The sequence below is a fragment of the Marmota flaviventris genome, chromosome 3 (assembly GCF_047511675.1).
Source record: "Marmota flaviventris isolate mMarFla1 chromosome 3, mMarFla1.hap1, whole genome shotgun sequence".
Taxonomy (NCBI): domain Eukaryota; kingdom Metazoa; phylum Chordata; class Mammalia; order Rodentia; family Sciuridae; genus Marmota; species Marmota flaviventris.
In genome coordinates, this window is record NC_092500.1 from 135,546,705 (window position 1) to 135,690,883 (window position 144,179).

A 144,179-nucleotide genomic window follows, 5' to 3' on the forward strand; every position below is an offset into this window, starting at 1 on the left:
CAAAAAAAAAAAAAGAATTTGGATCCTACCATCATTGATCTGCTAAATTAACCCTGAAACTGAGTTACTACTTATGTATAACAGCAAATATTCATATTTCTACAGTCACCTTTAGGTGGGATTTACTGTTGTTTTCAACTAAAAGCATCATCACTGATATTTGACAGCATTCCTGAATCGTCTCCCATACAAATCTTCTGTGATTCCCTTTCGCTAATCCAATTTTTCCACTATGTCCTTTATAACTCTTCTCCATAGCAAACTTACTTATGATCTCAATGATCATCAATCTTACCCTCTGCCTCTTTGCCTTAGTTGCAAACTTACTCCTGGCTCTCTTCAGAGGAATCATTCCTATAAGGCCAACTTTATAAACACTCACTTCTGTCACTGTTCTTTAGACCTCAAGTCCTTCCATTCTCCTGATTGGCTTAATATCCATACAAAGACCATACAAATATTATAATACTCTCTCATCAATTTACACTCATCTTTTATGTACTCTACAACCAATTGTCTGAGGTCCACTGCCACAGAGACACTCAGGTGGAATTCCTGTAGCCCTGAAAATCTTAATTTAAGCCTCCAACTCTCTGAAAATAGTTCCCTATTCCTCTGTGTCTTACTCAGCTACTCCCCAAAAAAACCTTTTTTATATTTTCCCCAGCCAGTTTGGAGTCTAAAATTTATCATTTCAATATCTCAGTATCTTTGTGCCCTCAGTTTTCTGTTACCTCTGCCTAGACATCTTTACTCAGTTCAACTGTTCCTGACGAAAGCTGAAAAAATATGTTATTTATTCATGGTTTTGAATATATAGATTTTCTTTAAGAAAATTTGATTACTTACAGATAAGAAAAGGAACTATTTCATTAATTTATGAAAGAGGCTTATCAATTTCTTCAAGGTTTTAAGTGGTGAATCTAATTAGATGAAAAAACTGATGGTTTCAGATAGATACTCAAGGAACTAAAGAACCACATACAGATGAGAATGAGGAGAATATACAATATATTAAAATACCTTCATTATTTAGAGACTCTGTGTCTAATAGAAGAAAAAGTAGAACCTAATCTTCATCATGTGGGATTAGGACCGAAATTCCTTAATAAAACTCCTGTAGCACAAGAATTAGAACCAAGAATCAATAAATGGGATGGAATCAAACTAAAAAGTTTCTTCTCAGCAAAAGAAACAATCTGTGAGGTGAACAGAGAGACTACATCCTGGGAGCATAACTTTACCCCTCACACATCAGATAGAGCACTAATCTGTAGGGTATATATAAAACTCAAAAAGCTAAACACCAAAAAAATAAATAACCCATTCAACAAATGGGCCTAGGACCTGAACAGACACTTCTCAGAAGAAGATATACAATCAATCAACAAATATATGAAAAAATGCTCAGTATCTCTAGCAATTAGAGAAATGCAAATCAAAACTATTCTATCATCTCACTCCAGTCACAATGGCAGCTATTATGAAGACAAACAACAATAAGTGTTGGAGAGGATGTGGGGAAAAGGTACACTCATACATTGCTGGTGGGACTGCAAATTGGTGCAGCCAATATAGAAAGCAGAATGGAGATTCCTTGGAAATCTGGGAATGGAAACACCATTTGACCCAGCTATCCCTCTCCTCAGACTATACCCAAAGGACTTAAAAACAGCATACTACAGGGACACAGCCACATCAATGTTTATAGCAGCACAATTCACAATAGCTAAACTGTGGAGCCAACCTAGATGCCCTTCAGTGGATGAATGGATAAAAAAAAATGTGGCATATATACACAATGGAATTTTACTCAGCATTAAAAGAGAATAAAATCATAGCATCTGCAGGTAAATGGATGTAGTTGGAGAAGATAATGCTAAGTAAAGTTAGCCAATCCCCAAAAAACAAATGACAAATGTTGTCTCTGATATAAGGAGGCTGACTCATAGTGGGGTACGGAGGGGGAGCATGGGAAGAATAGATGAATTCTAGATAGGGAAGTGGGATGGAAGGGAAAGGGAGGGGCAGGGGATTTGCAAGGATAGTGGAATGTGATGGACATCATTATCCAAAGTACATGTATGAAGACATGAACTGGGTGTCAGCCTACTTTATATTCAAACAGAGATATAAAAAATTGTGTTATATATGTATAATAAGAATTGTAATGCCAAAAAGTACATATATAAAAACATGAATTGTCATGAACATACTTTATACACAAAGATATGAAAAATTGTGCTCGATATGTGTAATAAGAATTGTAATGCATTCCTCTGTTATGTATTTTAAAAAATAAAATCAATGAAAAAAAGAAAAAAATCTTAAACTTCCCTCTTTGGGAAAACTGATACAGTGATGACATATCTCTTGGAAGGAAAACCCATGACAACTTGGGTTAGATGTTTTCTTCTCCATGTTTGTGCTCAACATAATAAAAATTAGAATTCTCATTAATGAAAACTGGTCAAATTAACAATTTAACTAAATGCAAATAGAATTTAATACCTGTTTTTAAACCACTGAAGGGTAATATAAAGAGGGAGGTTGGAAAATAGGTCTAATTAGACAAGTATAATTGTATACAAAATGAATTTTACATAATTTGTTTTAATTAGAAATAAACTCATACAAAGTTTAAGGAATATTAACATTTACTAGTTCTTAAGGTTTTAACCATGTAATTACAAGGGTAACTCAATCCCCATAATGTATTTGTTAAGAGCCTTCTAGGAATTTTGATTTTTTTTAAAAAATATTATATCACACAGACATAAAATATATATGAAGTTTCGTTTTTCTTTGAGAAATTTTATGAAAAGATACTTTACACACATTTATTGTAGAAAATTCAGGATTTCTATATAACATAAATAATTTGAAAAGAGTCCAAAAATATTTATATTTATAGAAAAAATGATAATTTTCGTATAGATACTTTAATATCAATATCTAATTTTCCCTTTGGAAAAAAATCAAAAGAAAAAAAGAACTATTCTAAGCTGTGCAGTTTTGAATAGTTAACAACATAAAATTGTTGTTTTAAAATTCAAATAGTTTAAGATTTGCCTGTTACAACTATTTTGTTTTAAAATGTGCCCCCACATAATTCCAATGGGTAAAAGATATTCTGCATATTCACTTTAGCCTCTCATGACTTTTATTTCAATATAACAAAATGATGATCAGCCACCCAGATCATCTATTTTTACATAACCAAAGTTAAGTATCAAGAGCGTTCCTAAAAAATAGCCATTATAACATGAATGATCTATAATATAAAATTACTTCCTCTTTTACCAAAATTACAAAATATCAACACTATAATGAAAAAGCACATTTGATTTTTTTTTATTTTTGCATAAAATGACATACAAAAATAATGGTATGGATAGCACACATTTTGACATAGATATTTATAATTTAAATAATTTAAAATAGTGCTTTACTTTATAGGAAAATCTAAAATCCCAATGCTGCTTCTTTTATTTAATGCTTTCAATGTTACTCACTGAGATTTATCTGACTATTTAAATTTTAACTCATCCAACTTTAATGTGTTGGAGTATAAATCACTTATATGATATCTAGTATATTAGCTAATCAAAATTAAGTTTGAAATCCAAAGCCTCTGAACAGTTTCTAATTGCTTCATAGGCTTTGTCAGAATATTTTGTCATGCTAGACAAGCACATCATCCTGTGAAATCACAGGTGGGCTCCCTGAATAGTGGGGAGCTCACATTATAATTTATCTTCCTAAGGAAAGGGTTTCCATTTTAGAGGTCATATTTAGGAAATCTCAGACACAAATTTCGAACACTTGGACTTTAACTTCCCCTTTCCAATATAATCGCTGAAGGAGTAATTTTAGGAATGTAATCTGACAACTGGTCTTTAGAGATCCTACTAAGAGCAAATAAAAAGAACAAATCCAATAAGAAAGACAGGTGTTCTCTCAATTAGAAAGAGAAGAGAAGTTTCAGATAATGAGACTATGATGAAAACTAGTGGAGGATACAACATATAAAACACAATGCTGAGGTTGATTTTCTTCCCACACACTCATCTGCATGCTTCTTTAATTAAATGAACATGTTAGTTTGCATCTTTTAACATTTAATCTTGAAACAACTCCCTCTTTTCATCTTTAAGTAATGACAATGTAGATTGCTGAATATGTAGAACAGTGTAAGAAATTAGCAGTGTGAGTTCATAAGTCTCTTTGTTAACAGAGGTGGATTGTAGCATCTTATGGCATTAAAGTAAACACATCAGAGTTATAGTCTAAGCTTATCCTTGTTCTTCAAGATATTAAAATTTAGTATGTGTATCATACTTTTGACTTTGCAAAAGTAATTCTAGGTACACTGCCTATATTTCTTTTCCTACAATGCATTTGGTATTCCCCAAGAAAAAACTTATTTAAAATTTTAGGAAAATTCTATTATCTGAATTTAACCCAAATAATCAAAATCATGCTGATTATTTTTACAGTTGCAGTTATTTTTATAAACATTACTTTACATGCTTCAGTGGAAGTGATATCATGATTCTCTCCTGAGCACATCACATGCACACCACATCTACCCATCTAGCAATGGCTACAGGTGTGTGTGGCCACTGTGTGGCCACATTTTGGTCAGGGCCAATGGATGTGAGACTGTCATGTAGATTGCCATCAGTCTTTTATAGGAAAACACAAGAAGAAAATGTAAGCTTTCCTGGTTCAAATTATAAAACTACATGATCAACTTTTGGTAAGCTCTGGAATAGTAATATACCACTATCACCACAACCACTCCCAAAAGAAAAATGACTATTTGCATTTTCATTGACAATAAAATAATGAAACATATTTTTTCAAAGAAAAAAAAATCTCTGGGTTCTACATGCAAACCCAGATAGTGATGAGATAGTAAAAACTTTAATCCAAAGATAGAAATATCAATTTTTCAGATGCAATTTTTTCCTCTTTTTGTTTCCACATTGGAAGTGAATGCTTGATGGGGGCCTGAGCCTTCCCTCATCAAAAGAGCACCTTTAATATTCCCTTATAGTTTACTGAAAAAAAAGCTGATGCAGCAGAACAGTGTTCAGAACATCTCATGTATGGCTCCATCTATTCTGAAATCCTTCACTATATAAATCTGCCCAGAGTCACTAATTTCATTCATTGGGTATAAAGTTGAAAGCAAAGGCTTTTTCTGTTTCAAGAAATTGTTTTATGCTAGTTTTTCCCAAAAAAATTTCTCTAAAACAAGCTAGACAAAACAAATGTCCTCTACTAATTCTTTATAAATACACAGAATTTCCAGAAAATTATTAAAAGGATCACATGCATATCATTATTGTAATCAACTCACTCTCCTAGGAAACATCTTGTCACTTTACATTCATGGAATTATATCTTCTAAAGTCAGATAGTTGAAAGAATCACAAGCATAAAATATGGTCCTAAAAGTTGCAATGACAGTAGAAACAAAGTTGCTAACAGAATGCTAGAATTGGAAGACAGTAAAATCCATCTCTTCTTTAAGTATTTCCTTTTGGATCCAAATATAATAAAGTTGAAGAAAGAGTTTTAGCAATCCTTCCACCTGTGCATTAGGTCAAAGGGTAAAGAAGATCAAAGGGTAAAGAATTCAGTCATAGAGTTGAATACCATCTTTTGGGTGGATAGGTATGTTCTATTCTTGAGGCATTTTGTACTGATTTTGTATTTTAAATATTTTTAAAATTTGCAGAATCAACAAAGTGAATAGTATGACAACTAACACTAACCCCACAAAATAGAGGCATGAAGTGAACTAATCAGAATTTCTTTTTTGGAAATTTCCATGGTAACTTCACTTTGAGTTCCACAACCAGGAGGCTGAACTTAGTGGTGAGAAATTATACCAACTCAAGCAGGACTGTAACCAAAATTCTCTTGCCCTAGCCCCATGCTGCAAAATGGGGAAAGGGACATTCCCAACAATGCCTTTTTGTTTTCCTGATTTGCACGTACTGTTTTCCACAGAGAATTTTGAAATATCAGTATAAACGAACTAGTTTATCTCATACAATTCAAGCAATAAAATTCTCCTCTATCAAGTCTTTGAGCAAAGCAAAGTAAGTGGCAGCAATTAGGTTTAAGCAAAGGTTCTGTGTGTGGAAGAGATCTACGTATAAGAACAAATAAACAGCAGAGTTTAGTAATATCAAATGCTCTCCAAAGAGCATTTGATATTACTAAATCTTTAACTTTATTAAATATGTCTGCAACACATTCCATGTAAAACATAACCCATTTGTTATGTAATATAAATGGATTTTAATAAAATTTCGCTTTTCCACTCTATCAGATTTTTCTTTCCTTGTGGGTTGAGAGGGAACTTATTTTTAGAGTATAACTTTTCTGAAGTTTCTTATGAAAGACTTTACATTTTAAAATATCTAAAGGAATCAACATTTCTGAAAGCATGTGTGCAAAATGATAGTTTTTAATAGAAGTCTGTGTAAGTTAAACAGACTATGTGCCCTATTAGAAATAAATAAAACACAGAATCTGAGACTAGTTGAGCAAAAAAGTAGTTAAACTTGGTGAGATGTGAAATTAGGTTTTAATGCATGCAAAACACATTCCAATGCATATTTTTAGGTGTAGGCTGATTGACTTTTCTCGGTGTTTAAAATTAAAAGCTGCCTTTAGGCAGTGAAGAACCTTTGGAGAGCATTTGATATTACTAAACTCAAGCACTTCCATTTAGCTCTACCACAGTGCCATGCAAAAACCAGCACTGAGGTCTCAATGATGCCGCCACCAACTAATACTGACCGCATCCAGCTGATTCACCAGCTTCTCAGGGTGAACCTGCCACCTCACCCAGGTGGATAGACTTGGTTTTTATTTTTCTAAAACCTAGTCATATTTTTCTCATTCTTACCAGCCTCTGTGAATATCCCATTAGCAATATTTATGAAATAACAATGGATCCAGGTGTGGATGTCTCTATATCAAACATTGGAGACTGTATTCATATAACTGTCTCATTGTATTCTCAAAGTCTATGTGCAGGAGGTACAATTATTAATCCCATTTACCATTTGAGGAAATTGACATTTGGTAATATTAAATATCTTGCCCAAGGTAACAGCTCACAAGTGGAGCTGGAAATGAATACATGTCTACATAGCTCCAAAACTAAGCAAAGAAAGAGTGTGTTGTAATTGGCTTTTCAAAATTTGCTAGATTGCATTAGTTTTCTCCTTCAATGTGCAGGTTGCAACTCATTTTACTCCAAGTTCTCCATGATTAGGAAAGTAAAGATCTTTTGTACTCAAATTAAACTCTATTCAATAACTATGTATTAAGCACTTTAAGGCAAGATACCTGGCGTGGTGGGTGGTTATCATATGTGACTATTATTTGTTAGTCATTATTTAAATTCCCTTTTTTTCAGAATTTAATATTTTATGAATTTAACTCTTCAGGAATTATACATGTGGGTTACTGCCAAAATACTATTTTCCTTAACTTTCTCTTGTGTTTCTTCAGAAGAGTTGTTTTGATATGTTTTAGACATGGAAGTGTGTGACTCAAACACAAACTAACAATCTTAATTTTTCTAAGCTAGTTACAATCTTGATTTTTCTAAGCTTAGTTAAAATATACTGCTGATTCAATATAATCTATAAACTCTGATGCAGCAGGTACAAAATTGCACCTTCAGTTTCTACTTGCATATGTTATTATTTATTCCTGTTATTTCTTGTTATCTACTGATCAAGAATGAGAAATACCAAATTCAATAAAGTAATCATCTGGGAGAAACATGTTTTTCTTTTTATGACTTGAGACTCTGATGGGAATTCCATCTCAGGATACAGTGACTCTATTCACAACACATTGATTTTATTATGCAATAGTATAAGTGATATCAGAATCCTAAGTAGATGAGATATTTACCTAAATGTTGAATATTACTCATCTCATCTAAATGAATACTGAATGAAACAGGAAGTTTAACTAAGGATAGATCTGTTCTGGTTATATAGACCAGCTCATATTCACATATGTCTCATAATTAATTTGAAGTGTGTTGGGAATAGTAGTAAGATTAGTATAGGAACACAACATTTATTCAAGGACAATTAATTTGAGTGACAATGTAAATTGAGTGCCTACTATGTGGAAAGCCCCTTTTTAGGTGCCAGGGATTTTTTTAAAATTAGGTGTAAAAATAATTTGATGATAGTTGTAAAAATATAAAAAAATAGAAGCAAAAGATACGTATTCATTAAGCATACTTCCAACAAGTAACATACTTAAAAATATTTTTGAAATGCATAGATTCTTCAATATCATTATAACTAACAAATAAGGATTTTAAAGTAATTTCAAGAGCAAATAGAAAACACCAGTTCTTACAAACATACTGAACAATTGAAATAACATACTGAACAATTGAAATAACAGGCAAAATCACATTCTTCCATATAATCTAAACAATATACTAAAATCAGAAATTTTTGAATACTTAATGTGTGTGGAAGTCATATTTTAAAAAGTCAATTTTGTAACTGTGGATAAATCGATGTTTAGATACATAGAGTCCTAATCCAAACTTCTTGTTGTCTAGTAATATTCCAATAAGTGTAAGAATTATATATATATATATATATCAGGTGTTTTTTCCTCACATCAATTACCTAGCATAGTGGCTAACTGAAGGTACTAAGAGAGAATATAGAGCCATCAAAAGCTCCGGTCCATGGATGGAAACAGAGCCTTGCTGTGCCCCAACTCTAATTACCTGGGCAATTCTCTTTACAATTAGAGAAGTTGAGACCTGAGCATCTAGTGCCTATATCATATGGACTCAACTAGAGTACAAGCACTTAGAAAACTGCATAAGCAACGGTACCTTACAATCATTGTATTTGGTACGTGTGTGCACGTACATGCATGTGCCAAGTTGCTTGTCTGGTCTGATGCTCTTTATGGCCTCCAAAATTTTTATTTATCAAGCTTAGACACAAGCTGTGTGTGTGTGTGTGTGTGTGTATAACTAAATTGGAAAAATAAACCGTATTTTGGGTCAGAGAAGCAGTGACACCAACAATTGAAAACAATGAAAGAGAGATACTATGAATTTATAAAATTGATAACTGCTACTGTTCCCTTTTAGTCGCAACTAACCAAAACTTCATAAGAGCATAGTTTGAGAACCATTCTCTTAATCTACGGGAATGATTTAAATGATGGAAATTTGAGACAACTGGGAAATTTTTTCCCCGAGGGGGTAGGGGGTTTACAGAATCTTAAATCATACTGCATGGGTTGCTTTTTATTTCACAAAAGTTAGTGCATACCTTATAATGCCTAAAAATCTGCTAGCCTGTGGATAATCTAAAATTGAGTTGACTAGGATTACTGTCACTAATTCCTGGAACCAAACATCAAACATATGGAATCTGGAAAGAAATTTCTCCCAAGGCTAAGCATTACAGAAAAGAGAAAACTCAAAATCAACTACATAAAGGAAAGCTTGTCATAAGAACATCCCAGCTATATAAATAAAGTTTCTAAAATATTTTGGTGTATATCACTTCAAAAGAAATCCAAAGGGGAATTCTCCCACCTGATCCAAAGATGAGTTCTTATGTCATCATCACATGGTGATAAACTTCTTATAAAAAGCCTGGAAATACAGAGTTAATCATTAGTCACAGGAACTAGCTATCATTTGCTCATTATTTGACTGGTGTTTTTATTTTGTGTTGGACAAAGTGATGGGGGAAAAAAAGCTGACTAGAACAGATAGCATTCTTTCCCCAATATAAAATCCTGGTCTACCACCAAATATTGCTAAAACATCAACAAGGACGTGATAAATATCTAAGCTGTATTAGTGGTTTAGCAGATAACATTAGATGCATAAAACAAACAAAGCAAAATCCATAGTCCTCAGTGTTTATCATATAGTTATATTTTCCACACTTCAAACAGCAGAGAGTCAATGCAGAATATAAATAAGATGAAGTAGGACCTAATGAAGGTATAGTATAAACACCAAGGCTACAGTTGCTGGACCAAAGCTTCTTTATAAAGAAAATATGGTAGTCCTCAGAAAAACCCTAACTCTAATGCAGTCTAATTTTCTTCTTTCACAAAGATTCAAGAAAAGCATAAAATACCAAGCTGTGCAAATTGTTTTAAAATTCACACTTATCATAGTAAATCTGACGACCACTAAAGGCAAAAATGAGAAATTCACAGTTGCTAAAGAAAAAATATTTATGGACATTTGAGTTAAAATCTGATTTCTTGTTGACAATATTAGAATAAAAAACACAGTGAAATAACTTTTATGTTCTAAGGGAAAAAATGCTTTATATCTGGAAACATATACCCAGAAAAATAATTCCAAAATAAAATAAAGATTTTTTTTTCAGACTACCAAGAAAAGTAAGTTTGTCACTACCATAGATACTTTAGACAGTGGAAAAGCAATTACTGGGATGAGCAGAAATCATTAATGAAAATGGCAGAAATAAATCCAAATGTATTATAAATTACATTAAATATAAATAAGTTAATTGCAGTAAATAAAAGGCAAAACATTATCCAAATGTATTTCTAAAATCTATCTACTGCTGTTCATAAGAAAAACATCTAAATACCCCCCTTCCCAACACACACACTGAAGATTGAACCCAGGGGTACTTTACACTGAGTTACATATCCAGTACTTTAATTTTTTTTTTAATTTTAAAACAAGTTCTCATTAAGTTGTGAAGAGCCACAGTAAGTTGCTGAGGCTGGCCTTGAACTTATAATCCTCCTGCCTCAGCCTCCTGAGTCACTAGGATGACAAGCATGCACAGTTCCATCTGGCTACATCTAAAATTTAAGTGGACAAAAAAGTTGAAAATAAAAAGATGAAAAAACATATATATCAAAAGTACTAATCAAAATAAAGTTGGGTAATGTTATAGTGGTATTTGAGAAAACTGATGTAGCTGTATTAAACTCAGACAAAATAAACTTAAAGGCATAAATCATTATTAGAGATAAATAGGGTCAATATGTAATAATAAAATTTTAATTAAGGTAACAATGCCAAATTTACATATATCTGACACAACTGTCTCAAGAACATAGGCAGAAATTGAGAAGTAAGAAAAAATATGTAAATACCTGCCAAGAAATTGTAACATACATCTTTCATAATTTGCAGTTAAACAAAGTAGAAAAACAGAATGAAGACTCAACAATATAATTGACATATGAAGCTCTGGAACTTCATGGACAGAAAAGAAATTGAATGTATAGTCTCCTCAGCCCAGTCTAGAGGCCAAGGATAGAGAGAAAAGGTAAACTGAGAACCAAAATTAAGTAATAAGAAGCACCAGGCACATAAAAGAAGCCAGTAATCAATTTTGCAGGAGTATCTAATAAACCAACTGACCACAACACTTCAAAGTGCTTTCTGCTATTCTGGAAATAAACAGGAAGCATACATGTACCCCAGTAATTCAAATCTGGTTTCACAGCCAGTGCTTGAAACAGCATGAAGAATAAGCTTAATAAAATTTACATATGTAAGACTTAGTCTCTAACAAGTGAAAAAATACACATTCTTTTCAAGGAAACTCAGAACATACACAAATACAGACTTTATACTGGCCCTAAACAATGTTCAGCAGAGTTCAGAGGACTGAACATATAGACCATTTTCTCTCCTGCAATGCCAATTAGTTAAAAGTGTACGCTGGAGCTAAACCAACACAGCATGTAGGAACACAAAGGAGGAAACAACCATCTCTTCCTGGGACTAGCTACAGATCAGCGAGTAGGAATTCTCCTGGCAAAGAAGTGGAGATTCCCTTGGTCAAGAACATGTGCATGACAAGAAAGGAGAGGAACTGGCATGAGCAAGAAGAAGTGAGTTACTCGGTGAAGTTTATGGTAGAATGTGTGTGTCCCTGTGCATGGGCCTGATGGGAGGAAGGTAGGAGAGAGATCAGAGAAAGCCTGGAAATGAGCACCTCTATATTGTTTTTAATTATGATTTGGATTGGATTATGAAATAAGCAACCAGAATTAACAAGGAAATTTAATCAGATAAAGGACAATTATTGTTTTTTTCTTAAAGGAACATCTGGAAATGTGAAATTGTGGATTGCTTGGATGTCAGATGCTTGGAGATTGGCTAGACAGAGAGAGGATAGCTAAGAAGTGTTAAGAAATCATGGACAGGTGCCACTTCTTGCAAATCACACATTCCTAGGAGCATTCATTGCTGTCACCATACATCTTCAGTTAGACCTTACAACTCCATTCCTACTTTGATCTATGCATGTCTACATTACATTACTCATATTAATCTCATATTGTATTCCTTTAAAAACAACTAAAACACTATATTTTCTACTAGAGTATTTAAGATAACAAGGGTGAAATAATTACAAAGCCATCTAACCAAGACATTGACAGGTGTTCGTAAGTCCAAGTATAACATTACCTGGCCTACCTGCATTGAGATTCCCACACGCCCACCTCTTGCTTGCTTAGCTGGCTTACTGTGTAAGCTGAGTGTCTTCAGACCACCTCAAAGAGAGAGAGCTCTCACATTCCCAGAGGCAGATAATATTTTTACTATAAGAAATTTTATCAAACTGTCAAAAAATACAGAAAATCAGCTGAGAAAATTATTAAGTGTAATTTATAGCTTTGGGAGAGTGTAATGCAAAGATCCCATCAATGCATAAAATCAAAATTGGTCATTATTATTTCTAAATAATCTGTGTGTGCTTTTCTTCAACCTGAACATTTTTGTCATAGTTAATCAGTGGCTACTGTCAAGTATAGCTTCCAAAGGCCATTTTTTTTCTTCCTTTTTGAGACTACCCTTAGGCAATTCTAGAAACTTCTAAATCCCTCTCCATCTAGCAAAGGGACCAGCCTTGGTGTCCCAGTTTCTAGTGTTTTCCAACTTACTTTGAGATGATTTACTGGAAATTTATAAAAAGAATATATAAATCTCTTTGCAGTGATTCTGACCCCACCCTTAACCCTACAGCCATATTACATTCACTACAACATAACCAGCATCACTGCAGAAATTCATATTCTTAAGATGGGAACATGATTTAGGATTTTAACAAAAGTGTGGAAGAGAAGACACAGACCCTAAGGAATAGAAGGGGACGAGCAGGAACGTCTCCTTGTAGCTTCAGCTTATACTGAGTGAATGGTGAAATACTAAACAAGAGAGACGACATTACAGAAGGCTCAGATTTGCCAGGAAGCAAAGGGTGCCCTCAGAGTTCTTAGACTGAAGTGGCTGTGAAACACAGAGGTTTCAGGCATATTACTGAACACAGGGGAAGAGTCCAGGTGGCTCAAGTGAGAAGAGGGAGGTGGGCGCATCAACTTTTAAGGGAAAGTAGAAGCTGTATGAATAGATAAGATCACCTATGGAGCATGGGAAACAGGAATACAACATACATCATGAACAAAATTCCAGGCAACATAAACTTTGGAAAGGGTACACAAAAGCGATTAAAATATTCTAAAAAGTAAAAGATCAAATAAGTAAAAATTCCTATAATGTATATGCTTGGAAATAATTCAAAATTAAATTCCTACTAACAATTCAGTAGTGTTTACATCAAAGAGTGACAAGGTTTATACCTAATAATACCACAGTGAATTGCAGGGCTTTTAATGTAAAATTTGGATACTGGATTATTTAAACCTAAGAGAAAGACAGACTATGGAAGTCAAATCTTCTTTTAGGGTGGAAGCATGGTGTTTATTATGTTTGTATTTATGTTTCCTTAGAATCATTCCTTCTCTTAGAATCATTCAATTAAACTATAAATTACTGTTGCCATCCCCATATTTTCATTGATGTTTCATATTATCTTTATTCATTTGTACTCTGATGCTATTCATCAATAACACAATGTGGAGAAAAAATTATAGTTCAGTCTTTTGGATTTTTAATTACATTATGTGTGCTGGAAAACACCAAAATACAATTCCACAACTGTGAACGAGCAAAAAAGATTTATGGTGTGTCTCTGTAAACATCAGAAAACTAAGACAGAGAAGACAAAAAAATCACACACGAATCTTGTTCACAGGTGATTTTTACAATTACAGGAGTCTATGAACATCAAGTTAAAGTATAGCATTTCTACTTACTTATTTGAGATAGTATAGTATTTATAAAACTAAAATTTTGGGCTGAGGATATAGCTCAGTTGGTAGAGTGCTTGCCTCACATGCACAAGGCCTTGGGTTCAATCCCCAGCACAACAAAATAAAATAAAAACTAAAATTTCACTATGCTTTAAAACATATTTTAAAACAGTTTATGAAATTCCCTTCATGTATTTCTAAATATGAAATCGATTTTTTTAAAAAAAAATAGTTCCTGCTTATAAAAATTTAACATTCTAAAGTCAGATATGTTTTTTATTTAATATATAAGCTATTATTTTAGGAAATTAATGATATATATAAATGTTACATATTGTATGTTATAGAGCATATGTTATGTTGTAATTATAATTACATATTATATACAATATACTGTATTTTATAAATACCAATCTGCTGATACATATTATAGCAGATGAGTATTTATAAAATGAGGGTAGTTTGTATTGTAATTGGACTTAAGCAGATGAAGATCTTCTATTGTACTTGCCACATGTCAAGAATATATTTAACTTAATCCAGCTGTGTATTTCATATTCCATAATTACTGAATGCTCATAATTACTCCCAGGAATGAGGTAATAATGAGGAGTTTTATTGACACAATACCATGTAGGAACTGCTTACTCTTTGAACTATGACTCAGACATGAACTTTAAGAAACTTGATGAGACAAAATAAAATCTAAAAGTCCAAGTGCCTCTGCTGCCTAGAGCAATCAACTGCTCAAAATATTGATTTTTACAAAGCAGATTTAAAAACATTAAACAAAATTCTGATTAAGATTACCCCATTTATTTTAACATTTTCTAAACTAATGTCTCTACACAGACAAGAGTCATAGGCATTAGAAATTCAGAAATTTATCAGCACAGGTGATCGATCATTCTTCACTCATGCCAAATTTGAGAATAATTTTTAAAAAGTAATAATGACTTATGCAGGATGTCTTATAACAAGTTCCAATAATATAAGTGTTAAGTATAATTATTTTACTCTAAGAGTATAATGGTAAATTGGGTTCAAAAGTTACACAGTTATGACATGCAGTGGAAGTCATGTATACAGCATAACTGGGGACGTACAGTATTATAATTTAAACTTTCTATATTCTGTAGCCCTTGACAATGTAAAGAAAACAGACAAACAGTTAAATATTCCCATAAGAGATGTAAAACAATATGTCTTGTCCACTAAAACATTATGAAAATAACTGAGTCTCTGCAAAAAGTTCTAATAATTTTAAGCATGTCTATTTGTGACTAATAATTCTTTATAAAAGTACTTAAGAATAGAAAAAAAGTATTATGAGTATTATGAAGCCTGATGTGGGCCACAAATATGCCTCTGCAGTAAAGATAAAGAGGGAACTAAAGTAAAGAAGAAATGCTGTCAGTTTTATGATTAAAAAAAAATTCACATTAAAAAAAAACCAACCAGTTACTTAGAATCAGAACTAATTCCTTTACTAAGACTAGATAGAATTTCTCTCTTGTGCATCTCATATTAATGAAGAGGTGGAAAGCTAAAATAAAATTCAATATATCTTGAGGTAAGCAATTTATTTACTTATTAGTTTTTCTTATGTTTTGGATTTTAAAAACCCTCAAATATCTAAGTAGGTAAATACTTTGGTATCACAATGATAACAGTATTTTCCTGTTCATGACATTGATTTATTATATCATGTTTCACAAAAATGTTCTCAGTCATGGCAGCTGAATTGGCTGTTTCTACACAAAAAAGAATCAAAAGCTCTTTTATCTTAGCTAGATAATCTTTCCATAGCCCTTCTATAGAAAGATGGGAATTTTAAAACAAATGTAGAAATAAGTTAGATGATGATAACGTGGGTTAGGAATAGAAGCATTACATTTCTCTAGTAAAGGCAAATATAGTAGATGCCTGGTGCTCAAATATTTAAGTTTTGCATTTTTAACTATTCAGAAACAACACAGAATGTTCATGGCTAATAGCCATTAATAGTTCTGATGAGACCACGACCAAGCAGGTACTTGTGCAAGACTCTGACTTTGTAAGGGAGTGTATTCCACCACCCAGGATCCAGGGCTCAAAAGAGCTGTGTTATTTTCTCTTCTTATGTCACTTAAGCAGTCACTCTAGAGCAAGGAGAGGGGAATGGTCCCCACAAGAATGCCCAAATCTAGGACTGATGATAAAGGGAAAAGATTAAAGGAAATAATGATTGTTCACTAGAAAATGTGCTACTAGCTAGGTCACATCTAGTTAGACCTATGAATACCAAGACTTACAAAGGTTTTGATAAGCATCCTCAAAAAGGTGTTATTAAATATTAAAAGAAATGTTCTTCCAAAATATTATTTTATTATATGTATATGTATGTCATTTATAATTCCTGACATTTTTGTCTTAACGAAATTTTAGGGGAGAAAGACATAAAAAACTATATCAAAACATAAAACAAAATTTATTTTATAGTCAAATATTTAATTTTGTTAAATTTCAAAGAGTTCCATTAAGAACTTTAGTTTCATTATGTACTAAATTATCTAGTATTGATGTCTAGGTTTATAACAGACCATAAGTCTAAGAACTTGATAATTGCAGTATCAGATTTTTTTTTAAATTTCAAGAACTGAAAAGTAAATGTACACCAAGCAGAAACGTCAAATCCATTCGAGAAGTTAAATTCAACGTATAGCCCTAACAAAACCAGTGATCTGAAGAGCAAACTAATGAGGAAGACTAGTGGAATTACATAAATTACATAAAATTTAATTTTAAAATATATTGGTTTAAGATTATGAAACTATTATCCAGAGGCCTCATTTGTAATTTATCTATCATTTTATGTTTTGTTTTATGAACAAATATCAATTGACAGTAATTTGGCCCAAAGAATAGGAAGGAGTATAATTGCTTTTAAAAATGCAATGTGAACAATTATACTATTATAAGGGTAGATACTATGAACACAACTCAAATTCTGTCATTCTTCTTTAAAACAAGAATATTCAAGAAATTCAGTGTGAAATCTCTACCATGAGAAGTTCTTTCAGAACTTCCTGAATTTTAGCATATATACATATATATGTGTATATATGTACATGTATATGTACATATATGTACATACTAGGATAAGATTTGGAAATTGAAGACATAGATTTGAGTCCTATTCCATTATATATTAACCTTGTAATTCTGGACACTTCACTTTATTTTTCTAAGTCTCCATTGTGACATCCATAAAATGAAAATATAATATTGATCAGATAAACCTGTTCTGCTGTGCAGACAAAGAAATAGTTGGGGAATAAAAAGACTCATGTTAACTTTATCAATTTGAAAAGGATTTTCTTTGAGAAGTACACAAAAATGTCATTTTCAAAAAAAAGACTGGGAGCCATAGTCACACAAACCTGCAACTTCATTTGAGATTCACTGGTCCTGAGGTTTTCATCTTGTGTTCCTTGGTCTTATAGTTCTAGGCCCTTCTGCAGGGCCTAAAGAAGAAGTAGACTCGACAGTGTCTCCAAACTCCCTTTCCTTTCATTGGTTAAATTATGAGCTTGTTTAGAGGATAATGTCTAAGCAAACTTTTCAGTTATAGCTAAAATGATTACAACAAAGCCCTTTAATAAAATCCTATTCCTGGCTCCTCCACCCTGCAACACAGAGACACCCAAAACAAAGAAGGTTTGAAGAACCTGCCTGAGATGCCACACTGGTAAAGGGCAGAGCCATGGTGTGAACAGTATCTTTCAGGTACTACTCTCACCAGATCAACACTCTTTCCACCACACAAATGAATCTCCTTAAAGGTCACAAGCTGCCAGATTAGGAAAGAGAGCTTTAGTACTTCTGTGTACCTCTGGAGTCTAACTGCTTCTGAGTTCCATTCTGGTGTGGGATGACTGTATTAATATCTAAGATTGAAGACAGCCCTTGCTTCACAGATAGGCATTGCCATGGCAATTACAGTCTTTGTGGATGAATGCTGGAGTCTATTATTTTTAAAAGTCTTCAGTGTCAATTTGGCACAGAAACCCTTTATATAATCTATTCAATACCAACAAAACAGTGTAAATATTCTAAAATTTGACCAGGGTTGATAATATTTTTTCAGAGTCAACCTACAAAAAAAATATTGTTTAGAAGCATAAAAGAAAAAAACTTCTCAAGGCACTTAGTACATTTTTCAATACTTAGAATATAAGGCTCTATAATTTTCTTGAAAAGAGAATAATCCCTAAGATTGCTCATTTCCATGGTTGGCCTAAAAGACTAGTCCATTTCATTGGGAAATAAGATCACCCAATCTTTCTAAACATTTTCCAGGGAAAGAAAGTGAGTAAAACGAAAAATGTAGATATTAGTATACTAAAATGTACACTGATATACAATAAGGTAGCTTACTTTAGTAACAGAGTGTTAGATGCTAAGAATTTTATCACAATTCTCAACAATTAAGCTTTAAAGTTTTGTTTTGACATGTAAACATTCACTCATTTAAACAGTTACCAATTTAAATGCATATACTCAAAAACTCATTGAACTTTGAATACAAGGAACTGGCCATTTTCCTTAGTATCCTAAAGTTGTAAGCTGTACCACATTTTATTTTAGCTGAAATTCCAATATAGTGTGAGAAACAACTCACTAAATACTATATAAAAGGAATATCCCAAAAGACACATGCTGATTTATTGACTTACAGCATTAAGCCATCTTGTGAAGCTATGAATTTAGGTCCATAAATCTTAAAATATTCTTTTTACTGCAACTTCAAAAGTTGATGTATTTTCAATTGGTAAAATCTGAAGATCAGCAAAAGCTGTGATAGCCAGTAGGGAGGTTAGGATATATGCCTAGTAATGAGAGCAGACCACAGAAGACTTTACAACTAGTCATTTGTATGTCTTTCCTCAAATGTATTATCCCTAATTCTCTCATATCCCTAATTCTCACATATCAAGTATTTTCTTTCATTCTTCCTAACTGTATAGACAATGTTTCACTAGTATCACTTGAAATTTATTTCACTTCAATTAACACCATTTCTGAATTTTAAAATATCTATGTTATGATGTGCCATATATTTCAAAATAACTAAAAGGATAAGTTTCAAGTGTCTTGCCACCAAAAAGTAAGGTAATGAATGTATTAATTGGTTTAATCTAATCATTCCACATTGTATACATAACATATTAAAATGTCATGTTGTACCCCATAAATCTATACAATTAAAATTTTTCCACTTAAAATAATATCAACTTTAAAAATTGAGGTTAATTATTACTGGACCTTTATGGCTAATTTTTGTTACCAGGAGATCTGGCACTGAATCTGGATGGACAAAGTTATAATTCCATAAGCTATTAAAGAAGTCAAATACTTCAGTATTCACAAATAGGTTTCTTTATTCTAAACCAACAAATGAATATATAAGACAGGTTGCTAAAAATATAGCATGTGTTGTAGAGTACTATTTTTCACTATGGAATGACTAGCATTAAAATATACCACCTACTTACACTCATCACAAAGCCTCCCACACTGCAGCAAGCTCGACTTTCCTGGGCTGAGTGTCTTATTGATGAAAAAAAAAAAAAAAAAAAGAAAGAAAAGGAAAGAAAAAAAAATTTAGAATTCTTCTAGGTGCCAATTCTCCTGTTTGAATTGTAGATAAATGTACTATGAGGCTGGTTTAAGACCTCAGCAGTTTAAAATACGTACGCATGTTTTTGCTGGATTATCATTTCCTGCCTGTACAATACTTTCCTAATGACCTGATTGTATTATTCTGGGAAGGTTTTGCCTCACCTATCTAGGGCAAGTTTCAAGTTCTTAGCAGATGAAATTTTGTTCAAATTGAAAGGATAACATTAAGCAACACTGACTGGACTTCACTAAATGAACTCAAACAATTAAAATCATCCTTAATGAAAAAAGTTTCTTTATGCATCTCAAGACTAACTATGTGGTTTATAGGTTTTGCACCTTACAAAATAATAATTTAAAAATGCCAGATGCACATTGTTCATTTTCTTCATACAAATCGAACAAATAGAAATTTTCCCATTTTAACTTCTAAGCAGTGATCTCATTAAAGGAACAATCTTGACAAATAAATAAATAAAAGCTGAAATCAAATATGACTGCAAAACGGTACTGTATTCTTAATGTGTTTTACATTTTTGATTCCCAAGCAAATTACAATTATATATGTTAAATATATCCTTAGTATAGAAAACCATAATTTTCTAATTGCCAAATTTGTACAGGTGAATTAGAACCCATATTCTAAAAGTTGAGTCAAGGAATCAACAAAGTCCTCCACTTAATCACAACCATTTATCCAGCCTCAATGTATTAAAAAATAAACCTTACAAAGAGCAAATGTAAAATCATCAACTCTAAAAATTAGTAGCAGTCTCAGTTCCAGTATATAAGATCAGTTTTTTTAAAAGAAACAAACTACAAAGCTAAAGTTAATATTTAAATATCTACTACTAAAATGCACAGAGTCATATATAACTCAGAGATATTCCAGGATAGAGGATGCTTTTTCTAATATCAATATTCATTAACACCCACATTTCCAAAGTAGCAACCCAAATCTTGGGTTGTTTGATGTTGTTTCTTCTTTAAAACAAACACTAAGGCAAAAATCCAGAGTAAAGTTTATACATTCATTGGAGAAAGAAACAGAGATCAAAGGAAAAGAACAGACCAAAATTCTCTGGTTGAGAACTCTCTCCCTTTTCACCACTGATCTGTTTCATCAGGGGCTTGTGTGCAGAATAGAAGATGAAACATGCTTGCCTTCATTAGCAAGTTTTATACACATAGCTATATTTTAGTTTTCCACCAGCAAATCCCTTAATATGCATATTACATTTATGATAATGATGGCAGTGATTTAACACTTACTGAAGCTTATCTTTAGTTTAAAAAGTTACAAAAGGCAATATTATTTACTGTACAGCACATCAAAATATAATGCTCACACACCTGGCACAGTAAAAAATATAAATTTGTGCTCAGATATCATAAAGAAATGTTTATTCCAAACAAAAAATAAAGAATTAGTAAAATGTGCCTTTCTTAGAACCTGAGATAAGCAACTTCCTGTAATATTGATTATCTAAAACTCTGCTAAACTGAATGTTTAGAATAATATACATATTTATTTAACAAGTCCCTGTAAGTATTGTTTTATTTTCATGTATTTAAAGCATCACAAAAACTAAAGTTTTATGTGGATGTGCATTTATGGAAGCATCATGGGATCACTAGAAGAAAAGTCAAAACAGCCAAATAATGCCAAAATAAGTATCCCCAGCTTTCTTCTTCTCTCTCTCCATCAATCACCCTGGGCAGTTCTCTAGTAAGGAGCCACCAGAGAATAAATGGAAATCAAATTGTCTAGGAAACCCAAGCCAATGCATTCTGCTCTAAGAAGAAATCCAGGTAAATTTGTCCACATGCAGTATATATATCACAAATCATATATATTTCAGAATGTAAGTATTCCAAAACTTAATATTCCAGGTGTGTATTCAAAACTGATGACATGAATTTATTTCCTAAACTGGAGGACCTCAAACATTTTTTTATTAAGGCTTGCCAACATTTCTCCCCTGACAGTTTTGACTCTCAAAAGTAGTTTGCTCTGACATAATTTCTGGGCAACTTCAATTCACCTTTTTGTCTAGTATTCCTTCATTTCTTCAGAGTCATTGCCAACGCACTCCCTCATGCCCTAAAACTTTTAGTTCTCTACCCTTTGCTGCCCATCCACAGTTTATGTCCATCCACAGTTTAGCACACTCTGGCTATGAGAATCTTGAATCAATGTGTAGTAGTATCAGGATTAAGCTGAGATCTTCTACTAACAGAAGTTTCCACAGTGGGTTTCTCTTTTTGTACATTTAAAACGTTTGGTAGGTTCCGTGGGTTCAGAGGGAGATACACTTGTAGGGAACTAGGGGAATATCAGCAAAAAGGATCACCTAAATTCACTTTTCCCTTCAGTTTCTTAAAAGAAAATGTTTTCCTCTGTGCCACCCTGTAGTTCCCAAACAACAACAACAAAATCTAGATACTCCACCTCTGCATAAATATACATCACATGGTTCATGCTCTCTTTTGCATAGCAAATAAAACATAACCCTTCTCCCAAGAGAGTGGGATGCTGGTGAAAGAGAACCAAGGGATCTTTTCAAACACAAAGGTAATCTATCATGTCTTAGCATAGTACAAGGATAATAGAAGATTTCTAGTTCAGGCCAAGGTCTACTGACTGTGACCTTGACCAAATCACAGAAACTTGTTTGCCAACTTTTGAACATCAAATCTGCCTCCTCCCAGGAGTCTCCAATGGAAGTGATCTCTAATACCTTCCTAACATTCTCCCTCTGTCTTAACTCAACCTGTCTGTCTCTCCTGCCTCTCTTTAAAGCAGTTTGAAAAGCCGGGCTCAATGGGCTCTTGGACCAGATATGCTTGGTGGCCATGGCAGAAGACTGGCTGCAGAGAGAGGTTTTTGTGCTCTTTGGGGGATTTTCCCCAGCCCTGAGCTCAGTTTTCTGGATAAACCCATTTTTTTTTGACATTTCAGGGCAAACTTCAACTAATCAAGTTTCTCCAGTTAGAGAGGATATCTACAGAGTCCTCACCTGAACAGAGCTCATCTGAAGCTCTAGTAAAAATACCCTTTGAAGCAAAATAGTAGAGTGTACAAAATGCTTAAAGAATGATGAAGAAATGGGGGGGGGGGGATGTTTCTAGTGTAGCTCCTTTTGTGCTTTTTCGTTTACAGTGAGCGGGACATTTAAATTATTTTGTGATTTGTTGATTTTTAAGTTTATTTTTCTTTCTTTTATATTCTAAAGGCCCTGTAGGCAGCGATGCCCACCAGCAGAGGGGCGGATTGGCAGCAGACCGGGTGCTCTTGCCGGGCAACCCCGCACAGTCAAGGGGAGGACCCAGGAGAGAGAGGGCGCGGCGAAGACGCAGGGCGGAGCGGCAGGCACAGGGTGAGGGTCCCAACGCCCGGAGGCCCAGGCGGCGGGGGAGGGGCACTCAGAGGATCGCGATGCCGCCCCGCCCCCGGACCCTCTCCCGCCTCCGGTTCCCCTGCCCCTGTTCCTCAGATTCACTCGCGCGCGGGGGTACCGGGGTAAGGCACATCGCCCGCCAAACGGGAACCGAGCTCCCCAGTCCTTTTACTTGCAGTGTCCCCAGGCCGATCACCAGTTCCCGCCCCGGGCAGTAACGACCCTGGGGGAAACCGGGTCGGGTCGTGGGAGGAAAGGGTCTCGCGGAGTGCTGGAATACAACGCAGCACCCGCCGCAAACGCCTCTACAACGCCAAGCTCTGAGCGGAAATAGATTGTCCCTGTGTCGGGCGGGGCAGAAGCGGGTTCGGAGGAGGGGACAGGAGGCAAAGTGGCCGCGCATCTCGGACAACTTTGCTGGGAAACCCGGGTGACAGCGGACAGAGGTGGTGCTGCCGCGGCCGTTTTCCGGAGCGAGCTTAACCGGCACTGGGCGCCGGGTCTGGTACCCCAGATGCTGCTGTGAACTGAGGAGGAAGAGGAGGAGGAGGAGGAGGAGGAGGACAGGGTGGCTGTTGACAGGAGGAGCAGAAAGGGAGGGAGCCCAGCCCCAGAGTGCTAGGGAAAAGCCGCCCTCCATGTCCTCGGCCCTAGGAGGGGCGCCCGCGCCCGGGGACGCTTCACCCCGAATGCCCACTCGCTGTCCCATGAGACCACCAACTATTCCAGCGGCGCTAGCAAGAGGCAGCGAAGAGAAAAGAAGACCCGAGAGCAAGAGAGCGAGTGAAGGAAAGGAGAGACGACGAGGATCACGTACCTTGAGCTCCTCAATGTCCAGGTTTGTTGATCTGTCCATGGAGCGAAACTAAAGGAAGTGGAGAGGAACCGGGCAAGTTGTACCAAATAACAATCTAGTCTTTTAGTTTCCAGCTTAAACTCAGCTTTATCCTCCTCCAAGCCCTGGCAGCTTCTCTCAGTCTCATTCTCCGTGGTCACGCCGCCTCCACCGGTTAAAAATAATAAAAATAAATAAATAATAATGATAATTCACTTTGTTTTTACTTCCTCAAAGATTTAATGACAGGTGATCGTTGATGGTTACCGCGGTGGAACACAGCTCAGTCGAATCAACCACGGGGGGGAGAAATCCACTCTATTTAAGATTATTTCTTCTTCTGCAATAAGCTTAGAAACCAGCGAATTGCTGCATCCCAAGAAAAAAAGCTGCTTCCCTGGACAGCATCATGCGGCAAATTTCAAGCAAATGTGTTCAAACTGAAGAGAAGAGTATATGATAAAAGCCTTCCTCCGTCAGGCTTACTCTGGTAGCTAATTTAGCACACTGTGAGTCCCAGACATTACCAATGATCAATTTCCCTGGCAAGATAACCGAATCCCCGAAGTCCTGCATAGACTTAAAAAATGTCTTGCAGCTAAGAGGTATTCTCTCAGTGGGGAAAAGAAGATAATAAAGTCTGAAGGGAACGTTCTCTTTTGAAGGTTATGCTAAAAGAGTTGAGAGAATAGGAGGTGGATCCTACAGAGAGAAGAGGGAGAGAGAGAGAGAGGGAGAGAGCAATTTTCCTCCTGCTTTGCTGTTTTACTGGCCTTCACCACCAGGTGACTGACTTCACTTCTCTCTTCCCACAGCCAGCACTAAGGGGATTTCTCTCATCTGTCAAAAAGCAACATTTCCTCTCCAGACAAATACTGTCGCTGGGTCTTAAAGACTGCCCTCTGTCCGGAATGCGCTAGGTGACAAGCATTTTAATTCATTAGGAATGTTGCCTCATCTAGCTCCTATGGATCTGGGAGGAACATGCTTGCTTCGTTCTCCTGCATTCAATTGGATCTTTGCTGGTTTTGTTTTCAGGGTTAAAAAAAAAAGAAAAGAAAAGAAAAGGAACTTAAAAAAGACTTTTAAAGATAGTGACAAATAGGAATATTAAAAGAAATTTCTTTCAGTGATGTGATGCTTCTTACGATAATGAAACCTTTTATTGGAAAATTGTTTCTTAAATACTTGACAGGTCAGTGGGTTTAACTCATGGGTAGTAAATTTGGGGAAAGAACTCATTTTTTTCATTGAAATGTCTCCGTGTAAAATCTTGACTTTTGAATTTTTTTTCAGAAAAAAAAAACAGCTGTGTAAATGCTTTTGTTTTTCAAAAATATTCTCCCCCCCTTCTTTTTTTTTTTTTCCGTAGAATTTAGATGTGTGCAAAGTCTAATCTCTTAGAACTTCCCTTTCTAACTTCATTTTGGACTTCTCTTGCTGGGCTCTAGCACCTTATCTGTGGGACCACCTGCCATTTCTTCTGCCAGGGGCTCTTTAACACAACTGGGGCAGTTTTCTCATCCTCTTACTCTTTGTATATTTGACACTATCATGCTTTAGAATAAAATCACCTCTTCAGACAAGATTTTCATCAGGTGAGTCCCTCAGATGTACTCCTTGCCACAGTATTTTCTTCAGTGTATCATTATTTAATATATGCACTTATTATCTGTTTGTTTGTTTATGTGACTCCCTCAGTAGAGTATATAGCTCTTTAGGGCATATTCCACACCTTCTTAATCATCAGTATTTCCTGAGAGCCTAGCAAATAACAAGCACATCAATGTGTTTGGTACAGGTAAACATGTGGAAAGAAGACTTATAGCTAATATTCTAATATCTAAACCCCAGTAAGCCCTCCATCCCTTCCCCCACCAGCATGTATATCCTAATTTTCCTGTCTTTTCTGCAGCTAAGGTTCTAGGGCTCAGCTTTATCACAGGCACACTGAGTTCTACCCTATTTGCTTATCAAGCCTGTCTTTCTTTCAAACTTTGATTTCTGCCTATAGTATTCAAGGTTTACCTCAAGTATCCAATAATTCATCATGAGTGAGCATTTAATTCTCAAAATAAATTTACATGTTCATTTTACATAATTATTTTATATAGAATATGATAAAAAGAGTAACATTGCAGGTTGAAAGTAGGTGAACTTGTATTAAAAATCTCTAAAAAAGAGCTACTTTTCTAGAAAGTATCAGTGATTCTATCAGAATAAATATGATTACATAATATTTTCTAAAAAGACAAGCCTTTCCACATGTAATACCTTTACATTTCCTATGAACTTCTCATTGCTAAAATTTAGAAAAATGATAAAACAAGACATTTTATTTTAAACATATTAGCAAAATGATACTATTTCTCAGATAGCTTTCAGATTTGCAATTGTGAAAAGCATCTATAAAACAAATGTATCTGTAAAAGTAAACATTAAAGTATTATTCAGAAATTGAAGACTCCATAAGTTTCTTAGAATGGCATAAAATTACAATCAGAAGAAAATATGATGTTGTACTTAACTATAAAATTGATTAAACTTACCATATTTTAAAAGATATATTCATTCATATGTATGTGTGTATTTATGTGTGTATAAAATAATTTTAATTCCTCTTTACTGAATTTGAAATTAGAAATTATATCCAACAGAAACAATTGGTGATTTCGAAATTGAATGCATATTTGGGTCTAATTAATGTCTAAAAAATAAAAGACTTTTAAATAGTTTTACTATTTCATGAATTCCTGTGCAAATTCATCAGCCTAAATAGTCCTAAATTCAAAAAAATTAAGAGTTGATCACAAAAATGTAATTTGCTAAAACATATTTATTTATATTACCTTTCAAGGCAATCAGGTTCATTTCATCTGACATAAAGCTAGATGAAACAGCTGTCAGAAAACTGAATAACTTTAAACACACTGGAAATAGGGCAATGAAAGGATGTGGAAGTAAACTGAGGAAAAGGGTACTTTCTAGATGTCCTAAATCACAACTTCAAAACCAAGAAATTACTGTGGAGAAGAAATCATGGTGGACATGGCAGAGCATGTGAAAGAGGCAAGATTCAGTTTAACAAAGAGGTACAATTCACAGGCAAAATGCACAGAGCAATTACAACCTCCAGCCAAGGGGAAGGCGTATGGAAACACCTGCAGGTCATGAGATGTTACATTTCAGGATCATTCATCCAGAGACACATTCATCAATGTCACCTCTACTATACAGTATTAAAGCACATGTACACCTGTCATTATGAGCTTCTTCATTTTAACTAATTTATAGAAGTAGAAAAAGTGAATCAATATTATTTTTTTCCAGTACACAATTTAATTCTTTTTCATCTATAGTTTAAAAGCACTTAGAGTTTTAAATATTATAGACCTTTATCCTCCTCTTTTTAAATCTCTTGCCAGATTTGCAATTTTATGCTTTTATTTGGAATTTTATAGTGTATTACATAGCAAGATTATATTTTATTTCAGTATTCTGAAATTACTAAAAAAAAGTAATGTACCATGATTCATTAAGACACAGCATTAAATAACTTATTTATATAGTTGTCCCCAGTTTATGTGTGCTGATTAGCATTTGTTTTGATCAAAACACTCAGCATAGAAAGAAATTATTTCCCCAAAATGTTATTTTTCATCCCATGAAATCACATACTAGAAAATACTAAAATATAAGATATTAGGTTGTTTAAATTTCTACATAGACATGTAATTGTTAATATGTGAATAGATGAAGGAAAATGAATTAGCTATTAGCATTGTGATGTTGTTGGAAAAATACCTTTTGATATTCCCCAAAATTATCACCTCTATTCCAGCATAGATGCATATTGAGTAGAAAACAATGTAAAAATTAAGTTAATTTTCGTTAACCTTCACTATATATCATACTCCTACTCCATATTTTTCTCTAAAGGGATAAAAGAAAAATAGTGTCAGTGCCTCATAAAACAAGAGGAAACAAATTAAAAGGAAAGAAATAAAAACAGATGAATAAAAGAATAAAGAGCACAGAGATATGCTTGCTTGTAAATAAAAAGAAGCCAAAATATATAATGAAGTTGCCAAAAATTTGAAACTAGGAAGTTTTCTTTTAGATTTAATGGAGGAAAAAAAAAAAAAACTATTGGCAAGTGTATCTTTTTAGTTAAAAGTTATAATTCAACATTTAGCCACATACTATTTTAAAATACCTCAGTCATAAGAGTACCTGTGCTTTGTATATATAAATTATGGTAGTTTATAAAAGGTAAGAAATGTTTGGCAGAGAGTGGTGATTAATAAAGTCTTAGAAGCATCTCAAAAAAAAAAACACTATTTACTGGAGCTCAGAATCATGAACATTGGTAATTATCACTTGAAGTTTTAAAAACAATACACCTCAAAATGACAAACTTCCCATGAAGTATAAGAAATAGAATTATACAAATTCTATACACATACATACACACCAATGGCTTGATCAAGTGCAAATTAAAGTAACGAATGCATTGCAGTTAAGCTTGTAACCGTAATAATTAAGAGTTAGCACACATTAAAGGCCAAGATTTCACAACAACAAAAGCACAAAGAAATGGGGAAAAAAAGTGTTGTTAAACATCTTTAATTTAATCCAAAGCCACAGGAGCTTCACTTTCCTATCAAAAATGATTACCAATTGATCTGAAAGTTTTAATTATTCAGAAATAATGATCCTTAAAAACTATAATTACACACCAAATAAAATGTAACTGCATCTTTTTTAGATGAACACTCTTCATATTAGTAATCTTACAAATAATAATAGAAAAAATTGCTTCATCCACTATATGTTGATTCATTTCTACTTATTATAAGCTCTATTATTTAACAAAACTAATTTCTGTAAGCAGGCTTAATATCAATTCTTTAAGCTAAGCATTTGGAAGGAAAGTGACTTTTCTGGAAATATTTTTCTTTTCCACAGAAGAACCTAAGACTGTTAAGTTATTCCTCTACACATACAGAATGATAAAACCAACATAATGCCAACAACAGTCAAACCTTTATAAAGGTTCAGTCCTTTAATGGGTTATACTGACCTCACTTACAAGAAATAGATCAATATGATAGACAGGTCCTCAGATTTAAAAAAAGGTTGAGAGGGGTGTGAGGGGAGAGGAACAAAACTAATTGATTCTTAAAAAAAAAGGGGGGGGGGTTGAAAAGCTAGGAAGAACTGAAAATGGTGTTGTCCTTGGCAAATGTACATTTATAGCAGAAAAAAAAAATCTGAGGAATCTGGAAGAAATACTTAATTTGATTAAATTCTAAAAGGGGAGTCTTTCAATTGGCTGCTAGTTTGGAAATTTTCCTACTCTGAGAATGACAATGAATGATACCACAAAATAGAACATTATTGTTTCTCTATTCTGTTCACTGGCATAAAATTGTTGTTTGAGATTCATTTTTAGGAAATTAGTTAAAGTGAAATTTCTTTTCTTTTTACTCCCATGTCTATACTAAAGAAAGATTAAATAAATGAAATAGTATTTAATAAACTAATCACTTACAAAGAATTTTAAGTAATAGCTTAAATATAAAATTGAGTTCTAATGAATAAGTGGTAACTAATAATGAAATTTTGATTGAGATATTTTTAATTCAGCCTTTTTGGGGATAGGGTAGGGTCTGAAAAATTTCCAAACTAACTAGTGCCATAGGTCAGAATGACAAGCAGGTCCCAAGAGGCCAGAAATATGTCTTTATTGTCATTAAAATTAAATTTTATGTGCTTTGGCCAAAATTTAAAAATTCTAGGCAAAAAGAGGTCACTTCCCAGTGTGGGGTCCTATAGTTTAGTTTCTTATTATCAGCTCCACTTTCCTATGTTTTGAGATTTGGCTTGTTTTCTTGGTGTTCCTCAAAACGTATCTGTAAAAGAAAGACTACAAACCCTGCCCCTGTCCACAGGTGGTGTTGTTGGAAATGGATGTTTGAAGAGGTGGAATCTCTTACCGACATAATTAAATATGTAAATATCTCTGATCTAGAGAATGGTGACTTAATTTATCTGTGCTTAAGTATATTTGTTTTTGCTGGCAAAGCACATATGGATAAAGTACATGATTTTTAGAGGTCTGAATATCAGAGACCAAATGAAACATCTGTATAGATTTTTCCTTGATAATCCATTTTGGAAGCAGTCTTGGTATATAGTAAATTACAGATCATGTCATAAACTCCTACATAATTCTTTGTTATTATATTGCTCTTTTTCATATGGTAATATTATAAACAATTTTCCACCTGTATTTTTTCTGATATGGAAATAATATATGAATTTTCTCTGTTTTCATTAAAAACTAATTTCATAAAACTACATTTTTCAAATGTATTATATAAATGTTTATGCATGAATTACCTATAAGACCAGAGAACTATTTTTTTTGTTTCTGTCTTCAGTTTCAATGTTATTTCTGAATTACAAAGTGAATGTCTATTATTCTGTACCAATCAACCTTAACTGTTGTGTCATCAGACCATCCCTCAAAGACAAAATTTCCATAGTTCTATAGTTATCAAAAGTTTTTAAAGTTACTTAATTTTTATTACAGAAAGAAGAAATGACTTTTCAACTTTAGTCAACTTACTTACACCTCCTTTATAAATGAAAAAGTAAAATTTTGGACTCTGTGATATTAAGAATATTAGGACCACTAATTGAAGAGAGTCTTGGTGCTGGAAATTGAACGCAGGGCCTTGTGCATGCAAGGCAAGCACTCTACCAACTAAGTTATATCCCCAGACCTGGAAATAGTCTTTAAAACAACTATGTAATTTCTTAATCATTAATTTTATTGCAAGTCAGAATGCTTGAAATCACAGTTTTAGGAAACAGTGAGGCCCAGAGCATTTAAAATACAATCAATAGCAGACAACAGAAGGGATAATTCAAAGACCTGTTGTAGACCATCATGAAGGATGCCCCCAATGCCAGAATCCAGTTCTAATTTTATAGTCAGGGCTTGACAAAAATTTGTATTTCTGTCTTGGCTTTCAGGTACAGAAAATGGTGTTTTTAGTATTTTTACGCACTCAAAACATTTACTGTGGGTGTGGTGGAAAGAGAAGTAAACTGGAAATCAAAATAAATGGATTCTAGGGTTGGCTCCTCTGCTCATTTATTTGTAACTTTCTGAGTATTCTTTAATTTCTCCAGGCTTCAAGTCTCTTAAAATAATGAAGCTCTATGAGAAGAGCTAGCACTCTTTATATCACCTTCTACAAAAGAAGATAAGAAAACTGAAAAGAGCATTACCATAAAGCTCCTTATACTATGACTGTATTTTCCATTAAAGCCCTTCTAGTTCTAAAAATCTGTGATCAATTTCCTGTTCCTCATGGTATTCAACAATTAGAATTACACACATTATTGAGAGTTGCTGTCTTTACTGATGAGACTGAGTGGTTTATATTTTCCAAATTTCCTACAATCTAGCAGACACCATAAAGAAGACACAATTGAAATTGGCAGAAAATATTTCATAGCTGACAAAGACTATATCTATATGTGTATATATGTGTGTGTATGTGTGTGTGTATTTGTGTATGTATCTATACATTCATAAAGAGAGCAAGAGAGAGATCACAAAGCACACAAAAACGAATGAGTAAAAGACTTGAACAACATTTCATAGAAAAAGTTGAGAAGAATAAATACATGTCCATTCTTATTATTATGTGTGAAAATTCAAATTAATAAAAAATTAGGTAGTATTTTATACCCTGTATTGGCAAAAATATTTAAATTTACCAATAGAAAGTTTTGGGAGAACATGGAACTGCTGGATTGCTTTCATAGTGTTCTCTTAGTTCAAGAAATAAGTTGGTTCAACTATACTAGGAAAATTAGCATTTTCTAGCACATTCTAATATATCCATACTCTATGACCCAGAAATATAAGTATATTTCTGTGTCGCTCAACATAAATAATACTAGCTATGACAACACTCAAGTCTTGATGTCTTACCACAAGTTTCATTTCTTGTTCCTGACATGTTTTGATGTGAATCACTGTGGCAAGAGTTGTGCTCCACGTAATTACTAAATCTACCTCTTCTGAATTCTCTCTCTCTCTCTCTCTCTCTCTCTCTCTCTCTATATATATATATATATATATATATATATATATATATATATATAGTATATGTTGGAAAATTGAACATGGGAATTGAACCCAGGGGCTCTTAACCACTGAGCCATATTCCCATCTGTTTTTATTTTTTATTCTGAAATAAAGTTTCTCTAAGTTGCTTGGGCCTCCACCAAATTGCTGAAGCTGGCCTCAAATTTGCAATCCTCCTTTCTCAGCCTCCTCAGACACTGGGATTACAGGCATGCACCACTGTACCCAGCTTTTCTGCATTCTATAGTTTAAAATCTTCTAAGTTATTTCCAACAAGTCTGGAGAATAAATTAAGCAGCAGTATGTTTCTATCTACCTAAATTCAGTCAAGAGGATTGACATCACAGTAGAGCATGCTGGAGTTTTACAGAGAAAAAGGAAGAGAGAACATGGATACTGATGAGACCTAACAATCTCAATTACATTTACTCCTTTTGCTCACCAAATACCTCTTTGCTCCCCTATGACCACACAAAAAATATATCAGCCTCTTCTCAAGTACAAACAACCCATCAAAACACTTTATCCAGGTCAATACTAAGATAACAGGTTTAAACACAGTCTTTTCTAGACGTGGCTTCTCATCATCCAGCCACCAGTGAATACAAAAAGCAATCAATTTTCTCCCAAATTCCCATATATAAATGTACAACTGTGACAAGATGACCCATAAGAAACTATGCCCATTAAAAGGATAACTATAGACAACCAATATTCACTAACCCACAGCAATGATAAAGAACAGGTATTAAGCAGATACCTTATGCTAGGATTGGAGAGTGTTCCCTGATTTGACCCTGGTGTTACCTAGAAGAGCTCCCTGGTGCAATGCTGTCTTGCTTTCCCTTACAAAAGTTTATCCTGTGTTCATCATTCTCTTTGGTCACATCTGAAATGAGTGTGAGAGAGTTCTATCTTCTTGGGTGCTAGAATACTGCCTGTTAAAGTTAGTTTGAGAGTTGTTTTAGTTTGCTAGGGTGGTCATAATAACATTATAATAACATTATAAACTGGATGAGTTATACAATAGGAGTTTATTTGCTCACACTTATGGAGGTGAAAAGTTCAACATCAAGGTGTCAGCACATTTGTTTTGCAGATGGCTGCATTTGCATCTTCTCTGGATTTTTTCCTCTCTTGTACACATCCCTGGTGTTTCTTGTTCTGTCATGGTTTGGACATAAGATGTTGTCCAAAAGTTCCTGTGTTAATGCAGAGATATTCAGAGGTGCAATGATTAGATCAGGAAGGTTATGATCTCGTCAGTCCATCCTAGTTTGAATGGACCCACTTGGTGGTAACTGGAGTCAGGTAGGGTGTGGCTTGAGGAAGTGGATCACTGAAGTTGTGCCCTGGAAGGGTTCATCTTCCTGTGGCCCCTCCCCTTCTCCCTCTGTTTCCGGGTTACCATGAGGTAAGCAGCTATCCCCTGTGCCACCCTTCCACCTTGGTATTCCGACTAACATTGGGCCAATAGCAATAAAGTCAGATGACCACTGACTGAACCTCTGAAACTGGGAGTTAAAATAATCTTTTCCTCCTCTAAGTTTTTCTTGTCAGGTATTTTGGTCAGAACAACAAAAGATGACCAACAGGGTGTCCAAATTTCTACTTCTCTTAACAGCTCTAGTCAGATTGGATTAGAGTCCACCAAATGGCCTCATTTTAATCTAATCACAACTTTAAATGCTCTATCTCCAAATATAGTCACATTACAAGGTAGTAGAGTTTAGATTTTTCACATAAATTTTTGGAGGTCACAATTCAGCACATAAGAGGAGTCCAAAAGTTATTTTGCAGTGAGAACATTCAAATTAAGGTAGTTTCTTTGGCCAAGAAAATCTTGTAAAGTATTAGTAGACTTATGATCTATTTATTTTGTTTAATTTCACGTGTTGGTGACCACACCCAAATTTATTTCCTAGAATTCTCAGATATACTTTTTTTTCTTTGCTTATTCCTCTATATTCCCTTTGTAAAACTGAATACCCACAGGATGACACAGCAATAACAGCGTTGGAAAGAAGATCACTCTTAATCTGACTTTTGCTACAAATCTGGTATTATAAAGAAGATTTTTTTAAACTGATCCTTTGCCTGAAAAGTTTCTTTAAAAATTAAGTTTCTTCATTAAGAATACAAGTAGAAATTAGTGCTGGAGAGGATGTCGGGGATAAGGAACACTATACACAGGTAGTGAGTTAGTAAATTAGTACAACCATTATGGAAATCTGCTTAGTGGTTCCTTAAAAGACTACCTATAGTTATTGGATCTAGCTATACCACCTTGGTATTTATCCTAAAGAATAAAGTTAGCATATTACAGTGATAAATGAATACCCATATTTATAGCAGCTCAATTCACAATAGACAAATTATGGAACCAGTCTAGGGTTTATCAAAAAACAAATAGATTAAAAAATGTGGTATATATACACAATGAGGTTTAGTTTAGGCATAAAGGAGAATTAAATAAGTCATTTTCAGGAAAATGGGTGGAATTTGAGATATCATATTAAGCAAAGTAAGCCAAACTCAGAAAGCCAGATTGTGTATTTTGTTATATGTGGAAACTAGATAGAAAAAGAGAAAAGAAAAAAAAAGGAAAAAAAACGAGGATTGGAATTTTATGAGATTAGAAGAGAGCCCAGCAGAATAGAAAAAGGGGAGAGAAAAGAGGGTGGGAAAGGGGAGGTTTTGGGGAACCAAACTGATGAAATTATATTGTTTTATGTATGCATGTATAAATCCATAAAAATAAATCCCACTATTACATATAATTACAATGCACCAGTAAAGATTGTTGAAAAAAACTTTTATTTTATGGCATCTAAAAGTTGACATTTTTCACCCATTTGATGCCCCAAATTTCTAGACGGGCTATGGTTGATTCTCTTGTTCTTTTCCTCGCATCTCTTTCCTAAAATACCTTGCCAAAGACAGGTAGCACACACACATACACACACTATGAGTATACCCTTTGCTGATCTTGTTCCTCTTGAGCTGAAAGTTCAGCAGGTGGATGATCTGCCTTCTTAAATTTCCAGTGGCAAGACTCTTAACAGATTTTTGCCATGCTATAAAGGACTTTCCAACATTTAAGTCTATGGTTTAATTTCCTATCATGATTGACTGTTTTGCCAAAGCCACATGTTAGGTATTTCTGGTTGAGAGATAAGGAAAAGGGAGGAGTGTGAAAAGATTCCTGAGAGTAATCTGGGAAATGGCATACATCACTTCTTCTCACAGTGTACTAACAAGAAGGTGCTCACTCACAGCTCCATCTGATTGCCCAGAAGCCTGGAAAATATGATATCGGTGTATTGCTAGAAATCCCGGACATTCCCATGGGTGAGCATGGGAATTCTATAAGTCTAGAACCAATAGAATCTTTTGCCTATTTGTTGGTTGCAGCAAAAATAAAGCAACTCAAATGTAAGTTAATGTTAGAATGAATACATACACATTAGAGAGTCCAGTGACATAATCTTATGTATAAGAACATGTAAAACTAAATAAAGTATTAATTATGGGTAATGTTATTTAATTATACAATCGTGTTGTAAAATTATCATGAAATTTAAGTATTTGGAAGATTGATGCAGCTGGCACATGAATTCCACCCCTATGCTCATGATGCCTTTCTCCTTGCACCCTCCTTCAGTGCACTCATCGTAAACACATCCAGCCCATCTCATGCTCTGAGCACTTTGCCTTAGATAAAAAGCCCTGTGACCTTTTGCAAAGTAAAAGCCTCTGAAAGGAACATTTCCTAATAGTTAAACAACCCACTAGTCTAGAAATAGAATGGTCAAGATAATCAAAACAAATTGTTCCAGACATTCATTTTCAGACCACTGTGTATTCCAGAAAATATGGTGGAGTGTTCACACGAAAGCACACAAGGAACTGTTAAGCCTTTGGCTTTTTTTTGCCATCTGATAGAATCATAGCACATTTCTAAAATGGGAAAAGAACATAGAAACAACAGAGGTAAGTCTTCATTTTATAGGGGGGCAGGGGACAGATGTACACATGAATAGAATTGTCTAAAGTACACAGTGCCAGAGGAAGCTATCTCAAAAAAGTACCAATGCTTTTATGTGATAATAACAAAAACAAGAAAAATAAATTATAGAATTAACAATAGTTTATTATATACAATTACATAATCATTCATAGATTTTCCACATATAGAAAATACATTCTCTATAAATAAAAATAATAGTATTTTCTTCTTCCCCCTCTAATGTTTAGCTCTACAACTTTTGATAAAACATCCCTTATTTATTTCCTATTTAAATAACTGTCTTGCATCTAATACAAAAAATATTATTAAATTTTACTATCAGTAATAGATTTTTTTTTTGGTGTGTGTGTGTGTAGTATTGGGGGATGAATTCAGGCCCTTGGGGATGTTAGGCAAGCACTCTACCACTGAGCTATACCCCTAGCCCTTGACAGATTTTCTCTTCAATTTCTAAGACAGTAATAGCAATATTTTATTCTTTATAAAATATTGCAAAAACACCCTCTTTTCAGTTATACTGGAATTAACATGTCGTTAGTCTAAGCTCCTATGCAACATTTTATGTATAGTCATCTCTCTACCAAGATTTTAAAGTTTTTAGCAGGTGCCCATTTATTTGTCTAGCAAAACACCTTGTACAGAAAAAAAATATCAGAATTACTTCTGGACAAAATGAATTTTACAGATTTCCAATCGATTGTACACATTCACACATATACACACAGTAATAATGATTGTTGACAAAGTGTTTAGGGTTTATTATCTTTTCCTTTGGCCTTGGGAATGTAATGTAATCAGACTTATCTTGTTTTGATAACAAATATGAAGAAATAGAGGTATTTATTATATTATTCAAAATTTTTGTCATTGCTACCACAATGTGATACTTGGTGTGGAATTCATTTCACAAATTTGTGGCATTCACAATGAAGCAAATTTATTGCCACGCATGACTCCATTTGTAGTATGGCTCCATCTTGTACTTATGGATATTTTCCTAAAGATAGATGTTGTAAGTAAATAGGGTATAGGGAAATTCAAAACAACATGTGCTGCACATAGCCAATTAGTATCTCGTCTCTGCAAACAGAACTCTTCCAGGAAAATTATGACACTATCCAAGAAGGAAAGTTAGACATTAACTGGAGAAAACATCTTGTGTTATTATTAGTATTATTGCCTTTATTTATTTATTTATTTATTTATTGGTATCAGGGATTGAACTTAAGGGTTTATAACTGAAGTTTCTACTTACTGGCAGCATATAGGGCTGCTTGCTGATCCCAGTTAAAAAAATGAGGAGTCCAGCGGCTCGTTAGCTCAGCTCATTCATGGTTTACACTACTCCATAATTTAGTTTTCCTTAATTTCATTGAACCAGCACTAATTTCTAATAATAATTTAAAAGCAAACATTACAGCTTAGTCCAATCACACTGAATTATAGGGGGTTGGCATGGGAAGGGAAGAATAATTTCAGATGTGCCTGTTTCACATACTCTCCCCAAACATAGGAAAGAGGAATGAGGAAATATACTCCAGGAATATCCAACTCCTGATAGCATTGTGGGTTTATCATGAGAACAGCCCAGAAAAGACAAGGCAAAAATCCAGAAAGAAAATACTATGTACTGAGTGGAAATGTATATCTAGATCTCAGATTCCCAATTATTAATTCTTTGGGCAAGTTATTGAAGGCTTTTTGTGGAAAACATTCTTATATATTGAAGGCTTCATGAACATTAAATTAGTTAATAAATTTCAAGTGTTTAGAATAATAATAGGCATATGGTAAGTACTAGATAAATGTCAGCCACTGCTTTTATTACCGTCTTATTATAATTGTTGGTCCAGGCCCAGAAGTCAGAGGTGAGCTGGATATCTGAGTACCAGGGGGAGCCACAGCCTGTGATCAGCAGAAGGTAGGATGCCTGTTAGGAAGGGATGGTCTTTAGGTAAGATATTATTAGTAAGGAAGGTTCTAACTTCCTTGCGGCCTTTTATTTTGATTTGACACCTTCTCCTTGGGCTGGGGGCCATGCCATAAGTGTGAAACAATTTGAGGATACATTTCAAATAGACTTGTCTTTTCTTGCTGTCCCCTTCATAAGGGTTTCTAATACACAAACATTCTTCTTTTTTTTTTAATGGAATTCTCTGTTGGTCACACTAATCTCTGCACTATCTGGATAATTTTCCTTTATGGAATGTCTGAGGAAGATGGACTTTGCTTATTAGAGATTAAATGCTTTTGAAAAGAATTTTTATTATTTTTTTCTTCTTATAATTTATAATAATAGTGCGATTATGTGCATTTTCTTTAGGAGAACATTTAAAATGGCCCTGTTTCTAATATACATACAACTCATTAAATGGAAAATCCAGAGGAGGACATTTCCCATGACGTGGTTATGACATTAGGTAATTCTTAATCATTAAACTTAAAAATTTGTTATCAATAGTAATATCCCAAAAGACTAATTTTTAAATTAAAGTAAAATTGAGAGTTATTTGATTTTATTCATTAACTACATTATTATCAATTATTCTTGCAAGAGTAACCAGCTTTGTTACTTAATGCTAATAATAAATGACCTATATCAAAACATTGTTTAGGGAAAAGTTATGAAAAGATATTCTGGATTAAAATTTTATCATATTGACTCAGAAAATTAGAATGAGAAGCATAGTTAAGAGCTGGTAAATCTTAAATTTGTTTCATATAAACAATAAAATTATAATTGTATTATGAATAAATAAAACCTACAAATATGATAGTTATGGTTATTATTTCCCTCCAGCAAATTTTAACCATCTTTTAAAAATAGCTTAAGTGTTATATATTCAATTAAAATAACCAAATTTCCAACATCCTATAGCATTATAACATTTGCTACAATCAGTCTAATTTGTATAGCTTCATGTATAGTCAGTTTCTAAAACAATTTGCTCCTACTTAAACAGGCTAATCAAATTTGCTTATTCAAAAATCAAAATACAAAGAAGAAAATTCCTCTAACAGAATATGTGCCCACATGGGACTTTCCTTGTTGCTGTCCGTGGAAGTTTGCTGTACAAAAATGCATAAGAATCATGAGATTTACCATCACATCCCCCATTCAAGGTGACAGTCATTTTAGCAGGAAAAGCAGAGTTAACATGGACAACATACCAGCTATGTAAACATAGCTATTGATAGTCTTCTAAGTTTCAATTTTACAAGATTCTCAAACTGGAAAATAAAGGTATTACCTCTCTTATGGGCTTATATTTTGGAAATTGAAAGGAGATGATTCAGATAAAACTCTTGATAAAGTAAGGTAAGTAGGGTAAACATAAGATTAATTACTACTATCATTATTGTTTTTATAATTTTAGCAGTAGCAGTAATAGCAATCTGGATAAGAAGGAAAGTAAATGGAATTTAAGTATTAAGTTATAATAACATTAATATTTTTATTGTATAAATATTATGCTTATTTACATGATTTATATGTCTTATGTAATATTTTGCATTGTTTATATTATTTTATTCTATTATAGATTATATGCATCATATAATATAGATTAATTATATTTATTATATAATATGTTAAATATAATAATATTAAGTTAATGTTAGTGATAATGTAAGCTAATATAATAATAACTGGTTAGGAACTAAGGAGTAGGAGAGGAAAAAAAGGAGGATTTAAGGCCTATACAAAACAAGCCCTTGTTTTCTGGGCCATCCAACTTGGAAACTAATACCAGTCATGACACAGTATTTCTCTGCCTCTGCTTTATTAATACCCCCAAATTCTTCACCTCAGTTTCTCCTCTAATGCTTCTGGGAATGTCCTGGACCTGTCTCACTGCTCCACACTAATGAGTTCCCAGATAATAACATGCTGTTTGTCATATCCCCTCTGTGCATCCCTGGAGTGTCTTTTTTTTTGCCAGTATCAGGAGCCAGGCCTCCAGTGTCCTCCAAAAGATCACAACTGGGCCTCCCCCAAGATGCCCGCGCTGTGCGTGATCCCTGCCAATGTCAAGGCTGCTCCTGCCAATGCCTGCTAATGTCTGCACTGAGTTGCAGTGCCCACAGTCAAGAGTGCTGATGCATCCAGGACCCAGCCAAAGTCACAGAGGAGCAGAACTGTGCCAGAAACTGGTGCTTAGTTTGGCCTGGCTTCCAACAAATATTTGGATTCCCCACTTATTGAGGGACCCATGTGTGAGGCATTTTTCTGGACATTATAAAAAATTTTGCCATAGTATGATGCATGCTTTTTTTTGGTAGTTCATAATTACCAATAGACTGGGGACTATAACATGATGTTTGATAGTTTTAAAATTGCATGAAATGTGACCATCTTTTCTTTTCTCAAAGGCAATGATAATACAATGATGGGTTATACTAAGGTAATTATAGAAAGTAACAACTTTAGGAATGATGATATTAAGAATAAATAAAGAGAATTCTTGAAGGAGAAGTTAGAAAAAATGTATACAAAAGCAGTTTTCATTTTTACTGATTGATTTATCTCCAAAAAAATAGAATATTCAAAAGTAATCCTCTTGCCTAACGATATCATTTTTATAATTAAAATGCGAGTGAAAGTCAATATTAAAGAAAGACTCACATCATTAGCTTATAAATCTTTTAGTCCAACTCATATATTATGGGCCTCAGTGGTACTTTTCAGTCCAACCATTGCTTCAGTAATGAAACTTACTTAATGAGTTTTACTAATGCATTGTTGGCTAACAGCAACCCTTGTGTTTCAACACTCAGCTTCTTAATTCCATCTACTAGTTCATTTACTTCCACAACTACTGGCAGTTAGGTGTCCCTCCTGCTGCCTAAGGTTAATGACTTATCCTCTACCTCTCTCTATCTGGCTTATTCGCCTTTTTTAAATGGAATTTTCTTACACTCTTCTTCCATATTTTTTTTTTCTTTTTTGGTACTGGAGATTGAACTCAGAAGCACTCGACCACTGAGCCACATCCCGAACAGTATTTTGTGTTTTATTTAGAGACAGGATCCCACTGAGTTGCTTGGTACCTCACTGTTGCTGAGGCTGGCTTTGAACTTGTGATCCTCCTGTCTTAGCCTCCCCAGCAGCTGCATTACAGGTGTGCATCACTGCACCTAGCTTCCTCTTATTTATTTTAAAGCTCTTTCTCTTTACTAGTTATGTAAAGATGTCAAATCTTCATTCCTGTGAACACAGAAAAAAATTTAAATCCTACTCTTTTTCCATGTCCAACTTCCCTTCCCAGCGAGCACTTGCAGGTAACTGGTGAACTCACTTCCTCCATTTGCTCGTTAACCTTTCTCTGTTCAATCCCTTTCAATCTAGATTCTACTTCCCAAAGAGAGAAGCCAACAATACTTAAATGACTCATGGATGCTGGGGCTTTGGGAGGTTTACTTAACATCTCCTTTACTCTTAATTAAATCCTTCATCTTGAATTGGCTCTCATAACATTTCATTTCCCTTCCCAGTCTAGACAATCCTTCCTATACCTTTGTGGGTTCACCTATTTTTGTGCTTTCCCTGAATTCCTAGGTCACCCCCACAACTCTCTCTAAAATGCAAATCTGATGCAATTCTTTGTTTTAAATAAAAGTTACCTGACCTTTCCTAGAAGGGTTAATCTTTTAACTTTATGTTCAACTCTATAAAAGCAATTCACTGTTCTCTGCTGGAACTATATACAGTTTCCAAAAATGCCAGAAATTTTGATGCCTCAGAGTTTGTGCACATGTGGTTTCTCCTGCCTGAGACTGTCTTCAGAAAAGACTAGTTACTTTCACTCAGTAGTAGCAACACATAATTAATATATTATTATTTCCTTTGAGACCAGAGAGGACTCAGATTTCATGCAATTTCAAAACTATCTCTTATATCATGGTTGTATTTGCCAGTCTACAATTTATATGATCATCTGCTGGGCTCTAGGAATGCAGCAAGGATGGTCATGGGCACTACCTTTAATACACGCCATCTCACAGCTGTAGCAAGGGAGTTTTTGTATGTGTTATCTCTCTGACTTTACTAGGCATTCCATCAAAACCCCTTGATGGTTTTTCATTATGTCCCACTTCTAAAACCTTTCTCTGGGCTGTCATGAACCATATAACTTCTCCTGCCCTTCCTGCTTTTGCAGGTTTTCATCCCACAACTGTCTCCAATCCATGTCCAAAAAAATCCAGAAGTAAACTTTCTTCGTTATATAAGTTCATCAGTTGAAAGTTACTGAAAACATATTCTTCCTGCAGCCTTCCCAAATTAAATAATAATAACAAGATAATGTTACAGTAAAGCAGAGCACACTCAACTTTTATGACTGAATATTCTGAATGGCAATGATTTATGTATTTATTACTCAAAATTTCTGCTCCCCAAATTAGCAGCATCCATATTTTTCAGTTATTTTTAAATTAGGATACATAAGGTCTAAATTATTATTTTTAGATAATCTCTTATCTCATTTTATTTCCCCATTATGTGTGCATGTCTCCACAATCTCTATTGCTATTGGCTACTTCTGTCTTGAATTGTTTTTTTCTTTGACATCTGATTTTCGTCTTACAGTTCCAGACTCACCTTCTCACCCTCCTTTGTAGGTCTTTCTTCACCAGCCTATTAAATTGCTGTTCTCAAGGTACTTTCTTTGCTTATTTGGGTCCTCTTTACTTTAACTCTCTCTGAAAATTTCATCCAAAACTTAAGACTTCAATATGTTCTAATAGTGAAGAACCCCACGTTTATATCTGCAGCTCACATATTTTCATCATGTTGTGGATTTATAAACTCATTCCCATTCACCTCTGCACACACCACCAGTGCTCTACATTCCATATACATAAAAATGAATTTACAGATTCATAATTTAATTTTTTTTTCTGCATCCCTAACCTCTATTGAGAAATATTTGGGCCATCATTGTATGTTTCTCTTTTTTGTTCCAAAATCCAGTTAATTGGCAAAACTTGTTATTCTTTTCTGGAAATATTTCTCCAGATGCCATTCTTGAATCATTTTCACTGCTGTAGCTCTACATCAGATAGGTATACACACACTGCAATTCACTCTTCTTTTAATTTGTAATATTTGATATCTCAGTGGTCCATGTATAAATAGTGCAAAATTTATAGCTTAGATCATCACTTTTCCTCACATATGACCTGGGATATAGTACTGGCACAGCGTATATATAGTCTTGGTCATTCATTCATTCAACAATAATCTAACAAAGCACTTACTGTATTTTAGGCACTAATGTAGATGCTCTGGATGAATCAGAAAGCAAAACATGGAAAGATACCACCTCCCTGGATTTATATTCTAGCAGAAAACACAGACAATAAATAATAAAGAAAATAAATAAAGACACTAGCATGTCAGAAAATAAGTGACACAGTGAAAAGAAAATGAAGATCAGATTAATGTGGATGAATAAAACCAAAGGAGATCAAGGTGTAAATGAAATAAATTGTCAAGATAAAATTTAGCAAAAACATAAAGGAGGTGACAAAGTCACATGTGCATTTATTAGAATAAATATGTTCAGACAGAAGACACAGTCTGTGCAAAGGTCATACAATAATAGTATGCATAATATGTTTTAAAACAGTAAGTTGGAAAGAAGTTCCAAAGGGGTAGATTTAGGAGTGAGATCAGAGTGAAGAGGCATTTCAGGTCATTGTGGGGATTTAGGCTTTTGCTTTGGGTAAAATTATTAAGTAAAATGTGATCAAGCTCTTCTTATGAAGGAAGTGAACCAGAGATATTAAAATTATTCACTTATATAAGAGAGATAAAGGATGGCTTCATAAACCATTGGTTAGCTCAGTGAGTCTAGTAAAACATTCTCATTTGAAAGTACAATTGGACATTTAATGTTGGATTTCTTTCATATGTCTTCTAAATTTGGATTAAGCGGATCAAATCAACCAGCTTTTTGACTGTAGTGTTTTGACAGCCAACCACAGGTATGTTTCTGACATTGTACATACCACAGTTGTTCAAGCCTCCTTGAGCAACAAGGATATTAAAATGTTCCTAATATAGCCTCTTCAACAAATGGTGCTGGGAAAACTGGAAATCCATATGCAACAAAATTAAATTAAACCCCTATCTCTCACCATGCACAAAACTCAACTCAAAATGGATCAAGGACTTAGGAATAAAACCAGAGAAGCTGTGTCTTACAGAATAAAAAGTAGGTCCTAATCTCCATCATGTGGGATTAGGCCCCAATTTCCTTAATAAGATTCCTGTGGCACAAGAATTAAAATCAAGAATCAATAAATGGGATGGACTCAAACTAAAAAGTTTCTTCTAAGCAAAAGAAACAACCTGTGAGGTAAATAGAGAACCTACATATTGGGAGTAAATCTTTACCCTTCACACTTCAGATAGAGCACTGATCACTAGGCTATATAAAGATCTCAAAAATCTAAATACCAAAAAATACAAATAACCCAATCAATAAATGGGTCAAGGACCGGAAGAGATAGTTCTCAGAAGATGACATACAATCAACCAACAAATATATGAAAAAATGTTCATCATCATTAGCAATTAGAGAAATGCAAATCAAAATAACTCTAAGATTTCATCTCACTCAGTCAGAATGGCAGCTATTATGCATACAAATAATAATAAGTGTTGGGGAGGATGCGGGTAAAAAGGTACACTCATGTACTGCTGATGGGACTGCAAATTGGTGCAGCCAATATGGAAAGCAGTATGGAGATTTCTTGGAAAATTGGAAATGGAACCACCATTTGACCCAGCTGTCCATCTCCTAGGTCAATACCCAAAAGACTTAAAAATAGCATACTACAGGGACACAGCCACATCAATGTTTATAGCAGCACAATTCACAATAGCTAAATTGTGGAACCAACTTAGATGCCCTTCAATAGATGAATGGATAAAAAAATGGCATATATACAATGGAATATTACTCATCAATAAAAGAGAATAAAATCATGTCATTTGCAGGTAAATAAAAGGAGTTAGAGAACATAATGTTAAGTGAATTTAGCCAATCCCAAAAAACCAAATGCCAAATGTTTTCTTGGATATAAGGAGGCTGATTCATAGTGGGATAGGCATGGGAGGAATAGATATGGGAGGGAGCATAAGAGGAATAGACAAACTCTAGATAGAGCAGAGAGGTTGGAGCAAAGGGTGAGGGCATGAGATAATTAATAATGGTGGAATGTGATGATCATTATTATCCAAAGTACAAGTATGAAGACACAAATTGGTGTGAATATACTATGTATACAACCAGAGATATGAAAAATTTTGCTCTATATATGTAAAAACAATTGTAATGCATTCTGCTGCCATATATAAATAAAAATAAATAGATAAATAATTTTTACAAGTATAAAAATATGTTTCTAGTAGTCTAGAAAGGGAGACTAGCACCAAACACCAGGTAAATTCTGTAAGAATAACTCTGTTCATCAGAAAACACAATTTTAAAACTGCTTTTGCAAGTATTAAAAGACAAGTTATTCATAAAAATGAAGCAACTATCCCTAATTAATTAGCAAGAAAGTATTTTGGAAATGACCTTTGAACGAGGTCCTGATGTTCTAGTTTTATTCCTATTTTTAGAGAACTTTGATATTGATGGAAAGCATCCACTGTGAGAGTCAAGGGGATTTTGAGCCCTTTAAGAATCCTGTTAGTGACCCAATACATTGGAAAAACACCTAATTGGTGGGAAAAATGGCTTTATCTACCCTCTTGCAAAGCTTCATGTGACCTCTATGCCTTAGCTGGGCATCCAAAGCTGTAACTTCCAAGTAAGAAAATACATCCATGATTCAGGAGGGCTACTATATAGTTCAACTTTCTATTATGTGTCTTTACTAAACTTTAATTTGATTTCTCTCCCTGTATATCTCTAGATATACTTTTGCCAATGTTAAAACACATTAGGAAAATATATCTTTTCACAACATTATATATATATAATATATATATATATTATATATATATATATATATATATATATATATATATATATATAGAGAGAGAGAGAGAGAGAGAGAGAGAGAGGGAGAGAGCAAATAGCCACTCCTAAATCTGAAGAGATAGATGAATCCACAGAATCATGTCCAGTATCTGCTTATTTGAACAGAAGCCACTGGAGTTATAAAATGGTGGAAGCACTTAAATGGTAATTTAATAAAATTGCTAGAAGCTGAATGTAAACTAGATGGATTAAGAAATTCTCTGGGCTATAGTCTGAGGAGGGACTTCATATTTTTTGTTGGTTTTATGTCTATGCATCCCCCCCTACCCCCAGTGTCTTACTCTGAAGAGTCAAGAAAGAATCTCTGGACTCTAGCAAGGAAAGAAAAGAAACCTTTATGAAATATGCCCAATGATATCCATAATAAAATCTTACTCTCAAGTGGAAAAGCCTTTGCTAGAACCTTATTTCATCTGGAGGAAAGAGCATTATCTTTCTTGTGTCACATGAAAAGGAAAAGCAATATTATTGGACCAAAAATTAACTGTGAAAGTTATAGTAAAAAAAAAAGGTCTACTAAAAGACAAATATTTTACCAAAACATATGCAATTCTTCCACTAGCCCACACCTTACTATCATGATTGGTATACAGCTCCAATATTCTAACTGGATTATAGCTGAAAGAGCTATAAGATTCAAACTTTCTTTGAGAAAAGTACTTAGGGAAGCCCAAAGCCCAAACCCAAAATAAGAGATAGGAACAAAGACAACAGAGAATTTTAGGCCTCTGACAACTTGCAGTTAAAGCAAAATTATACGCAGCCTAACTCCTAGACAGATTAATATCAATCCTCATAATAGATGCCTAGTTGTCTTAATTCTCTGTATTCAAAGGAAAACATCTAGTCAAACAAAATTATAGTGCATACCAAATGAAAAAATAATGCTAAAGAGACAAAACAATCATCAGACTGAGAATAGTTGTGACACAAATAGTGGAAGTATAAGAGAGACTTTTGATAACTATCATTAAATGCTAAGGGCTATACTGAAAACGTTAGACATAAAGTAAGATACAAGCATGGAGAAAGACATTATAAAAAGAAAATCAAAAGGAAGTGCTAGAAATCAAAAACACAGTAACCAAAATAATGAATGCCTTTGATAAACTCATCGGTTACTGGAAAGATTAGAGAAAGGAATCATAAGCTTGAAGATAAATCTATAGAAACTTCCAAACAGAAGTGTCAGACAGAAAAAAAGAATGGAAAAAAATATAGATCACTCAGAAAATATTGGATAATTTCAAAAGTTTAAATGCAAGGGAAGGAAGGAAGGAAGGAAGGAAGGAAGGAAGGAAGGAAGGAAGGAAGGAAGGGAGAAAGGGAGGGAGGGAAGAAGGAAAGGGAAGGGGGAAGAGAAGGAGGAAGGGAGGGAAATATGTGAAGTCATGATGACAAAAATCTTTTTCAAAGATTTTGAAAAAGATTAATGACAGAAAGAAAAAAGTTGTAAATCATGGGATTCATAGAGCAGCAATCAGGAATAAACACCCCCAAAGTAATCTTAGATATATTATATTCAAACTGCAGAAACCCAAAGTACTGAAGAAAATCTTCAAAGAAGTCTGGGAGAGAAAACACTATGGCTATAAAAAAAAGAAGAAGAAGAATTACATTGGACTTTTTCTTGGAAGCCATGTAAGTAACAACAGAGTAGACTGAAATATTTAGTGCTGAAAGAAAGAAGAAAGAAAAATCACTAACCTAGAATTCTGTATGCAGCAAATTAGCTTAAAAAGTGCAGGAGAAATAAATGCATTCTCTGGCAAACAAAGACAGAAGAAAATTCATTGCTTCAAGACCTCCTTGCAAGAAATGTTAAAAAGAAGTTCTTTAGGCAGGAAAAAAATACAGTTCTGAAACTCAGATCTACACAAAGAAAGGAAGAACTATTAGAGAGCAATAAATTAAGATAAGTAAATTTTTTCATTTTTTATTCTTTTTTTAAAATTTTTTGTTTTACTTAGTTACACATGACAGTACAATGACCTTGACATATCATACATTTGAATCAGATGGGATATAATTTCTCATTTTTCTGAATGCACAGGTTGCAGAATCATATTGGTCATGCAGTCACATATATACACACAGTAATAATAATGTTTATTTCATTCTACTATCCTTCCTATCCCCCCATTCCCCTCTCATCACTTCTCTCTACCTAGTGTAAGGTAACGCTATTCTTTTTTTTTTCTCACATCTTCATATATGTATTTTGTATAATGATGAGGGTTTCCTTCCACTATCCATGCAATTCCCCTTCTCCCTCCCTTACCCTCTCACCTCTCTTCCCTATCTAGAGGTAATCTTCTTCCCATGTTCTTCCTCCCTACCCCATTTTGAGTCATCCCCCTTATACCAGAGAAGACATTCAACATTTGTTTTTTAGGGATTGGCTAACTTTGCTTAGCATAATCTGCTCTAATGCCACCCATTTCCCTGCAAATGCCATGATCTTGTTATTTTTTAGTGCTGATTAATATTCCATTGTGTGTAAATGCCACATTTTTTTTATCCGTTCATCCATTGAAGGGCATCTAGGTTGGCTCCACAGTCTAGCTATTGTGAATTGTGCTGCTATAAACATTGATGTGGCTGTGTCCCTGTAATATGCCACCTATAGCACAATAATTAAAACCAAGAATCAACAAAGGGATGAATTCTAACTAAAAAGTTTTTTCTCAGCAATTGAAATAATATGTGAGGTGAATAGGGAGCCTACATCCTGGGAACAAATTTTTACCCTCACACATCAGATAGAGCTCTAATCTTTCGGATATACAAAGAACTCAAAAAGCTAAACACCAAAAAAACCAAATAACCCAATCAACAAATGGGCCAAGCACCTGAACAGACACTTCTCAGAAGAGGATATAAAATCAATCAACAAATATAAGAAAAAATGCTCATCATGTCTAGCAATCAGAGAAATTCAAATCAAAACTACTCTAAGATATCATCTCACTCTAGTCAGAATGGCAATATTATGCATACAAACAACAATAAGTGTTGGCGAGGATGTGGGGGAAAAGGTGCACTCATACATTGCTGGTGGGACTGCAAATTGGTGCAGCCAATTTGGAAAGCAGTATGGAGATTCCTTGGAAAGCTGGGAATGGAACCACCATTTGACCTAGCTATTCCTCTTCTCGGTCATTTTTTTATTCTTAATTGATCTAAAAAATAATTATTTAAAGTATTAATAGGAACAGTGTATCTTGAGATTATAGCATAGGAATATATGATAGGAATATTATAAGGGATATAAATATAATTGGGGAATATTATTTCATGAGGTAGTTACACTCATGAATTACCATTGTTATGGTTTGTACAATTTGAGAGTTCTTCCAAGGGTTCATGGGTTGAAAGCCTGATCCCAGTGCTGAGAAATGTTAGTACTTTAGGAGGTGGGTGTTAGTGAAAAGTGATTAGGTCACTAAGGGTGCTGTTCTCAGAAAGAATTAATGTAGATCTCATGAGATCCTAGGTAATTCTTACAAGATTGGGTTGTTATAAAAAAGAACAAGACTGACTTTTCAATCTGTCTTGCTATGTGATCTCTTCCACAAGTGCTCCTGCAATTGGGATCCATCCACTATGAGGTTCTCACTAGAGGTTAAAAAGTTGTGGCTGTGCAGCCTTGACTTTCAGCCTCCAAAACTATGAGTTACATAAACCTCTTTTCTTTATAAAGAATTGTGCCTCAGGTACTTCTTATGACAACAGAAAACAGTTAAGTACAAAAATAGTATTAATTGAAGTTGGACATCAATTGCTTTAAGAAGTATGATAGAAACACTAGAACAACCAGTTTAAAAAAAGTGTTCAAAAGGAAATATATATTGACACTGAGAGGTGATAAAACCAAGAATGTATGAAAAAAGATTTTCCCAGAAATAGTAATTACAAATGAAAAAGTAATAATGATTCTCAGTTGAAAACCAGAGAGGGGAAGACTGTGGCTGGTCAAGTAAAAATAGTTTATTGGGTAAATATTAAGTGAGTAGGCTGATGAACTAGGATTATGACTAAACTTATAAAAATAATACCCTACAGCACACAACAGAAGGGGCTGATGAGAAATCCTCTGCCACTGGCACACCCACTTACAAGTAATAGATAGAGCCTGATTTTACTGCAGCTTCTCCTGGCAGTAAAAAAAAAAAAAAAAAAAAAAAAAAAAACAGATTAAACATACTGCCATCAACCAAGCCAGATGCTCCTGCCTTCTTCATCCTCAGAAAATGGGTTCAGCACCGTGAATCCTTCTGCAAGCTGCTAATTTCCAAGTCAGATTATCCTATAAGATAACTGATTGATGGAGACTTGGGCACATATCTGGAGCTCAGTCACAGAGGGAGTTGTGAATCAAGTTTTCTGACTTCTACCATGAGAAGGTGAAACTCATCAGGGAGGAAAATTGCCAAACATATAGGATTATATGCAAAAGTTCTAGGCAGCCAGAAAAACTGAAGCCAAGAGATCTTTAGAACATTTCAAATTTATACATTGCCTGAAATTCTAAAACAGGATGATCCCATTTCTTAAAGGAAATGAATATAATATTCATTGTCCTTACTCAAGGTTACAGAAAGATTGAAGAGAGCATCTGTAGTTATATTGAAAAGTCATGGAGACTTCTGTGTTAACAAAAGACCTCATGTAGTTTCTACCTAGCATAATAACTTAAAAAAAAGTTATAATAAAGTGGATACACTGAAGCTTTACAACCAATTTTCTGTAGTGTTAAAAACCATCAATAATACTTTGTCAAACTTTCTAATATCAATCTTTTACTTTGTATAAATATATATGTGGTAACACTAATACTCACATGAAATATTTTAAAAGTAAATAAACAACACAGTAAAAGTTAGTGAATCCCACAGAAAAAAAAAATATAAAAATAAAAATGATGATTAGAGTTTTGTCATACAATCCACACTGCTATTTCTGTTATTTAAATAGAAACATCTTGGTGTCAGAAATTTCATGCATACATGAATTTTCTGGTTTTCTATAAAGAGTGTTAAAGCCACCACTCTGTACTAATGAAAACCAAGAAACTGATCAGACTGGAAACTTAGCAATTCTTCTTGGATCCATGAATGGGGAGACATAGAGTAAACCACTACACTCAATAATGGGGAGACTGAGAGGCCAGTGCAGGAAATCATTGCTTGTTACAGTAGAGACTTGTCCACATAAACTGCTGTGGGAACCAGAGCTAGGGTAGAAAATCCTTAATTCAACTTTATGAATTGCTGGAGTCTAAGTATGAACAAGTCTGATAATATAAAAACTTCATGGGAACCAGGTCTAGGGATGCCTCAACATTTTGGTACCCTCCCCCCCACCCAGCTCACCCAGGTTCTCAAAGTAAATACTAGAGAGAACAATCCTTTCCTTTTTCTATGAGGAGGAGGAGAAGAAAAGAAACCACTGAACTCCAGCTGGCTTCACCCTCCCATGTGGGAGAAGAAAAATACAGAACTTCATCTCTCTCACCTAAGAGAAGGCTACAGGGAAACTGAAAAGCACCTGTGAAGTTCAATTCCAAAGATATAAACTCAATTAAAGACTTAGACATAATCACAGAACTATAGAATACTTGCCCTCCCTCCACATCTTGCCAAAGCATTATTAAAGGGCTATTAGTACCAGTACCTTCTATTTGGTGGAACATGTCTGCTACTAAAAAATACAAAAATACTTGATCAACTAGACAGGAGAAAAAAATTGAAGCTACAGAGCAAACATCAGAATTAGATGCACATACAGCAGGAATATTGGAATTATCAGACCAAGAATTAAGAATTAAAAAATAAACTGTGAATAGAATGACATCAACAAGTTGTCAAAACTGGACTTTCCAGTGCTATTTCTCAACAGAAACATCAAGTTGGACAATTTTCTACACTCAAACGTGCCTTCACAAGAGCTAAGGAACCCAGATGACAGATTACAACACTTGATGCATTTGAGAAATATGAAGAGACACATTGAAGAATGTAGGAAGGGCGGTTTCACATGGCATGCATCCCTTCTCCAAGCTCAGAACAACACAAGAGAGCTGCATTTCACAAGGGGGACAGAAAGCAAAATGACCATCTCACTGCACCAACAGGCCTACCCTATTGGAACCTGGCACCCTAGCACCAAGCCCACTATAGCACTTAGCCAGCTCCTATAGCACAAACCAGCCTTAGGCCATATCCAGCAGTCCCTGTGCCCCCAAGTTCCAGACCCCCAGTCCAGTCCACCTTTGGACCAGTGCTAGTTTGACTTAGTGGTTCAATAATTCATTCCTGTCTCTATAGCCCAAGGCACCAGACCTGTTTTAATCTTGTGCCATTCTCCACAACCCAATAAGTTCTCACTTATCAAAAATTACTTGAAATATAAATTTTCCAATTAGAAGTCATAGAGTGGGTATTTTTAATAATACAACCAAAATATGCTGTCTGCAAAAGATAGATTTTACCTTCAATATAGACACATATAAACTGGAAGTAAAGGGCTAGAAAAGATATTCCATGCATATAGAAACTAAAAGAGTAGGGATTACTATGCTTATGTCAGAAAAAAATAGACTCAAAGTAAAAAACTGTCACCAGAGTTAAATAAAATACTTACTATATAATGATAAAAGACCAATACACCAAAAGGCTAAAAAATTGCATATAAAATATATTTATTCAACATTGGAGTGCCTAAGTAGTAAAGTAAGTATTAATAGAATTAAAGGGAGAAATGTATATGGATACTAAAATAATAGGAGACTTCATTACTCAACATTTAAACTGGATAGGAAATTAATTATGAAACAGAGGACTAAACAATACTATAGAACTAATGAATCTAACATTTACACAGCATATTCTATTCCAATAGCAGAAAAATATACATTCTTCTCAAGTACCTATAGAACTTTCTTGTTAGGTCAAAAAACAAATCTTAACAAATTTAAGAAGATTGAAATTATATCAGGTACATTCTCTGAATACAATGCTATGAAACTGATAATGAATAGTAGAAGGAAAATTGAAACATTTGCAAATATGTGGAAATTAAATGACAACACAAACAGTGGATCAAAAATAAAATAAAAATAAAAACTTTAGGCAAACAAAAATTAAAATACAGCATACCAAAACTTATGACATGAAATAAAACTAGCTGTAAGAGTTAAAGTCATAGCAATAAATGCCTACAATAAGAAAAAGACATATCCCAAATAAATGATATAGTTCACACCTGGAGGAAACTACAAAAAGAACAAATTAATCCCAAAGTGAACAGATGAAAGGATTAATGCTCAGACAAGAAATAATTGAAAAAGAAACTAGAAAAACAACAGAAAAGATCAAAAAGTCTTATATTTTTATGTTCTAAACAAAATTCAAAAAAAAGAAGATTCAAAAAAAATTACTAGTGAAAGAGGAACTTTCACAACTGGTATTACCCAAATATAAATACTCAAAAGAAGCTATTTTGAATAATAGTATGTCACCAAATTGGATAACCTAGAAATAATGGATTAGTCCTAGAGATGAACTCCTTAGTAAACTAAATGATGAAGAAATAAATAAAAAAAAGTGAACACATCATAACAAGTAAAAAATAACCAAAAACATCCCAACATGAAAGCCCTTGATCAGATGGCTTCACTGGAGAATTCTACCAAATCTGTAAAAAGGAATTAATGTCAGTCATTCTCAATCTCTTCCAAATCAAACTCTCCCAACCACTCAAAGAGCAGAATATTTGTGAGCAAGTTGCTAAAGGCCAATATTTCTCCGACATTAAAGGCAGACAATGATACTGTAAGAAAAGAAAATTACAGTAAAATATCCCTAATGAATATAGATAGAAAAATATTTTTAAAACACCAGAAATTGAATTAAATAGCACTTTTAAAGCATCCTACACCATGAGGAGGTGATATTTGTCAAAGGGAGTCAATCATATTTCAACACACTAATCTGTGATACACCTCATAAACAGAATGAAGGAAAAAAAACACATGAACATCTGAATTGATGCAGAAAAAATTGACAAAATTCAAAATATTCAACAAATTAGGTGTAGCTGGAACATGCCTCAACAAAATAAAGACTATACATCACAAGTTAACAGCTAGCTTGACATTTATGAGTGAAAAGCCAGAAACTTTTTTTTTCCTCCAAGATCAAGAACAAGAGAGGGATGCCATCTTCTCAATTCCATTCTATATGGTCATAGAAGTCCTAGCCAGATTAAATAAACAAGAAAAAAAAAGACATTCAATTTACAAAAGCTAAATTCTCTGTTTTCAGATGATATGATCTTATATATAGAAAATACTAAAGTCTCCACCCCCAAATTATTAGACATAATAAACAGTAAAGTTGCAGGATACAAAATCCTCATACCAAAGCCAGTATGGTTTCTAAACACTAACAATGAACTATCCAAAAATAAATTATAAAAACAGTCCCATGTATAACAGTGTCAAAATGAACAAAAGATTTAGGAATATATTTGGTGAAAGAGGTGAAAGGTTTGTATACTGAAAGTTAAAAAACATTGATGAAACACATTGCAAAAGACATGAATAAATGGAAACATTGTTAGTAAATGGTAAAAGGATCTGACTAGTCATATCTCAAAAGAAAACATACAATTGGCCAATAGGTATATGTAAAATGCCCAATATAATGACTTATTAGGGAAACGCAAATTAAAGCTACAATGAGATATTATCTCACACCTGTTATAATAATTGTTTTTAAAAAGAAAAAAGATAATTGGAATAATTGGAGAAAAGAAGACCCTTATATTTATACACTATTTTTTGGAATTAATTAGTATAGTCACATAAAGAAGTATGTAATTTCCTTAAAATTCCCAAATAGAGCTACAATATAATCCAGGAATCACTAACAGGATAGATATCCAAAGGAAATGAAGTAAGTATGTTCAAGAGATATTTATTCTCCTATGGGTATCACAGAACTCCTCACAAATAGCAGATATAGAATCAACTTAATTATCCATCAGTAGATATATATATATATATATATATATATATATATATATATATATATATATATATTTATATATATATATATTAAAAATATATATATTTATATATATATATATATATTAAAAATATATATATTTATATATATATATATATAAAATATATATATTTATATATATATATCTCCATATCCATATGTGAAATGAATATTTTTCAGCCTTATAAAAGAAGTTTCTTCCATTTGTGATAACACAGATAAGCCTGAAAGACATTCTAAGTGAAATAAGGCAGGCATGCAAAGATAAATATTCCATGATTTTATTCATATGTAAGATCTAAAAACATAATCACTGAAGGAGAAGGTATAACAATGATTATGTAGGCCTTAGGATTGAAGGGAGGGGGAAATGAGGAGATATTTGTTAAAGAATACAGATAACATGATAAATGGTGTATTTGAAAAGAGCTAAGATTGTGGATCTTAATTGTTCTCATAACAAAAAATTCGATAAAATATGAGATAATGGGTATATAAATTATCTTAGTTGTGCTAATCATTTTACTACATATAGATAAAAATCACCTTGTATACCATAAATGTACACAATGCTAATTTGTCAATTATACTTCTATATAACTAGAAGTTTTTTATTGTTTTAAAATGTAAAATAACAATCATTAGTATGAGAAGGTCTATAATGTAAAAAGAAAAACAGATAGACAATATAGGCAAAGAGATGCGAATCACAAATAAACAAAAACAAAATGCCATAGATTAAAAGCTCTGAAACACAAATGAAGAATGACTTTGATAGACTCAGTAATAGACTACTCACTGCTGAGGAATGAATGTCTGAGTTTGGGCATATCTCAGTTGAAATTTCAAAACTGAAGATCAAAGAAGGCATACACTGAAAAAGTAATACAATACCCCAGACAACTGAGGTATTGAAACAACTACAAAAGATGTAGCATACATATATTTGGAATACTAGAAGAAGAAAGGAAGATAAGAAATATTGAAACAAACATTAAACAATATACAATTTCTAAAAGCTAATGTCAGACTCCAAATCACAGATCCAGGAAGTTTAGAAACTATAAAACTGATTAACTATAAAAACAAGCCAGGCATAGGGGTACATGCAGGCAATCCCAGTGACAAAGGAGGTTGAGAGAAGAATTTTAGGTCAGGCTCCCCAGCTGTAAGGTGAGATAGCCCACCTCAAAAAAATGAAAAAACAAATTTAAAAAGAAATAAACATGGGCTAGGGATGTGGCTCAAGCGGTAGTGCGCTCACCTGGCATGCATGTGGCCCAGGTTCCATCCTCAGCACCACATACAAACAAAGATGTTGTGTCCGCCGAAAACTAAAAAATAAATATTAAAAATCTCTCTCTCTCTATCTCTCTCTCTCTCTCCCCCGTCTCTTAAATAAAAAAGAAATAAACATGATTAAGCATATAATTTTCAAACTAAAGAAAATCAAATATATTAACTATTTTAAAAATAATCTGGAGGTTTAAAATTATCTTAATTACAGAGGAGCAAAGATATAAATTGTATTCAACTTCTCCTTATGAGCATGGAAAGAAAAGTAGATTCAGTGAAATATGCAATGTTTTGAGAGAGAAAAAAAATATCAACTAAGAATTCTATTCCCTATGGGAAAAAAATACATGTTACCCCCCCCCCCCCCAACACACACACACATGTATATATGAACCTTTTCAAACAAAAAAAAAAAATTGGAAGGATTGTTGTCAGTAGACTCAGTATGCAAGAAATGTTCTAAGATGTTCTTTCAGGAAAAGAAAAAATATAAGGCCCACATAAAGAGAGAAAAGACAAAACAAAAACTTTTCAATCCTTTTTCTTTTTCTTAACTGATCTAACAGAGAAGTTTATTCAAAATATTACAACAATGTATTCAATTATGTATGCTTATGTACATGTGATATTTATGTGTTTTGTTTGCCTATTTATACATAAATGAAATGAATGACAGCAATGATACAGAGGCAGGAGGGAGGAATTAGGATTGTTTTGTTATTGTAAAGTACTCACATTACCTTAAAATTATGTAGAGTCTTATTTGAAAGTAGACTTAGATTATTGGTAAATGCATAGTGCAAAATTCTAGAGCGACCAATAAAAACTTTTGTTTTTAATATAACTGATAAGAGAGAAAACAGCCTCATAAAATGCTCAATTTAAATCACAAATGGTAGAAACAGTGGAAGACAAAAATAGGAACAAAAAATGAGCATACAGATAGAAAACAATGACAAGTATGGTAGATAAATCCAATTATATAAATAATCAGTTTAAATATTATTATTTCAATGTACCAGATAAATAAAATATTGTCAAAGGATCAAAAAACAAGACTCAACTATATATTGTCTGCAAGAAACCCACTTTAAATATAAAGACACGTATATACAAATAAATGGATGGAGAAAGATACACCATGTAATACTACTCACATGAAACCAGGAGTAGGTATATTAATTTCAAATAGAGTAGACACAAAACATGAAAGTGATCAGGGATGAAGAAAGGCAATAAAGAAGTCAAATTCCCAAAAAGACAAATATTCTTCATACCAGTTTTAAACTATGTGAGGCAAAACCTGAAAGAACACCATAGAGAAAGATATGGATCAGGCTGTGGATGTGGCTCAAGCAGTAGCGCGCTCGCCTGGCATGTGTGCGGCCTGGGTTCAATCCTCAGCACCACATACAAAAAAAAAAAAAAAAAAGATGTTGTGTCCATCAAAAACTAAAAAATAAATATTAAGAAATTCTCTCTCTCTTTCTTTCTCTCTCTCTTTAAAAAAAAGATATGGATCTATTATTAAATGTGGAAACTTCAATATTCTTGTATCATGATGGACAAATCCAGCAGTTGATAATTAGTGAGGACATAGTTTAATTCAAGAACTGCATCAATCAAGCATACACTTTCATGTGTTCTCAAGAAAATATTAGCAAATTGAATGAAAGAATATATAAAAAAAGTATATGCCATATCAAGTTGGGACTTATCCCAATATGTAAATCTGGTTCAACAGTCAAGATCAAATGTAATCTATCACAAAAACAGGTAAAACAACAAAAGATCAAATGTAATCTATCACAAAAACAGGTAAAACAACAAAAGATCAAATGTAATCTATCACAAAACAGGCAAAACACACAAAAAATCACGATTAAATAAGTAGTTATAGAAAAAGTTCAACAATATGGGTGATATCTGTTAGTAGAAAGGATGTATATTGGACGTGTGGATCATTGGGGGTTATGCCCTGAAAAACTTCATCTTCATCTTCCTCTGTGATCCCACTCCCACACCCTTCCTGGATGTCATAAATGGATCAGCTTCCCTCCATCATGCCCTTATGCCATGTCACCCTGGGCCTAGAGCAAGGAGTTGGCTAACCATGGACTAAATTTCTACAACATGAGACCAAAATAAACCTTTCCTTCCCAAAGTCATTCTTGTCATGGATTTTGGTCACAGAAAGGAAAACGTGACACAGAAATTGGGACCAGGAATGTGGTCATAGTTTTGACTAACCTGACAATGTGATTGAAAGTCTTTGGAAAGGAAATGCAAGAGGAGTTTGGAGATGCAGGTTGGGGAAAATTTAGACTGTTGTAAGTGAACCTTAATGGATGATTCTGGTAAGAACTCAGAAGACTGGAATGCAGACAGTAAAGACTGTTCACATGAAGTTATAGAGGGGATTCCACTCAGAATTGGATGAGAGGTCAATCATGTTATATCTGGCAAAGAACTTTTTAGATTTTGTACACATCTTGAGGCTTTGTGTGAGGCTTTATATAAAATCTCTGAGCAAGTTAACCTGGTGGAGGAAATTTCAAGGTAGCACAGAACTCAGGAATTGGCATGGATTTTGCTGGTAGCTCTTAACTAGGTTTACTGTCAGAATTGGGGATGAAAAGAAAAGAAGAGAAGAAAGATTTTATAAACTTGCAGTTTGACCAGAATAGTGCATGTAAAACTCAGTCTATCAAAGGTGTGTTTATGCTGGTGTTATAGCCCAGTGTTAGAGCACTTGCCTGGCACGTATGAGGCCCTAGGTTCAATCCTCAGCACCATATAAAAATAAATAAATTAAATAAAGGTATAAAAAAATTCATAATAGCTAAACTGTGGAGCCAACCTAGATGTCCTTCAATGGATGAATAGATTTTTTAAAAAATGTGGCATTTATACACAATGGAATATTACTCAGCACTAAAAAATAATAAGATCATGGCATTTTCAGAGAAATGGATGGGAATAGAGAAGATTATGCTAAGTGAAGTTAGCCAATCCCCAAAAAACTGATATAAGGGGGGTGACTCAAAGTGGGGTAGGGAGGAAGAGCATGGGTAGAAAATCACCTCTAGATAGGGAATAGGGGTGAGAGGGAAAGGGAGGGAGAATGGGAATATCAAGGATAGTGGAGGGAGATGGTAATCATTATACAAAATTCATGTATGAAGATGTGAATTTGGTGTCAACATACTTTATATACAAACAGAGATTTGATAAACTGTGGTATAAAGGTATATTAAGAATTATAATGAAAAAATTATGAATGTAATGCACTCCTCTATTGTGATGTATGTAAGAAATAATAAAATAAATAAATAAATAAATTTTAAAAAAGAAAGGTGTGGTTATTGAAGAGATTATAGCTACTAAAGAGATGCCATATACTTTGCACAGACACACTAGGAAAGATGACTTGAGGGTATTTGGGAATTTGTGAGACCACATCCATTGCTCCATCAGGATGAACAAGAAAAAAGAAATTATTTTGAGAAGAGACAGTGGGATCACCTTGATCACACTAGTAAACCTAGAAAGCTGTTTCACCATGCTCAACTGCCCAGGCTACTATAGTTATCATTCATGGCGCCCAGCTACTGTGACAGCTGACAGTAGACTTTGGCCTCATCCATTTGGTACCAGTTTTGTAAGAATGCAGGATGCTGTAGATAAGTGTTCATGGAATTTTCCACCAGGATTTCAAAGGAAGGGATGGGATGCCAGGCAAAATGTAGCAGGGTCAGAATCCCTGTGGGCTTGAGAGTGTGATGTGCAAATCTGTGAAAGTGAAGATGAAGTTAAAATGGAGACCCCAGAGATTAAGAGATTATGGTGATGTGGACTGTCTGCCAACAACAGCTGCTGGTTGTGGAGATAGCCAGGCTAAAAAAAGAGGCCATGTGTGCTGCAACCAGCAAGGCCAGATGGGTGGGACTGTCCAAGACCTTTGGAGTGTACATCTCGCCACCACACATCCTAGATGTTACTTGCAGAATTATGGCACTTGTTTGCCCAACTGGATTTCTGTCTTGTTTTGATCCCCTCCCTTCTTCATACTCCCCTACTCCTCCCTTTTACAATGGGACTGTTTACTATGAGCCATTTTATATTATATAAATAAATGATTGGCTTTTGCTTTTTACAATTTCACAGCCAACAATTTGCACTGAGTCTCAGATAAGCTTTTGGCTTTGGACATTTAGGCAATGATGGAACTGTTAAATCATAGGAACTTTGGAAATTTACTAAAGGCATTTTGCATTGTGACATGGACATGAATTTTTGGAGGACATTAGCAGAATGTTATGTTTTAGATATGAAAGCTCTTGTGTTAATAAAAGACTGTTGAATGTAAAATGATTAGATCATGACATCTGTAACCCAAGCATTCCATCCTAGTTGGAATTAACTATGTAGGTGGTAACTATAGGCAGGTGGGGCATATTTATGAGTGGTGGGTCACTGGAGGAATTCCCTAGAAGGGTTTACCTTCTGTGGGCCCTTTCTTTTCTTTCAGCATCAGCACACCCTTCTACCATGAAGTTCTGCTTCACCTTGGACCCAGAGCAATGGAGTTAACTGATCATGAACTAAATCTATGAAACTATGAGCAAAAATTGAACTTTTGTTCTTCTAAGTTGTTCTTATCAGATATTTTGGTCCCAGTAACAAAAAGCTGACTAAAAGACCATCAATGAACAAAAGAATGAGAAATTAAAATACAATACCATTGACCTTAGTATCACAAATAATAAAAATCTTAGAAATAACTTTAACAAAATATGTATAATATCTATATGATGAAAGCTATAAAACTCTCATAAAATAAATAAAAAATAAATAGAGAGAAATTATGTGTTCCATTGATAGAAGACTCAATATTATCAACATGTTAGTTCTTTTAAGCTTTATATATTTACTACCATTCCAATGCAAATCGCAGCAAATTATTTAGAAGATATTGACAAAATTATTCTAGAGTTTTTATAGAGAGGAGAAAGACCTAACATAATCATAATTGGAGGATGGACGCTCCCTAATTTCAAGTCCCACTTGAAAGCCACAGTAATCAAGATAATATGATATTAGTAAAAGAATAAAAAAAAGATCAATGGAAAAAAATAGATCAATGGAATAGAATATAGAACCTAGAATAGATTCTCATAAATTTAGATAATTGATCTTTGAAAAGGGAGCAAAAGCAATACAATGGAGCAAAGACCATCTTTTCAAAAATTGTTTCCAGTTGTATTCTTCTAAAAAATGAGCTCAGCATGGATCATAGACTCAAATAGACATACTTGTGCAATGTAAAATTATAAAACTCCTGTAATATATCACAGGAGAAACACTAGATGACCTAACATATTACAATTACAAATAGTCAAATAAATAATAGATTAGCTGAAATTCATCAAAATTAAAAATTTCTCCTCTATGAATGACGATGTCAAGAAAGTAAGAAGATAATTCCCAGTCTGGGGAAAAAACTATTCGCAAAAATATATCTGTAAAAAACTATTTCCAAAGTTTGCCAATTTTTTTTTTCTTTAAACTCTACAATAAGACAAGAAAAGATCACTTAAATAATAGGTCAAAACTCTTAACCAAAGAATATATTACCAAAGACAATGTGCAGATGGCAAATAAATACATGAAAAGATGTGCCACATCATGTGTTATAAGCCAACGGTATATTAAAAATGAGATACCACTAAATATCTATTAGACAAATCAAGACTTCTGATGACATCAAATATTGACAAGGATGTGGACTAACAGGAACTCTCATTCATTGCTAGTGGGAATACAAAACAGAAGACAGGTTGGCAGTTTCTTACAAAAATAAATATGTTCTTATCATAAGATCCAAAGATCACACTCCTTTTTATCTTCCTAAAAGAGGTGAAAAATTAAGTCCACCAAAACCCTACACGTGGATGTTTTAGCAGCTTTTTACATATTTGCCAAAATTTAGAAATAACCAAGATGTCCTTCAGAAGGTGAATAGACAAAAAGATTTGGTACATCCAGACAATAGAATAGTGGAATATTATCCATTGCTAAAAATCAAATACACTATCAAGCTACCAAAAGGAATGAGGGAAACTTGAAAGTATACAAGAATTATACAAACTTGAATGTACACATTTTGTATTACAAAATGAAAAAAGCTGAACTTAAGCAATAAATAGTATGATTTCAACTATATGACATTCTTGGAAATACAAAGCTTTGAAGTCAGCAAAAAGTTTGCCAAGGGTTTTAGGCACAGAGTTGTGGGTCATCAGGAAGTGGATGAATAGGTGGAACACAGAGGACTTGGAGAGCAATGAAAATACTCTAGGTAACAACCCTAATCATGGATATACATCATTATACATTTGTCCAAACCCCTAGAATGTACAACCCAGAGTGAATCCTAATGAAACCAATGGACTTTGGGTGACCATGATGTGTCAATTTAGGTTCATGAATTGTAAAATATGTATCTCTGGGGGTGGAGGGAAATTGATAAAAGGAAGGCTATGCCGATGTGAGGGCGAGATCATGTGGGAAGTCTATATATCTTCCTCTCCATTTTGCTATAAATCTAAAATAACTCAGATAAAAAAAAGGAAAAAATATGCTTGCAGTGTGAAAGAGGCTTAATTTACAATTAGAAATTGTTATAGTTTGGAAGAATTCCGTTTCAAAAATGGAAAGTATCATGATTGTCATAAAAGACAAGGTTCACAGAGACAATTTTGTGTAAGTGGCTAAATGGATGTAGAACCTAAACTCTGAGTAATAATAAATATTTACCTAAATATATGTTATGCTGTTTTAATATGAACAATATCTAGTAATCCTTTAAATCATTGCAATATGTCTCAATATATAGCATATATTCTTATTTTTCTGATGGGAACACACCAGAAAATAAAGCATAAAATGAAAAGTTGAAAGGATTTCAAATTTTGTTTCTTAAAATCCACTAATGCTTAATAAAATATATATTTTAGTTTCATATTTGCCTACTCCAACTACGGTTCTATAATCCTATGATAGATTCATCCTAAATTAGTAGATTTGATTAATGTATGTGTTAATGTTAATAAACATTTTTGAATTTTTTGGCCTATTTTTTCCCTATGTTTATAATATCAGTTAAATTTCTGGACTAGACCATGCTAGTTCATCCAAGCTGCATTCACAGATCAGTCTACAAGCATGCTTAAACTGACAATCCTCAAAACCTCCCAAAATGAGAACATCTGCACTGAACAAAAATAAATGATCATGATCCCAAACTATAAAAAAGAGAAATAAGGGTATTTTATTGTTAGTACTATTAACAAAGGGACCTGTGATGTGGTGAGCCAAATCCTCTAAGTACATAAAACCATCCCTGAAAATAAATTAGTTACTTTAGGAAGCTACATTAACTCTTTCTGCCCACAGGAGTCCCGTTTGTTGCCAGGAAACATAGACACAGGATGGTTTGCCCACACAAAAATTGCTAAGGGACTCACTGATTCTTACCATGAACCACTGACTTTCCATTATGTCATGTCTCTGAAGCAGAGATCCACTTTTCCAAGATGACAGTTTTTTTTTTTATGTTATATTTTGCCTACTTCTGTAATACTTTAGATTATCTGGGAGATCAGAAAATTCAGCTAAAATCTATGACCAGAAAGACTTTAACCTAAGACATAAAATAAAATGTTGAAAGAACTGACTGATTTTTTTCAAAAGAGAAGAAGGTTGAAAGCAAGGTAAAAACAGTCCCTAAATACCTAAGGAGTGTAATGTATCAGTGATATATTGCACAAGAAATAGTAACTAGCTGTTCTTTATTTCAACTGGGGATAAAAAAAGAATAATATATATATATTATTATATATTATTTCTATTACTAGAAATGAAGAGGTTTGATTTTAAAAAAAGAAAAAAATTTTCTGACAGTATTTACTTAGAATTATTTTTTTCTTTCATTATAAAAGAAAAATATAATCTGTGTGGAAAATTATTAAAAATACAAAAATAGAATGAAGGAATAAAAATCAAACATAATTCTATTACCCAAAGATGACAAACAATAATATGTTGGTCTTCTATATGATTTTTATTTTAATCATTATATTTCATGTTTGTTCCATAAATTATTTAATAAGTTACATTTGTTACACTTTTACCATTTAGAATTATTGTATTTAATACTATAATGAATAATCTTATATAATAATCACTGTAATTTTTAATTTTTGTTACATTAAATTCACAGAATCTATATGTTTAAAAGTTACAGTTATTATATATATGAAAGCTATAAGTTATTTTATGTTATAAAATACATATATAACTATGATAAATGTATGTTTTAATTTAATTATAAATTAGGCATACTACATGAGTGACAACAATAACTAATAATAAAGCACAACAATTAAAACAACAGACTGGAATAAAGGTTATTTAAAACTTAGGAATTTGTTTTGAAATTTTTCATTTAATATTTTCAGACCAAAGTTGAGCACCAGTAACAGAAATCATCAAAAGTGCAACTGCAGAGAGCCGCCCCCTCCCCCCGCGTCTGCAAGGTAGGCGGAACTGTGACCACGGACAGAACAGGCCCAGTGGCCCACGGAGGGGCAGAGCTGCCAACGATGCCTGCAAGGTAGGCGGACCTGCAACCCACAGGCAGAACAGGCGAAGGGGCCTGCTGAGGGGCAGAGCCGCCCCCTCCCCGCGTGCCTGCAAGGTAGGCGGAACTGTGACCACCCACAGAACAGGCCCAGTGGCCCGCAGAGGGGCACAGCTGCCCCAAGCGCCTGCAAGGTAGGCAGACCTGCAACCACCAACAGAACAGGCCAGACCTGCAACCGACAGACAGAACAGGCCCAGCGGCCTGCGGAAGGGTAGAGCCGCCCCCCCCACACACACACCTGCAAGGTAGGCGGACCTGCGACCCACCAGCAGAACAGGCCCAGCGGCCTGCAGAGGGGCAGTGTCGCTGCCCGCACCTGCAAAGTAGGCAGAACTGCGACCACCGACAGAACAAGCCCAGCGGCCCGCAGAGGGGCAGAGCCGCCGCCCGCGCCTGCAAGGTAGGCGGACCTGCTACCGACCGGCAGAACAGGCCCAGCGGCCTGCCAGCGTGGTAGGCACATTGCCCCAATTGGAGGAGGGGCAGAGCCGCCGCCCAAGCCTGCGAGGGAGACTTTGCAACTATACAAGAGCAATATAAATATATAGGGGGAAAACTCAATAGCACAACATTCTCACCAAGCAGGAAGAAACGCGAACAGTATGAAGAGACAAGGAAAGAAAGGACCACAAGCAATGCAGGTCAACTCAACGTTAGAAGAGGTAATATCTGCAGCAGATGAAATGTCAGATAAAGAATTCAGGATATACATGCTTCAGATGATCTGGAGTCTCAAGGAAGACATCAGACAGCAAAATCAGACAATGAAAGATCACTTCAACAATGAATTACATAAACAAATCCAAGAAGCAAAAGATCAACTATACAGGGAGATAGAGGTTATAAAAACAAACAAACAGAAATCCTAGAAATGCAGGAAGCAATAAACCAACTTAAAAACTCAATTGAAAAAAAAAACTCAATTGAGAATACTACCAGCAGAGTAGAACACTTAGAAGATAGAACATCAGACAATGAAGACAAAGTATTTCAACTTGAAAAGAACATAGACAGCTCAGCAAGACTGTTAAGAAACCATGAGCAGAACATCCAAGAAATATGGGATAACATAAAGAGACCAAACTTAAGAGTCACTGGGATACAGGAAGGTATAGAGGTCCAATCCAAAGGAACGAGCAATCTATTCAATGAAATAATACGAGAAAACTTCCCAGACTTGAAGAATGAGACAAAATCCCAAATCCTAGAAGCCTACAGGACGCCGAATGTGCAAAATCATAAGAGATCCACACCTAGACACATTATAATGAAGATGCCCAACATACAGAACAAGGAGAGAATTTTAAAAGCTACAAGAGAAAGGAAGCAGATTACATTTAGGGGTAAACCAATCAGGATAACAGCTGATCTTTCAACACAGACTCTGAAAGCTAGAAGATCCTGGAATAACATATTTCAAACACTGAAAGAAAATGGGTTCCAACCAAGAATTGTGTATCCAGCAAAATTAAGCTTCAGGATGGAAGATGAAATTAAAACCTTCCACGATAAACAAAAGTTAAAAGAATTTGCAGCTAGAAAACCATCTCTCCAAAAAATCCTTGGCAAAACATTACAGGAAGAGGAAATGGAAAATAACAATGAAAACCAACAGTGGGAGGTAGTACAGTAAAGGGGTGAAAATAATCAAAGAGGAAAACAAACCATGTTTAGTAACATAAATAAACAAATATGGCTGGAAGAACAACCCATATCTCAATAATAACCCTAAATGTTAATGGCTTAACTCACCAATTAAGAGACACAGGCTAGTAGAATGGATCACAAAACATGACCCAACAATATGCTGCCTACAGGAGACGCATTTGATAGGAAAAGACATACATAGACTGAAGGTGAAAGGTTGGGAAAAATCATATCACTCATATGGACTTCAGAAACAAGCAGGAGTGTCCATACTCATAACAAATAAAATATATTTCAAGCCCAAGTTAATCAAAAGGGATAAAGAGGGACACTACATACTGCTCAAGGGAACCATACACCAACAAGACATAACAATCATAAATATATATGCTCCAAACAATGGTGCAGCTATGTTCATCAAACAAACTCTTCTCAAGTTCAAGAGTCTAATAGACCACCATACAATAATCATGGGAGACTTCAACACAGCTCTCTCACCACTGGACAGATCTTCCAAACAAAAGTTGAATAAGGAAACTATAGAACTCAATAACACAATTAATAACCTAGACTTAATCGACATGTATAGAATATACCATCCAACATCAAGCAGTTACACTTTTTTCTCAGCAGCACATGGATCCTTCTCAAAAATAGATGATATATTATGTCACAGGGCAACTCTTAGACAATATAAAGGAGTAGAGATAATACCATGCATCTTATCTGATCATAATGGAATGAAACTGAAAATCAACGATAAAAGAAGGAAGGAAAAATCATGCATCATTTGGAGAATGAACAATAGGCTACTGAATGATCAATGGGTTATAGAAGACATCAAGGAGGAAATTAAAAAATTCTTAGAGATAAATGAAAACACAGACACAACATAACGGAATCTATGGGACACATTGAAAGCAGTTCTAAGAGGAAAATTCATTGCTTGGAGTTCATTCCTTAAAAAAAGGAAAAAACAACAAATAAATGATCTCATACTTCATCTCAAAATCCTAGAAAAAGAAGAGAAAAACAACAGCAAAAGAAGTAGAAGGCAAGAAATAATTAAAATCAGAGCTGAAATTAATGAAATCGAAACAAAAGAAACAATTGAAAAAATTGACAAAGCTAAAAGTTGGTTCTTTGAAAAAATAAATAAAATCGACAGACCCTTTGCCATGCTAACGAAGAGAAGAAGAGAGAGAACTCAAATTACTAGCATACAGGATGAAAAAGGCAATATCACAACCGACACTTCAGAAATACAGAAGATAATCAGAAATTATTTTGAATCCTTATACTCCAATAAAATAGAAGATAGTGAAGGCATCGATAAATTTCTTAAGACATATGATCTGCCCAGATTGAGTCAGGAGGATATAGACAGCCTAAACAGACCAATATCAATTGAGGAAATAGAAGAAACCATCAAAAGACTACCAAATAAGAAAAGCCCAGGACCGGATGGGTATACAGCAAAGTTTTACAAAACCTTTAAAGAGGAACTAATACCAATACTTTTCAAGCTATTTCAGGAAATAGAAAAAGAGGGAGAACTTCCAAATTCATTCTACGAGGCCAACATCACCCTGATTCCTAAACCAGACAAAGACACTTCAAAGAAAGAAAACTACAGGCCAATATCTCTAATGAACCTAGATGCAAAAATCCTCAATAAAATTCTGGCGAATCGGATACAAAAACATATCAAAAAAATTGTGCACCATGACCAAGTAGGATTTATCCCTGGGACGCAAGGCTTGTTCAATATACGGAAATCAATAAATGTTATTCACCACATCAATAGACTTAAAAATAAGAACCAAATGATCATCTCGATAGATGCAGAAAAAGCATTCGACAAAGTACAGCATCCCTTTATGTTCAAAACTCTAGAAAAACTAGGGATAACAGGAACATACCTCAATATTGTAAAAGCTATCTATGCTAAGCCTCAGGCTAGCATCATTCTGAATTGAGAAAAAATGAAGGCATTCCCTCTAAAATCTGGAACTAGACAGGGATGCCCTCTCTCACCACTTCTGTTCAACATAGTTCTCGAATCACTGGCCAGAGCAATTAGACAGACGAAAGAAATTAAAGGCATAAAAATAGGAAAAGAAGAACTTAAATTAACACTATTTTCAGATGACATGATTCTATACCTAGCAGAACCAAAAGGGTCTACAAAAAAACTATTAGAGCTAATAAATGAATTCAGCAAAGTGGCAGGATATAAAATCAACACGCATAAATCAAAGGCATTCCTGTATATCAGGGACAAATCCTCTGAAATGGAAATGAGGACAACCACTCCATTCACACTATCCTCAAAAAAAAAATAAAATACTTGGGAATCAACCTAACAAAAGAGGTGAAAGACTTATACAATGAAAACTACAGAATCCTAAAGAGAGAAATAGAAGAAGATCTTAGAAGATGGAAAAATACACCCTGTTCATGGATAGGCAGAACTAACATCATCAAAATGGCGATATTACCAAAAGTTCTCTATAGATTTAATGCAATGCCAATCAAAATCCCAATGGCATTTCTTGTAGAAATAGATAAAGCAATCATGAAATTCATATGGAAAAATAAAAGACCCAGAATAGCAAAAACAACTCTAAGCAGGAAGTGTGAATCAGGCGGTATAGCGATACCAGACCTCAAACTATACTACAGAGCAATAGTAACAAAAACAGAATGGTACTGGTACTAAAACAGGCGGGTGGACCAATGGTACAGAATAGAGGACACAGAAACCAATCCACAAAACTACAACTATCTTATATTTGATAAAGGGATTAAAAGCATGAAATGGAGGAAGAATAGCATCTTCAACAAATGGTGCTGGGAAAACTGGAAATCCACATGCAACAAAATGAAACTGAATCCCTTTCTCTCGCTATGCACAAAAGTTAACTCAAAATGGATCAAGGAGCTTGATACCAAATCAGTGACATGGCGTCTGATAGAAGAAAATGTTGGCTACGATCTACATACTGTGGGGTCAGGCTCCAAATTCCTCAATAGGACACCCATAGCCCAAGAGTTAATAACTAGAATCAACAAATGGGACTTACTCAAACTAAAAAGTTTTTTCTCAGCAAAGGAAACAATAAGAGAGGTAAATAGGGAGCCTACATCCTGGGAACAAATCTTTACTCCTCACACTTCAGATAGAGCCCTAATATCCAGAGTATACAAAGAACTCAAAAAATTAAACAATAAGAAAACGAATAACCCAATCAACAAATGGGCCAAGGACCTGAACAGACACTTCTCAGAGGAGGACATATAATCAATCAATAAGTACATGAAAAAATGCTCACCATCCCTAGCAGTCAGAGAAATGCAAATCAAAACCACCCTAGGATACCATCTCACTCCAGTAAGATTGGCAGCCATTATGAAGTCAAACAACAACAAGTGCTGGCGAGGATGTGGGGAAAAGGGTACACTTGTACATTGCTGGTGGGACTGCAAATTGGTGTGGCCAATTTGGAAAGCAGTATGGAGATTTCTTGGAAAGCTTGGAATGGAACCACCATTTGACCCAGCTATTCCCCTTCTCGGTCTATTCCCTAAAGACCTAAAAAGAGCATGCTACAGGGACACTGCTACATCAATGTTCATAGCAGCACAATTCACAATAGCAAGACTGTGGAACCAACCTAGATGCCCTTCAATAGACGAATGGATAAAAAAAAAATGTGGCAGTTATACACAATGGAATATTACTCTGCATTAAAAAATGACAAAATCATAGAATTTGCAGGGAAATGGATGGCATTAGAACAGATTATGCTAAGTGAAGCTAGCCAATCCCTAAAAAACAAATGCCAAATGCTTTCTTTGATATAAGGAGAGTAACTAAGAACAGAGTTGGGAGGAAGAGCATGAGAAGAAGATTAACATTAAACAGGGGTGAGAGGTGGGAGGGAAAAGGAAAGAGAAGGGAAATTGCATGGAAATGGAAGGAGACCCTCATGGTTATATAAAATTACATACAAGAAGAAGTGAGGGGAAAGGGGGCAAAAAACAAGGGGGAGAAATGAATTACAGTAGATGGGGTAGAGAGAGAAGATGGGAGGGGAGGGGATGGGGGATAGTAGAGGATAGGAAAGGCAGCAGAATACAACAGACACTAGTATGGCAATATGTAAAACAGTGGATGTGTAACCGATGTGATTCTGCAATCTGTATACGGGGTAAAAATGGGAGTTCATAACCCACTTGAATCAAAGTGTGAAATATGATTTGTCAAGAACTATGTAATGTTTTGAACAACCAACAATAAAAATTTAAAAAAAAGTGAAACTGCAGATAAGGAGGGACTATTATATTTTCATTATTACTTTTGTCCCTTCCATGAACTACCTGCCCATTTCACCATAGATGCATTGATCTCAGGATTTTCCAAAAGTTCTGCCAATATTTGTGGTTTCTTAATTTATCATTTGCCTTCAGTTTTACTTTTGATTATTTAAAAATATGTCTTGTTTTCTATTTATGGTTCACTTCTCTGCTCTCTTATATGCATGTTCTAGTATACATTTTCTTTCAATAATTTTATTTATCACTTTTTAAATATTTAATTATCACTGTCTTGAGTAGCATGAAGTAGAGTTCCAACTTCATCTTTCCAAATAATTACCCAAATGTGTAACCCATATTTGTTCTGCTAACTTTATTCATAACCCAAGAATATCCCCAAAACAATTCCATGGACATATATCTACTTCTAAGTTTTTATTTGGCTATATTCACTTTTTTATTTTGCCAGTACCATATTACTTTAATTACTGGGCTCCAACATATATTTTAGTATCTATCAGTTCTACTTAACACCATTCTCTATTTTTTGTTCCTGTGTGCTTTATGTGAACTTCAGTCCCCAGATGCAATTATTCTTTTAGCATTCATGTTGAAATTGACTAGAAATATGCATCAATCGTCATGTTTGTTTATACTTCAACATATCTTCTTTACCCCAAATATATACTAAGGATAGATTAAAACATTATGGACAACTGAAAATAACAAGAAGAGTTGTAGCTAAGGATTTGCTTAATGTTACATCGAAGGTAAGCTTTTGTGATTCAGAGACAACCAAAGTTCTCACTTTAAATGAGGGTCTGAAGTTCAGTTTTCTGCTTGCAGTTAACAGCATAGATAAGTTGAAATTCACATATAACTTATCCCTGGTGCCTCAGAAGTCAACCTTCTTTGGATATAGAGTCTTACAGAGGTAATAAAGTTAAAATGAAGTTGTTAGTGTATGCTTGAATCCAATATCACTACTGCTTTTACATAAAGGCAATTCAGAAGACAAACTCTCTCTCTCTCTCTCTCTCTCTCTCTCTCTCTCTCTCTCACACACACACACACACACACACACACACACACAGAACATTCTGTACAAATGAAGGCAGTGGTCAGGGGGAGGCTTCCATAATCCAAGGAATACCCCAAATGGCCAGCAAGTCACCAGATACTAGGAGAAAGGTATGAACAGGTTCTTTCTGACAGTGCTCAGAAGGAACCAACCCAGCCAACATCTCTATCTCAGACTTTTACACGTGAGAATTTTAAGACAGCAAACTTCAGTTGTTTAAGCCACTCTGCTTTTTGACTTACCATATTTTCGACTTATAATGGATTTATTATGAATTTATAATCCCAACATAAGTGCGGGTAAATCTGTACTTGGGATTCTTGTATGTGAAAAATAGCCATTAAATTAAAGAACTATGGAAAATATAAGTTCTAAAGAGCCAGTTGATGAGAAAAGAAACCTGGTCATGATCTATGTACCCCCAAATCAACTCACAAGATACATGTAAAAAATACAAAAAGTACAATTAAGACATGTGGATTAAAGATTGAATAGCTGCAGCCTATGTTCTATCAGAATTTCAGGAGAAGAGAGAAAATGGCAGAGAAACTGTACTTGACAGGAAGAAAATTCAAAGTTTTCCAGAATTAAAAACAAACCAACCACACACATACACACACACACACACACACAAAAAAAAAAAAAAAAAAAAAAAAAAAAACAGTTTCTAAGATCAAATGCTTTCTCCAGGAACTGAGTGACATATAAATATGAATGCAGACTTAGGCACAATATTGTAAAGCTGCAAGTCTTCAAAGGTTTTTTGTTTTGTTTTTGTTTTTTAAAATTCTTAAAATTTACTGGAGGGACAAGACAGATTACCTACAAAGGAGTGCAAATTACCTTGAAGCTGACTTCTCAACAGCAATAATAAAAACCAAAAAAATAATATTACAATATCTTCAAAGTGCTAAGAGAAAAGAACACAATGCTACATCCATCTAAATAGTCATTCTAAAATACAGGCAAAATAAAGACATTTCACACGGAAATGCCAAGGAAGAGAATTTAGAGCTCATACATCCTCATTCTGTGTGTGTGTGTGTGTGTGTGCACGCACACACATGCTATCCAGCACTTGCATGTGGCTAAGCAAGCACTCTGCCACTGAGCAACACTCCCAGTCCTGAAATATCATTTTTTTAAAAAAATAGTTTTATCACAGGTCATAAAATGAGACTAAAATGGTACCAATAAGTGAAAGTATTGATTAATTATGTTGGAAAATGTAACAGCTAGATTTGATATAATTAAGACTCTATGAAATAATATATATGTAAGAACTTTAAGTAGGAGATTAATACATCTGAAAGTTCTCTTTTCTGTTTGGTAGGGGGACAGAATATGTTAAATGATTACAAATTTATAAAAATAATTTGTATGACTAATGAATGTTTGTTAAACTGAGGAAATACTAAAGAAATAAATATTCACTCTAATTACAAAATCAGTAGAAAGCGGACATGTAAATATGGAAAAAGTTAACAATTCAACAAAACACAAAGGAGAGGGAACAAAGTAAAGAAAAAAATTATAATCAATAGCATGAAAGTTGGGAGAAATAAGTATAAATAAATTAATTCCCAAGTATTTTATTTATTTATTTTTTTAGATGAATGGATAAAAAAAATGTGGCATTTATACACCATGGAGTATTACTCAGCACTAAAAAATGACAAAATCATAGAATTTGCAGGGAAATGGATGGCACTAGAGCAGATTATGCTTAGTGAAGCTAGCCAATCCCTAAAAAACAAATACCAAATGTCTTCTTTGATATAATGAGAGCAACTAAGAACAGAGCAGGGAGGAAGAGCAGGAAGAAAAGATTAACATTAAACAGATAGATGAGGTGGGATGGAAAGGGAGAGAAAAGGGAAATTGCATGGTAATGGAGAGAGACCCTCATTGTTATACAAAATTACATATAAGAGGTTGTGAGGGGAATGGGAAAATAAACAAGGAGAGATATGAATTACAGTGGATGGGGTAGAGAGAGAAGATGGGAGGGGAGGGAGGGGGGATGGTAGAGGATAGGAAAGGTAGCAGAATACAACAGTATTATGTAAAAATGTGGATGTGTAACCGATGTGATTCTGCAATCTGTATTTGGGGTAAAATTGGGAGTTCATAACCAACTTGAATCTAATGTATGAAATATGATATGTCAAGAGCTTTATAATGTTTTTAACAACCAATAAAAAAAAATTAAAAAAAAATTAATAATAATAGTAAGTGTGATTTAATTATTCTCATTTTTTCCAATTGGAAGAGAAAATAAATGCAGATTGCTTATTCTGCTTTCAAGAAGAAAACCTAAACAAAATTCCTAAGAAGGTAAAATATATGGAGCAGAAAAATGATAAAAAATGCAGATTCTTGTAGAAAAAAATGACATAGCAATATTAATACAGAACAAGCTGGACTTTCAGGTAAAACAGATTAAAGAAATAACATAAGTAACAGCATCGACACAGAGTGATATAAGGATGGTGGTGATGGGTGGCTATTTTAGATTGGGATATCTGCTATGTGATAATATTTAAATTTCTGTTGTTTATAAGTCATCTAATCTATGGTATTTTGTTATAGCAACTCCAAGGACTTAAGTCACGGTACAAACCAATTACCTACTTTTACACAGAACTGGGCAGATGTCAGGAACCAACAGTAACCAGCAAACAACATGGCCACACTTGTGTATGCAATTTGGGCATAGTTTCTGAAAAAAAAAAAAAAAAGAAAGAATTGAATGATCACCATTTAATTGAAGATTAACTAAACACATTGAATCTGCTTTTGAATAAAATAGCAGATTTTATTAATAAGAGAAGCCAGCCTCTGTGTCTGATTCAAATAGTTTCCAAAATATATCAAAAAAATTAAAAAGAATAGCGAAAGCTATTATATTTAGTAATATGCCCATTTGTATAAAAAAGTATTTGATATAATCACTTGTTCAAAATATGTTCTTAATGATAACTATGGCTGCAGAATCAACTATGGGTTTGGGACTGAGGGGAGATCTATTCTTCTGAACAGTTTTGTTTTTGAATGATGAACAAGCATTCTTTTATTTTAAAAAAAGTTTTAGGTATTTTTCAGATTTACTTTTTCACAATAGCCTTCCATTTCCATTTTTTCTCATTTTCCTCTCTTAGATTTAATTTGACTATCAAAATTCCCCACATGGATTCTGAGGCAGTTAAGGATGAAAACAAATTACTTAACCATAATCTTATTTTACTTATAAGTTGCCTATAATAATAGAAATAAATGATATAAAACTTGTTAATGCTGTACATTTAAGCTTAAATTTTTTAGAGAGAAATCTTCGTAATTCTTTTAAGTAGGTACTTTATAAGTCATATGAAACATTTGCTTTGACAGATAATATTCTGTTCATGTTTAAAATATACTCCATTTTCAATTTTTTTCTTTGAAATTGTAGGAAATGAGTCACTAAAAAAAGGTTCACGTAACATTTTTCTCTTGAACAAATTGAAAGATTAATGCTTTTTTAAAAAGACTCAATTTGATTTATATAACCTGGGATTATGTTTATTTCTATGATATTAATAGGACAATGATCTTCATAATTCAGAATGTCCTCTGTATTTACTAATACATGTTTATGACTAAAACCTAATTTCAAAAAAAAATTATAATTATTCTAGGTTTTGATCCAAGTCCAACAGTAAGTTTCTGAGAACTTTTTCTTTCATTTTTTAACACATCATCTTCCAAAGGGTCTTATTTGTTTACATATTCATTTTCTTCCTCCTCCCCGTCTCACCACCTCCACAAGCCCCAACCCCAAACTGTTAGCTCCATGAATAGGATTTTATCTGATTTAATACTATATCATCAGCACCCAGAAAAATTCTCATTAAAGGGTGCTTAATAAATAATTGTTGAATACCTGATTTTCTATAATCTTTTTATAATGCATATTGCCTATCAAAGACTTAATTGTGTTGAACAAAGTACCTTCTCAAATTATTTGATTTTTCCTAGTTCAAACAATATCTCTTACAATTGGAATTCAGTTTTTTTTTTTAAATCTTTTGATAAATACACCACAGTGAAATTAAAACAAACAAACAGTTCCAAAATGGTTTTCACTTTCTCTGTCAAAATTCCTTTCCAAATAAATGCCAGTGTCACTTCAAAGGTGTACTCTAGGAAGCCATTTTCAGCCATCAATAACACACCAAAGAAGTGTTAGTCAGCTGACAGTTATGTGGATGAATCTTGGAGGAAGAATCAGGAAGCTAAGGAAGCAGAAACTCTTGAGAGGAGGAAGGAAGGGAAGTTGGCCAGGGAGGACTATTAAGGCTACAAGATGAGGGACTGGTTGGGAGGAGCTAAGAGGAAAGGTTACTCAGTGATTCAAAGAGTTTGCACACATTTCCCTCCTTAACCAGCCTTTGCTATTTATTGTATGGTTATTTTTTTAACTCTTCCAATCTAGTGCACACATGTGAAAGGATATTTGATTTCACAGTGGTTTACTGATTTATTTGAAATTAGTTTTAATTTTAGTTAGTTTTGGTCTTGGAGCCACAAGATCAATCAATACTTGCTAAGAAGAGAGTAAATCATGCAGAAGCTACCAACACCAATATTGAAAGTAGCATGACTAACACCTATCACCAGTCCTTGAAGGTATATATATGAATATGCCCCAAAGAAACCCACCATTTTATTTAAATAATAGGCACCAATTTAAAAAGTAAAAAAAGAATGAAAGAGAGAGAGAAGAAGGAAGGGAGAGAACTGCTATTCTCCTGCAGCTATTCATATTGATGATTTCATGTATTGTTTATAACAGCATTACAAAAGTTTATCATGGAAATATATTGAGTTACAGAGAAGTAACTTCAAGATAGTGGAGCAGTTAGGATTCAACCCACCATTGACTGACTTTAAACCACATTGTCTCTCTGTTTTCCTATGATACTACCCCTTTTTCCCTAAATTAGTAAAAATTGCAAAAGAGAATAATTATTGCCCACCTACAGACAACACCTACCTATTCTGCAGTGCCCTTTGCTTCATGGTTGGTTGATCGAATAGCACAGAGCTTAGAAATAGGACATGCCCTTAAGGACAAGTCAATGTAAAAGATGAGAAACGGAAACATGCAGAAGAGTTGAGATTCAATAAATTACCACAATGTCTATTTTTTTTGATGCTTCAGAAAAAAAATCATGACATGTATTTTAATAGAAATGGTTATTACACTAGAGAAAAAAAACCGAATCGTACTGCTTAAAGTTTTCTAAGCTTCAAACTCATCCTTGGATAACTTCAGGAGCTTGGTCTTATCCGTGTAGAATGTCAGTTTCTTTGTTTGCTTTTAGTGTAGCATTGACATATGTTTCCTTGATTTTGAGACCCTTTACAAGATTAGACAGTATACCATAGAGGACATTCAAATTACATTGAGGAAAGAACAAAAATCTCAATAAATGATAGATAAATAGTGTTCATGAAAAATCAAACAGTCAAAACAGTTGACAGCCAAACAGTCAAAATTGCATCAAAAGAAAAAGAATACATGGGAATATTTTATATATTTGGTTCAAGTTTAATCTCAAAGGCAAAGTTTACTTGAACCAAATTTCAAGGAGAATGATTATTTTAAATAGGTTCCTTATATAAAAGGTTTCTTAGCAAATTAATTAACAGTTTCTACTAGGAGTGAAGGCTAGAGTATAGCAGATTCCAAATTCGGTGTTGTTAATAGGTTCTAGAATGTTAGTCATGCATTGATTACCAAAGGATATTTTGGGCAACATTTGCAAAGCAAAGTAATAAACAGATCTGGTCAACTCTCTTCTAAAGACCCTTTGAGAATAATCTCAACATGAACCCTTTACTGGCTTTCATAATGAGAAAGGTGAATTGGGAAATACCAGATGTTAATGAAAACCTATTCAAAGCTATGCCTTGAATAGGAGGTGGATCATTTCATTCAAGTCTAATTTAGACAAGGGGCAAATTATTTAATAATTATCCAATATCCTTCCTCTAAGATGTGCTGTAAACATATTCTGAACCACCAGCTTATGTTTTAAAATTAATCCTGTATAGGGACAGCAATATGATGGTCTTTCTCAGTCTCCATGATTTCTAGAGGAGCACAAATTGTATTATAAAGTAAACATTACAGGTCATGAAATTTTTGGCAGGGGGGCTTCAAATTAATTAGATAATAAAATTACACTGTTTTAAGTTCATGTATGGTTCAGCAGGTACAAAGAAATACTTTTATGTATGATCTCATTTGATATTTGTAAGTTAAATATATGGTTCTTTGACATTTTGAAATGTGACTTTTTTATCAAATTAAAGTGGCCTTTGAGGTAACCAAGCAGTTTGACTATTTATTCTTTTATTTATATATCCCACAAATATTTTTGGACACCATGCTAAATGGTAAGAACACAGAAGTAAATAAAACAGAATTTTAGTAGATGAGTCAATAAATGATGAACTGCACAGTTCATCATTTTATGATGATTGCAATATGTGGTCTGAATAAAAAAATGCAAGGTGTTATGTTGGTGGTTGACAGACCGATGTGACCCATGCTTGCACATAACAGATGACATCCTCAGGGAAGTGATAATTTACCTGAGTTCTGAAGGACACATGGGAATTAAGTGTAAAGACTAGGTAGACATAGAAGCAGGTATAAATGCCTTAAAGAAGGAGAAAATAGTCTAAGTTCCATGATGTAATGATTCATTAAATCACGTCTGGCTGGACTCACCAAGTGTGTGGAAATGGTTTAGAGGGATAGCAGTTGCAGAAGAGTCAAGATGAGGAAAGGAGGGGCCAAATGCACAGAATCCTGCTGCTATAGATTTTCATCTGTGTTCACATGACAGCAGCAATGAACGCTTATGAAGCCCTTCCTATGCACTCAGACATGTTTTAAGTATGAGGCATGCATTAAACTCCACAATATTTCTCTGAAATAGATCCTGACACCGTCCTCATTTCACAGCTGAACACACAGAAGTGCAGAGAAGTTTAGGTCACTTGCCCAAGGATGGTTACTGGCTAAGAAAGGAACAACTTGGGATGTGATCCATGTGCTCTTGTTCCAAGGCCCTCCCACTCACTCCTCCACTGAGTGTTGAAAAACCAATGAAGATGTAAAGCAGGAAATGGAGCTGCCCATGTGTTCATTTGCCTGTCTACTCCTGTTCTAGAATTTATGGATTCTTGTGAAAAAAAAAACTTTTTATATGCAAAGTACAATAAGTGATATGCAGAGCAGAGTTACAGATGCTATAGCACCTTATATACCCATATCCACCATTTTCTATTATGAAGAAGCAACATAAATAACAAGATTAAAGAGACAACTCATAAATGTAAGTTCCATAGAAATAAGCTATGGCAAAGAAGTACTACTTAAGGAGGTATTTTGACAAAATTGGATTAGTGGAAGATCTGAAAAAGATAATCATAACTATAGGAATCAAAATTTTATGATACCTACGTTTAACGCATACTATAATTTCATTGGCGTCTCACCATAATTTGGTAGTGTACACAGGATAGGGATTATTCTCACCTTAGGGGATAAGGGAAGTGAAGTTTATAAAGGGTAGATCTCTTTTGCCACGCATACATAACAGTGAATGCACCCTGATATTAAGTGAAACGTTCCTGATTCCACTGAATGCCTGCTTTTAAACAGTGTGTAAATAGAAGAAAGAGATTGTAGAAAAGTATAAAAGCAGGATACATAAAGTATAGTGTGTGACAAGTATTGTAAAATATTTATGGCTTTTTATATTAAGTAAATAAAATAAAAAGATTCTAAAAATTGTATACCTATAATGTTATAATATATAATATTCTCTTGGTAAAAATATACCTAAAATATCTGTCACACAACTATTGTTATGCCTCCTGATTCCAGTTGGGCTCTTATAAATGCTTTGTTGGGTTTCCCTGACATATATAATATTGGGAGATTATCACTGATTATTAAAAAAGGAGTGAATTTTTAAAAAAATCAAAGCCAAGTAAATTAATTGAGTTGGTAAAGGCAACTAGTTGCCACTGCTTGCCTTAGTTTTTTTTTTTCACTGCATAGAAGTAATTAATTGAGAATATTGAGAAAAGCTATGTAGTTATCAAAATGCCTTCCTTATATAATGACTCATATATAAAAGGAAAGTGCAATCAGTCTGGAATTGTGAAATGTTATTCTTGGTCCAATATCCTAGTAAAAGACAGGAAGTTGGCTGCTGCTGGCTTGGCCAATGTCATTGTCAAGAAATGACTTCCCTCTGTGTGTGTGTGTGAGTGTATGTGTGTGATTTATTTTCTACCTAGATTCCTGACGTACAGAGTTCCCAAGGTGACACCTCTGCTGAGGATTTGGAAAACCCCAATTTTGTTCACTTGCTGTTATCTCAGGGTTATGAACTCTGTGCATGAAATAAAAGTATACACATTTCCCCCGTTTGAATTATTGCTCATTTTGGCCCACCTTCTTTTCCTTCATTAGTCCTAGGCATAAAGCCAACATGAGATTTATTTCTCACTTGTGGCCTCTCTTTTCTAAATTGTCTCTCTGTTATTTATGGACAGTAAAACTAATGCCTGAACAAATGCTGAGTTCCATTTTAACCCTATTCACCTCAAATAACGGATGATCAAGTTATCTGACAGCCTCAGAACACATTTCAAATGAGATTATGACAGCTTAACCTGTAATGATGCCAGCAGTTTTGAAATAACTCTTTGTAGTCACTTTATTTTCCAAATGATTTAAATTAACTCATTAGTTCTCAGAAGAGTTTGCAATATTTTCTTGATGAGTATTTCTAAACTTCTCTGCTCCAATCAGTAGTATTTCATGCTGAGCACAAACAAGCAAGGATAAAGAAACTTAGGGGTTAAAAACGTTTGTAAAATAACTTTGCATATTGTATCCCTTTTCAAGATTGGTAATCCACCTATAATCCCAGTGACTCTGGAGGCTGAGGCAGGAGGATTGCAAATTCAAAGATAGCCTCAGCAACATAGCGAGGCTATAAGCCACTTTGTAAGACTCTGTCTCAAAATATAAAAAGGGTTCGGGATGTGGTTCAGTAGTCAAGCACCCCTAGGCTCAATCCCTGGTACAAAAAAAACACATATTGGTAATCCATATTTGCATTTACTTTAATTTTAAAATTTATGTGGCAAGACATGGAACTTTTTTGGTGCACAGTTCTATAAATTTTAATGAATACATTCATTCCCATAACTTCCATCCCAGTCAAGACACACAGTGGTTCCATGATAGTCTAAAAAAATACATTGACTTAAACCATTTAAATCTTGACAGGAATATTCTGAAGTAGAAGATATTGTCTTCATTTTACAACTGGGAAAACAAAGGTACAAAAATGTTCAGGTCACTTTCTCAAGGTTAAAGAGATAAGAAACAACCAAGTTGTGATTTGATCCAAAAAAAATTTCTTTTTCTAGAGCCTCTATTCACAACCTGTATTTTTTTTTACACTTAGAAAAAAATTCCTACTATACCCCAAAACACAAGCAACCATTGTTGTCTTCTCTCTATATATAACAATATCATATTTTCACGGTGCCATATAAATAAAATTGTATAGACTCACACTGTGTGTAACTTTTGCATACTGGCTTTTTTCACTCATTATAAAGAATTTGAGATTCATCCAGTTTTGTGTGTATTAATAGTTTATTCTTTTTACTGCTGATTCCATTGCATGGGTGTACCCACTAATTTCTTAACCTATTTATCCACAGAAGGACATTTGCATTGTTTCCATTTGGAGGATCACAGAGCCACTATTAACATTTATGGGTAGATTTTTGTGTGGACCTGAGTATTCATTTTTTGAGGGTAAATATAAAGGAAATGTATGGCTGCCTAATGAAGTAAATACATATGTTTAACATTATAAAAAAATACCAAATTGTTTTCTAGAATGATTGTGCTGTGTTTTTTTAATTTTTTTATTTGTTTTAATTAGTTACACATGACAGTACAATGACCTTGACATATCATACATTTGAATCAGATGGGATTATTATTACAGTGTATATACGTGACTGCATGACCAATGTGATTCTGCAACCTATACACTTAGAAAAATTAGAAATTGTGCTGTGTTTTATTGGCACCAGCAATGTATCAATATTCCAGTCTCATCATTTTCTTTTTGGGCTTTCATGTTGTCCATGGACCAAACCATCCTAATAAGAATGTAGTAGAATTTCATCATCGTTTTAATTTTCATTTCATAATGCCAAGTATCTCTCTATGTGCTTATTTACCTGCTGTAAATCCTCTTTTGGATTGAAGTGTCTGTTCAAGACTTGTCTCATTTAAAACCTGAATTGCTTTCTTATTATTGACCTTTGAATGTTCTTTATACATTCTGAACAAAAATTCCTTGTCAGATATGTAAATTACAAGTATCTTCTGTTAGACTAGGTTCTCTGTTTCTTATTTTTTGGAAAGAAAAGTTTTTCCACTTCCAGAAAGTTCAATCTACCAATGTTTAATGTTGGGGATTTTGATTCTGTTGTCATATATAAGCACTTTAAGATATTTTTAATACCTAACCCTAGGTTTGAAGATTTTTCTTCTTTATATTCTACAAAAAGTTTGGCAGTTTTTTTATTTAACATTTAGACCTATGAACCATTGTGAAATAATTATTATATAAGATGTGAAGAATGTGTTCTATAATTATCGAGTAGATCCAGCTGGCTTCTGATATTTTTCAGTTCTTCTATATGTTTGCTATTTTTGATATTTTAGTTCTTGTACTAACTGATGTTGGATTTTTTAATTTCCTAACCATAATTATGAATTTGTTTATATCTAAGTGTTATCAATTTTTATTTTATGTATTTTTAACTATTGTTAGGTAAATACACATTTAGGATAGTTATGCCTTCTTGATAAATTTACTCTTTTATCCTAATGTAATGTCCCTCTTTATTCCTGATTTTTTTTTTGACCCTTAAGAATGTATACTCTGTTTGACATTAATAAGCTTTTATGGCCTATTTTGATTTATATTTGTACCCTACATTTTTTACTTTCATTTTCTTTTGAATACCTATATTATCTTCTTTATAGAAAGCATATGGTTAAATCATGATTTTTTTCATAAATTCTACTAGTCTGTCTTTTTATTCTCATGGCTAAAACATTTACATTTGATGTATTTATTGATATGAATGTATCTAATTCTATTGTTTTATTATTTTTATATCTTTTTCTTTCTTTTCCAATGTTTCTTTCTCTTTGTCTTCTTTAGTGCCATTTTAACATTTTATAGTTTTAAATTTCAATATATTTTCATTACATTTGAATCTATTGTGTTTTAGACTTTAATCTGTGTATAATTTTTATTCATTACTTCTGAAGTTATTATACATAATTTACCATAGACTATTTAAATTTAGCACTTTACAACTCCAAGTGAATGTAGATATCTTACCAAAATATAGACCCCCTTTACACTCCTCTATTTGTGTGGTTGCTATCATGTGTACATTTACATTACACTGAAACTGCATTAGATCATGTCATAATTTTTGCATTCGAGTGTCAAAAATATTTCAAGGAGCTCAACAGAGTAGTCTATCACATATATTCAGATATTATTATTACTTTTGCTATTCTTTCTCAGTGCTCAAGATTTCCTTCTAAAGTTATTTCATTTCTGACTAAAGAACTTACTGAAGTCATTGGACTTCATAAATCCAATGGAAATAAATTTTCTAATTTTCCTTCATCTGAGATGATCCTTAGTTTGCCTTCATTTATAAAATAAAGCATATTTTCATTGGATATAAAATTTTTGCTTTTTTCAGTAAAATCTACTTTGGTGTCTAAAGTTTCTGATAAAAAAATCTGAAGACATTCAAATATTTTGTTTCCATATTGGTAATCATTTGGCTTTCCTCTAGTTGTTGTTAGTTTTCCCCTTGTTTTAATTTTCAACAATTTGATCATGGGGTATGTAAGTGTGGATTTCTTTGTAATTATACCACTTGGGATTTGCTGAGCTTCTTCAATTTTGGCTTTCTCTTTTTCCCCCATACTTGGAAAGTTTTCAAATGTTATTCAAAATTGATTTGTTCTTTGTTTGGTCATATTTTGGTTTTGTTTATATTTGGAGGGTGTACTCTATGTCTTCTTCCTCTTATAATCCAGTGATGCAAGTATTATATCTTTTACCATTATCTAACAGGTCCTTGAAGCTCTGTTTATTTATTAAAACATTTTTCTCTTTGATGTTCATGGTGAATTTTTTTCAATTTTTCTATCTTCAAGTTGACTATTTAATATTCACTTCACTGAAACAATCTTTCAAAGTTTTATTTTTGTTATTATATTTTCTAGTGCTAAAATTTCCATTTTTTTCTTTCCGTTTTCCTCTCTTCTGAAATTCTCTATCATTCCATTTTTTTCCCAAGACAATTTTTCCCTTATTTTAGAACTTTTTTATTTCCTACTAGGGACTGAACTCAGCCTTGCACACAATTGCCAAGTGCTCTACCACTGAGGCATACCCTTAGCCTAGAACATTTTTCTAATTGGGCTATAAAGAATTTGTCAAATAATTTTAGCTGCAGCTTCTGTGAAATCGTAGGCTTGGCATATGAAAATTTTATTCTTCTATGTGAGTTAGATAATTCTAGTTTCTCATATGACAAATAAGTCTAAAGTGTATTCTAGACATTTTAAATATTATGTTATGAGACTTGTTTAAATTTAACTTAAAGGATAATGTTGACATTTTCTTTCAGCAGGTCATAAACACAGTTTGGTTCCAGCCACAAATTCAAACCAGCCTTTTGTGGGTAATTGTTTCCTAGTCACTTCTGTTTTCAAAGTCTATGAAGTGTTTTTATAATTTGTCCCATGCACTCACCACCTGTGCCATTCCAAGGGTTGGGTGATGACCTTTTGCTTGCTTTTGTTCTTGAAATCTTTAATATATTGTTTACAATAGATGCATGCACGTGCAGCTCAAAGGTGAGCACTGGGCTCATGAACAAATTATTGGGTCACTTGGTTTTACCTAGAAAATCTTCCTGGTACTTTTGTTTCTCTTAGGCTCCTGTTTGGGGCCTCTGGACAAACCATCATGCCTTATTTACTGTGTTTTGCCATACACTTCCCTCAAATGCACTCATGTCTGGAGCCAATGGGCAGAAGGACAGAGAAAGAGAAAGAAAATCAAAGTCTCGGTCCCATCCTCAGGGATCACAGCTCCTTTCAATAAAGAGTAAGTTTTCCTCAAAATAAAAATTGGTGTCCCTGCAGCTACCAGTGTCACAACAAGGAGGACCCCTTTCCCCTCCCTTCAAGCTAACCCTGAAGACTTCTCTGTACACTTCCTGTGTCTACATCAAAGTCTACGCCTGGGTCTCAGATACCTTGTGTTCAGGACAGTAGACAAATAAGGGGAAATGGCAATTTCTATTTCAAGCTATTCATGGCGCTTGGGTACTGGTCTTCTCATATTCATCAGCTATTACTTACTTTTAAGGGCTTCCCTTTGCATTCTGCCCTATTTCTGTAGCTAAGTTCACTAGGAGAAGCTGGGAAGGAAAGTGCTTAACTATCTTACCCAGAACTGCACTCCTGCATTTAGTATTTTAGAAGTTCTACTTCCTTTACTATTTTAACCTATGTTTTTTTAAAAAATACTTATCCTTAGAAACTTGTTTTCACCAAACATTTACTAACAACATGCAGAATCTTTATTCCTCAGGAATATATTTTCAAAATCATTGCTTTAAAATAAAACCAATATTTTAACAAAAATTTTTAGTTGTTGATTTTTTAAAATTTAACTGCTAGAAAAGTAAATACATGGTAATTACATGACATTATTAACATATTCATTAGATCTTTGTTTAAGAAAATAAATGTCTTCACAAAGCATCCCGACAGTTCATGTACATTGCCTGTGATCCACTTAATATCCTTTGAAGTTAGAATACAAATATTAATTACTTAAAATCATTAATCAGTTTAGCTCTCTATGGTGATTCTACAGATCTAATGTATAACCTCCAGCTGACTCTCATGACACATTGTGTTATATAACTCTGTTTATATAGGGGCAGAGAGACAGACTTGGTGCTAAAATTAAAAGAAAGCAAAGCTGCAAGATCTATTCTTGTGAGTGGATCCACCCAAACTGTCCTACAAGCTTGGGAATAGTGAATCCTCTAATTTTAAACCTCTGCCAGAGACACCCTATAAAAGGGTACCAGTATTTTATTCCACTTTATGAAGGCACACATACGAAGAAAGTTGAATATACATCATTTAAGTTAACAATCTGTTTCTATTTATGGAATATGAATTATTTAATCAATTTTCTTGACTTCGAACCTAAAGTATTCCTTGACTTCTTTGACAAACCCTATGCCCACCTACAGTTTTGATTTTATCCTAAGTAGCCTCTCCAAAAGGCACAATTTGACTTGGATCAATGTGTGGTTATCAGAAATCAACCCAGAAATGATGACATACAGCACAGCTTTACATAATATCCTCTCACCATAAAGTATGAAACAGAATTCCTCTTATTGGCAACAGAACATCTGTTAATAACAGATGGGCTCCCCAGATACAGTGCATGAGACAATAGTAAACAGCAAGTGCTTTCTTTGAGTGGTTTTGATTGTCCTGGTTTCCAAAATGAAAATTCTACTTTGGTTTTATACCGGAGATTTTTAAAAAATTTTGTCTCAATTTTATTTGTGTTTCTATAGCTTTAAGAAATGCTGATGTTCAATTTACTGTACCTTCCCCTTAGAATTCAAACTGTGAAAAACATAAAATTGTTGGCAATTGTCTATGTGTGTTAATGTGTATGTGTTTTGTAAATATAAGCTCTAATTTGGCTTTGAAAGTGGATATAAATTCTAGCCCTGCACTGGCAGGACTCCCAAGGGCATGGTTGTGGGTGATTAGATTGTATCTCAATGTATGGCCTAGTGCCAAAGTATCTGTGCCAGGACATGTGTCCCTCTTATAGAAAACTTGTTTAAAAATGGCAGATACCCTATGGTTTTTTCTGACCTGTGTAATTTATTTCTATTTATGTAGACACTCTCCAAGAGTGAAGAAGTTAAGGTTAAGTATGTTGGTCAGGTGAGACATAAAGAAATCAGCACTACTAAAGACAAGAAATTATAGGGCATTTTATTACTTACAGGTCCCAAATTTATAGAAGAGGGCAATATGTCTCTCAAGGCCAATGAGAAGATAGGAGATGGCTGCTACATATGTACTCAAATAGAAGGTGGAGAGCATAAGGGGAAGAAAGAGAGACCCATAGGCCAATACTTCACAGGAGTATAGGACATACAACAGATTTCTCAGAGGAAGTTCTATTTGGTGGATTTAGAGCAAACAGATATGACTTCCATGGTATTATGGTATGAGAGGTAGATACCACACCATATCTGAGCAGACCACACAGGGAGTGGGGATAAGTAGGATGAGGCGAGTGCGCTATATCTAGTTGTCTCATAGAAAAGTAATCATCACTATGGTCAGTTTTTAGGCAGGTATCTGTATCGAGCATCTTGAGGAACTGGGAAGAGGTACCAAGCTGAAAATTGTCAAGGGTGACTAATCCCTGCTTCTAGTACAAAAAATTTAAACTCATATTCAAAGTGGATGACAAAACAACATAAAGTTATAAGAATTCACAAAAATATGTGTGGTTCAATAGTGTCTGATTTAGTTTAGGTGGCTGTAACAAATTACCATACATTGGATAAATCTGAACAACAAATATTTGTTTCTCAGAGTTCTGGAAGCTAAGAAGTTCAAAGTCAGATGTTTGTTGAGGGTTTTCTTTCTGATTTTTATATGGTAACCTTCTCCTTATCTCTTCATAGGACGAAAAAACAGAAAGAGGAGAAAGTCCCATGTGTCTTCTTGTTTATGTAAGGACATTAATCCTATCACATGTGCCCTACCCTCATAACCTAACTCTATCTCCCTGAAGTCCCACCTCCAAATACATAGGGTACTACATATTTAACATGTGAATTTGAGGGGAACACTAGTATCTAGTCCATAACAACAAAAGATAGTCCAAATAGTAGCTGATTCATTTTTAAAGTATTCAAAATACAGAGGTATGTAGCAGTGTAACCGAAGACTTGATTATATAGGGAAGTTTTCTCAGTAATAAAGGTCATATCTATTTTACCTTAAGTATGCTAGTCAGCTATTACTGCTACAGCAAATATCTAAATAAATCAGCTTATAAAGAGAAAAGACTTATTATGGCTCATATTTGGGAGGTTTTTGTACATGATCTGTTGACCCCATTGTTTTGAACTTGTGATAAGGCAGCACATCCCACCAGTGGGTATGTGGCACAATAAAATACTCACCTCAATATTGAAGAGCTAGGGTCCTACAATTCCCCTCTATGGCACACCCTTAATGGCTTAAACACCTATGACTAAGCCCCATTTCTTAAAGTTTCCACCACTTCCCAATAGTGCCAAACAATGGACCAAGACTTTAGCATACGGATCTCTGGGGGACACTTCAGTTTTAAACTATAACACTACTTTAACTTAACTTATATCTAAGCATAAACTAAAGCAAAAGAGAAGATAAACTATGAAAAACATCTTACAATACTTTACATCAAATGTTGCGGAATGGTTGTAAAATATCCTCGGTGTAATGACATAAAGGCCTTTGGAGTGGGAATATTGATACTCACATCTACCTTGGCATTCATCTATGGGAATTTCGGCTTCTTTTTAGGTCTAGTGAAATATCCTTTTCCTTGCAAGTTTATTTAGATAGATAATGTGTGTCAAGAATGTAATTTTGTTAATAATTCACTATTATGAGGTATGCAATGTATTGAGAAAAATACCTAATTCAGGGTTTGTTTTCAATAGTTAGCAATAATCACCTTTAGTACCTATCACATGTGTCTAAACTGGGATTACAGGTATGAAATTTTCTCATAAAGAGGGATTTTGTTGCATCTGTGTCCTAAATTCATATCTTCTTTACCAATGTATATTTTTTTTAAAAAAGAGTTATTTACTCTAGGTTATTTTACATTTTTCCCTATACTTACATTTTGAAGGACATCAAATTGTTTTATTAAAGATAATGAATCTTGATTGAGACATTATAACAAGGACTTGCAGGCTGCTTTTGCTACAAAGCACTGACTCTTAACATGGATATGCAGGTGCCCAATGAGTAACTGAAAGCAGAATGAAGTTTAGCATCTCTGCCTTCATTTTGTATCTGTCTCCTTTATTACCTGAAACACAAGAATGACCACAGTATTATCAAGAGACTGGCAAATGACTGACTGCTTTTATAATACCCTGTTCTAGAACGTGGGGAAGATGTCCATGAGTCTCCAGCCATTACCCTAAAATTTCAAAAAAACAGCAGAGCCTTGCAGGCAGATTACCTGTGATGACATTGCCTCCAAAGCAGGACCAATCATCTCATAATGGAAGACTAATTGACCTCTCAAAGGTGACAGCAATAAAGCTTCCCTGGAGCTTCCCAGAACCAGTCCTGAGATGGTGATCAACCAGACCAGTTTGTCCAAGACTATTTATTTATGTATACCTCTCACTCCTGCCCCAATTCTTCTGCTATTTAGTCCTAAAGCTCATGTGAATGCCCCACAAACATGACAGAAAGCACTGGTCCCCTTTGTATAGCTCTATGGATCTAAGTTCCTTTTCTGCTTTTCTCCATTCCTTTTTTTTAAATGTAGGGTCAGACAAGTGTCCAGGCCTGATTTGTTAGGACTCCCAGAGTTGGGCCTCTGTCCTTGAACTCTTGTGAAAATATTTTTTTTCAAATATTTCATTTTTGCCCCTTAACAAAATAATCTATATGAAACATATATTTCTCTTTAATAATAATTTAGTAATCAGTTATACTCATTCATAATTTTTTCTAATTTCTCTTTAGAAATCTCCTTCTATTCAGAATCAAAAAAAATGTAATTTAAAGTTTAGAGGACTCGGGAGTCTGAAATAAAACTACATCCCATTATCAATGATTTAAATTATGATTTTTTTGTTTTAATATTTTAATAAGAGAATAGAATCACCTATGTTGTTGAATAATTCTCTCAGGCAACTATGAAATCATAATATCCACTCTGAAGGCTTATTAGTGAAGAGAATCTTACATTTTCTGCAACTAGAAAAATTACCCTAATTCTGTACCTAAAGAAACTATATGGAGTTTTTTTTTCCAATTTGCATATTCATTCAATCATGACAAATATTTATTTAGTCCTATGTACCATTCACTATATTAAGTAAGATATAAGTGATACTATAATAAATATAATACCTGGCTTCTATATTTAAAGAATTTATAATTTAATATAAGAGATAGTTTCATTAGTGAGTTTCTTGGGCAAGGAGGAAGATTGTTGGTGGAGCTTGACTGATCTATGATATACTTTTAAAATCTGTGCATATCACTTCCACTAAGATTCTCATGTCCCCCACAGTGAAGGTGCTTCTGACCCATTCCTGCTCCAACCATTAAGAATTCCTTCCATGATAAGTCACTATTATAGAAAAGGTGTATAAGTTAGCTTTTTGGAGCTGTGACTAAAATACATGGCAATAACAACTTAAAGGAGAAAAAGGCTATTTGGGGCTCATGGTTCAGAGGTTCAGTTCATGGTTGGCAGTTTCATTGCTCAGGGCCTGAGGTGAGGCATTACATCATGGCAAAAGGATGTGTCAGAGGAAATTTGCTTCTTCTCTGGCAGTGGGAAGCCAAGAAAGAGACCAAAGCACCAGGGACAAAATATAAACCCTAATGGCACATCCCAGGAACATACTTCCTTCAGCCATGACACATGCTATGGAATAAATTTTTGTAATTTAATCTATTAAGCAACAGAAAGCTATTTTGCGCTGAAGAATTATTTGATCAACTCTATACTTTAGAAAGATTAATGTGGAAGTAGTATGTAGAAAATAGGAAACACAAAAATCATCTGATGATGAAATAGAAATTTATAAGACAGTTTAGAAAGCATTGTACAACTCCAAATAAAGAAACTGGAAATTGACAATGATAAAGCAGAGCCCTCATACACTGCTGGTGGGACTGCAAATTGGTACAGCCAATATGGAAAGCAGAATTAAGATTCCTTGGAAAACTGGGAATGGAACCACCATTTGAGCCAGCTATTCCTCTCCTCAGACTATACCCAAAGGACTTAAAAACAGCACACTACAGGGACACAGCCACATCAATGTTTACAGCAGCACAACTCACAATAGCTAAACTGTGGAACCAACCTAAATGTCCTTCAGTAGGTGAATGGATTAAAAAATGTAGCATATGTACACAATGAAATATTACTCAGCAATAAAAGAGAATAAAATCCTGGCATTTGCAGGTAAATGGATGCAGTTGCAGAAGATAATGCTAAGTGAAGTTAGCCAATCCCCCAAAAAACAAATGGCGAATGTTTTCTCTGATATAAGGAGGCTGACTCATAGTCTGGAGGGAGGGGGAGCATGGGAGGAATAGAGGAACTCTAGATAGGGCAGAGGGGTGGGAGGGGAAAGGTGGGGGCATTGGGGTTAGAAATGATGGTGGAATGTGATGGTCATCATTATCCAAAGTACATGTAAGAAGACATGAATGGGTGTCAGCATAGTTTATATACAAACAGAGATAGGAAAAATTGTGCTGTATACGTGTAATAAGAATTGTGATGCATTCCACTATCATGTATCTAAAAAATAAAAGGGGAGGGGAGGGGAGAGGTGGGGAGGGGGGAGGGTGGAGGATGGGAAAGGAAGCGGAGCACAACAGACACTAGTATGGCAATATGTAAATCAATGGATGTGTAACTGATGTGATTCTGCAATCTGTGTATGGGGGGAAGGTGGGAGTTCATAACCCACTTGAATCAAAGTGTGGAATATGATATGTCAAGAAATTTGTAATGTTTTGAACAACCAACAATAAAAAATTTTAAAAAAAAAGCAATTAAGAAAATAAAATCAAAAGCAACTTTCCGAAAACTGCTTTCCTGAGACAGACGTTTCCTCATGCTGCAAATGTAGGATGAGGACCTACCCCTTGACCATCCCTAGCCAGTGAGCACCAGGGAAAATGAGATTGTGACATATTTCTAATGGGCACAGCCTGATGGAACTCTGAATATATATGTTTCCTGCCTTCTTCCCCATGCTACCCTCCTCTCCTCTTATAAAAGCTGCTCATGCTGCTGAGCCCAGGATATTTGGGGAAGAGAAGGTTTCCTCTGTCCTCCTCAAACAACTTTGAATAGACCTATTTTCTTCACTATTCTTTGAATTCCAAATTTTAGTGTAGCCAAGCAGTGGATCTTATGTCTGCACTATCAAAGAAAACAGACAAGGAAAGACAGAATCCAGAGATAAAGATGAAAATATTTGGATTTTAGAAATGTGGTTACTTAATGAAATGACTGGAAGTCAATAGCAAAATAAAAAAAAAAAATAATCATTTCTCTGGAAGTTCCTGACCCAAGTAACTGAAACGATGATGCTCTTATAAATCAAAATATCAACACTGGGATTAAAAAAAAGGTCTTGAGAAAATGGAATGAGTTTACTTTTAAATCTGTTCAGTTTAGGGTACTAGTAAAAAAATATAGTGGAATATAGAGATATATCTGCTAACTGTAAATGAAAGAAAAGGACTATGGAAATCAGGAGAGAATAAATTGGGGAGGGGAATACCTTTAGGGTAAGCACATTTTGAGCAGAGAAAAGAGGAGATGAGGACTATGATGATAATGATGACGACAATGATAATGTTGATGACAATGACTAAGAGGATGCCAATCAGGATAAGCACAAGTAAAAATTATGTAAACTTAAGGAAAACAAAAAAAAATAGAATATGAAAAAGCAAGAGGAGCAAGTACAATAAATAAAAAGTTGAATAAATGGGAAACATAGGTTAATGTTCTGGAAGCAAAGACAATTGAAAAAGAAATGCAGAGGTGGTCATCATGCACTCGGATGAAGGAGGAAGAAAACATGGAAACTTGGAAGTTAGACTTGGTGATTAGAAACGTTTTAAAGTGGTGGGCTAATAATCAAGATGATAAGAGGAAGAAAAGTGTCAATGTAGTACAAGCAGTGTAAATTATTTTTTCAAGATATGTAATAATGAAGAAAAGAAGGTGAAGTATGGTCATTTGAGAGACATTGTTGTAGGAGAGGAAAGACCTAAATACCTGTATTTTCAGGGAGGGATGGTAATTCACATGGAAAATGACTAGAAAAGAATTCGGGGAGGTAACTCACAGAAGTTACTAAAAGAAAAATAAAAGAATGGAAATAAAAAGCAAATGAGTTAGAACTGGTCAAAAAGAAAGAATACCAAAAGAATGAAACCATGATTGTTTGGGCTGCTGTGTGGAAAAAAAATGATTTGTCATGATTTACATATTTGGAAGATATGTAAAGGTTTTTGGGAAAACGTTGCCATTGTCAGAGGAAAACCATAAGCAACATCTTCCCAGAGTAAGAAGTTGGGTAATTGAGATGGTGCTTAAAATAGTGAGACACTTTAATGGAAAAACCACTGTGGTTGATAGGATTAACAATCAATAAGATGTAGATAAAAACTGCCTGGAATAGAAAGGGCTCCAATCTCAAGCCTGTCTGTTGTATTTAGTAACTAAGCATGTGAAGTGATGCTCCCAGATACTCTTGTGAGTTACCGCTGCATTGTTTATCAGTTTAAGACAAGGAATAGAGATACTGAGAGGTAAAACCCACCCAGAGCTAATAACTCCAAGGCTATATGGAGAAAATTCATGGAAGTTAGTAATTTTACAACTCTAATAAAGGTATTGCTGCTCTCGTGAATAGACTAGACAAGGAAAGAAGGTAAGTCAGACAATGATATGGCAGACATTGGCCATGGAGAAGAATGAAAGGTTGGAGCTCTAATAATGGCATTGTAGAGGGGGAGGATCAGTGGGAATGATTGAGAGAGCTTAAAATTGAGAGGTTGGAATTTGAAGTACAGTCTTTGGACTCCTAGACCCAAGGTCATGTCATCATCCTTTTGGATGAAAATGGAGAGAAGGGGTAACTACCATCTCCTTTGCAGAATGCACACACTGAGTTTAGCCAATAAATGTTGGACAGACCCAAAACACTGTCCTGTGCCATATATATTTCTCTGCATACATATTTACTGTAATATCCAGTGCCAAGTCTACATTCAGTTATTTGTGCATGACTTGCAAAGCTATTGCTTCTGCTCTTTCGTCACCTCTTAACTCTGTTGTTTATATATTAAACTGCATTTCTGACATCTCCATTTGAACAGCACTTCACAACCAAATTGTTAACCATCATGAGCCTGCTCCTTTAGGCCTTGTAACCATATCAAATCCCACAATCCTCCCCATGTTGCTTAACCAAGGGCCTACTTCATCTTTGCTCTGCTCCCTACAACCACATTCATTTCAGCAGCACGTTTTCTCTACTTTCTTTTTAGCACTTATTCTGAATCTGAGCACTCTCCTCCTTCCATTCCTACAATGATGTATCAATTAGAATACAACAGAATTCATTCTTTCTGCTTCCATTTTCACCTCCATCCATGACAAATCATTTTCCCACACAGCAGCCAAAACAATCATTGTTTCATCTTGAGTTAAAGTTCGGTGATGAACCCTTTTCACTGAGACCAATCAGGTCTCAGATTCAATGCACCCTTGAGACATAACTAGTCTGAAGTTGCCTCCTGGTCACTATTCAACTCTACATGTGCTGTTACTTGTCTGAAGAGTTCTTGTTAGTACCTGATATTATATTTATTAATTTACTTATTTCTCTATTTCACACATTAGATGTTAAGCCTTATCTGCTTTACTCATTATTATATTCCTAGTAACTAAAACAGTGTCTGATGCACTCCATAACTATTCATCAAATAAATGGAAAAAAATGGTAATTAAAATGACCCAAAACAAATGATCAAATTTGGATTTGTCATTATAGGTCACCAGTACATAGTGACAACACACACAAAAATGTGTCTTATTCAAACCAGTCCGTATTTTTTTTTCTCAGCTCTGGTGCCAGGGAAGAATGTATCCATTTTCCTCCAGAATCATTCCAGCTAATTATGCAGACTTCTCTTTCAGTAATCTGCTGTTAATTTCTGCTCCATTCTTTTGTGCTGCTTTTGGATCTGTGCAACTTCTTGTAGTAATGGCTACCATATTTACTATTTAGTACTGTGGTTATACTCAAGGGAGGCACACAATACTCATCAAAATAGAGATGCTCACTTTCTATTGAGTACTTGTATTTATTAGTTTTCAAAGTATCTGTCTTCTCTACTGTTTTTTGAAAGGTAAGTATCCACAAATATTAGCTGAAACATCTGGTGCAGAGAAAACATATATAGCATGTTATTCTCTCTTCACTTCTTAATAAAACTTAACACCTACCCACCCTGAGAAAGGCTCTCAGATATCCATCTTAGATTTAAAAGTAATAGTGAGGCCACTCCTAGTTCCATGTACTTCAAATTACAAGAAATAGACATGAAAGAATCAGACCAAAGTTTCACACAAAGGAATTTCGTAGGGTTGGAGAAATCTTTGTTTCTCTTCTCTGGATCATTTAACCACTTTCTTAAACAACATCTGCTGCCTTCTGGGGGTTCATAGAAGAGAAGACTCAGATAATGTGGCTGGGTTGGACATCTAAGTGTTTACACCAGTCACAGGAACAACTGCAGGGAATTTGATTTCAGATTGTATATTTTAGGAATTTATTTATTTATTTATTTTCTTGGAACCTGGAATTGAATGCAGGGGCACTCAATCACTGAACCACATCCCCAGCCCCATTTTGTATTTTATTTACAGACAGCGTGTCACTAAGTTGCTTAGCACTTCGCTGTTGCTGAGGCTGGCTTTGAACTCGCCATCCTCCTATGTCAGCTTCCCAAGCTACTGTGTAGGAATTTATTTTTAAATCAAAATGTTTTCTTCTGAAAGTTTCTATATACAATGGAGTTGTTATTTTCAATTGGAACAAAAGAATGCCTCCATAATTTTATACAAGATAGCCCTGAGAATAGCCCTGGGGGAAATTTGCAATTAAATCTGTTTGCCACAGTTAAAAATTCTCTGAATTATCAATTATTGAAATTTATCATCACTAAAATCTTATTTGTATGACAGGTAGAATTTAGTCTATAATATTCATAAGTGTGTGCATCATTTATATTGTCAGCTACCCTGCATAGAACCTTTGTGACAATTGCAATCAAGTCACTATTGCAAGGAGAATGGCACATGGACATGGGCACAGGTAATCATCAAAGGACAGAGAGCTAAGGAGACTACACAATATGCCATGATTTCAAAGCTGCAAAACTACAGACCCTGTTAGAGGTAAGAAAGCTGGTTGTGGCAATGATCATAACATATCACACTATTTGTTTGTGCCGGAGACATTCTTGTCAGTGTTCTAATAAGTAGTTGGTAGCATCTATGGATGTGTTTGTTGCTAAAATGAAAGTACAGAGTGTGATATCTTGACAAGCATCCATTAATCATTTATCATCAGTGTCTCTAGGGTCCTGAAAGTTCGGCTTGCCAAACATTTTCACTAACATCCATCATTCAGTTGAGTTATATTGTCTTATCCTTCTTTCTTCACCAACAGGATACTGTGAAAGTCCCATTTAACTTAATATTTTTTTACTCACCTTGTGTCAGGAATGTAACAAGGAAAAACAAATGTATTTCCCTATATAATGAAAAAAATTATTTTGGACTCCATAAACTTAGAATTTGATCAGAAGTTCTTGTGATAGGCATTCACACTCTATGTGAGAATGTACATTAGCATACCCATTATAGAAGCAGTATGGAGATTCCTCTCAAAAAATTAAAAATAGAATTGCCATATGATCCAGCACTCCCATTCCTGGGAATATACCCAAAGGAAATGAAGTCAGTATAGCAAAGAGACATTTGCATTCACATGCTTATTGCAGCACTATTCACAATAGTTAAGGATTGCAAACAACATCAGTGTCTATCAAATGATGACTGGATTTTTAAAAATGTGTTTATGTATTCAATGGAATACTATTCAGTCATAAACAGGATGAAATCCTGTGATTTGTAATAACATGGAAGGAACTGGAGATCATTATATTAAGTTAAATAAGCCAGACACAGAAAAACAAACACTGCATGATCTCCCTCATAAGTAGAATCTAAAACACATATTCTACAGAAGTATAATAATCACCAGATATGAGAGGTTGAGATAGGGAAGGTTGAAGAAAGGTTTTTCAATAGATAGGACGTTACAATTAGATAAGGAAATAGGTTCTGGTGTGCTATCACACAGCAGGGTGACATAGATTACAATAATGTATATTTCAGAAAGCCAGAAGAAAGAATTTTGAATATTTTCACCACAAGGAAATGATAACTGTATAATAAGATATACTTACTCTGATCTAACGTAACATAATGAATGTATACAGGTATCAAAATACCACACGGTACACCATAAATATGTCCCATTTTTACATGTCAATTAAAAACTTAAAGAAAATTCTTAATGCTGACCTCCCCTAACTTGAAACTTCCAAATGATTTGTTTCCACAAAATTATAGTAACTAATATTTCTTAAAGAGACATCAATCATATAAAAGCTAGGGTCAGAGAAGCCTTGGATGAAACTCAAGATTTTTATCAGAAATACACAGAGAAAAATGGTCCCTCCATTTTTCTAACAAACAATACAAGTTAGCAAATGACTGAGAGGAAAAAAAAGTTTAGAATTTTTTTTTCTTTAAAGGTAGAGTGCATGCTTTCAAAGTAGTATTTCAATTCAAAAATACAAACTTAACCTAGTCATTGTTTATGTCCAAATTTAGAAACAATTTAATTGGCGGGTGGGAAGTACTGCAATGAAAACGAAGTAATAAGGCTCTAGTGTTTAGTCTGACACTTCCTGATAGCTGAATTTAGAGAAAATACTTAATTTGGTAAAACACAATAAGTGATTTTTCAATATTTATAAAGCATGTACTATGTATAATCATCCACAAAGGAGAAAAACATTTTCCCTGGGATACTTCTGACCTGCAGTAGTCTGTACTTTCAAATAACTGCAAAACTTGGAGTCTAAATATAAAGAAATTTTATTTTTCCAATTGTTAAAACCTCAGTGTTATTCATTCTTTTGCTGGGTACTGTATTTCTTCAAGGACAAATTAATCTGTTCTTTACAGGCTTCAATTCTTTCTTTTAGAAGCTTAAAATTCCTATTCAAAGCAAAATTCACCATGTGATCTGCTCTCTATCCTCTCCCCTTTCCTCTTTCTCCACACAAACTCTTTTCTGCAAAGACCCACATGAGTTTGGAGGGGGTCAGGGCTGTGTTTTCCTTGGGAGGGTGATCAAGGTAGTTTCCTGTCTCTCTCCTGGTTTAACTCATGTTGGGAGTACCTAAAGAATGCATAGCAAATATCTGGCACAAAATAAATATTTATTGAAAAACTAGAACAAATGAGCAAATAAATGAGTAAAGACTTACATGCTGAGATTTAATTCTGCCCTTAATAAGAAAATTGGTTTCAGGACTTTATGGCCATACTATTTACAAAATTTTATTTTTGCCAAAAGTGTTCTCATCCTATTTCATTACTTATTTTAAAATTTTAAATTTTACTTAATTTAATTTTTTTTGGTGACCAATTCAAAGGATGAAAAGTGTATACACTTATCAATTTCAAAGAATGTATTTCAGGATTTGAACACAATTTCAGAGAAGGATTTTCAAGAAATATTTTTAAACATTGGCAAAATCAATTTTCACATCTGAGATGGCAAACAAGAAAACAGAAGTCTCCTCCGCACAAACACTAGATAGAGTTGAAAGAAGTTAAAAGAAGGTTAGATTGTTAAATTTCTGAGGAGCAGAAAGTATGAGTAGTAGCCATGACACTAAAAACCAAGCAGCCCAGGATACAAGAAAAAGGCCAGAGAGCATACCAGACAAAGGTCAAAGCAATTCAGCAAGGCCTGGCCAAAAAGGTAGTGAGGGACACAATCAAGGGGTTAAGTTTCAGCACCTCAGCCATAGAGACAGATTGTGGAACTGATCACCACCACCTCATCCAATACAAGTAGCCATGGTAAATCTGTCTAGCTCCAAAAGCAGTGCCCAATTGCTTTCTTCAAATGATCTTTCCTGAGATCCAAGGACATGGTCTCAAAGTGTATTAAAGGAATGGATAAAGTAAAGCATGTTAAAACCAGAAAATATTTGAACATGTGGGTCATGTGAGTTCTAGCCAAGTGAATTTTGTTTGGTCTGACTATCTGTCCATCTACCTGTGTATGGATGTGTGTATGCATATACTTAACTAATTTGCACTTCGATCCCTGACGGCTGATAATCCTTTCTTTATTAAGAAAGAAAGGATTATCATCCATCAGGGAGAATACCGCCTTTCCACACACACACACACTCCCACGCCCAAGTGTCTGATAATTTACCATGTGAAAAGTGCTTCTGGATTGTCCTCCCTGTCATTTGTCCTAACTCAAATCTAACAACACTGGAATAGCATATAGAATATGTCTTTGGTTTTTGCTAAACTGCATGTTAATCTTGTGAGCTGTCAGGGAAAGCATCATGGTATCCTCAAGGGTCTATCTTCTACAGCCTCAGAAAGGTATTAACAAGAACACAAGGAACTCATTTCTACACAAGGGAGGAAATGTGTCATAGATACCCAAAGCACAAATCCCAGTGGCAAGCTTCCTGTGTAGCTTCTCCTTCAGCCTCAGGCAAGACATAGACTCTCCTTCCATTCAGCTTTCTCATCTGTAAAATGGGAGGATTAAGAAAAGCAACTTCCTCATAGGATTTGTGAGGATGACATGGTTAATATGAGTAAAGCTCCTAAAATAAGCCCTGACAATGAGTGTTTAATGAATTGTAGCTATTATTAGCTAAAATGAATTCTAGTAACAATCATAAAAACTTTAAAATAGGATTTTGCCCATTCTGTTATGAGACAGATTAAATGTCTTTCCTGCGTTCACTAATCTAGGCTGACTCCCCCGCTAGGGTTCAGTTCCTCTGCCTTGCTGACCCATAGGACTAGGGGTTCAGTGAGAAGCCTTCTGACTTCTGAGCTTCAGTTGCTTGACCTCTGAAAGATAACAAAAATACTGTGTTCCTGAAAGAGGGCAACATTTGGATTGCTCGTTTTTAACTGTACATCATGAACACTGTCCTCTATAATTTCTAGGATGCTAAAATTGTGTAAATCACATTTTCTTTGGTGGGTTGACCTCCATCTCCTTATTGCTTGTTTGTCCCCATTCCCAGAGAGTGGAAAACAGACTGGAGAGAGCACCGGGGGACTTGCTGAACAAGAAGAGTGAGTTGAGCTGTTAATTGAGAGTGTCCACATCAATTTTTCTGGAGATGTAAAGGAGTTTTCTTTGCTGCTTCAAATCAGCCATTGTGTAGCTCTGCCTCAAATTGTTTCTCTTTTAAAAGAGTATAATATCAATTTCTTAGCCCACAGGGAATCTGAGAAAAATTAATGGAATTATATATAAGAGTTAAGAATTTAAAAAAAAAACAGTTAAAGATCTCAGTTAAAAAGACAGGTATAAGAGGTTGTGAGGGGAATGGGAAAAAAAAACAAGGAGAGAAATGAATTACAGTAAATGGGGTAGAGAGAGAAGATGGGAGGGGAGGGGGGATAGTAGAGGATAGGAAAGGTAGCAGAATACAACAGTTACTAATATGGCATTATGTAAAAATGTGGATGTGTAACTGATGTGATTCTGCAATCTGGATTTGGGGTAAAAATGGGAGTTCATAACCCACTTGAATCTAATGTATGAAATATGATATGTCAAGAGCTTTGTAATGTTTTGAACAACCAATAAAAAAAAAGACAGGTATGGGGCTGGGCTTGTGGCACCATGTTAGAGCTCTTGCCTAGTATGTGTGAGGCACTGGCTTTGATTCTCAGCACTGCGTATACCAATAAACATTAAATATAATATTCCAAAAAATGTAGGACATTGGGCTCCAAGTCTTCTTATATATTTATCTGACACATTGTTTACAGAAAAAGGAAGATTGTATGTATAGAAACTTAAGACAATTTAGAAACCCTTCTAAATTCTTGCTACAAAAATGTTTTAGTGCTATTTCTCCATTGTTGAATAAAATAAAACTGAAAACTTTTGTGGGAAACTGTGTTCTTGTCATTTTTGTAACTAAAAGGATCTTATAAACAATGATGTAGGAAATATTTTAGGTTATTCCGTATATATACACTAACATCATGTGAGTCTGATGCTATGTTCTATTTTCTGGTCTTTTACTCAAAATGTTTGAATTTTTTTCAGGGAGATTTTCCAGGTCATCCTGATAGACAGCTATCTTCCAATGAATCTTTCTGTGTTTTAAATACCATAAGCATTGTTTTAATCTCTCCTAAAGAACTGCTTTCTAAGGACAGCACCATTCTGATGTTTACAGAACAAGGCCGATTTATATATGAGTTTGGTTTCCAATGTTTACCATAAATCTTAGTCTGGAAATCAATGCTATTCTGTATCTAACACAGTCAAACAAAGCTCTTTTTACACACCTCAGATTGAGTCTTTCTACCCTTCTAACTATCACCAAGGTAGCTGCCCTGAAAAAAGATGTTTCTTTTTGAACATTCAATGAAAACTCTATAAGATTTAACTGAAAATAATAGTGTTGACCTTGATATCTGATAGGAATGAAGCAAAGTTTGGAGCACTCCCAAACAGCAAACTAGGCCAGAAAGTGCTAACACTTCTGTTAAGATACCTCTCCATGTCTCTAAGAGCTCTTTTCACAGACTATTTGTTGACATCCACTTCACTTCTTAATAACTTGTGCCACACTGATTCTATTTCAGAAAGGGAGAGTTCCACAGCCAACAAACAACAGCTTGCAAAATGCTGTGTTTTCTTCACTGAATAAAACCTAATATTAAAAGGCAGTCTTCTAGAAATGTGTTCCAATTTAGATAGATGGTTACTTATCATTTTCTGGCAATTTTTATTTATTGTTAAAATATACAAAATTCATCATGTTAACCATTTGTTAAATTTACAGGTCAGCAACATAAAGTACACTCACATAGTGCAGCTGCCAGTGCCGTTCATCTTCAGAACAGTTTTCATCTTGCAGAACTGAAATCCTACGCCCATTAAATAATGTTCAGTAGGTCACCCCACCGCCATCCCCGCTGATATCCATCAGTCTACTTTCTGGGTCCATGACTTTGACCACTCTAAGTACTTAAGTAAAATCATATTGTATTTAGCCATTGGTGACTGACTTACTCACTTAGCATAAAGTTCTCAAATTTCATCCACATTGTAGTATATGTCAGACTTCCTTTTTTTAAGACTGAATCATATTCTATTTTATATCTCTTTCACACTTCACATCCCATACCCGTTCAACTGTTAATCAACACTTGGGCTGTTTCTCTTTTTTAGCTACGGCAATTAGTACTACTTTGAACATGTGTGTATGAATTTCTCTTCCAGACTCTGCAATTCTTTTGTGTGTATATCTAGAAGCGGAATTTCCGGATCTTATGGTAATTCCATTTTCTAACTGTTTAAGTAACTGTCATACTGGTTTATATACCAGGTGTATCATTCTACATTCCCACCCATGGTGCTCAAGCATTCCAGTTTCTCCATATCTGCACCACTACTTGCTATTTTCTGTTTTATTTGTTTGAATAGTAGACATGAGGGGAGGTGGTATCTCATTATGCTGTTGATTTACATTCCCCTAATGATTAGTGGTATTAAACATTTTTTATATTATTTTTTTAACCACTTGTATTTTTCCTTGGAGAAGTGTCTATTCAAGGTTTTGTCCATTTTTTAATTCAGTTACTTTATTGCTGAGTTTTAGGTATTCTCTATACATTCCGCATATCAATCCATTATCAGACATATAATTTGCAAATATTTTCTTCCATACCATAGATTTCCTTTGATTCTACACTGTCGTCAAAAAGACGCTTCCATGTAGCATAATTACTCTACATGACAAAATTAGCCATGAGGATGGGATCATTCCAAACTTGGACAGAAAATCCTTCAAAGATGTTCATTGACTGCTGCTGGCTAACTGACCATTCTGATTGGGCTCTGTTACATGGGAGAACTCTGTCCTGCTGGGTCTTGATGCTCTTCACTTGGGTTTGTGGCTTTGTGTTGCCTCTTTTGACTGCTCTGAAGACTCTATTCTAAGAGAAGATTGTGTCATGTCCTAGTCTCACAACATGTTGCAGGACAATTCTTCTCAATTATGATGCCAACAAGAGGGGGATTATTATTTATCACTCCCTGGGATCCAAAGTTACTGAGCCAATGTGAATCAGCTATTTCTCAGTACACCTGTGAGTGGTGCAGTTTAAGGAAGGACTTCTACAGAGAGAGTTCCCCTATTGCTGAATCCCACTGATGCACACAGCAAAGTGCTTTGCTATAAATTGAGGGAGCAGGTGGGTTGCGGTGTGGGTGGGTGATCACTCTACACCCTTGGATGAGGTTTTGAATAGCATTTGGGAGAAAAAGAATTTTATCTCCTTCCTCTTGGCCTAATACAATCCAGGCCTGGAAAGTCCATCATGATGCCAGCAAGGCTTCATGCTACCTGGCTGGTGGCTCCTTCTTTCTGCACACTTTGCTGCTGTATCTGTTCTTTCCTGACTCCATGGGTTACCACAGATTCCTCTCATGGTGTTTCAATATAAAAGTTGAAAAAAATTTAAAAGGAAGGAACATTTTATTCAGCTCTCCCTAAAACACTTAAGTGTCTTTTAGGTCATTCCATATTATAAATCTTGTAACCAATGTACTTGGGCACCTTTAGATGCTCTGTTGACATACTAATGTTCACCCCTTGAAGTTAAATTGTTAAGAAAAATAAATTAAAGACACATTTGAGGCCACTATTGTCCTCCCTGTGTAAACTTTATCAGTTCCCCTGCTGATTGAGGTTCCTTAAAAGAGGATGATCCCCAGCATGGGCCACTTGGAACCACCAGGAGTTTGTCAGGTTAACATTCAAAGAGAAAAGAAGAAATTTCAGCCACCTAGAGACAGTGGCCATTAGAAAATATTTCACTTAAGAGAAAATAATCATAAGCAGAAGATGAAGAGGGAAACTGATTAACATTAGACTAAGGACAAGATAGGGGGCCATTAGGAAGAGGTTGTCAAGCATCACCAGGCCCCTTCCCTTTCTTTTCTTTTCTTTTTTTTTTTTTTTTTGTTGTTGTTTTTTTTCCTTCTATCCGTCAGCAACAGAGAGTAAATTTCAGACTTATAAAATAAACTTTTTATTTCTCTGCAAGATATTTTTCCTTTCCTCATTTCTTTTCTTTTCTTCGTACTCCCATTTTAAAATCTATTTTTTTCTTCTTTTTAATTAAATTTGAACAACATTTTATCATATTCTATTACTTTTTACTTTTTTCCATTATGCATTATTTTGTGAGAGTGTACATGGTTATGTGTATGTGGGTGTGTCTACTCTACATGGATAGATTTGAAAAAATACAAAGCTAAAATAGAAAAGGGGGAAGGGAACAAGGTGGAAACCACCTCTTTAGATAACTATAAACCCAAAAAGTTAAAGGCAGAGGCTGGGGGGCAGACTTTAAACTACATGTACCAAACAAATGCCAGGTGGAGCAAACATAATGCTAGTCCCGGTTTAGTTCTTTATTGACAAAATCAACAACCATTAACAAACCCTCAGTACAGTGTGAGAAAATAATCAAAAAAAATTGCATGCACACACATAGTACTTTAATAAAAATATATGACAAACTACTTATAGACACAACATATAACTAAAACAAAGTACCATAATTTAATCCAAATTCAAAATTTATATGAAAAACTCATCCACTAAATAATCTGAATAAACAAGGATTAAAAACATGTTGATTGAGGAGTCAAGATGGCAGACTAGAGCAAAGGTGCATGCCTCAGCAGCTCTTTACCACCTGACTTACAAAGCAGGAAGGTGGTTAACTAAGGGAACTCACTAAAACTTAATACTGAAGTGAAAAAAAAAATCTATAGAGTCACAGAGGTCAGAAACGCACACAGACATAATATGTTAGAGAATCACCAGGTGGGGCACCAGCCTGGAAGCCAGCAGTGGTAGCAAAGGGGAGGGGCAGTACACACAGAGGAGGTGGCATGGCCAACAGATAGAGAAATTAGAAGAATTGACTTGGGGTAACCTGTGGATTAGAGAGGAAGGCTGATTTTAATATAGTTAACAGGGGAAGCAAATATGTGAAAAAAAAATCACAAAATATCTCTCATGAGAGGAGGAGCATTTGGAGAATGGAAAATGACACACTCAACTCCTGGGGAAAGATGTGCTCCTCTACAGAGAAGGTGGCTGTATATTCCATTCTTGCTGCCTGAGAAAGTGGCTGCCTGCTTGGTTTCTGTGGCTGGAAAAAAAACAAGCACTCCTGCTACCAGAGTAAGCAGCCACCCACTGGGCACCTGCAGCCAGAGAAAGTGCATGCTACTGGACTACCATGTTCCCACCAACTGCAAAAGTGCCACCCCACCTGCCCACTTCTCCCACCACCAAGAGACTGGAGACCAGAGACCCCTGATGCTGACCAAAAAAATTGCCAGAAGGGACCTGAAACAGAGAGTCTGAAATAGGCACAAAGAAAAGTTTGCCTGCCCTTTTCAGGCTCTGGATCCCAAGGAAGAAAGCTCCCAACGTTGTTGGCACTACAGCAGACACACAGGAGCCTCTGCCCTCCATGGCAGATACACAAAACTTCATATTGATAGTGATGAAGAGGTTTTGTCTCTAGACTCTAAAAGTGGATTTTATCTGAAACCCTAGAGATCCAGACAACCTGCAGAGAACAGCATCCCACCCTACCCCCAATAGAGAATGTAGAGCAATTCTCAAACACCCACCCAGAAAGTTCCAAAGTTCAATTTAGGTTAAACCCCAATTATTGGAATCTCCAATTTAGAGCTTTCCACCATGGAAATATAATTTGTCAACATCCAAATTGTGCTAACACACTGTATACCAGGAGACTGGAAACTGAGACCTACTACAACCAGCTTTGTCTCCCAGACACAAAGGCTGACAGTTCAGAGGGGAACACAGAGGCGTTGGGCTTAACAATTCCCAACCCTCAGCACAAGGGTTACAAAGACAAAAAGCAAATACAAAGAATGAAAATTCATCCTTGTCAACAGTTTTCACTACCTCAGCAGAAATAAACTTTATTTCTCCATATTTTTCCTTTCCTCATTTCTTTTCTTTTCTTCATATTCCCATTTTGAAATCTATTTTTTTCTTCTTTTTAATTAAATTTGAACAACATTTTATCATATTCTATTACTTTTTACTTTTTTCCATTATGTATTATTTTGTGAGAGTGTATGTGGGTGTGTGTATGTGGGTGTGTCTACATGGATTGGTTTGAAAAAATACATGGTTTTTATATAATTTCACTTTCACATTAATTGCTTCCTTCTACACCTGTTGATTATTTAGCCTTCATTTATTTTAGGTGGGAATCAAATATACAACCATTTGAGCTGTTTTGATCTTACAGTTGCTGGTTTGTCCATACCTTGGTTTGCATTCCCTCTTATCTTCCCTTCATTATTTTTCCCCCACTAACAATCAAATTTTCTTGTCCCCAAGTCCTCTATTTTACTGTTCTCTGTAATTCTTTTATTCTTTTTTCTTTACAGCCAACCTCTGATACCATCCAACTGCCTCTCCTTTGATCACTTTTTAAAAATATTTCCAACTTTCTCTCACCTTTCTACCCAATTTTCTCCTTGCTTTAGAAGCTATAATCTCATTAAATAATAGAATTATATAGCTTATGTAATTTATACCCCACTCATATACTGTTGTGACAATTAATACAACAGATGACATAGTAGGCATCTGATGTTGAATGTACAATCTAGTCTACAGTTTTGAATTGCTGGTACTGATGATAAATGTTGACCTTACCATTCTTATATAGATGTAAATTAGTGTTATAGATGTCAAAGTAGCACTGGACATTAATCTCAAAACTAAATATCTATGGCTGATATTAGTGCTAATTTTGCCTCTCCCCACCTCCAAGAGGGACTGGAAAGTGGTTGGGAAACCTCAAGATCATAGAGTAGAGATCCAGCTGCCTCAAGAAACACTCACAACTCAGCCAAGCAACAGTGAATCTCACCCCACACATGATCCAGTGCCTCTGAGCCTAAATATTATTTTTATTCATAGAATTGGGGAGAAAAAAATACTAAACAAAAAACAGGACACAAGGAAAAACAACCTGAGGGAAATTTCAGGTCCCCCAACCTCAACATATACTTATCTATTAAATACAGAGAGAAATCCTGGAATAAAAAGAACTATACACATAAGGAAACATGTATAAAAGAAGAAAACTTGAGGAAACATGTAAACAAATATCCCCACAAAATTTACAATCGCCCAACAAAAGATCCCCAGACACAGAAGAGGATGAAATTCCAGAGAAAGGTTATAAAAATATGATTATTAAAATAATCAGTGGTGGCCACCCAAGCCAGACCGGAGGAGGAAGCCCAGTGCCAAGCCAGACAGGAGGAGGAAGCCCGGCCCTGCCCCGTGTGCTAGTCCAGAGGAAGCCCATCAACCCTTAAAACCCATCAAAGGGGGTGTGGCTACCAGCAAGGTTCTGCGGCTGATCCAGGTAACCAGTTTCCTACTCCCCCACCCTTAGCTGCAATAACTCAAAATTTTTCCCATAAGCTTTTGGGGGTTGTAGCTATCAACGCAAAACAACAACTGTACAAGCACCTGGTTTCTACCTCAGAGACTAGAGTAGGGAAGATACAGCTGGAAGCTCATTTCCTTTCACACTGGCTATACCCACCACCCTGAATACAGAGGCTCAAGCTAGGAATAGACAACGCCACCTACTGGAAGCAAGGAAAACAGTGTTCTGAGAGACTTGTTTTTTTTCTCTTTCTTTCTCTCTTTTCTTCTGTCTCTTCCACAACTTCAACATATGTGAAACCAAGAACTGTGCATGAACAACCGAATTACCAAAGTAATATAATATAGAGGAATTGCATATACCCCACCTTCCCCACATTTTTTTCTTTATTTCTATCTTACTTTCCTTTTCCTTCTCTCTTATTTCTCTTTTCTTCCTTGTTATTTTTTTTTCTTTTTTTTCATTCGTATTCTCTCTATCCCACTTTCAATCTCCTAACTTTTGCTATCTATACATGGGGTAACTATCTAAATACAGATAGGAGGTTGAGTCTATACATTCTTCCATAAATTACCAGTTTATTGGTTAGAGTTCTCCAAAGGTGCTGAGTTAGTTTAACCTCATACCCTCACTCCTTTCCCTCTAAGTATAACATCCTTCGTCTGAAATTAAGTTTTCTATATGCCACCAGATATGGTATGCCTTTTATGAAACTAATGAATATATTCTTAAGTAATAATTAAAACCAATATCTATAGACTTAGAATCTAACTATAAATGTATTAAGAATGAAAACTTGAGATTAGATGATGTACTGTTGATATTGGGAACTGTTAACATTGTCTTTTTCCGCAAAAGAGGGATTTTGGAACTATACAAGAACAATACAAATATATAAGGGGAAAAACATTAACACAACAGTTTCACAAAGCTAGAAAGAATCATAAGCAGTATGAAAAGACAAGGAAAGAAAGGACCACAAACAAAACAGGTCAATTCAACATTAGTTGAGGTAATATCTGCAGCTGATGGAATGTCAGACAAAGAGTTCAGGATATACATGCTTCAGATGATCTGGAGTCTCAAGGAAGACATTATACAGCAAATTCAGACAATGAAAGATCACTTTGACAATGAATTACAGAAACAAATCCAAAAATCAAAAGATAAACTCTATAGGGAGATAGAGGATATAAAAAACAAACAAACAGAAATCCTGGAAATGCAGGAAACAATAAACCAAATTAAAAACTCAAATGAGAGTATTACCAGCAGAGTAGAACACTAGAAGATAGAACTTCAGACAATGAAAACAAAGTTTTTCTACTTGAAAAGAACATAGACAGCTCAGCGAGAATGTTAAGAAATCATGAGCAGAACATCCAAGAATTATGGGATAACATAAAGAAACCAAACCTAAGAGTTATTGGGATACAAGAGGGTATAGAGGTCCAAACCAAGGGAATGAGCAATCTATTCAATGAAATAATACTAGAAAACTTCCCAGACTTAAAGAATGAAAAAGAAATCCAAATACTAGAAGCCTACAGGACACCGAATGTACAAAATCATAAGAGATCCACACCTAGACACATTATAATGAAGATGCCCAACATACAGAATAAGGAGAGAATCTTAAAAGCCACAGAGAGAGGAAGCAGATTACATTTAGGGATAAGCCAATCAGGATAACTGCTGAACTTTCAACACAGACTCTGAAAGCTAGAAGATCCTGGAACAACATATTTCAAACACTGAAAGAAAATGAGTTCCAACCAAGAATCATGTATCCAGCGAAATTAAGCTTCAGGATTGAAGATGAAATAAAAATCTTCCATGATAAACAAAAGTTAAAAGAATTTGCAGCTAGAAAACCAGCTCTTCAAAACATCCTTGGCAAAACATTACAGGAGGAGGAAATGAAAAATAGCAATGAAAACCAACAGCAGGAGGTAGTACAGTAAAGGAAAAACTAATCATAGAGGGAAAAAAAACATGTTAAGTAACATACTTAATCAAATATGGCTGGAAATACAAACCATATCTCAATAGTAACCCTAAATGTTAATGGCTTAAATACACCAATCAAAAGACATAGGCTAGTAAAATGGATTAAAAAAAAAAGATCCAACCATATGCTGCCTATAGGAGACTCATCTGATAGGAAAAGACATACACAGACTGAAGGTGAAAGGTTGGGAAAAATCATATCACTCATACGGACCCCGGAAGCAAGCAGGGGTGTCCATACTTGTATCAAATAAAATAGACTTCAAGCCAAAGTTAATCAAAAGGGATAAACAAGGACACTACATACTGCTCAAGGGAACAATACATCAACAAGACTTGACGATCATTAATATATATGCCCCAAACAATGGTGCAGCTATGTTCATCAAACAAACTCTTCTCAAGTTCAAGAGTCAAATAGACCACAACACAATAATCATGGGAGATTTAAACACACATCTCTCACCACTGGACAGATTTTCCAAACAAAAGTTGAATAAAGAAACCATAGAGCTCAATAATACAATTAATAATTTAGACTTAATTGATATGTACAGAATGTACCATCCAACATCAAGCGGATACACTTTCTTCTAGGCAGCACATGGATCCTTCTCAAAAATAGATCATATATTATGTCACAGGGCAAATTTTAGCAGTTACAAAGGAGTAGACATACTACCATGCATTTTATCTGATCATAATGGAATGAAATTGGAAATCAATAATAACATGAGAAAGGAAAAATCCTACATCACATGGAGATTAAACAATATGCTACTGAATGAACAAAGGGTTACAGAAGATACCAAAGAGGAAATTAAAAAATTCTTAGTGGTAAATGAAAACTCAGACACAACATATCAAAATCTCTGGGACACTATGAAAGCAGAACTAAGAGGAAAATTCATTTCATGGAGTTCATTCCTTAAAAGAAGGAAAAGCCAACAAATAAATGACCTCACACTACACCTCGAAGCCTTAGAAAAAGAAGAACAAATCAGCAGCAAATACAGTCGAAGGCAAGAAATAATTAAAATTAGAGCTGAAATCAATGAAATCAAAACAAAAGAAACAATCGAAAAAATTGACAAAACTAAAAGTTGGTTCTTTGAAAAAATAAATAAGATTGATAGACCACGCTAACAAAGAGAAGAGAGAGAACCCAAATTACTAGCTTACAGGATGAAAAAGGCAACATCACAACAGACAATTCAGAAATACAGAAGATAATTAGAAATTATTTTGAAACCCTATATTCTAATAAAATAGAAAATAGTGAAGGCATCGATAAATTCCTTAAGACATATGAACTACCCAGATTGAGTCAGGATGATATAAACAACCTAAAGAGACCAATTTCAAGTGAGGAAATAGAAGAAGCCATCAAAAACTACCAACCAAGAAAAGCCCAGGACCGGATGGATATACAGCATAGTTTTACAAGAACTTTAAAGAAGAACTAATACCAATACTCTACAATCTGTTTCAGGAGACAGAAAAAGAGGGAGTCCTTCCAAATTCATTCTATGAGGCCAATATCACCCTGATTCCCAAACCAGATAAAGACACCTCAAAGAAAGAAATTACTACAGACCAATATCCCTAATGAATTTAGATGCAAAAATCCTCAATAAAATTCTGGCAAATTGAATATAAAAACATATCAAAAAGATCGTGCATCATGATTAAGTAGGATTCATCCCTGGGATGCAAGGATGGTTCAATATACGGAAATCAATAAACGTTATTCAACACATCAATAGACTTAAAGATAAGAAACATATGATCATCTCGATAGACGCAGAAAAAGCATTCGACAAAGTACAGCATCCCTTTATGTTCAAAACACTAGAAAAACTAGGGATAACAGGAACTTACCTCAACATTGTAAAAGCTATATATGCTAAGCCTCAGGCTAGCATCATTCTAAATGGAGAAAAACTGAAGGCATTCCCTCTAAAATCTGGAACAAGACAGGGATGCCTTCTCTCACCACTTCTATTCAATATAGTTCTCAAAATACTGGCCAGAGCAATTAGACAGATAAAAGAAATTAAAGGCATTAAGATAGGAAAAGAAGAACTTAAATTATCACTATTTGTGGATGATATGATCCTATACCTAGAAGACACAAAAGGGTCTACAAAGAAACTACTAGAGCTAATAAATGAATTCAGCAAAGTGGTAGGATATAAAATCAACATGCATAAATCGAAGGCATTCTTCAGCGACAAATCTTCTGAACTGGAAATGAGGAAAACCACCTCATTCACAATATCCTCAAAAAAAATAAAATAAAATACTTGGGAATCAACCTAACAAAAGAGGTGAAAGATTTATACAATGAAAACTACAGAACCCTAAAGAGAGAAATAGAAGAAGATCTTAGAAGATGGAAAAATATACCCTGTTCATGGATAGGCAGAACTAACATCATCAAAATGGCGATATTACCAAAAGTTCTCTATAGGTTCAATGCAATGCCAATCAAAATCCCAATGGCATTTCTTATAGAAATATATAAAGCAATCAGGAAATTCATATGGAAAAATAAAAGACCCAGAATAGCAAAAGCAATTCTAAGCAGGAAGTGTGAATCAGGAGGTATAGCGATACCAGATTTCAAACTGTACTACAGAGCAATAGTAACCAAAACAGCATGGAACTGGTACCAAAACAGGCAGGTGGACCAATGATACAGAATAGAGGACACAGAAACCAATCCACAAAATTACAACTATCTTATATTTGATAAAGGGGCTAAAAGCATGCAATGGAGGAAGGATAGCATCTTCAACAAATGGTGCTGGGAAAACTGGAAATACATATGCAACAAAATGAAACTGAATCCCTTTCTCTCACCATGCAAAAAAGTTAACTAAAAATGGATCAAGGAGCTTGATATCAAATCAGAGACTCTGCGTCTGATAGAAGAAAAACTTAGCTCCGATCTACATATTGTGGGGTCGGGCTCCAAATTCCTTAATAGGACACCCATAGCACAAGAGTTAAAAACAATAATCAACAAATGGGACTTACTCAAACTAAAAAGTTTTTTTTTTTTTCTCAGCAAGAGAAACAATAAGAGAGGTAAATAGGGAGCCTACATCCTGGTAACAAATCTTTACTCCTCACACTTCAGATAGAGCCCTAATATCCAGAGTATACAAAGAACTCAAAAAATTAAGCAATAAGAAAACAAATAACCCAATCAACAAATGGGCCAAGGACCTGAACAGACACTTCTCAGAGGAGGACATACAATCAATCAACAAGTACATGAAAAAATGCTCACCATCTCTAGCAGTCAGAGAAATGCAAATCAAAACCACCCTAAGATACCATCTCACTCAAGTAAGATTGGCAGCCATTATGAAGTCAAATAACAACAAGTGCTGGCGAGGATGTGGGGAAAAGGGTACACTTGTACATTGCTGGTGGGACTGCAAATTGGTGCAGCCAATTTGGAAAGCAGTATGGAGATTCCTGGGAAAGCTGGGAATGGAACCACCATTTGACCCAGCTATTGCCCTTCTCGGACTATTCCCTGAAGACCCTAAAAGAGCATACTATAGGGATACTACTACATCGATGTTCATAGCAGCACAATTCACAATAGCTAGACTGTGGAACCAACTTAGATGCCCTTCAATAGATGAATGGATTAAAAAATGTGACATTTATACACAATGGAGGACTACTCAGCACTAAAAAATGACAAAGTCATGGAATTTGCAGGGAAATGGATGGCATTAGAGCAGGTTATGCTAAGTGAAGCTAGCCAATCCCTAAAAAACAAATGCCAAATGTCTTCTTTGATATAAGGAGAGCAACTAAGAACAGAGCAGGGAGGAAGAGCATGAGAAAAAGATTAACATTAAACAGGGATGAGAGGTGGGAGTGAAAGGGAGAGAGAAGTGAAATTGCATGGAAATGGAAGGAGACCCTCATAGTTATACAAAATTACATATAAGAGGATGTGAGGGGAAAGGGAAAAAAAATCAAGGGAGAGAAATGAATTACAGTAGATGGGGTAGAGAGAGAAGATGGGAGGGGAGGGGAGGAGGGATAGTAGAGGATAGGAAAGGTAGCAGAATACAACAGTCACTAGTATGGCAGTATGTAAAAAAGTGGATGTGTAACCGATGTGATTCTGCAGTCTGTATACGGGGTAAAAATGGGAGTTCATAACCCAATTGAATCAAATGTATGAAATATGATATGTCAAGAGCTTTGTAATGTTTGGAACAACCAATAAAAAAATAAAAAATAAAACCAAAAAAAAAAATATTCAGTGGTTGTGGAAATATGGCTCAGTGATAGAGTGCTTGCCTGGCATGCATGAAGCTGTAGATTCAATCCCCAGCACAGTTCTCCTCAACCACCAAAAAAAAAAAAAATGTTCAGTGAACTAAAAGAAGATCTAAGGATTGAATTAAGAAAGCAAATAAAGGATATTAAAGATTATTTTAATAAAGAAATAGAAATACTGAAAAGAAACCATTCAGAATTCTTGGAAATGAAAGACACAATGACTCAAACATAAAATTCACTTGAGAGCATCACCAAAAGATTAGATAGATTATGTAGAAAAATATAACTTTAGCACATGAAGTTACAACCCCAAGCCTTGATGACAGAATACATGAATTTGAGTACACAGGATGCAATAAAGGGAAAAACATAAAATAACATGATCCAAATATATACGAACTCTGGGACAAAATCAAGATACCTGAGATTCATTGGGGTAAAAGAGAATATGAAGATATAAGCTGAAGGCATTAAGAATATTTCCAATGACATAGTCACAGAAAATATTCACCGTATCAAAAAAGGAAATAGACATCCACATACAGGATGCATAACCCAAATAGATCTGATCAGAAGAGAAGTTCTCTAGGACACATCATAATCAAAATGACTAATGTAGAAAATAAAGAATATTAAAAATCACAAGAGAGAAACATCAGGTCACATTTAGAAGCAGACCAATAAGGTTAACTTCTGATATATCAACTCAGATACTAAAAGCAAGGAGAGTCTGAAATGAGATATTCCAAACTCTAAAAGAAAATAATTGCCAAAAAAGATTGCTATACTCAGCAAAGCTTTCTTTTTTTTATTCCGTGGGGAAATAACAACTTTCCATGATAAAAATAATCTGAAAGAATTCATGACAACAAAGCCAGCACCACAAAGAATTCTCAAAAATGAGCTGAACATAGAGGAACCCAAGTAAATCCCAAAATTCTCATAGAGAGGAAGATGCGAAGGCTAAACATCTAAGTGAGAATCAAGACAGAATTGAACATGGCAAATAATCAAAATAGCAGTAATCACAAACACATATCCATAATAACTCTGAATATAAATGGTTTCAACCCCCCAATTAAAAGACATAAATTAGCAGGCTGGATCAAAAAACAAAATCTAACTACATGCTGTCTGCAAGAGATCATCTCACCAAGACACTCCCTAGATAAAATTGAAAGAATAGGAAAAATATTCCATGCAAATGGAGTTCATAAACAGCCCAGAATAGCTATTTACATATCTGAGAAAGTTGGTTTCAAGTAAAAATTAATCATCAGAGATAAAAGAGGACATTGCATCCTGGTAATGGGGATGATTGAACAAGAAGATATAATTATAGTAAAAATATATGCCCCAAATGTCAGTGCACCAAATTACATTTAAAAATCACTCCATCAATAATAATACAAGGTGACTTGAACACATTCCTGTCACCCATAGACAGGCCATCAAAACACAAAATCAATATAATATATATCCAAACTAAATAATACTATAAATAAAGGTACCTAATAGACATCTATCGAACATTTGACCCCAAAATAGTTGAATTTACTTTCTTCTCAGCTGCTCATGAAACCTTTTCCAGGATAGACTATATTTTAGGCAACAATGTAAGTCTTGCAAACAAAATAAATTGATAAAATCCCATGCATTCTATCAAACCATAATGAAATGAAACTAGAAATCAATAGCAAGAAAAATAATAGAAGCCACATAAACATATTGAGATTAAATAATACTCTTTTTAAATGAAGAATGGATCAAAGAAGAAATGTGAGAAGAGATCAAAAAAATTCTTAGAAACAAATGAGAACAAAGATACAGCATATCAAAATCTCTGGGACAGTATGAAAGTATTAGGAGGAGAATTTATTACTTTGAGTGTCAACATCAAAAGAAAATAGAGAGATTCCAAATAAATAAGCTTATGTTCCATCTCAAGTTCTTAGACAAAGAAGAACTAACTCCAAAATCAATAGAAGACAAGAAAATAATAAAGATCAGAGTCAAAACTTATAAAATTGAGTATAAAACATCAATGCACAGGATCAATGCAACAAAGAGTTGGTTCTTCAAAAGGATAAATAAGGTTGATGAACACTTAGTTAAACTAACCAAAAGAAAGAGAGAAAATCCAAATAAACATAACTAGAGATGAAAAGGAGATATCACCACAGACACTTCTGAAATCCAGAGGATCATTAGAAACCATTTCAAAAATTTATACTCTAATAAACTGCAAAATCTGGAAGATACAATTTTCTAGACACATGAACTGCCCAAATTGAACCAGGAAGGTGTAGAAAACCTATACAGACCAAAATCAAGTTATAAAACTGAAACAGCACGTAAAATCCTACCAACAAAGAATAGCACAGAATCAGATGAATTCTGAGCTGAGTTCTCTCAGACCTTTAAATGAGAACTAACACTAAACAATCTTTCTCAAATTATTCCATGAAATTGAAAAGCAGGGAACACTCCAAAGTACATTATATGAAGTCATTATAACCTTGATACCAAAACCAGACAAAACACAACTAGGAAAGAAAACTACAGACCAATCTCCCTGATTGGGATCAATGATTCAAAAATCATTAATAAAATATTAGTAAATCATAAACAAACACATATTAAAAAGATATACCACAAATAAGTAGGCTTCATCCCAGGTGTACAAAGGTGGTTCAACATATCCAAATCCATAAATGTAATTCACTACATCAGTAGAATTAAGAACAAGAACCATATGATCATCTCAATAGATACAGAAAAGGCAATGATTCAAGTTAAAAAAAAAAAAAAAAACACTGGATAAACTAGGTATAGAAGAAACTTACCTTGACATTATAAAGGTCATATACAATGAATCCAAAGACAAAATCATACTGAATGAAGAAAAACTGAAAGCTTTTTCTCTAAAATTAGGAACAAGACAAGGATATCCACTCTCACCACTTTCTTTCAATATAGTTCTCAAAACTCTAGCCAGAGTGATTAGATAAAAAGGAAATTAAAGGGATACGAATAGGAAAAGTCAAACTGTCACTGTTTATTGATGATACGATATTACATCTAGAAGACCCCCAAAAATTTTATCAGAAGATGCCTATAGCTGATAAGTTAATTTAGCAAACTATCAGGATACAAGATCAATACTCATAAATCAATAGCTTTTCTATATTCCAACAACAATTCAGCTAAGAAAGAAATAAGGAAATCCATCGCTTCCACAATATCCTCAGTCAATCAAAAAATACCTAGGAATTAATCTAACCAAGGAAATAAAAGATCTCTACTATGAACACTATAAAACCCTAAAGAAAGAAATTGAAGAAGACCTAGAAGATGGAAAGACCTCCCATGTTATTGGATAGGCAGAATTAATATTATCCAAATGGTCATACTATGAAAAACAGATTTCATGCAATCCCTACTCAAATACCAATGACATTCTTCAAAGAACTGGAAAAAAAAACAGTCCTTAAATTCACCTGGAAGAATAAAAGACCCAGAATAGCCAAAGCAATTTTGAATAAGAAGAGTGAAGCAGGAGATATCACAATACCCGATCTCAAATTATACTATAGGGCTATAATAGCAAAAACAGCATGGAATTGACATCAAAGTAGATATGAAAAACAATGGAATAGAACAGAAGAAAAGAAGAAACAGAAACAAATCTATGTACTGATAGTATATGTCATATGTCACTTGACAAAGGTACTCATATATATGTTAGACAAATGACAGTCTTTTTAAAAAATGGTGTTGGGAAAACTGGATATTTTTATGTAGAAAAATAAAACTACATTCCTATCTTTTACCCTGCAAAACAATCAAATTGAAATTTATCGAAGACTTAGGAATTAGACCAGAAACCTGCTGGAATAAACCAGGGTCAACACTCCATCATATAGGTTAAAGGCAATAATTTCCTTAACAAGACTCCTAAAGCTTGAGAAATAAAACCAAGAATCAATAAATGGGATATCATTAAATTAAAATACTTCTGCACAGTAAAGAAAATAAATCATTGAAGACAGAGGCTACAGAATGAAAGAAAAATTTTCCCAGCTACTCCTTTATCAAGTGATTAATACCTAGAATATATAAAGAACACAAAATCAGCTGGACATGGTAGCATATGCCTGTAATACCAGCATCTTGGGAGTCTGAAGCAGGAGGACTGCAAATTCAGCCAGCCTCAGAAATTTAGCAAGGCCCTAAGCAACACAGGAAGACTCTTTTTCAAAATAAAAAATAAAATAAAAATAAAAAGGGCTGGGGATATGACTCAGTGGTTAAGCATGCCAGGAATCCCTGATTAAAAAAAAAACAAAACAAAACAAAAAAAAAAAACACTCAAAAAACAAATAGCCCAATCAATAAATGGGCAAAAGCACTAAACAGACATTGCCCAAAAGAAGAAACACCAATGGCAAAAAATAAATAAATAAATAAAATTGTTCAACATCTCTAGTAATCACGGAAATACAAATCAAAAATACTCTAAATTTCATCTCACTCCAGGCAGATTGACAGTGCACAAGAATACAAAAAATAACTGCTGGCAAGAATATAGGGGAAAAAATACAGTCATACCTTATTGGTAGAACTGCAAATTATTACAATCACTTTGGAAAGCAGTATGAAGATTCCTCAAGGGAAAAAAAAAAAAGAAGACAGGAATAGAACCACCATATGACCCAGCTATCTCACTCCTTAGTATGGGGTGGGGGGGACTAAAATCAGCATATTTTAGTGATACAGTCATTACAACAACTGTATTAACAGCAGCACAATTCACACTAGCTAAACCATGGAATCAACTCAGATGCTCATCAATAGATACATGGATTTTTAAAAATGTGGTATAGTTACACAATAGTGTTTTTTAACCAGCCACAAATAAGAATGAAACATGGCATTTTCCAGCAAATGGATGGAAATCAATGAAAACATGAAGTAAAATAATAAAAATCAGAAAATCAAGGGTCAAGTGTTTTCTCTCATATGTGGAAGCTAGAGCCAAATAAGGGAAAGATGACGGTAGGATAGGGGATTGTATATCATGAAATTACGGGGAAGATCATTGAGGTAGAGAGGAACGGAGGATTGAAGGGAAAGGGAAAGAAATATGGAATGAACCTAACAGAATCATGTTATATACATGTATGAATATGCCATAAGGAATTTTACCTTTATGTGTATGTAGAAAATACCAATCAAAACTGAATAAATAAAGAATAAAACATAAAGGAATCAACATCTCTAGCAATCAGGAAAATACAAAGGAAGATCAGTAGAGAAGGGAGAAAAGAGGGAAGGAGGAAGACAGGAAACAGGAGGGAAAATGGGAGTTGAAATAATTTCCTTGCATGTATAATTTCATCAAAAGGAACCTAAATACTATGCCTTAATTTTTTTTTTTTTTTTGACTGGGCTGGGTGGTGATGCACACTGGTATTCCCAGTGGCTCAGGAGGCTGAGGCAGATGACCATGAATTCAAAGCCAGCCACAGCAAAAAGTAAGGCACTAAGCAAAACAGTGAGACCCTGTCTCTAAATAAAATACAAAATAGGGCTGGGAATGTAGCTCAGTGGTTGAGTGTCCCTGAATTCAATCCCTGATACCCCCCCCAACAAAAAATTTTTTGATTAGCTTTTGTGTCCATAAAACATAGGCTCTAAATTAATTTCAGCATTTGCTAAAACATACCAATTAACAACATTTCATAGATTTAATAATAGGGTTAAATTTATAGTTATACTATAATATCTAAACTTTAACAGTGTTGTTCCATAACCTTGGGAAAGTAACTAAATATAAAATAGAGGATAATAGGTATATTTCACTTTAACTATAGCCTTGCTAAATTTCCCATAGTCTTAGTACACATTTTCTTAAAACATTCTGTATTAGGCATAAATGCTCTAATATAAGATAAAATAAATTAAATTAAAGTAAGTTTTTGGCATTTACAAATTAGCTTGATAATGGAATCCCATGGACCTCATAAAAAATAGTTAATGTGGCTCAGAGTCAACTAAATGAGGACTTTCAAAGATTAAAACTCAATATATAAATCCTAAAAATAAAAGTGAATTTATCCCCATTGCTTCTCCAAATTTGCCTGTTTTAAAATCTAAAATAACTAAATAAAGGATACCTAATTATGGATTACTAGGATCTTAATGTTATGGTTCTATCCATCAATATCCTTACACCCCAAATTAATTATTATTATGACTAAAGTTTCTATTCATCACAAACTGGTAAATATTTTGCTCTCATGGGTTGCCTAACATATCATTTCTGGTGATTATTTCAATCTCACAGTTTTACAGACAAGATCAAAACTACACCTACCTTCCTCTAGGAGCACAGTTATGACATGTATTGATAACATCCTCCTCCAAGGAGATTCATTTGACATATTTATTAATGACACATGTCACTGCAACATCTTTAGTCCTTTTGGGGTTCCAGTGGCAACATATGACTCATTTTCAAATTTTACTTGAAACTTAAAATTAACAGCTGCTTTTGTCAGTGCCTTCAGAAAACTATTGTAAAGGCTTTTCTTCTTTGCTTTCTCGAGTCTCTGGACCACTTTGAATGACCATTGGTTATCTCAGGGCTTCTGATGCATGAAATTTTCTCTCGGTCTCCTGCTATCCACCATTAAAATAATAAATGACTGAATACCTGCTGGGTTCTTCTGTAAATAGAGGGTCTCACAGATCCTGAGCCTATACCCCTCAATAATCATCTGTCCATCATGCTTTGTGCTTTGGAAATAGAATACCATGACCTCAACATGACTAAGCTATGGAGGGTAATATGATTTACATGGAAACTTAATGGTATTAAGAAGTGGGATGTTTTAGGGAATGATTAAATCGTGAAGAATCCACTCTTACAAATAGAATTAACACTCTTATAAAAGAGGCTTCAGAGAGCAGCCTAGCCTTTACATCCATTCCACAATGTGGGGACACAGTGTTGTTTCCCAATAGAGGATGCAGCAAAAAGGCATCATCTTTGAGGCACAGAGTGAGCCCTTCCCAGACACTGAATCTGTCAACAGCTTGATCTTGGACTTCTCAGCTTCAAAAGCTGTGGGAAATAAATTTCTATTATTTATAAATTATCTTGTCCAAGATATTGTGTTACAGCAACAGAAGTAGACTAAGATATAAGACCTCCCTAAATCAGCATGGAAGCAAATCTGGACTCTCTGGAATGTTTCATATGCAAAAGGGAATGGCTTCCCCTGTTCAGTACCACACAAGATGCCAGGATGCTGAATGAGGTCACCCTTGCCATAGGCACCTTGACTATCTAAAAATCTTCTTTCAATTAAGTGAATAGCACTGGAGTAAATGACTTTATGAATGGAGCTGCTAACCACTATATGTAAGGAGTTCAGTAGAATGTTGCTTCTGCCCATTCCTTAGCCCAAATAGGCCCTAATAATTAATGGAACCCAAGAAACAACATACTTGGCCAGACTTCAGGCAGTTTTCTTAACATTGGATGTCCTGGACAACAAGAGATACCATCTTCACGTTTATTTCAACTATTAAGCCATTGTTCAAAAGTTATGCCCCTTGGGGAAAAATAAATAAAAATAAAAAGCTAGAGCAAAAACCACATACACAGTAACAAACTCTGGGAATTTCTTGCCTCAAAGATACCCAAATTAGTAAATCAAAATCACACATGTGTCTAAATATACTGAGACTACAATAGCATTATCAGAGTACTTCCTTCTCCCTTCAGATTTGTGATATTACTAATTGTAACCCATGACACAAATCTTACTTCTTAGAATACACAATGCTAAGCTCTTGGTAAAAGGATTCAATAGCATTTTCAGTTCCCAAATATGCTTTTCAATTGAAAGATACATTCGTGTCTTCAAACAACTACTTTTTAAAGTTTAGGCCAAAAGTAAACCCCTGCAAATTTCTGTCTTGTGTCTATGTCATAAATCCATGCCTATTACTTGATCATCTCAGATTATTTAATAAATTCTTTGACTCTCATATTTTCTCCTTTTCACTCAAGTGACTTTTCTGTTTACTTACTTCCCCCTGAAACCTAGATTTAATAGCCCATCTCTCAACTGGCAAAATTTATACTTACATTTTTTCTAGTACCACTTTGATGCTTACATCAGAAAAATCAAAAGAGGTAAGAATTTCATAAGAATATAAAAAATCTTCAGATTAGTGGAACCACACATTAATAGACATTACTATAAACTATAGGGCTTGGGGTGCAGTTCAGTGGTAGAGAGCTTGCCTTGCATGCACAAGGTCTTGGGTTCGATCCTCAGCACATATATATTTTATTTATATCAACTAGACCTAATCTTTTTCATAGTATATATTTTTTGTTTCTTTGAACATCTGACATACTGCTTATGTTCTCATTCACAGTATATGTAGGACCTTTTATTTCACACAGAAAAAGAGTCTTTCAATAAAAGGAGAATTTTTGATCTTATTGATACCCAGAATAAAAATCAACCTGTACTGCCAGATCTGAGACTCTCAACAAACCCCTAACAAAGGAAATCTGAAGATAACTACCGCAAGGTACATCATAATCAAACTACTGGAAACTAAGAAATCTCAAAAACATCCAGAAGAAAAGAGAAGTGATATACAGAGACATAAAGCTAATGATGATCAAAGACTTCTCATTGGAAACAATGCCAGCAAGGAAACAGTAGAGCAACATCTTTAAAGTCCTTTGAAAGAAAGAAAAATATTGTCAACCTAGAATTCTCAGCCTAGTCAAAATACATTCCTAAAATAAAGTTGTAAGAAAGATATTTTCAGACATACAAAAACTGAAAGGATTCACCACCTGCAGACAGCACTATAAGAAATGTTCAAGGAAGACCTTCAGGCACAAGAGAAATGCTACCAGGGAGAATATGAATCTAGAAAAGGGAATCAAGAGCACTAGGCACAATCCTATTGAAATGGTGGTGGTAGTTTTTTGGCTTTTATTTTGTTTCATTTTGGTTTTTTGTACCAGGGATTGAACTCAAGGGCACTTAAACACTGAGCCACATCTCCAGCATTTTTTTTTTTTTTTTTGGTATTTTATTTAGAAATAGAGTCTCACTGAATTGCTTAGGACCTTGCTAAGAATCTGAGGCTGACTTTGAACTCATAATCTTCTGCCTCAGCCTCCCGAGTCACTGGGGATGTGCATTTAAACAAAACAAAACCAAAAAAAAAAAAAAAAGAAAAGAAAGCTAAAACATACCAAAAAACAAAAAATTATATTATTTGAAAAAGGACACATTTCTGAAAATTGGAAGACTGTGGAATTAGGCTAATGGTAAAATCCAACAGTGATTCACAGCCCAATATGGCAAATGAAAGAACTGCTCAGGAACACTCCAGTTTATTCTAGATCACAGTGAAATAAGGTTGAAGCAGCAATGGACCAAGTTAGATGGTAAATTGATTAAAAGGTTATGAGCTTCTATGATTAATCAGAGCTGTTGGATCCAGCATTTATCCTAGAGCTACACTGCTGATTAGAGAAATGTCATGGTGACCTCAGGGATTATACTGATATGCAAAGAGGGGTCATGTGAAATTTTTGTTCTCTAAGTATATCATCTGCAAGGTAATTACAAAAGGTATGTTCCTCCTTTCTCCAGAAAAAATATTTCCCAGACAGCACACTCCTATACTCCCTGACCACCCCCCACCTAATTCTGACATAACTTACTATTACCATGAATTTCAATGACAAAACACAAGAAAACAGGACTAAGAATGTGGCTCAGTGGGAGAATACTTGCCTGTCAAGTTCAAGGCCTTAATCTTTGCTAAGAATCTTTGATGTTTTTGAATGATCATTTTTTTTTTTCCTTCTGCTTTAACTCTCACTGTAGTCAATAAAACCTCTTATAGTAACAAGCAAAAAAGCAATAGGAAGATTCTGGTAAAAAGATTCTAGCAAAAAACTGTCATTTTCTACCTTTCTCCTTGTAAATCTTTCAAGCTATCATGATAATAATAATAAACTATTATTATACATAATAGTAGTAATCCTTATAATAACAATAATGCTTTTTAAAAACCTGGATCTGTACCATTCCTTGCTCCTTCTGTGATGTTCAAAGAAGAAATGGATCATCTTTCAGGAGCAGTTACAACTTTCCCTTCTGTGGAAAGTTCCTGCCCCTACCCTGTATAAATATTGATTTTATTCTCCAGAGAATGTTTTTTTTTTTTCAATCCATTCAAACATCTTCAAAATTTTCATTTATTAAAAAAGTAATTGACCCAAATTCATGTCACTTATGGCTACTTACCTTATTTTTCTTTGTACAACAAAATCTCCAAAAGGAGAATTTAAATTTGCAAACTTTATTTTTCTAATCTCTCTTAAATACTCTCTGATCTAGGTTTTTTTCCCAACTATCACAATCAAACTATTATGGAGGACATCCAGGACAACATTTCTGTTACCAAATCTTCTGGTCATTTTTTCCACTTGAACTCTGAGCATTTAATGAAATGTTGAGTATCCCTTCCTTCAGGAGACTCTCTCTGCATTTAAGTACATGACACCACAAACTCCTAGTTCTCTTTCCTCCTTGTTCCACGTAATTTCAAATTACAGAGTAGCAATATCCTTTTTCAGTAATTTGCTGAAAAATTTGATTCTTTGTATTTTCTCATCAAAATGTAATTGTTATAAACTTCAGGTAGAAAGTGGGAAATATTTTTAACAGACTGATAAATCATCAGTATAGAAAGTCAATGAAGGGTGACTTGCTCTTCTGTGAAGTGATATTTTGTTAATTGGGTTTAGATGAGTTTAATAGATAATTGTTTAGAAAAAAGCTATTGGTGAACACTGCTTCCATTTTCTCTAACTATCCTTAACTGTTGACTTTCCTTGGGGTCCCAAGCTGCCCTGAACTCTCCTCTCTCCTCTGCTTCCCTCTTGAAGAGGTGCTTTGGGGCCAAATCTGGCTTCACACAGCTTTACTTAATTAGCAAATTGATTAAAATTTTCTGTGTCCAACATTAAATTCATTTTTATCCCTTTTTTCTAATTTTATCTAACAAACACATTTACTTTTGGACATAAAAGGCCTCTCATGTTTTTCCACCTCTTTATCTGTGTTTATTTCATGAAATTTTCTCATCATCACAAATGGGGTTTAGAAATGGATAGTCGTGTTAGGCGGCTTTCCCCCCAAGTCCATTCTGCCTTTCTTCTAGAATAATAGTTTAGCTGAACACAGGGCCACTCTGCAGGAGACTATACATTCCAGCCTCCCCTACAACTAAATGTAGCCTTTTGACCAATCTAGTACCAATAGAAGAAAAGGAGAAATTATGTTTTAAAGTTCTTCTGCCTAATTTTTCACAAAGAAATTTTTATTTATTTATTTTACATACATGACAATAGTGGAATGTATTACGCTCATTATTACCCATTTACAGCACAAGTTTTCCTAACTCTGTATATAAAAGTATGTTCACGCCAAATTATGCCATTATATATGTATTCTTTTTTTTGCATGACAATTCTTAATACACATGTATACCACAATTTTTCATATCTGTTTGTATATAAGGTATGTTGACACCAACTTCAAATCTTCTTACATATATTTTGTATAATGATAACCATCACATTCCCCCATCCTTGCTATTCCCCTTCCCCCTCCCTACAAAGAAAATTTTTTATTAATTTTTTTGCAGAAGTTTTTAGAACCACTTTTAAAAAAATGAAAAGTAGTCCATCTTTTTTTCCTTTGCAGAATTATTTATCTTTTTTAAAATTAATTAATTTATTTATTTGTTATAATTTGTTATACATGACAGCAGATTGCTATAATCTCCATCTCCTTTTTTCCCATAGACTAGAATGTAGACAAGGAGCTTAGTCAGTGTTAAACGGGCTAATGAGGACAATACCCTGGACACAAATAAGAAAGAACTTCGATCACGAAATTACTTTCTGGGATCACAGCTATTTTCTTGCCTTAGCCATTACCAAATACCAAATGATTAAATATCAGATAAATGCAATTTTATCTCCTTGAGCCACTGTATTTTGGAATTTTTTTGTAACACATGCTTAGCCTACAACTTAACCAATACAGTAGCTAAAGAGGAAAGGCTTATGCTTTTCCAATGTGCAAAGTACACTAAAAAGAAATTTCAAATGCAATTTCAAAAAATAGGGAAAAATGAATGAATATTTCTATGTCTCGAGTACTTGGATTTTTGAGCAAATCTGTACAAATTCATTAAAAGTTAAAATACTAATGCAGGCTCTCATATCTGGGCCCAGGCACATGGTATTTTCTCTATTGGAAAACATATCCAGTCTTCTATTCTGCCAGTTCTTCAAGTTTTAGCAAAAAATGACATATCTTACACAGCATTTTTGCTAAATCCTTTACTATGTTCAAATTTGAGGGCTCTTGTTATATTTTGTCATGTTTATCGATCTCACTGTCTTGTAATTTTCTATTTAGTTGCCTATACTTACTAATTGATTATGTTGATAAGGACACTGTCATATGTGATATTATATATCCAAAGCCTAGTTTAATCTGTGGTAGGCTCTCAAATATTATATGTTGAATTATAATGATATAGCTTAGTTAATTATACTGTCAAGAATTGAATAAGTTCCAAATAAGAATTATACAAGAATGCATCATAGTCCAAAAACCTGGGCTCATGCCCACCTCCCAATCATTACTTCTCCTCCCCCAAGATAACAATGTCTTGAATTCTGAGTCCACAGATTATCTTTGATTGTTTGTGAATGTTAGTAAATGGAATCATTCATTATGAAAATATAAATGAAAGAAGGAAGGAAGGAAAAAGGAAGAAGACAGAAAGAAAGACAACAGGCAGCTGAATGTTGCAAAAATATGAATAATTACAGCTAGGAATTTACTTAGATGAGAATAATTAACTTACTTTTTAAAAGATAAAACTTAAATTACTTACTTTTAGTATTACTATTCACATTTTAAAGACCTGATTTCTGGTTGATATTTTTAACACATTTTTAATATGTTATTTTGTAAATGGGATAATATATTTGAATGATTTTTAATTATAGGTTAAATAGATAAAAGTAACAAATCTTAAAAATTAAGTCTTGCTAATGTTCTTTTATAAAACCATTTTAGTTAAATGAGTTTCCCCCAAAAGATCATTTGATGGCACTTTAATATCGGATGTTCAAAAATGTAATAACTCATAATCTATATTCACCTTATATGTAGCATATGTTAGCTTTTCATTGATGTGACAAAATACCTGAGAAACAATTTAAAGGAGGAAAGGTTTCTTTTGGATCATGGTCTCAGACTTTTCAGCCTATGATTGCAAGATCCATTGCTCTAGGCCTAAGTCAAGGCAGACAATCATGGTGGAAAGGTGTGGCACAGGAAAGCAGCTCAGAACATGACAGCCAGGAAGCAGAGACAGCTTTAGGCAACTAAATAGAATTCCCAATGGTACACCCCAATTAACTGACTTCCTCCAGTCACACTCACCATTAATCCATTCAAATTATTAATCAATCAAATAGATTAATTCACCAATTAGCCTACAGCTCTCATAATCTAATCATATGACTTCTGAACATTCCTGCATTGTCTCACACAGGAGTCTTTAGGCATGTTAAAGGAAAGCTGCATGCTCCATGACCTACTAGAAACAGAGAAGTGGGGGAAGGGGGCGGAAGGCAATATATAACCCCAAGGGCACACCCCAAAGGACACATCCCCTTCAGGGAGGTTCCACCTTCTACATTTTCTATCATCTCCCAGTAGTCCATTCAGATATTAATCTTTCAATGAATAAATCCATTAATGAGGTCAAAGCCCTCATAATTTATACACTTCTCAAACAAAACCTCTGAACATTGTTGCACTGGGGATAAGTCTTCAATACAGGAGTTCTGGGGGGACACTTCCTATTTAACCATAACAACGTGATAAATTATTTGTTGTATTTTACCTCAGCTTACTTAACAGCATAAGAGAGCAACTTACTAAATGATTCCCTCATCTGCAAAGGGAGAGCTTTATTCTGTCAGCTGTTTCTCTTCCAACCTTAAGCCTCCGTATGGTGCATACAGCCCTTTACTCTTAAGATAGTTACTGACCATTCCAGTATCCTAAAGGATCATAATCAACATTATTTAAATGCTACTATCTTTCCCTCAATATAAAGATATCAATTTTCCTTCAAATAATATGCAATTGTATTAAAGAAAAGCAGAGCATTTCTGAAAGTCTTTCATCTGCCTTTAGCAGACTCATTAAGTCAGCAAGCAATATTCCATCAGCTTTTATATATCTGTTATTCAAAAATGAATTTTCCCCCCTATTCTGAACTCCAGTATCTAATTCCTCATGGTGTTGACTTAAAATATGTGAAGAGATTTGCAAATACTTACATATTTTGTAAACAACTGATCGGAGAGAGATATTTTATATTTGCCATTTTCTTCCTACCTTATCTTCTGGTCATTTTTATTTAAGTTATTTATAAATGGAATAACAATTCTCCCTTATTGAAAGTAGCTATTTTTATAACAATTAATTTCTAGAACTTGTTCTCTGAACCTAATGACTTGTTATGACTTGGGACAATCTTCAACTTTTAAAATATAATGAGAATGATAATTCTGAAATTTGAAAATTAATATATGAATACTTGCAAGGTGATAGAATTTAACCCCAGTGTTGATAAACTTAATTTTAGAGTAATGAGCAAGAAACCAACTTCATCCAACAGAATAAGTCTTGAAACACCAAACAGATTCGATATTTTAATAAAGATTTCAGAAATGTGATACTGTGTTACAGGAAAGAAGGTGTATTGAGACATCATTAAATAAGTCCTTGACTTTTAATAAACCCCACCCCACATAACATTTGAAAATATATTAGGCATGTAACTCACTTTTTAAAATTTTATAGAGAAAATTTATAGAGTTTCACTTGTGATTCTACAATATGAGAAAATAGAAATCGTCTAGCTGCCATTATCTACTTAAGAGCAATCAAATTGTTCCCTAGCCCTCTCTTCCCCAGACCAAATCACCCCAATTTCCTACTACTTTTTTCATTAGTTGAATTTTAATCACCTTTTTGGAACTCAACTGCAAAGCTATAAAATGTAGCCTCTGAGAAAATTAGAATGGAAAGATAAGAAGTTAATCTAAACTGTATGTGGATGAAATCCAAACCTTAGCAAGCTTTTCATGGTCTTTATTCATTGTAAAATTCAAGACATACTAAAAAAGGTCACCACATCATATTTAAATTCAACATTACCATTTTACTCTACATACATCTCAAGTTAGTTTTCTTAACTGTGATTAATTCACTGTAGTTTCCGCTCCCCATTTTGATTGCAAGGTGTTATATATTTGTGCATTGTTAGGTATACTGAGAATTGTATTTGTTTAGTACCTTTTTCCACCTAAATCGCTCCATGTTTATTCAAATTTCCCATCTGACCACTCACCATTCGCCATGATTAGTTAAGTTTGATAGTGCTTTAAACTACATTTGTATGAGCTTATTCTGTCCTCTGTATTCTACTTACCTGTTGGTTCACTCATCTTTGCAGAAATGATCAACTTTAACCACGTACACTAATGGATCAAAGACAGAAGCCATCTCCCAGACCAAGTCTGAACAAACAACCCAAGAAACCATAGTAAGAGCTGGTAAAGTTGGGAAGCAATGTAAGATGAACCTACCAGATGTCAAGTCTTGTAGTAAAGTCAGGGATCCTTTGCTGCCTACCTTTTGGGGATTTGAATCATTAATATAGTTTTCTTTTAAAATTCAATGGGATATAAAATACATAACTTCAAATATGGCTATGTTTAAAAGCAGAAATTTTATTGTCTAATAGTCCTATGAATTCTCCTGCTTTCTGGGTATATATTCAAAAGGAAATGAAAATGCTGAATTAGGGGCCACTAGCATCACAGTGACACCCAAGTATAAGTGTCATCCACTGATGCTCCAGTGGTCCACAAATGCATAGGCTACTAGTTCAAGGCTGCTTTACAACTTAGAAGCAACATTCCTAATCAGAACTTCCATATTGAACTCAGTTGTGCCTCAGAATTCACCTCAATGTAAGGATGGAGTGAGCCAACACTAATCAACGAGTGGAATCAACTTGCTTTCCTACAGACGGATGCATAAATTCAAACATCAAGCACCCAGAGATACTTCAGGATAAAGACAGAACAAAAAATAAATAAATATTTATTGAATGAATATCATCTGATAAACACAAAATAATCTTATAAACAGAAAACAGGTATTTTTTTTTTCCAGAGCAAGGATTTTTTATGAAGGATTCTTGACCATGTATCTAAAATGTCATACATCAACTTCAGGAGAGTCATTAACATCCCAAATTTCATGTATCATTTTGTTTGAAAGGACATATGTGTATTATACTAGGAGGTAACCTATGGGTTTTTCCCATATCCTGAAAATCTTCTGCTCTGGACACACAATTCAAGGGCATGAGTTAGGATAAATGCTCCTCAGTAGTAATGTAACATTCTTAGGAACTATGTGTATAAAACTACCAATTTTCAATGTAATATAAACTATTAAAGAAACATAACAAAGTATTGACTGTAATTATAATCTATAGACCTTTTCAGAAATTCTATTCCGCCCATACGGATAAGGGGTCCTTAGATAACTTGACATTTTCCACAGTGAAATACACAATGAGTGAGGTGCTATCTCTTTCTGGGTTGTTTTTCTCCTCTTAGTGACTAAATACAGTGACAGGAGCATAGTAGAGCTCATCTTCAGGTTGATGAAATTTTAATGTAACAGGGATAAAGAAGAAATGACTCCTTTAGTTCAAGGTTAAAAGTGAGGACATAGCCAAATTTTGAGTTGAATTTCTTAAAACCTGAAAAAGTGCAATATTCTAAACACAAGTAAAAATGCAAATAGGCATTACAGTAGTCAACTAAGAAACCAAAACTGGATTAACCTATGATAAAGCCCTGTGATACATGCATAAATAGTTTAATGTTGAGTAGAAAAACTAATGTTAAAAATTCAAGTTCCACATTCCCTTTCTGAAGATAATATAAATTATATTATTTATTTAAAGAAAATCTTAAAGGCAAAATAACTAGAAAACAAAATATGTAACATCAAAATTTCAATAGTGATTTGGGATTATTTCATTTCTGCCACTTTGAAATTCTGGGTATTTCTACTTTTGTAATTTTTACCGTGTTATCCTTCAACAGGTCTCTCTGTTTGTATACTTGCCTTCTAGAATTGCTCCTCAAGACAGCAGCCTGAAAAATTCCTTCAAGATATAACTCAGAACTAGTCATGGCATTGCTCAACTCAGAACTAGTCATGACTCACAAGGCCTTCATGCTGACTATTAGCCTCAACTGCATTTCTTACTCTTGTGCCCCTCTCCACACACACACACACACACACACACACACGTGCTTGCACACATAGGCTGCTGTAGCCATATCGAGCTGCTTGCTCTTCTTTTGGAACATGTCCAGAACATTCTAACTCAGAGTCTTTGACCTATTATCTTCCTTTACCTGGCACACTCTACCCTGAGTAGATAGGTTAATGCCCTCTCCTCCTTCAATTCTTTGCTCTAATCTTATTTACTCAATGAGACTTACTCTGATCTCACTTCTTAATACCACCTGTCTCTCCAACCAACCACAAATTTCTAACCACATTGTTGGTCGCTCTTATCCTGTCAACTTTTTTCTTATATTCAAAGCACCTTCTAATGTACCCAGTAATTCATCTATTGTGTGTATGACCTTCTTCTCACCCTTGAATATAAAAGTCCCACAAGATCTTAGTCTGTTCCATTCATTATCATATCCTAAACTTCTAGTAGATTTCAGGCCCACAATAAGTGTTCAATAAATATTTGTTGAATGAGACAAACTTTCCTTAAAACATTAAAGCATGAAAGGGTAAATAACAAAAGAGAGAAAAGAAGCACTCCTTCCATTCTACTGCATTCTGGGAAATAGGGAGAAAAAGAAGGTAAAAATCTGTAGTGGCTTTCAATAAGACAGGGGTTATAACTGAGTTGCAATAAGGAAAAGACAGGAAAGGATGAGATTAAAGGGGATTTGCATCCTTTGTAAAATGACCTAATTACAACTGCCTCTCTCGACAGTGTCATCCTTCTAAACAATATATGCATGCCTGTCCTCATTCCCTCTGCCTCTGTGACTTAGGCCTTGACTTTTTGTTCCAATTGTCAATGTTAGAGAGCCATAATAAATTACAGTAGCATGACTACATTGTGATAACCTTATTAACTTATTAATATGGATATGGATAAAGAAAATTCTGTCTTCCATTGACCTCGATATTCTTTTTCATTAATAGCATACATACCAGATAATCTACAAGTCTTAAACTTCACAGAAGCAGATTCTCAGAGTTCGAATAAATGTTAGAGAACATCTAATCCAATTCCCAGTCTGATATTAAATCCCTTCAATTCACTATCTCTGGAAGCAGCATATCATATTTTCAGATGTTTCAACTCTCTTACATGTTGTGACCATCTATCAAGCTACTTTGGTGGCTTCACACGCAGCCCCTAGTTCTGCCCTTGAGGCTTTATAGCAAGAAGTCTCTTCTGTTTTTCCGGAAGAACAGTTCTTCTCATACTTAAGACAGTTTTCATTTGGACTTTGTCTCCTACTTTTTAGTTGAAGGTTTTAAAGAATATTTGCTATAATTCAGAGCTTTCTCAACTTTCTGAAAAACCTCATCTACAAGCTTTAAAATGTCAAAGTCCTTTCTAAAGTCAATATACAGAACTTGTCACTACATCTCAAGTATTGCTGATTCATGTACAACTGAGCATGCAAGACTATCACTCTTATTCTCAATATTTTTCTTCTTTTAATCTATACAACAATTACATTGGCAAATATGACAACTGCAACATTTAGTCAAGTTACTCTTCAGCAAAAATTTTAGAAATTGTAACCACAAAAATAATTCAGATTGTGGGTTCAGACTATAGCTTAGTGGCAGAGCACTTGCAGAGCATGTGAGGCACTGGGTTCAATCTGTAGCACCACATTAAAAATAAATAAATAAACAAATAAAATAAAGGCATGCTGTCCATCTACAGCTACAATTTTTTTCTTAATTAGTTTATTTAGGATTAGAGGGAGGGATGACTTTTACATATCTTAACATAAAGAGAAATACAAAACCAATAACTGCCTAGTTTAGGAGCTGCCATATTGGTAAGTGAAGGAGGATCCTGGACTACATTGATTTCAAAACATTATGGAATCACTGACATAAACACATGCATGAGGTCTTTGGATACATTACATTATAGTCATCAGCAAGGACTCAGCCAGTGTCCTGGACAAAATTCAGGGTCTTTCTGCACTGCCCAGCATGTTGAAAAGGTAAAGATTGAAATGATGATTATTTAATGTATATACAGTTGAAAGGCTCTGGGTATCTCCAGCTCTAGATCTCACACCCAGGAGACATACCTGGTCAAAGCTAATAGAAATCAAAATATAATTTCTAATAACTTAAACATAGGAAACTGTATATTTGGCATTTTATTTATACGAGAAAATTGACCCAGTATAGTGGTAACCCTGTAATTTTAATTGCAAATGTATAATTAAAAAATTAATTTAGACTTATGATTTTTGTGAAGAAATATTATAAGCTTATATCTAGAATTAGTTTAATTAAAGTAATTTTCATTCCACTCTGTTTAAATTTTCATTGGTTAGCTTAACAACAATTAATTAATTACTAGGAAAAGCATCAGTCAAATAATTAAGAAATAATTTAATTCATTTAATTTACAAATCCAGTTATAAACGAAGACTCAATATTATTCCAAAGTCACTAAAGTGATCGTTAAAAATTGGACAACTTATAATAATAAAAATTTTAAGAAAACATAAATATAAAATATTTTAATATTAAAAGCTCAATGGAAAATTGAGTTACTGAAACTTTATTTTATTAAATTGGATATTATTTTCAAACGTTAGAATAAATTTTTGAATAGTCTCATGGGCAGAAAAATTCTACTTTAAAGGTATTAAAGTAGACCAAATCAACAGTTCTAAGTATTTATTAAGTGCCCAATATATTCCAGGCAATATTTACTTATTCCATTTATGTGTGTATTCAAAATAGTTGGAAGCCCTTTGTAGGCAATTTAGCTGCTCTCCACAAATAAATGGGATAAAGCCTTTTTCCCATCTCTTAGACATTCACAATTAATGATTTGTACCCAAATGTAAGTGTATGCCTATTGCATCTCCTATAAATAGAATCCAATTTAACTTTAACACACATACACACACTCATACACACACGCTGAGATGCAGTCAGTTTTATGGATGAGTTTTAACAAAACTTCAATGAACATTTAATGACTCTTCTATGCACATTATTCCAGAAAGTAGAATAAAGGTGATTCTTTCCCAATCCCTTTTATGAGGCTAAGGTTGTGATGCAGCCCTGAGCAAGTAAGAATGTTAACTCTGCACATTGCCAGACTAAATAGAATTAAGATTCTGTGAAAAAGAAGGGTAAGTGGAAACCAGGTAGCAAGCAACTATGTTTTGTTGTTTTTTTTTTTTTAGTTTTTGTTGTTGTTGTTTTTAAAGCAGATGGAGGAGTGATAAGGGAATGTTTTCAAAGTTATTTAAAGTGTGTTAATTTTTAATTGCTATGAGATGTCCAAGAGTCATGTCAAATGGTAATTGGATATATGAGTCTGAAGTTGAGGGTAAAGTCTGCTGGGACTCTGATGTGTCCATGGTTTGTAAAACCTTGGGAATGGATGAAATCACCTGAAGAATAGTTGAAGATAAGAAAACCCATGGTGGGAAAATGGAAGCTGGAGCAAGCCAATATTTAGAAGTCTGAAGAGAGAAGAAGAGCTAGCAACAAGACTGAGAAGAAGCATCTAGTGGGACTGGGAAGCCCCAGGTGGGAAGATCCTATAAATAGTGACAAAAGTGTTTTAGGATGAAGGGAATGATCATGTGCCATCAAGGGAATCAGGTCAAAAGAGGACTCAACACATCCTTCTTTGTGGCAGCATGAAAGTCATTGGTAAAATTTAACCCAGTGGGTTCAAGGAAAAAGCTATTGACAAGACAAGATATGGAGATAAATAATATTGATAAATTTTCAAGAGGTTTTCCTAGAAAGAGAAGATAAGAAATGAGATGGTAGCTGTAGTAGGGATATAATTAAAAGAAGTGACATTTTTCTGAGATTAAAAATATTTCATAATGTTCGTGTGTTAGTAGAAATTATCCCTAAGAAAAGAAATTGATGGTGTGAGAGAAAAACTAATTGTAGGAACAAAGGCCTTTAATAGCAAGGCATGAAATCCAATGTTCAAGTGAACACAGACCATAATGAGGCAAAGACAATTAGTCCATTTTGATGGGTAGGGACACAATACTTGGTTATAACTACTACTAGGGTAGATATTCGTGGCAAAGAAAAAGAGGTTCTCTTCTGATTGTTTCTAAAGAGAAATAAGAAAAATATTTGGAAAGGAGTAGGGGAGGGGAATTGGAAATACAATACAATTAATCAGACATAATTTTCCTATCCTTTATTTTTAGGGTGGGTGTACTGGGGATTGAACTCAGGGGCACTTGACCTCTGAGCCACATCCCCAGCCCTACTTTGTATTTTATTTAGAGACAGGGTCTCACGGAGTCACTTAGTGCCTCTCTGTTGCTGAGGCTGGCTTTGAACTCATGATCCTCCTGCCTCCACTTCAGAGCTGGTGGGATTACAGGCATGTACCTATCCTTGTATATGAATACACAACCAGGATAACTCTACATCCTGTACATCCACAAGAATTGGATCCTAATTAGAATAAGTTATATTCTATGTATGTATTATATGCCAAAATACACTTTACTTTCATGTATATCTTAAATGAACAAATAATGATAATAATTAAGAGAATTGTTTGGAAATGGGAGAGGAAAAAGTGTGAAATGGTTGATTTAACAAAGCAGGAGACTAAATTAACTCAGTCATGCTGCCAAGGCAATTCTGAGTGTCCTTTGAGGTTTGCAGCCCCACATTAAAAATCAGCCCAGTCTACATAGTTGTGTGTTCTCCAAACACATTCTACACCTACAGAACATGTGATTTTGCATCATACCAAATTTAGGATTAATATGTTGGAGGGGAAGAATAGAATTTCAAAGTTACATTTAAAATAGTAATGCATGTCTATGTAATTTAAAATGGAAATGTGTGTGTTACATTACAGTGGTGTAAAGCTATTTGGCAAACAGTCTGTATCGTTTGAACCACTGTTTCTGTTTGTAAATGGATAGGAGAGAGAGAGAGAGAGAGAGAGAGAGAAAAGAAGAAGAAGAAGAAGAAGAAGAAGAAGAAGAAGAAGAAGAAGAAGAAGAAGAAGAAGAAGAAGAAGAAGAAAGTAAAAGAATATATACCAAGTAATTACTAATTATCTTCTTTTTTTTCTTTGTTTATTTTAGAATGCCTCTTTACAGCTGGTCTCATAGTTTGCTATATGACTACCTAATGTGTTAGAAGGAAGTATTCTCTGTTCTAATTTCTCAGCTCAATGCTGAGCTGAGAAATGGACTGAGCTGAGAAATGGACTCCGATAAGGCTGAATTGTCCTGGATCACAACTCTGATTATGGCTAAAATATTATATATTGCAATAAATTTATTTTGCATACTGAAATCACATGGTACATTGAGAAAGTCTAAAATGCATCAGGTGCTCCTAACCTTGGTGAAGTGTTGCATCACCTCATCACAGAAGTCTACGTGTAGTCATGTACCCACTTAATGAATTTAAGATGTGTATACTAAAGACTGAAATCAAGTAGAAAGTGATGCTTCTGGAAGATTTGATTTGGTTCTTATGGACTCATTCAGAGTTACTATCTGTAAATCTGTATTCCCTAATGAGTTCTATTTTAATACAGGAACATTGTACCTTTTTCAATCCTAGATAATTATGCTTATTTCTTAGCTATGTGCCCTCACTAATACAATCTAATTTTTATATGTTAGATAGAATAAAAATTGATTGAATTATAATAATATTGTCTATGTATAGTTTTCCAGTTGACCAATATCAATTACTGTGCATTAATATAGTGTTCATGCATAGATGATATAAACATATAATTTCTATTTCTCCATTCCACAAACACATAGCTTCACCACAGCTCCTTTCTCTCATGGCCTTAATTTTATAATCAGAAAAGAAACAAAACCAATTCCACTTTGAAAAATAAAAACATGAAAATTATTGTTGTTTTTAATTCACTCTGAGTTGTTAGCTTTCTAAGTGCTTCACTGATTATCCAAATTCTAACATTTGAGATCCTGATCAAAGACTGTCCCATTCATCAACCCCTCCCTGGTTAATACCATCTCTACTGATCTTTGGATATTTAACTTCCTACTACATTATCATCATCATCATCATGAATATCATCATCACCTAATCAAAGTTAACATGCAAAATATTACCCCAAAGTACTTTACTTCTTCTTGTATAGTAACAAATAATAATAACAACAATAATAATGTAAAAGATCTATAATGCTAGGATTTGTGGTGTTTTTTTTTAATCTTTCTGTATTTGCTCTTGATTTCAAGTGAAATTTAAGTTTGTATATGAGAAATATTTCATATTGCATTTATTCCTATAAACCGATTTTTGACAAGGCATTATTTTACTACTATTTTACTAAATCTAACATGGACTCTCTGTCGAAGTCAACTCATGCACTAATCTTATTTTTGTAGAAATTAATGATTAATTTATACATATATTCTATAAATAGAATTATGTATTGTGTAATATAATGTATTATGGTATGAAAAGTGATGTATATAATAGTTTTGCATATACATGTACTTAATTGTATATATCAAGAGAAATATAGGGATTGTATAAAATAGAGATCCTAGAATCAAACTTGACTAAAGTTGTAATTATTTTCATTTTATTTCTTGACAGTTATACTGGAAACTTAGCAATAAATTCATAAAACTGATGGTCTAAATTTAGTCTGCTGTGAATAAAGTAAGTCTAGGATTTACTTCATCTTTTATTTTCTGAGCAACGCCTTATATGTTCATATGCACTTGGTTAACTTCAAATGACATTGCTCAGGCAATTAAGGCAATTGCGTTGCCCTAGTATTATTAAAATGAATTTCTCTACACCAGAAAAAGGAGTTACCCAGCTCCTTGTTAACTCCCCTTTACAAGTTTGCATAATTTTTGCTGGGTTCACAAAGGTCCTGACAGAATGGCTAATTGGATCCTACAAAACAGTAAAATACAGGGACAATTTCTTAAATTGCAGAATTTAGAATTGGAAAGGTTTAGAAAGGTCATCTGGTTTAACCTCCCACACAATGATAAATCATTCCTTCAGCATTCAAACATTTAAACAGGATTTCATTTTTTAATTCATAAAGTATGTTTAATTCCTCAAATTTTCCCTTTCATATATAGAGCTAGAAAAAAATAAGCAACTGGAGGCATATACAAAACAGCTCTTTTATATCTTCCATAGTGTTATTTTTTTCAAAGATTTCTTGGGGTTATTTCTTCAAATATTCATAAATCCATTGAAGATAAAATGTTAAAAGGGCTACTCTCTTTATTTTTTTCTTATTTAGGCAAAAATTATTTATTTTAAAAACAAAAAAAGTATGGTGTTTAACTTCCTTCATTTTTGTCTTAGATTATAAAGGTTGTCATTGTAAAATCCCATAGCTTGGGTAGTTTAAACAATAAAAACTCATTTCTTATTAATTGACTACATTAATCCCTTCTAAGGGCATTCACCCAACATCCTAATGACCTACATATAAGAATGAAAACTTCAAAGCTTTTAGGAGAAAACATAGCGGGAAATCTTCATGACATTGGATTGAGCAATGATTTCTTGGATATAACACTAAAAGCATAGGCAAGATAAAAATATATAATGAAAGTCATCAAAATTAAATACTTCATGCATCAAATGACACTATCAAGAGAGTAAAAAGACAAATCATGGGATGAGTTTTTAAATTAGATATCTGATATGGGTTACTTATATCCTCAGAACTAATTACCTCATTCTCCAAATATTGGCCTTAGAGAAGGCCAATAAGCTATGGTTCCAAAACATAAAATATTGCAACAATCAACTCCATTGTTAATGCTACATATTCCATATCCACCTTACACTTGGTTACCAATAGTTTACTATTTGATCATATCCTGGGGTATCATGCCCTCTGACTTTATCCCAAAATATCACAGTTATATTGAATAGCTTGAAAATGGACTTTAGGATGATATTATAAAGGATTTTTCCCCCTTGGACACAGCAGAAATTCTTTAGATAAATTTACTATGAGTTAAGCCCAAGATTTCATTATTTGTGAGTCAAAACCTTCATAATAGTCTGTAGTTAATCTTGATCAATTATTAGAGTTATATATAGGAGAACTACATAATTTACTGTTCAAGCACTAGACAATCTTATGAATGAAAGAGGTGCTTACTAATAATTATGTCAAGACAACTGGCATAAACCAGACCTGTTTTGGGCAAAACAAAAGGTGTCACACAGTCATTTATCACATCTGAAACAGGTCCTTTTTCTTAGAAGTGCAATATCTCTTTGAGTTAAGTTATAGAGGTTTCTAGCATACTTGTCTTCTTAGAAAAATGATAAGAACAAATGAAAATTTTAATATAGAAATCGGCTTACCTTTATTTCATATTATATTACTTAAATGCAAATATTTTACTGACCAGCATAATAGATGCAGATGTGCTTGTAATACTTTACTAAGAAAATATTTACTGAGGAGTTCTAAGGGCAGAATTTGCAATTAAAATCATAGAGCTAATACATTATTACTTACTAGAAAGGCTTGCAAATGAGTGGAAATTTACTGTATGCCATTAATGTTTTAGCATATAGGAGCAAATCCTGCAAGTTAAGCAAGAGAGAGGCTGGCCAAATGGACTATGAGGGCATTTTGGTAACACATATTTTTGAGGACAAGGTTGTTTTTTAAAAAATAATTGTTTTAGGTGAAGGACTATTTTTAAAAATTACATAGTAGTTGGGCCATTTGCTAGGTAATTACTCCAGAAAAAAATGAAATTTAAAATTACATATATGCATTTACTTGGTCACTGCACAAGCACTTTGAGAGTGGGAAGTTAATAGAACGATATAAACAAGCAAAGGGAAAAAGAACTCACAACACTCTGTGTCCATATAATCCTCCACAGGTGTGGGACTGGAATTCTGGAGCAGGACTGAGGTGGATATTGAAAAGGGTTATTTCTTTAACACCTCCTGGAACTTCCTCCCATGTGCAGAGAAAGCTTTGAGTGTCATTCTTGACCTCTCTTTCCAGGGTTGTGTTCAGCACAGCTATGCCAGGACAACCTCCTTAACTCAGGGAGCACTGCTAGATAAGTAACACCTAGGACTAGTGAATTGTGTAACTCTGGAATTGAGAGTTTGGAAGTCTCTGGTTCCACACCAAATTCAAATCTCCCACAAAACTAAACCAGTGATTGTGTTTCTAATATCCTTCGTACTTTTTAAATTTATCAAGTGGTTCAAAATAAATGCAATAACCAGGACTATTCATTGAAAGTTTCCAAGACCCCAATTCTTGAGTGAGGACAATTTCTTATTCTACAGCTAAGATTGGTGATAGCAAGTGGGAAGGGAAGCAGGGCTAGAGAGGAACTGGTCTCGTTTAGATTTTTCTCTCTCTCCAAATGTACATGTATATTATCCTTCTAATCAAAATTCTTCCTGTTTCTGCCAACAGCTTAGGCTTTTGGGTTTAGAGGATAAGGGAAATGAGTTATTGAAAGAAAGAAAAGAATAAGAATCAAGTACATATACCAATGTTACACTGAAGCAGCAGAAAGAGTTGGGACAGGGAAATAGGAAACTTAGGGCCCTCCAAGGTCAGGTTTTCTGTGTAAGCAGGGCAGAGGCACCACAGATACAGTCAGATCTCATCCAGCTTAGGCAGAAAAACTAACTGATAGTGAGACATCTGTTGTCTAGTCCCCAGACGCCCTCCAAAAAAGGCACGGTAACCTGATTGGACCAAAGGGTGTGTGAAGAAGTCACAGACACTGAGAGTCTTAGCCAGGATTGGGTTAGTGGCTAACTTCCTTAACCCTGAAGATTCATATAAACCTTTAGACAACAGATACTGTTATGGTTTGGGTGTGGTGTCCCCTGGAAGCTCCCATGTGAGATAATGCAAGAAGGTTGGAGGAGGAATGATTGGGTTAGGAGAGTCTTAAATTAATCAGTAAATTGATCCCTTATGGGATTATCTGAGTGGTAACTGGAGGCAAGTGGGGCATGGCTGGAGGATGTGGTTACTTGGGGGGCCATGGGTAGGGGTATATATTTTGTATCTGGAGAGTGGAGTCTCTCTTTCTGCTTCTTGATCACCATGTGAACTGCTTCCCTCAGCCACACTCTTCTGCTATGATGTTCAGCCTCACCTCAAGCCTGTTGAATGAAGCTGGCCTTCTGTGAACTAAGACCTCTGACTCCATGATCCCTCAAATACAAATTTTCTTCCTTATAGTTGTTCTGGTCATATCCTTTAGTCACAGCAGTGAAATAGCTGAGTAAAACAGACATCCATTGGCAACTTTCTCTTGGGACCCCTTTCCCCTTTGAGAGTTCTGCTTTCTTTCTATTACTCTATAAATCCTGTAATTTTGCTCTCCCTTTGTGTCTATGGATTTCATTCTTCAAATTTCCAAGACAAAGAACCCACCAAATCTCACATTTTATACTATCAGATCGTGTCTAAAATTTTGAATTGTTATAACAAACTAGCAACTAGTTGTCATTATCTCAAGTTTATAAACGAAGACTGTTTCCTTTATCTATTGTTGTATAATAAACCACCCCAAACATTGGGATTTTTTAAACAGTAATGATTTACTACTTCTTACCATTATGAGTATTTAAACAGTAATGATTTACTACTTCTTACCATTATGAGTATTGTCTGGACTCAGTCCAGTGGTTCTCCTGCTCCATTTGGTGAGGACTGGACTCATTCATATGCTTGCACCCTACCCAGCTTCATTTATATGTCTAGTTCTTCAAAAATGAAGCTGCTAATAATGGGGTAGGGTAGATCTACCTCTCCCTGGACAATTGAACTTCTTAAATGGAAACTTAGAGCTCCCAGAGAATGAAAAGGTACAGTAATCAAACCTTTAAGACCTAATCTCCAAATTAGTGTTGCATATACTCTGCCATAGTTTATTAATTACAGAAAGTCACAAAGTTGGCTCAGATTTAAAGGGAAGAGAAATGGGCTCAGCCTCTAGATAGAATTAGCAGCATGTCTGCATAAAGGTAGGAGATATTGTTGACAATATATTCCCTTTTGGAAGACAATCTCTAACAAAGAAATTAAAGGTCAGAGAAGATAAACAATTTGTCCAAAGTCACTCTGCTAGAAAGTGACAAATCTAATGTTAAACTACTCTGTCTTCATGATCCTAAAGCAGCCTGTGATCTATACCACTTTTTTCAGGCCATGCTTCAACTTACATCCCCTCAGGGTCCTGCCACAGCAATTCTACCATTAGCTGTATATTCTTTACATAGAGTTTCCTTTGAAGAAAAAAATTCAGAGACTAAACAAATTTGAAAAACAGCACCCTAATTTATTTTCCTGTTTGAAGAAATGAAGGCATAAACTATATTCTCAACTACTTGTCATTCAAGATTGGACCATAGAATATTGGTCATAAAAGGAAGAGGCAGAAGATTTATCCCTCAAACCTAAAAAAATTTTGTCATTACCTCTTTAGTTAAAATGCAAACATTCCTCAATGTTTTGCCAGGTAAGACCTTAAACAGCATTTCAGATAACTTTTTCGGCAAATATTATCACCTAAAAAGTTCACTCTTATACCACAGTATAAAATAATTTCCTATGGAATTAAGAGGAAATTTCTATACTAGTTTCCTTTAGCACTTTATATGATTCCAGATTATTTTTATCTTCTATCAGTTGGTGGGTGTCTAAAAAAAATTAGTCATGAAAATTACATGGTCCATAAAGAACAGAAAGTGATTGGGCTGAAAAAAAGAATAATAATTTGTATGAATATATGATTGCTTGAATAACTCCCTACCTTATATAATCCATGCTATTGTTCTAGTTTCCATATGGTGATACTCAAGACATGACTGTA